This window comes from Pocillopora verrucosa, chromosome 8, assembly GCF_036669915.1.
Source record: "Pocillopora verrucosa isolate sample1 chromosome 8, ASM3666991v2, whole genome shotgun sequence".
In the NCBI taxonomy this organism is placed as follows: Eukaryota; Metazoa; Cnidaria; class Anthozoa; order Scleractinia; family Pocilloporidae; genus Pocillopora; species Pocillopora verrucosa.
This window is the reverse complement of record NC_089319.1, coordinates 13,285,334-13,423,007: the sequence shown is the minus strand read 5'-3', so window position 1 is coordinate 13,423,007 and position 137,674 is coordinate 13,285,334. Positions and strand designations below refer to the sequence as shown.

Sequence of the window (137,674 nt, the reverse complement as noted above, 5' to 3'; positions counted from 1 at the left end):
GTGATTGTCAAGAAGTTCACCTAAAGATACAACATAGCTTTATATGATTTGGTTTAGTTTTTTTTAAATTTTTTATTGTTAAGAAAGTCACAAATAGACACAAAAGAACTTTATTCGTATGTTACTCGCTCGACTTTTAACTAACTTGTCGTACGCGGCAATCGATATCTGTTCACCGGGGTTGGGAACGAACTGATTCACAGTGGGTACGAATAGACAGAGCATACACGAAACATATTTCAATTCTGATCATATGATCAATCTGTGTGTATTCAAGAAACCAACGCCGCTTTAGTTGTAAAGTTTCCCAAGTTAACGAAACGTCCATGAGAACGAAACGAGTGAATACTAAACAGAGAGTGCAACACTGTATTTTGTTGTTATGTACAACGCTTATTCAAACATATTTCAATTCTGATATATGATTGATTTCTGTGTAGTCAAAGTCTTTATGGTGTTGTTCGAAACTAACAACGCTTTAGTGATGAAGTTTCTCAAGTTTACGCAACGTCCGTGGTCCAAAACGAGTGAATAACAAAAAGACAGTGGAATGCTGCGTTTTGTTTCTATGGGAAGGAACAACGCTTTCAGGGTCGTTACTCAGTCATATTTCAATACTGACCATATGATCGATTACTGTGTAGTCAAAGTCTTCATGGTGTTGTTAAAAACCAAAACCGCTTGAGTGATAAAGTTTTTCAAGTTTACGAAACGTCCGTGAATACGACATGAGTACATACCAGACGAACAACGCTTCACTGATTTTGTTGTTAGAAATGAACAACGCTTTTAGAGTCGTCACACGAACAAATTTATATTCTGATCGTCATCTTTATGAATGGCTTTGTCGTAAACAAACTTTATAGCCTATTTACAGTCTGTAAGTCTGATCTTTTTTAAGTAATTGTTTCTTCGCGCGACTTAACTTTTTATACAGGACGACATGACTAAAAATTTCGGGCGACATGACTTCGGGTGAGATGACTTTCGGGCGACCTTGACTGGTTTCCGTCACCCGGAGTACTCGTGTGGTGTTTCGATCACGATCGACATAAAGAAGTAACTTGAAACAAATAATTACGTGTTAATCTATACCTAAATGAACAAAACATAATTGGATGTTAGAGATTCATAACTGAAATCTGAAATTATGATATTATGATATCACAGAGTTACCTAATACAAAATTTACTGCAACGTATCAATCTCTTGATCTCATTTCCGAGTTGTCATTGAACTGGACACTATACTGGAAACAGTACACATACTTAAGTGGTTAACCGGTCAAGTTGCCCCAAAGTCACCACGTCCGAAGTCATGTCGCCCTAAATTCTTTCTGAAGAAACAATTACTCATAAGATCAGACTTACAGACTGTAAATAGGAAATAAAGTTGAGAAATCTTTATCAATTCATGCGGTGTTCGTTTTCGACACACACCACGAAGACTCTAAAACTACAGTCAACACTCTTGTAAGTGGACACCCTCGGGAATTGGATGAAGAGTCCGTAACTGAGAACTATAGGTCTGCCTCCGGGAATTATTCCTATAAGCGGACTCCCAAGAAAAGAAGGGTGGATGTCCGCTTTTGGAATTGTTATATCGGACTCTTGTTAATAGCAGACGAACGGACAGCTTGCTTTCCCCCGAATGAAAATTTGATAAAACCAATCTCCACTGTTTTGTTGCTCTGTCAAAGGTCATATTTTTGTTGATTTGCAAATTCAAGAAAAATTGTATATTATGCATGGGGTGTCCGCTAACGAGAGCGTAAAAAAGAGAAAAATCAAAATTTTACCTTAAAAAAACCGGAAACCCCGACGGCAAATAGTTGCTTTTGGAGCTCAACGCTGCTCACATACGACGGTCCAAAATAGACTTTTCCAATCCCGCATTCTGCCCCTTTTTTCATTCTATCTGGTCATTCCGCTGCAATGAGCATTTTTATCCCGATTCCACCTAGTTAAACCTAAGTTGCTCTGGTTCACTGCCTTATTTAGTTCAATAGAGAACGAGATTATAGCTTTGCAATATTGATGATGTATTCTAATTATGTAGAAAGGAAAAAACTTGCTCAAAGCAAACTATGCCGGCTTTAAAAAAAACTGTTGTTTCTGGGTGTGTTTATGGGCAGACTTTATGAGTGAGACACAAAAAACTTCACCTACGGTGGATTGAGCTGAGTTGTCACTCTTTTCCTGAAGTTTTAGGTTATGGTTAATAGTTAATTTTTAATGAGATGTTGACAGTGTCGATGACACGAAAAACACGCTGTCGCTGGCCTTGTCATTGTTAATGCGGGATCCACTGTGAATGGCTAAAGCTGTAGTGGTCTCCCTGCCTGAGATAATTAGGCGAAGCTAAATAAATCACGTAACATCCGCAGTAAACCGTAGGAATTTCGTGTACATTTACGCGTGGTTTTCGGAAATCATTAGGCCCGTTTAAAGCAAATAAATACTTTTTAATGTCTCTGAGGTCGTGTGAATCTCGAGTTATATTATGATCCCGCTTATACTCCTTTTATCCCCATCCCACCTTTACCCGTCCTATCCCGCATTCGAAATGGAGCATATACCGGTCCCGCCTTCCTATTTTCATCCCGCATCTCGCCCTTAAGTTTTCTCGTATCCCACATCCCGCCAAACCTATGTTAGACCCTCGCATACCATATGCTGAAGTTAAGGTGTGGCTACGTAAGAGACGGTAAACACATCAAGCCATTCGCAAAATTCTAACTCAAAATATACATTCATTTTAAAATCGACCTCTTCGTTGGCGTCGCTGCTCTGACTGTTTAATTCTGTTTTTGAAAAAGGTTGTTTAGGTACTCATTCTAATCATTACTTTTCCACATGGTTACTCGTGAATAAATATAGTAAGAAAGATGATTAAATTTTGAGCTAGGAATAATTATAAAGAAGAATGTTATTTGCTTCGCTACGAGCGTGAGAAAAGGAAAAAAAATCGAGTCCCTATGAGGAATCGAATCCCGACCCACGTATTCAGATCTTTAATTCACTGCCACTGAGCTACAGAAATATCTGGTGGGTTGGACCATCACAAGGTTTAAGAGTGACACGTTCCCTGCAAACTGTCAACAAAAACGATGTTGATAGTGTCATGTGAGTAAATTATAATGGATGGTCAAGGAATTACCGAACATACAATACGATGCCAAGAAAATAACCGAGATATTGCAGACGGAACAAAAAACTGAAGTGTTAAAATAAAAAAAAAATTTAAAAATAAAAAAAAAAAATGTGTAGAAAGTAGTCACATGACAAATTCAGCAACATCTTGGCCTTACTAACGTATTTCGTCCCCATGATAAAAGACAGACAACCCATAAACTCCCAGCAATGATCGGAAGGTAACTTCTTTTCACTCTTTTAATACACCGTTAATTACATTATTTTAAAATAATATGTCAACTACAGGATTTTTAAACGCAAAATTCTGATGACTCGCCAACTATGAAATTTAAGGCTGCCGGTTAGCAACGAGAAATAAGGTTAAGCACCTTGGGCGTGAATGAGTAAAAACTGTAGTACCAATTCTTGTGTATCTGTAAACGGAATACGATGGCAGTATTTACTGAATCCCACACCAAACATAGCAAAGAGTCACCTCAGCAAGCTATCCTAACTAGTTAACACTTACACAAGTAACTGGAAGAGCATTAGTGTCACTTTAATTCTAAGGCCCTACAACAAGACGTTATTTGAGTAAATAGTTACGTGTCGAGTGCTAAAATACACAATGGGATTATAATAATTACCTCTTGGTAACCGAGTTTGAGGTCCGTTCCATGAGCCAGGGACTGAGTTTTTTTTTGCTTGGATTTCTTGGTCCGTAACTTACAGTACGAATTGGGAAAACGGGGTTAGTAAGATGTTTATTACATCTTTGGGGTTCAAATACAAGGGGAAGGTTTCAATACACACAAACGTTTAACGTTAGCAGGCCGTACAGGGAAATATGACCCACTAAGTTGACCAATCATAGCGCATGCAGAGATTTAATAAGCATCAATAAACCAGATGAGTGCAGCACTCATCAGCACTGCTGATTTGAACCAGTACATTTGTTTTAACAATGTAAACCAAAGCATTGGGACGAATTTAAAAATTTGAATTTTCCAAGATCTTGTAGTTAAGGTGTAGGCTATTAGTAATAATAATAGGACTGAATGGAGTCCAATTCGCTCTGCAATCATATTAGTGATTGACAAAATTGGACGACCGTGAAGCGGGAGTCCAATTTGTCAATCACGAGTATGATTACAGACGGAATTGGACAACAAGAAGTCCTATTACCAACTAATCATAGCTGTTTCAATTTCCGAAAACAACAAATACATTTAAATCTAATATCTCCAGTGGAGACAATGTCTAAAGGAGAAAAATTTCTCCATTTTGGAAACTACTCGATTTCTTTTTAGGATAAGTGGCTGTTGCTATGGTTATAGTGTTTAATTCTGTGATTGGTGGGTTTGGTTGAGAAGACTTAGTATGACTGACTATTTTAACTGTCTGATTACAGGTGTGCAATTAAGGCCAACTGTCCAATATCACTGTCTGATTACAGGTGTGCAATTAAGGCCAACTGTCCAATAACACTGTCTGATTACAGCTCTACAGAATGATTAGTGAAAAATAAAGCAGCTAATGCGCCAATTGCATTTGAGGAAATTGTAATGGTTATGATTATACTAGATAATGATAGTACATAACTCAACTGCAAGCAACCTGTCAATTTTTTTAAGTGTTCACATTAAAACAACAAAAATTACATATATTAACATTACATTACACCATCTTCTCTGTTTAGCCAATAGAATGAGTTTCATCCTGTACCATTTCTTACATTGCAAAGCCTGACATAACTTTTTTAAAATGGCAGTGCATAAGTTTGGAAAGCTTCATTTGCTAAGCATATGTACTTTGGTTACTGATCTTACAAATTAAGACCAGAGCAAATATCATGCTGAGAAGCTGTGAAGAGAAGATTCAAAATCAATTTAGTGCTAAGAAGATGCTCCATCCATTATCTAACATTCATCATAATTCTCTGATATTTAACCTTCCCTCTAACTACTTGAAAGGAATATGACAGATAAGAAATATGAATGAGCGAGAGACAATAACCAAAAAGGGAAATTGTATGAAATCTATAAACATTGATTACCACCAAAAAATAACATGGACCAGACCAACAAATGGATGGATTTTAGTTCCAATCATCATAGTCACACAAACACTCTGTTGTGAGCATTTACATGGGTCAAGCTGAAAATATTCCATCCTCCCTCTGAGGAGGAAACATCATTGGAATTATCTATTAAACGAGTGTTACAAGGTTCATCCACCAACTCTCCATTTGATTGCTTTGAGTTGCCATCTTCTTTGCCAGCTGTTATATTTGGATTCTTAGTTACCTCACAAAAAAAAAGAGAGCATACAACCAGTTTACCTGAATGACAGCCACTGCAACACCTAATCCAAAGATTATAAGCAGGTTTCCTCTGAGTAAGTCAAGTGTCTTGTCATAACAACCCTGAATAACAGGAAATCACTTCAGTTATATTTTCAGTGGCTACCATAAATAGCAGATCACATACAGATAAGATTTTGGAAAGTATCTACAAAATAGAAAGTTCCTTTCATGATGATTTACTTTCTGGTTTTGCAAAATTTCTGTCTTATTAACTTGTTTCCTCTATTTTTGCAACCTCAAGTGGCCATGAACTAAATATTAGTAATAAAAAGTAAAATGCAGTTACCCCTATGTTGATTTTTTCTTTGCCAGTTGATATGTCTCCACATCCTTGTTTGACTTCTTTGCAACAGCTATCAGGAACTATACTGTGGTTCCCACGTGTGAAAGGTGTTTTCTGCCAATCCTTGTATCCATACACGCCACAGCATTTCTCCTGCATTCACAACACAACTGTGTCAATCTTTAGGGTGAGAGATAAGAAATTTTCATCTTTTTCCTAGATATCACAAAATCATTGCATTGGATTTGCTCAATCTACTGTTAGTCCTCAACATGGCCCCATACAAACTTGAAAAAAAGAAAGAATTACTATCACAATTTGCAAGGGGAGTTATCTAATTGCTCTTGACAAATAAATGTTCAACAACATCTATTTGAGCTTATCACATGAATTTCAGGATTTTTTGGTGTAAAATCCTCTACCCTCAAACCATCCTTCGGATATTGTAGCTTAAGATCAATGACCATGACAGCAATGTGAAAGTAAAGGGTTGCTTAGTGAACATGCTGAACTCCAAATCCATATAGGTTTAGTTGAGTCTTGGATGGCTAATTGTGTTTTCTGCTGTGTTCTTATGCAAAACACTACCCCACAGTGTGTCTCTCCACCCAGGAGTATAAGTAGTTACCATATAATCTTAACAGAAAATGGAGACAAAGCTGGAAAGAGTTTTAGCTAAAAGGAATTAGCATTCTATCTTGGAGGGAGTTAGGTCACTTCATGCTGAGTAAAAGGGGTAAATTCTGGCAGTTATGGACCACTAGGGTCCTAACCTTTCACCTTAACCTTAATGAGATGCTGATAAGTTTAACACACCTTTTCCTGCAGAAGATCATAAGCCTCTGTAACTCCTTTTTTGTCATCAGAACCATACTGATACAGTGTCTGATTCAGATCCTTCTTTAACTCATCTTTCACCTGTAAAATTAAGAATTTAATTTATTAATCATTTCCTTTCCCATAAATGTTGGAAATGAAGATTTGAACCCCCACCAATTCTGATTTCATTTGTAGATGTCCAACAAAGTGAGCTTGAGATAAGCTATTGAAAATCAGACTTTATTAATTCAAACATAAAACCCATACATTGTAATTATTGATTAACTACACTGTAATTAAACATCCATATCACTCACACAGTTTTCCCTAAACTCTCTTTCAAGTTTGATGAGAAATTTGCTTTTACAAACTATTATTTGTGCTATGTGAAACAATATTTAACCAATCTTTAGTTAGATTTATAAAATATCAAAAATACCTGATCTCGGTACACAAAACCCAATGATGTCCCGGCAACTTCCAAGCCAAAGACCAATAACATCAAGGCAAAAAACTATGCAGGGAAAAAAAAAGTTATTCCTCATTATTCAAAACTGCAATATTATTCCTTCAACATGATGCCCTACCATGGTTCAAAGAATGAAACCATGAATGCCAGTTACTATGAGAAAATTCAGAGACAATTTTACAATTTCAACTCACTGTTCCAAGAAGACACCTGCTTTCCTTGATAGACCCACAACAGCCAAAGAATGCAATCACAGCAATAATTGCACCAACAGCAATGATGATGATGGATCCTGTAACATATTTCACAGAGGAAAGTGCCACATAATCTCCAATCTTTAGCTGAACATAGATTCCCACTCCAAGCAAGCCAATACCTCCCAGCTAAGAAAAACATCAACTTAAAAATTACATGTGATTTGAAATTGATTGTTCATCCTGTATTAAGTGGTTTGTTTAGTTTATGAAAAACACCATCACAAACATTTGAAGGAATCCTATAGTAGCCTGTTGATTAAATGGATGATTTAAATGAGGTCTTGAGCGACTGTATTTCTTTCTAATTCTAAGATTTTGCTGATCTCCCAGCATCGTCACATTCCCTGATGATGCTACAGATCATTGAAAGCGTGGAATAAAAAGAAATTCATTAGATCAAGGCCTCAGTTGGTTTGTCCTTACAAAGAATATGAAGTTGAAGACAAATAACAAGATTTTGATGATCTTTGCTGCTCCTTCCACTGCCATCACTGTTTCACTATGTCAAATGGGGTTTCTAAAAGTAAAGCAGAAAGGCTTCAGAGAGTATGGATGGATCAAACAGGTACATTCTGTACTTGCATGCACCTTGAAGGTAGATTCATGTTGTAATATCACCCCACATCCATTTAAGATCACTTAAAGTGCTTAAGTAATGTTGAACATGCTTGCCAGTAGGTATTAAATAATGCAACCAAATGAGCTTGCTAGCCAATATTCACCTATTTCATTTTGAATAGTTAGCTTGCATGTTTGAAAAAAATTTCTTTAAAGAAAGTGCTGTGCCACCTTATCTTTGAGCAAAATTAGAAGAGCTCTGAACCTGTCTCCAAATAAAGTCACCCTTACCATCTGTAAATAAACAGATCCATGTCAATTCAACTAGGGCAACCCAATCTTTTGGGGAAAATCACAGAAAACACCAACCCACAAGAAAAGAAAGCAATCAAAGTTCAGTCAGTAAAAACAAATAAACTGCTTGGAGAACATGAAAGTGCAAGTTACCAAGTAGCAGTTGATTGGTGAGGGGATGGTTCAAGGTTTTTAAGACCAATCACAGGAGTATAGTGGAGAAACCAAATCACTTCCTGATTTACTTTGGACACTCAATTAAACATTTTTATTTCATTTACACTGTAGAGGAGACTTTGATGTTAGATCCAAAGAAATACAGCCAAACCTCAATTAGTTGAACCACTATTACCTGGATTTTTCAAATATTCAGACTTGCTTATCTGGTCCCATTATGTTTGAACATTTATATTCATATTTTGATTATCTGGACTCTTGATTATCCCAACTTTTAAGCCCAGTCCCCACAAGTCCACATAATTGAGGTTCAACTGTGATAATTTCTCTTTTCTCATTACATGCTTGCTGGATAATGTATATATATTTTTTGAAAGGTTACTCACTAATCAATTGTTGGCAGTCACTGGGTTAAGAAGGTTTAGAACAATGTGTACAGTAGACATGTAATGCAATTGTTTTAGTATCACAGTCCTGTAAGAGTAAAATAATAGTCCAGATTTTTTCCCCTTTAGTCATAGACTTCAGTTGATCTTATTATAAAACAGAACTTTGCTTAGTTTTTGTTTTTGATTGAAGTTTGTTCATGTACACCCCAGCAAAATTTACATTGTGACTGAAAAATAACAGACAACATCAAAATTGATAAGAACAAAAAAGTGGCATAAGATGGACAGCCAAGTGTGCCACTGATGATGTTTCCACATTTTGATGCATTCTGCAACCTTCTGTTAAACAAACCCAAGGCAACATGAAATCTACTTGTTTTACATAATAAAGAAGAAAAGATTTTGTTGATAGTGGTATCATCTACACATCTGTTCTCCCAAAAATATGAGTAAGAACTAATCAAAATTTGATATAATTCAGCTTCAAATAAGAATCTTAATAATTGTTTATAGCAATGACATCATTTTGAAAAATATAGGGTGAGGCAGTGAGGACCAGCTTTAGTAAGCAATTGTGCCAAATCCATAACCGTTTGTATAAAGTTTGCTCTCTTTTCTACAATATTTGAAATTTCAGTGTTTTTTGTATAGCTGTCATTGGATTTTGGTGAAAACTGTATGCAAATTGCAAAAGTTAGGAAGCAATGATTAATTATTTATGGCAGTAAAACCAGAGAATGTTCCCATTAAGTTAATGACACTTTTGGAAAAAGAAAATTCTAACCCACAAGGCAATTGAAAGTTTAAATAACAAAAAGAGGACGCAGCTATTTGATTCGAGAAAAACTTCATCTTATACCATGCTGTGAAAATACATAAAAAACACCTGCATACTCTATTACTTTGGAAACCAGTCATGGAATTTTACCTCACAAGGGTTTAGTAGTTGGGTCCACTAGATCTGCTAATCCGATAAGCTCACTAAATCCGAGAAATTTCGATTCAGTTTGTTCAAAATAAGGATATCAAAGATATCGCTTCAAATGAAATTTTTGTCATTTTCGTTAGTCCTCAAAATGTGAGCATCATCTCCCTATAATGAAACCCAAACATATGCCCAAGTTGGGCATAAAACTTACAGTTCTAGTGTAGTTTTCTAAATTTAAACACAATCGTCGTAAGCATTTAACGGTTGAAAACAACTACAAGTTTGCAATTAGCTAAAGAGTATTGACTGTCAAAACGAACTTTAACTTTGTGCTCTAGCGAATTGTCATTGGAAAATGAATCCTTTTCAAATGTTAAGGAAACCACCGCGATTGCAGAATACGACCTAAGAACACGCTGATACGGATAATATTCGAAGGTTTTCCGATGAAGAAATAGATTTGAAATATTTATCGATGGAGAAAAGAGTTCAAGGCTGCATTAGAGGCTTTTAACGGCACTTGAATAAGTAAACCTGTACTACTTTTCGGTATCACCAGTCCAATAAACATTTAACTAATGTGCGCAAACCTGCCCAAGCTTGCAAATTTCCAACTACTTAAGACAATTCAAAATCAGGAAAATGTCATACTGAGTTTCGAAAAACAGAGAAAAGCAGGATATATCGACATAATACGATTAACTGTAACCTTACCTCCGGTTCTTCTCGTCACGAATCTCCAAGTCCCAGTTATGAAGGGAGCGACACTATTCACTATCACGTGACCTCTGCGACTTGCCGTTTAGTAGGCAGCTGCTTTTCAGGGTTTGTAGGAGTACCCCATTCTTTTGTTTATCTCCTTTAACGAAGAAGGTCATTCCCCCTAAGGGTAATTGATTCCAATTTAGAGACCCCCTATGAATGTAAGTTGTATTGACATATCTTAAAAAGAAATTTCGTTTGAAAAAAAACAAACAAACAAACAAAACACTAACAACAACAACAACAACCGCAAAAACAACTCATGCACACAGTCAGGAGCATATGCTACCGACACAGAACAAAACACAACTAAAACGAAAAAGTTAATAAAAAATTTTCATTCGCTTTCTCTTGACTTGCACCTTTATCTTTCTTGAGTCCGTTTAAAGCACGCCATCGCCAGTTTTCCTTGCCTTTAAGAAACCTCAACCTTCAACTCAACTGATCAATAAAATCCTTTCTTTATGATACACTATTCGTGCTGATTTCTGTCTCAAAAATTAAATATTCTTACAGTGACAAAAACTTAATTTTTAATACAAACCTATTCTCTATTCGCGAAACTTTCCGTCTCTAGATCTTTGAACATTGAACCCTTAAGTTTTAATACTCGGCTTACGCGTTTAGACATGTGGGGCCGGTGATTTGATCAAACGAAGTTTAGCCGTTGTTTAACAAAACCGCGGTCGAAGCCATCTTCAGTTTAGCTGGACCTTTTATCTGAACATTTATTTTTGGACTTTTTGCGAAAAGTATCGAGAGGGCCGAAAGCTAATAATGGAAGAACATTTATTTCGTTAAATCAACCCTCTTTTAGAGAATCCCTGTGGCCCACTGCATACGTCAAACCGCGGTTTGGGTTAAACCAGCCCATGGGTTAGACCAACAGGGGGAAAAAAATTACTTTCACGGGTGGTAAGAGTCGATCAGGGCTATGATTCCACCCTTTCAAATTGGCGTGCCGGTAGCATCGCCTAGAAGCTACCAGAAGGAAAACTTCTTTTGGTATTTTCACGAAGCCAAAAGTTTTTAATCAGAAAAGACTTCAAGAAGATTCCTTTTAGCTGATGGTCCCGATCAATCTGACTTTATACGTGTAATTTATCACGAAATGACGCAGGTAAAGAACCAGCGTGCTGTATCTCATTCATTCATTGCATCATCCTCTGATATTACCGGTCACGTCTGGAAATATAAACAGGATAATGATTCATCGTGTTTAGAACCTGAGAGAATACAGCGGATGAAACTACAAACACACTATGGACTTGATTGAGAAACACGAATTTACCAAGAAGACTCAATTTCCTACAAGAAGGTCAAGTGACATTTTGCCCCGACGATCAGTAAATACTTTGTGGCATCGTAGTCCCGAAAAAATCGCTCGTAGACTTGCTCAAGCTTGCGAAAACAGTGTAGAAGTAACATATTGTCAAACAAAAATTGAAGGAGACTTTACCAGCAAAGAAATATGTTGGATCAAATGGTGGTGACATTAATGGAAGGCGCCTTCGTATGCGTCGGATTTCCTTATGTCGCAAAATTGTGCAGAAACGTGTTAGATTCGTTGCTCAAAGGTAGGCTCAAATCACTTTTTTCTTTCTTTCTTTGGACCTTTCTCTTTCGCATGGATTACACAACAAGGAGAAGCAGGAATTTTTTCTTTTTTTCCCATTAATGCAGATAAAAGTACCCAGTCGGGTAAATATGTAAAAACATATATATTTGAAATTTCACATAACCATGCCATGTTTAATAATTTCTCGGAAATGGAGGAAGCAGTTTGCAGCATAACGGTCGAATTACATCATACTTTTTCGGTATAAAATACAATATTCAAAGCTCATGAAAGTCGAACATTTTGAGATCCTTTGTAACTGGTCACTTTGCCGATCTATGCTTGGTCAGGTTCTAACAGACCACAACAGTGCATGACTTTAAGTGATACTAGAGGAGGCTGCCCTTCCCTCCCCCATGTTTGCTACTCTAAAGCAGAAAGGTCGACGACTGCAATCCCGGTTCTTGTTGCATAAGTTCCTTGTTTTGTTCTGATTTTGATGAGTGATGAAACTTGTGTTACCAAGGAAGCCAGTTTACAGAGAAATAATTTTAAGACCCTGATGAGACAGAATTCATCAAACAGTTACTTGTTATGACTGCTGATGAATATAATGGTTACTATATTCCTTTGGAGGTATCAGCCAAATTTGAATTTTGGATAATGATAATATTGATTATGATAATTTCATAAACTTCCTCCTATTTTTTTCAGGACCATACTTGCCTTTTTGCAGACCTGCAGTACAAAACAAGGTTCTCCACCAAAACACAACTGAAAGGATGGGGGTAACTGGTCAAGTTTTATCTACTAATGTGCTCATTGGTTTGAAACCACAAACAGAAAACTATATATCTCCACTACATTTTCAAAGCTGTTGGCAATTCTATCCAAATCACTCTGGAACAAACACACTGCAAACATTTTGGGGTAGTAGTATTGGTGAAACAAAGTTGGAAAACTCTACCCAGGTTATGCAGCACAGGTCAAAGAATTGTGAGGAAATGAACATGGCTGCCTGCCAACTGAACAGGCTCAAAGATTTTTATGGTCATTTCAGATCATCCTCTGGTTTTCCAGCTTGTCTTGAAAGTGAACAGCATTGCAACCCGATGGAGATTTCACACAATGTCATGCAGGATGACATTTTAAAAAAGGACTGTAATGAGGCTCAAACAGAGAGGGGATGCAGTGTGGTATCATTCTTGATGTTCCCTGATGCAAAATGTAAGGATGATGATGACAAAGACCAACTAGATTTACCTGTCAATGACTGTGTCTACAATGCAGATGGTCAGCTTGTACGCATGTTTATTTGTTTTGGTACTGAGCAGTCTGATACATCAAGTGTTGCACTTTCAAGTGATTCTGGTTGTACTGACTGGGACTCTGACTCTGAGGATTTTATAATATTTGACAATTCATTTACAGGTGAAGGTAACTGTTGTACAAGGATTGATTTTGTTTGTGGACAGCATGAACTTCCCAAAGAGGGTGAAACAAAATCTGTGCTTCAGTCACCGAGAATGTACTGTGAAGTTTCAGTAGTGGAATCAGTTGATATAAAATTGGATTTCCTTATTCAAGAAATGGTGCCACCTAACTTGCATTATGCCTCTGAGAAGTTGACTTCCCAAAGAGAAAGTTGTGAAGAAACAGAGATGAAGAGCAACAAGGATTTCATTTCCAGGAACATTCCTGGTCAAACTGTGTCTGACAATAAAAAGAAAAAGAAAGTTTGCTTTAAACCTGATGATGAACTCACTGTCACTCATCCAATGATTGTCTGGAGCTTTGCTTACAAACAGGCTCGTAAAGGAACCTGGGAGACGGAACAACTGGACCGACTTCGTTTTCAGAAGAGAATTAAGGAACTTGATAAAATTTTAACTCCTGTTTTGCTGGCAAAGATAGGAAATGCTGTTTAATCTTTATAGTCACAGTTTGTAGTGCTTACAAAATAACTACTTGTGCATTTCATACATTTTGCTAGGAACTATGGATGCTCTAATAAATTATTAAGTATAATATATTAAGTATCTGATTTGTTAGTGCATGCAAGATTCAATTTTTTTATTCTGTTGGCCTATTTTAAGAATCAGCAGTGCTGATTAAGTTATCATCAATTCATGCAATGTGTTTTGATGCTGCTGTAATAATTATCAAATCTTATTTTCTCAAAAAAGAAATGTTGTAGACAGTTAATAACCAATTGTTAAACCATTCGACGAATCATAATACTAAGGGAGTTGGATGAGTTGGAGTTGGACGAGTTGCAATGAATGAAACAATTATTTAAGCAGTAGCAGATTGTTTGTTTTTGTTTTTGAATGAACTTGAAAAACTGTGATGAAGTAACAGAAGCTATTTTTTAAAGATAATATCCATTGAAAAAAGCCAATTTCTTTGTTATTTAAAAGGTGTTCTATGTTCCCCATTATATTAGGATGAAATTTTGTGGCAAAATAAGGCAATTAGATAATTATTATTTTTACTGAACTATAAATTTCAGTGAAAATTTCTTTAAGGCATTACTGACTTTGTTAAGGTTTCACATGTTTGTTAGGATCTTTGAATGAATACTATAAAGAGGGTAGCAAAGGGGGTGGGAGGTCCTGATTCTGTTTCTTGTGCAAATTTTAGAAAAATTCATGCATTACATATTTAGAAGGGAAAACTTGAAATCTCTCTCCTTTTGAACAAGGTTTCAGGGAAATCTTGACTTTTTCACAAAATAGAGAAAAATTCACTGGTCACATATTTTAAGAGGCAAATCACACCATGTTAATTCTAAAATTCAGTTAATTTTAAAATTTGCATGTCACTCATTAAATTTTGCTCTAGTCACATGTAAACCCTTTGCCTTCCTCAGTTAACTGCAATTTGAAAATGCAACTCTAATCATACTGAAATTTAATACAATAAACTTCAGTCATGCAGCATTGTAGGAATAGACATTTTTTGAGGTTTTTGAAATTAGTTGCACTTCATTTTGCTTGAGGCTTACTTTGGAGCATGGTGTATTTTGTAATACATGCTAAATGAAGGTTACACACAGTCTTTACCATAAGACACAGTGGAGTACAGTCACTTAAAACTTTTTCACAACTTACCTTGCTTATATCCAATCCATTGATATCAAGATTGTTTTTCTGGAAATTCCATTTACTTCAGGTTTTTAATGTGAAACAGTAAATTTCATTATTTTTAGAGTTTTAACCAAAAAAAGATTTTATTCGTTTATCACCTGCTTATAGCAGATGATTTTGATTATGTAGCCAGAGTATTTTGGTAAGTAAGACTTGGGATCAGTCCCAGTACGAAAGAGCCTGTGTTCACACAGCACTACATTTTGTCATTGATTTCGAGTACACCTTGGCAAATTTTCCAGCCATTGATTGAGGTGAGAAAATCAAGGAAAAAGGAGACATTGAGTAGTATACAAGTAAACTGCTGGTATGCATGATTTATCCCATTTACCCTTTTAATATCTGTTATCAGTAATTCTCTATTTTTGCTTCCTTGCACTTCATTTTAAACTAGTAATAAGAATGACCTATTGAGAAAACAAAGTACCCACTGGCTGGTGAATTGGTTGATTCTCATCACCTGTTTGTTGGACAACGTTTCGATTTTGTAACAAGAAATCAAGTATTGGTTACAATTGGGAATGGGGGGGGATGGTTCACATTCTTAGAGAGTTAGCTACTTATTTTCAAAGCACCATAATTTAGCAGATGGCTTGAATGTTTAATTATCAGTGAAATACTTTACTCATTTTTGTTATTTAGAGGATTCAATTAATCTTAACAAGGCAGAGTTTCTTTTTGTTTTTTGTTTTCATTTTTGGGTGGGGGAGGCTGTTAATTTTGACATTACCTGTTGCATATGCATCAGTTGCAAGTTGCTTTTGAATTTGTTGTATGTCTTGGTGTGGGCTGTATGTCTTGGCATGGGATGTATGCTGATGAATTCATTTTTGAATCATTCAATTTGAATCATGGATAAATCTGAACCCAGGTTGTTATAGTGAATGAAAATTAAATCTGATAGATCTTGGGAAGTATTGGAATTCTGGACGTTTTTCACTAAATTCCAATCAAATTATGGTGTAGGAGGCATCCATGTGAGCACTTAGTGTAAATAGGGAGTCTTTTATTTCTCTTAACCCTGGGGCAGTTTAAGGTCAGAGATGGGCGTTGCAAAATATAGATATCGGAACTGCTGGAATATTTTTGAAAAGGTTGGTAAATAAAATATTGGTCAGTATTTAGAGATGGGCGTAACATTGCATGCCGAAATACCCACACCCATACCCTCAGGGACTATTTATTAGTTACCAGTCCCTCACTCATTAGTTTGGACATTTACATTTGGCGCCCGCGTGCATAAACATTTGAAATGACAGACGGAGTAGCACCATGGAATTTGTGAAGTTCCCGTGAGGTTATTGCTGTTTTCATTTGGATTCTTCAGTAACTAGACTGTCAAGATACCAAGTGGACGATGGAAGTCAAGTTTGACTGCTGGTTTACTTTTCAAAACACTTTTGATATCGAGTATTGTGGCAAGGATAGGGTTTTTTTCAGATAGTATGCTGACCGCTGGTATGGGATTTGTGAAAATTCGGACCATAGCAGTTTTGTTATCGCTGTCTTTAAGTTCGTCGTTTGTATTATGGTGGATAACACCTCCGGACTACTCCATGAAAGGTAAAATATTAATTCACTTGTCGAATTTCTTGATGTAAGTCCTCTTCAAGGGGCAGTGTGTGGTAAAAAGCGTACACATTTAGCGAGATTCGATCTCCACCTGAACTTTATTACAACTTTTCTTTAAACTATATTTACACTTGCCACTTACGCAATAGTTTGAAACATAACTTAAGAGTTGGGCATGTATGGAACAAACCTTCGAAAATTTAAAAATACGTGGCAAGTATGGGGAAAGCCTGTTTGCCTGTTGTGAAATATATTATTACTATCAAAATGTCCAGAGTTTTTGTGTCTACATGTATGTGAAAATATCTCCATGAATGTGAAAATATCAAGAATATTATTGTATTATTTTATTCCGGTTCGGTCTTTTCTCAACTGATACCACTCAGCTAATTTAGAAGTTGTTTTCAAAGAGATGCTTATCGTCTCTTATTCAAAACAAAGGCGTTATTTTCATAAAATGAAAATTGTATGTCGTATTTGCGGTAACATTTGGAAAATGTCTATCAGAAGGTATGGCCATCTGCGCAAAACTTTGTTAAAAAAATATTACACGAAATTATTAATTGTTTTATGCTTTTTACAACGTTTTTTTTCGTAGGCTAAACAGAACATTCCAGAACTATTTTTCTTTGTAGACGACTGAACATTTTCTTTCCTTGGCACTGTATTTTAATTATTTTGAGTGTCTTTCAGAACGTCTTCCCCATCAACATTAATAATGATTGTTATTGTCTCGTCTTTTTGTGCGAAGCTAATAAAAGAGATGTAATCTGTTCGTATCAAGTTTACGTTGATTAAAATCAAGGGAATGCCTTAGATTTAACGGAAGACAATTTTTCCACTCAGAAATGATATTGTTGTTCCACTTCAATACATGTAGATTCTGTTATTGAATTGATCCAATTACCGGTAAATTCTCATTGAAACTTCGAGGACGCAGCTGACAAAACTATTTACAGCAATAAATTACTTGTCTGTGAGAAGTATGCTTTTCCACTGTTTCTTTAGTCTTGAAAAGAAAAATATTTACTTGAAGTGGGCAATGGCCTCTCTGTTTTCCAAACTTAAATGTATGAATGCAGAATTATTGTTATACATGGCAAGGAATGATAACTTTTATCAGTGAAGCAAGCATAGTTCATTAAGGAGGAATTGATTGACATCTATTAGATTTATATCCAGAAGCTTCATTATGGGTTTTGAAGAGGCCTTGGATAGACAAAATGTTCTTTGAACACCCAGCAGAGTCAATTAAAATGCTGATAACAAGATTTCTGATTACCACATTGTGCAATTAAAGTCTACAATAATTGTACACGAAGTGAAGTGTGTGCATGCCTCCTATAAAGTATTGCAGTTTGTCAACTTGGTTTCTCTCTTTAATATCAGTTTTTTTTTTTCATTTAGAAGTGGAATAAACTGAACAATTATCTTAATGGTGTATTATTTAAGGGAAATCCTTTGGGTTTAAAGCAGCGGTGAATGTCTTGTAGTGATTTGGGTAACAGTCTTGTGACATTGTTGATTGACATGATACATCTTTTTTCAAGCAAATGTTAATTCCAGTTTTCTTTATTGTTTTTAAAATTGGAAACCAAATGTTGAATAGTCTTTCCTAATGAGAATTTCTGTTAAAAAATGATGGAATGAGGGGTTATTTCTGGAAACTTTGAGGCATCAACAGTCATATTTTTTATTGCTTTTAAAATTACAAACCAAATGGAATTATCTTTCCAATTGAAAAATTTCTTTTAAAAATTGAAGAGTAAGGGGAGTTATTTCTGGAAACTTTGATGCATCAACAGTTCCTATTTTTAGTGCATTATCATGTTTGGTTGAAGTGAGTTCTACGTATGTCGTCAAGTCTTATTTTACAACAAATGGAACTTTCCTGATATTAGACATCATAACCTCAACTTACCTAGTATTAGGAAACAGGTACCCAGACTCTATGAGAGCTATAATTTCAGTATGGTTTTTATGCAGTAAAATATGATGATAAACAAAATTTATCCTGAGATGCAAACAGTACCTTTTTGTGAATAAAAATGACTTACTTCGTGTATTTTTCATGTTTGTTACTTTTTGTTCATGGAGCCATGTCAAAGCTTCATGTACATTGACAAGTTTTAGCAAGTTTTACTGCAAGTTGTACTGCCAAATTACCAATGATGAAAAGCAAATTATCAATACTGAAAAGCTAGCGAACCTAACTGTCTGAGCTGGAAGTTTTATTGATCTAAGAAAAATGGTTTAAACTTGAGGAAATTGTTAATTGATTTTTGGATCTGATAATCATAGGCATTTTAGTTCAATTCTTCTTGAGGTCTAGGATTCATTTTACAGTAAGTGTTTATGAGTTACTTTTCAGGTTTATATGGTTGGCTTATGATTGCCTATAATTTGCCCCAAAATGGCTTTCACAATGTCTTCAGATTTGAACACAGTAAGAACACAGAATTAGTCATTTCTCCTTAATCTCTCAAAAGGTATAATTTTGGGACTGTTTGATTCATTCCCAATCCCATAGATTCTGGGTTACCAGTGGTGATTGTTGTATGTTTTTTTAATTGTATTCAGATTAAGAGCAGTTTAATAGTATTTTCAGATAAGAAAATATTGACATGGATACCAGTAGGGTTAATTCTAGATGATTGTTTTATTACTCTTCTTTAGTTGTGGTTATCTTTAATTCAAGTATGATATAATAAGAAGTCTGTCTTCAACAGAAAGGGAAACTTCACCACTGATATCAGGCAAAGAGTTTGAAAGAGTTCAGACAGAAAACACAGAATTAAAGAGAGAACTTAAACTGGTGCAACAAAGATTAAAAGACCTGTATGAGAGGGATAGCCGCAACCAACAAGGTAGGTTGACATTGGATTCTTGGGAAAGCTGAAATAAGGGTAAACAGTGAGTATGAATATGATGATATTTTTATGTAAAAAGAGTAGGAAAGATGTACTTAACTTTTGGATATTTAACCTTGAATACCAAGTTGCATTCAGCTTCCTTTTGTATATGTACCAAAGACCTGCCTGATAATCTTTGCTGTAACTAAGTCAAAAGAACTGCAGTTTGCCCGGTTCCTTTTATTTAATTAATTTCAGATCACATTTAAAGATTGTAAGGTTACTTAATATGATTATGATTTTTATAACTATAGAAATGATGTTAATTACTGCTATTATTATCATAATTGGTACCTTTATGATGCACCCCTTTTCTTTCTTTCAGCATCACAAAGAAATAAGTCAACTGCATGTGTGAATGACCTTTTCCTTTATCGTTGTGAGGTATGATACGCTACTACTTAGTGCTTTAAACTGCAATCATTGGTCATCCTAGTAAGATGAAAAAAAAGAGATTGTCTAAACTGGAAGAAAAAGCTGCCAATTTAGTGACCTGTGGTCATTTGGCCAGCTAGAATGTAATTAGTACCTAGGTCATTGATCTGAAATTGAAGTGAGATGCACATCTGTATACAATATTTACTCTGTTGACGCCTGGTTGATTCCTTTTTTGAAACATTGCCCCATTACACTGAAATCACCACACAGCAGATACTCAGTACGTGTATGTATGTTATATGAATAAAGGGGTAAGTTTCTAAAGAAACTGTGGTGCTGCGTTGGTGGGAGAGTATAGCAGGTAATTTAGTGTTAACAACTGGGTTGAAAACGTAAATTAGCCACCATAAAGGGTAAAAAAGCTGACGTTTGGAGTGTTAGCCCTTTGTCAGAGCGATTAGATTGTTCTAATCGCTCTGACGAAGGGCTAACGCTCGAAACGTCAGCTTTTTTACCCTTTATGGTGGCTAATTTACGTTTTCAACCCAGTTGTTAACACTAAATTACCTGCTATGTATGTTATAGTTTTTAATGATTTCAAGGAAAAAAATTAATTCAAAATAACTATTTTCTATGCTTTTTGAGAATAATAATATTTTGTTTTTATCCTACTAACAACATGAACTTATACATGTAGTTGTTTTGCTGACTGTAACCCCTATTCAAAAGTATTATTTCCTTTCACAGGTTATACATATTGCAGTGGTCTGTGCAGGTCATGGTGCAAGTCGCCAAGTAGTCACTCTTATTAAGTCTATTCTGTTTCACCGCCGCAATCCACTTCACTTCCATTTCATATCAGATAGCATAGGACAGGAGATTTTGAGTGTCCTTTTTCAGACATGGGCTATTCCAGCAGGTACCACATTTATATTTCTCTGTATATACCTTGGGTCAATTGCTATAACTGACTAATCTAGGTTTGTAATTGAGAAACTAAGTCTATTTACACAATTATGTATCCTGAATGTTTGGGAGAAAATGAAAAAAGTTTCATGCTGGGTGCAGATCAATAGTAAGCCTGAATTACGTCAAGTTGCCTGCAGACTAACCTGCCCAAACTTAAAATTACTTCTCTATTGCCTTAAAATTAGTGTTTATTACTGCAAAGATCCTTCTCATATCCATTTATTAATGCACAGTTCATATATATGATTTTCATGTATTGACAGATATTAACAAACCAATGAAAGTGTTTGCCAAACAGCATGCATCACAAAGATCCTGAGATCTAAATCCCCGAACAATTGCTTTGATTCTTTGGCTTAAGATATAACACAACGTACACCACAACAAGAAAATGTAAAATTTAAACAAAAGAAAAACTTTCTTACTGAAGAATTAGTACACAATTCTGTAGTGTAATAAGTGTCACAAAGGTGTTGGAAGGTGTTCAAAGCATCTATTAAAAGTGTTTGTATGTGAGCGTATGCTGGTTTGTACTGCAATAGTCTAAATTAAGTCAACAGTCTAAAGTCAACAAAATGTTGTTGACACTTCAATTATTAAATTTATCATTATATAAAACATCAAACCTAAGTTTAAACAAGATTAAATCTGTAATGAGCTTACTGAAATGATTTTATACATGGGCAAGTTGATGTGGGGGAGTTGGTCCATGGGTGAGTTGGCTGGATTCTGTCACCCTACATGCACACACTGTAGCATATAAATTGGTGATAAAAGAATAAAAGACAAAAAACATCTTTCTTAATTCTTTACTGAGCTTAAAACTTATCATCTCTACTATTTCTATCTACAAACATTACGCTATTGACATTGCTGATACTAGTAGTATGCAGGACGTGTGCCATGTGAACTTCGTAATAAACCTCGCTCACCTTAGAGTCTCTGTGGCTCAGTGGTAGAGCATTGGAGTGTAAATCCGAAAGTCTGAGGTTCAATTCCTCATGGGGACTCAGAATTTTTTCTTTGTCCCATGCTTGTGACAAGATGAAAAACATCTTTCTCAAATTGGTGATACTTATACCAAACAAAAGGAAGTAAAAAACTGAGTTGGCTACCTTTTTGTTAGTTTTTGTCATATAGGAGTTTGGCTTTGTTTTTTTTTTAATGATTTCATTTCGGTTATCACAGAAATATTGTGAAACCAGTAGAATAAAGTTGACAATCTGTAAATGCATTTCAGCATGGTGATGATTAATTTACTTTTTTTCTTTCTTTTTACAGTTGATACTAGTTTTTATAGCACTGATTCAATAAAGGTAAGAGGCAGACAATTTCATAAAATTTAATACTGACTGCTTCTATCAATTGAAAGTGTGTATTGCCAATATACCTTTAAAAAATTGTCCAAATAGCAAGTGCTAAATTGATCTTTTGGTGAATTTATGTCAACAAGAGTAACTGTTATTGGTAATCATGACTGACACTTTGGCAGCTTGTCCAGGTAAAAGTCATCATCAGAGGGCAAAGTTGCTTTTTTTCTGACTTGTTATACTTTATGGGGCTCAAAAGGGTTTTTATGCCAGGGGAGAATGGATCCAAATAAATGTAACCCATGCTTGATCCTCCCCCAAAATTTTGTTGCCTGAGTTGTAAACAATAAGGCAGCCCCAAATAAATTCAAATGAACAAGGCTGAACTTATTTGTTTCCAAAAGTTGAACATGGCCATTTGTGCAGTAAAAAGGGAAATATTACTTATAAAAAGAGCTTTGAGAAAAGTGAAAGTTTGGCCAACAAAGAAAGGCCAAAAAAACTTTGGGAGAGTGGAGACTCAACAATGGTGCACTTGCGATTGAGGATTGTACAAATTTACATCTATGCTTCACATGGAGTTAAGTTTTTCTGACAGGTGCAAGGTTATCAAATTAGCTCAGAGATATCTTTCAAAAACTGAGTTTTGGAGGGTCTCCAAACACTGCTGCATTGTTGCTATGGCAACAGATGAGGTCTCAAAAACATGCTTAAAAAATTACTCAACAATAGTTTTATTTAAGTGTTGAAAAATTTCCCTGATGATGAGATTGATAGTCTTGTAATCTTTAGTTAGAAGACTCTAAGACTTTGATGGCAGAAAATGTCACTTTCAAGCCTCTTTAAGTCATGGTTCACAAAGAATGATTGTTCAGTTTTGCTATGATTTTATTAGCTGTAAAATTACAGGTAGCTTATGTCAGTTGTGATTCTCAACTAGTGGTTAAGATTATAAAATGACAGCCAATTGTTCTCTTGTGTAAACCATGTGCTATAAATGTCCATTATTACAAGCTACATGTCCACTAAGTAACTGATGGAAGAGTTCACTTTGAAACAGCTCAATAAAAACAGAGAGATATGCAGAGTAAGAAAATAAAGCCCTTAAATTGTGAGTTTGTTCAGAATCTATTATTGGAACTTCAGATCTCTTCCTTTCTAAAGCTGTGCATGTCAGGAATGTTTTCTTAAGGATCATTTTTGTATCAAGTATTTTTTTTTCAAAAGCAGTGTATTTATGGAGTTATGATTGCAATTTTTTGTTACAGGATAAAGTGTCTTGGATACCTAATAAACATTATTCTGGAATCTTTGGTTTAATGAAGTTGGTGTTAACTGAAGTTCTTCCACAATCGCTAGACAAGGTATGAAGTTAAACTTGTATTCATGTGGTTATCACCAAGTTAACTTTGTGTTTTAGGGAATTTAGGATTACCAGAGAGTGCTTATCAATTCAGTTTATGATTTTTTCCTTCTTAGTTATTTCACTTGACAAGTATTTTATGATCTTGGTTGTATTAAATAGAAAATAAGACATTCCTTTCACGTCAAGTTCTGAGGCCCCTATAAATGTAAGACTGAAATTTGTTATGCATAAGTTATTCCTGACAAATAGAATTAAAAGAAATGTCATATCAAGATTTGAGTTTGGATGGAAATAAAATATTTTTGAAGATGGGGGGGTGTTATTTGGCACTATTTGCAACCCCTACACATCTGGTGAGAGCAAAATTAACCTAACATATAAAAATAAAAACTGAGCATGGTAGAAATAACCCTACCACCTTGTTTAGTTATCACATTTATTATCTGAGATAAATTTTGTATTGTGTTTGTGCTGTCCTTATGGATGTTATATATCGCCATAGGTACTTGTTCTGGATACAGATGTCATATTTGCATCTGATGTGGCTGAACTGTGGAGAATGTTTGATCAACTTACAGGAAGAAAGGTCAGAATCAACATGGTGGTAATCTTTTGGATTTTATTGTTGGCCCATTTGTATTCTTTGGGAAATTGTTGTTATGGCATGTGCCCCTCTGTCCTATCTGTTGTGTATGGGTATGTTGCTGCCTCTTGAGTTTTGGGTGAACTGTGCCCATGAGTCGCAATAATTTTAACACTTGAATAATGAAACTGATGTATTTATTTACTTTTTTCAACTTTTTTTTACTTTCCTAATTTCTGTTAAGGCTATTGGTCTTGTAGACAACCAAAGTGATTGGTATCTTGGCAAATTATGGAAAAACCATAAACCCTGGCCTGCTTTGGTGAGTCTTAAAATTGTTTAAATTTAAAGCAGTGATGCTTTTTAACTGTCAGTTGTGAATGCTTTGGGAGCAGATGGTAGTATTATGGAATTGTTCACTGGTGAGGTGGAGATGTCCTGAAATGGAATGTTGGAAATGGTGTGGACAGATATTTGAAAACCCTAAAGGGATGTGCTGTAAAAGTAAAGGTGTTTCCCAGTATAGCACAAAATAGTGATCCTGGTGGGTTTGAACTCATTCCTTTCCATCCAGAATCCAGTGTGCAAACCATTAGGTGACTGCATGAACCTTGGGCACAGGAATTTTAATTTTTATGCTTATTTATTTAGGGGAGAGGGTTCAACACAGGAGTTATACTTCTGGACCTGTTCAAGTTGCGCCAAGATAAGTGGACCAGTCTGTGGAGACTGACTGCTGAGAGGGAACTTATGAACATGCTGGCCACCTCTCTTGCAGATCAGGTGAGCTCATAATCCTTTCTTTTACAGTTACATGTGGCTATGTTGGACTGGTGGTTTTTTTTTTAGAATAAGAGAGTCAATTATTTCAACCTTTGGAAAATCACTCAAGGCTCTAATTGTGGACCTGACATCCAATTAGAGGTCCCCCCCCCCCCCCCCCCCCCAAAAAAAAAAAAAAAAACTATGACAGCTTAACATTTTACCTCTACAGTAAATGGCAAACAATACTTTGGGGGAAGTTAGCTCATGTCTGACATGTACAAAATGGATCTTGAGGATCTCCTGGTAATTCCTGAATCACTATGTGGGATACCTGTGGCAGACCATGGCAAAAATTTGCTTGAGTGTTGTTGTCATCAGATATAGAAATTAGCCTCATGCCTATGCTTCTCACTGAAGTTAGGCTCAATGTTAAATGAATCCAAAATTTATATCCTTCCATAACTTATTAAGTAGATGTTTGTGTGTTTCTTTTGAAGGACATATTTAATGCAGTGATAAAGAGTAATCCCCATCTAGTGTTAAAACTGCCATGTACATGGAATGTTCAGCTTGGAGACAACACTCGCAGTGCTGTGAGTACTTTCCTTTTATGTCATCCAGTAATTAGTGTCATATGTCTGTATAGGTAGCTGTCACTACACATTTAGTGCAGCAACTGTATTAAGTACATGTAAACAAAGAAAATAGTCATCAGTTGATAGAGCTCTTGTCAAATGGAACACTTTTTAAAGGCTCTGATAAACAAGCAGCAAATCACCAAATGCCATGTGGTAGGAGAACATAAGGCAGATATTTACAGATTGCAGATGAGACTACTGGTCAGGTTACAAGTCCTGCATTTTAACTATGTAGCATGCTTACCCCTGCAGTTTGCAATATGTAGTGGTGAAATAAATGAGGCATCCTGTTGTAATTATGCCTCTAACAAAGTAAAAAAAGACACAAAAATACTAAGAATCATCTTCTTGTATACCATATTTACAGAACTGTTACAAGGATGTCTCTGAATTAAAGGTGAGCTGAAAGTTTGGTTTTTTTTTTTCAAAATTGGCAGTTATGTATTGTATAGATATTCTTATTAAAATAACCATGACACTAATTGACAAATCAAGTGCTATAAATATTTTTTATAATTATTATAATAGTTTAATTTATTATTTGGTTTCTCTGTAAATTTATTTACTCTCTCAATCTTGATTGAAGTTTTATTTATCAGTGATTAGTTCTGCATGTGAGGGGGCCTCTTAATCTCTAGTCGAAGCACACATTTCTCAGCTCACAAAACCTCCCATAGAAAGCTGAGGCATTAAGTTTGTTTCCATATCACCATGTAGGTTATTCACTGGAACTCCCCGAAAAAGCAGCTTGTGAAGAACAAGTATGAAGAGTTTTTCAGGAACTTGTATTTGACTTTCTTGGAATATGATGGTAACTTTTTAAGGTAAGTCAACAGATCTCATATCAAATTATATTACAAGAATCTGCGGGTACCAACAGAAGTGTCAGTGTTCTTAACTTGAATAAATCATGGTGATCCCCTAGAGCCCCATTTACTGAAAAGAAGGGGCACTGAAAGAACTTGAACAAGTCAAAAAGTTTTAGTTTTAACAGCATTCTGCAACTGGCAACAGAAAAATGTGAACCAGAAATCCAAAACATCAGTGCTTATTTGGGGGTTGATGGCAAGAAACTTCATTGATTAATGACTCACTATATAATCAAGAAGAATCAGTGTTTCAATGATTAGAGATTTGTGACATCTACTGTTACTAGGCGATGGATATTCTCTTGTGATGAAAATGATACAAAGTTGAATAACACAATAGATGGAGCTAGGCAGCAGCCATCAGACAAGGTAACAGACAGTTATTTTTCTCTAGAGGGTTGTAGTGCTTTTCTAATAGACCATAAACACAAGGTTCTCAGGAGCAGTAGTTTTTTTCAAGTGGTAGCTTTCTACAAAATGAAGTAAATTTTGGAAGGATGTTGATTTATCTCTTTAGATCTTTGATAACCTTAGTAGCCCTGAATTTGAGTGAGGCAATCCTTCATCTTATATGTATGGACATATAGATAATGATGTGTGCTGAAGGAAAAGTGTAAATTAATTGCTGTGTTTACATTCAGAGTGCAGGAAACGTGGACAGTGAGGATGCATGCTATGAATTTAAGCAAGAGCAAGATTTGACACACAGGACTCATCTATACTATCTTGATTATGATTTTTCACAGGTAAGCTGAATTGCACTTTTGTAAGCTTCAGATTGTTTGGTAAAATGGAGGTGAATTGCTCGATTTTTTTTTTGTTTTGATGAGGGTGCAATCAGAAATAATTGAGTGGGATCATTTTTATTCTTATTCCTGAATGTTTTAAGGACCTTTTTGCTTTTCCTCAATTAGATAAGCAAGGGGAAGAAAAGGGTAATTGAAAGAAGATTATTGTTTTCTGTTATAAAAAAGAAGGAAATAAGTGATATATAAAGATTTAAGCTTGTCATATTGTTTATCGTAAATGGAACAAATAAGGCATGTAAGGTGTTATCATTTTTAAAACTGAATGACACCCTGTCTGCGAAAGTAGTAGGTTATCAACCTTTCAATTCACTTATCACATCCTGTTCACAATTATATAATCATGTTGATCTCTCTGAATAAAGCTCACTTCTGCATAACTGACTCTTGGTGTGTCTAATTGACAGGCTGTTGAACCCTCAGATGTTACACTTGTAGTGCAGCTTTCCATTGACAGGCTACAGATGATTGAGACTATTTGTCTCCATTGGGAAGGTAAAAGTGAAAGTGAAATTTGTCTCTCTTTCAGTGAAGGAAGTGTTACAGATTCTTTCAAAGACTTCAAGAAGAGCCAAAAACAAAATAGACACAGGAAAACATTAATTTTAATTAGTAATAAAGATAGCTAAATCATGTGATGGGTCAGAAATCCATGGCAAGTTTGTTGGCTGATACAACAAATAAACTCCTAAGTGTTAAAAATAAAATGCAAAATTAAAACTGCTTTTCTTAGAAATAACACAGTAACTGTAACAATGTATTCCATTTACCTCTACTGTTCAATGTGCTGGACCAATATTGTCACTAAATATTTGATACCATTGTAACCAAAGTTTTTTTGGAAGATCTTGATACCATTCAAAAGATATCAATTCTTTCAACACTGCTTGGGACTTGACCATTTTATCCAATGCCCTGTTTCAGGTCCCATCAGTTTAGCTTTGTACATGTCTGACAGTGAGGCACAACAGTTCCTAAGCTATGTTCAGAGCTCAACTGAATTAGTGAAAAGAAAAAATGTAGGATATCACATTGTCTTCAGGGAAGGAGTAAGTAAATAATGTTCTGTTTGATTTTTTTCACCATAAACAGGTAATACCAGTCGCTTTTTCATTATTTTAAATTTGCAAAATTAATGGACTGGTGTTATATGCACTTTGATTTCTCAAATACCCTTGCACTGATATGCCCAAATGTTCCCATCAGGTCTGCTGGTTTTCAGTCTGATAAAACCTTCTAAAAGTTAGTGAGCTACAGACTCTTGTTTTCTCCCAAACAGAAAGTGGTATTCTCAAGTATTATTAACTATTATGACATAACTTAGACATAACATGTACTCTGATTGTTCAAAAATCTATTGAATATTTACCTGTATTCCCATAGAAAACTGAAACAGTGCCCACATTGGGCAAATTCTTTGATTTTAATTTGTTTAAACAGCTTCCTAGGCTTGCAGACTTTTAAAACTTTCCGTACAGATTATCAGATTGCAATTGCAGTGTTAGGCCAGTTCTGGTGACAAAAATTGCACTATTTATAGTAGTATTCCTCATTATCACTTAATAATTTGTGCCTTCATCTTGCATGTTGCCATTTCTCCCTAGTTTTCTTAGTTTTCACTTGGCAATAAATTATAATTACAGTCTTCATTCTTCTGGCTGGCAGTTCGTCTAGTTTCTGGGACTTGGATTGGATTATGGCACTTTTTGATAGGTTTCATGGGAATCAGCAACCTGACCGCAAACTAAGATTAAATATATATTTCTCTCTGACAAACTTCACTCATCTATGTGTCATAACATGATGATCATGTAGAGCCTACTTACACATTGTATTGATGAATGGATGAAAACAGTGAATTAGTTCAATCTGTTTCTTTTAGCTATGGTCATTTAATATCCTAATTTTTAAGATGTCAGCTTCCCTATGCATTAACAGATAATAATTGTCAATCTTAAGTGTTAGTATGATGCCTCATCTTTTATCTCAACTGGGTTTCTAACCTCTTTTTCAGCAATTTTATCCAGTAAACTACCTCAGAAACATTGCTTTGGAACATGTGCACACTCCATTTGTATTTTTGAGTGACATTGATTTTGTACCAGGGCCAGGAGCATACAGCTCTATGAGGTTTGTTGAAACATAAAACATCACTTTTTAGTGTTCTTTCTTTACTGAATCTGAATTATCTAAATGTCAGGCCAGTTATTTGCGAGAAGTACATGTTCTATTTGTTCCAAAAAATCAACTGATTAATTTGTTTTTTAACTTGATCATATATCCCTGTTTGGTAGGAATCAATGAAAGGCATCATGTCATCTATTTTTTTTCTCACCCATGAGGAGCAGGGTCATGGTTGATCAGTCATATTATAATAGTATTTAATATGTACTACCCTTTAAGCATTTTCAAATTTCCATCAGCCCACAGCAGTAACTTTCCATTATTGTTTGAACAGGCAATGGTTGAAAGCAGCTTCAAACATGAACAAAAAGGTCAGTTGATATTAATGATTGAAGGTTTTGGCAAAAGAGGGGTCTGTCAAATTTCAAAATTGTGTTACTTAATATTTAACTATTGTGTAACATGTTGGAAATCATGTATCATTATAACTTTGAGCTTGTGTCTTAAAGGTATTGATATAATGTTCTATTCTTACCCCTGAGTTTAAAACCCCGCTATGGTAGTGAAAGAAAGGTCAATCCACTGAGCACCAGCCTATTTCAGATTTAAAAATAGTAGGTAATACTTCGTATTTGTTTGCAGGCATTTGTTGTTCCAGCCTTCGAGACTCTTCACTACAAATTAGATTTTCCAAAGACAAAAGCACAGTTGCTGTCTCAGTGGGACCTGGGCTCAATATTTACATTTAGGTGGGTTCAATAAGGGATTATAACTTTTTCATTTTCAATGAAGCCCATTTTTTTCAAAGAGGCCATTTATCAGACTGAAATCATAAAATGGTGGATGGAGAAGAAATTATTATATTTTAGAGCAGATAGTTAAGAACCTATGATCAAGACATAAAATATATCATTGAAAGAATTTTGTTCTTGTAGTAATTGCATATTAAGAAATTAAATGTTTATTTTACTATCATGATTATTGATGCAGAATTCTCTTCCTTGCAACATGCAGAGAATGTAAGTTTGTTACAGGTTATGATTGAAAAATCCACACCCAGGTAGTGTGTCACAAGTGTTAATGGTGTGAAGGATTAGTCAGATGACCAATGTTTCATCTGACATTTCTTGATCTTTATCCAGACACCATGAGTGGAGTAAAGGTCATGCAGCAACCAATTATGCCAAGTGGAGAACAGCTACCACCCCATACACTGTAAGTAGTGGCAGTAAGAACATTATATCACGTTACTAATATTATTTGACTTTACTTCACAGAATGGTGTAATCTGAATTTGTAGCTTGACCCACACATTCATAGCTGCATCATAGTGTACTCTTATAAATGAAATTTTGAATTTGAATCATACAAATGGAAACATCAGGAAACTTTCTGACTGTGATCTAGAAAATTTTGACCTTAATATGATGCAAAAGACAGGCACAGAGTCTCACAAGCACAAAAATAATTCTGCAATTGAAACTTTCCTTTTTTTTTTTGAGTTGGAACAGTAAAAAATGCAACTTGTCTTTTCTCATTTCTGTTTTTCTTTAAGTTATGGAACTAAGTGGCATGATTGCAGCAGGCCCAGATTGCTTTTTCTGGACTGGCTCACATCAGCCTGTCCTGCCTTGCACATGTCAGCTGTCACTATGGTCTTCTTTGGGATTGCCCAAGTGGGGTGGGACAGTTCGTGTGATAATACTAGCTAATCATTATTCAATAAATAAAAACTACTTTTTAAAATCAATTTCATTTTATGTAAAGCATTTGTTTAAATTTATTCATTACAGATTCAGTGGGAAGAAGATTTTGAGCCTTACATAGTTGTGAGGAATAATATCAGCAGATATGACAAACGTTTTGTTGGATTTGGTTGGAATAAAGTAGCTCACATAATGGAGTTACAAGCTCAGGGGTAAGTTAAATATGTTAGAATTGCCATAATAAGCAGTCTACTTGATGGTGAGTTAATTGAAGAAATAGAATTGTCTTCAAATAAAAATTAAATTGTATATTTAGACAACGAATTTAAAATTAACTTCAGTCTAGACTTTGGTAGATACTTTTTAAAAGATGAGGTGTTTTTCTTGAGTCACTAAGAGCATTCCCATACTCGAAGCTTTATTGTGACAGTATAATTATAATTATTATATACAGTGATTATATCCTGGAAATAAACTGTATATAATGGGAAGTTTCCCAACCCCTTATTTTTATTTCAGCCAATGGAAAAAAGTATATATTTCTTGTGATCTCATTAGTGGAAAAAATCATAATTCAGTACTGTGACTTTCTCTTATTTTCTGTGAATTTTCAAATTTGTCAATTGGGAAGCAGGCAGATTGACCACTTGTTTTCAAAGAAGCTGGGTATAAGTAAGTTCTCTGACACAGAGATAAGGATGGGAACTAGAGACTTGTATTATTTTGTAATTTGTATTATGCTTTGAGTCTCCACATCAGATTGTACAAATTAAAACGATAAGCATTTCAAAAGGTGAAATAAATTTTCTTCAACATCTTGAAAATATTTTGAAAAATAATCGCCTGAAGAAGACTAGCAGTATGCAGTCAAAACGTCGCGATCTACATCACACATGAGACAAACGAAAAACTTAGCTTTTATAAAAATACATTGGTGCCCTAAATGCTCCAACTTTACCCCACAGTAAGGGAAAATACCACAGATATGATGGGCTAAATTTTAGTGTGCTGGACTCCATGAGATAAGCCACAGTCAAATGAGCCACTTAATTTGACAGCTGCAGGACTTCACTTTTAATCTATAAGCATTCTTTAAATTACATGACTTTGTTTACCATAATTTTGGATTGTGTGATGTTGTGTGTTTATCCACATGTGCAATCTCAACCATGGGAAACTTGAGAGTTATGATCATTATGGTGATGCCACTACTAATAGCAACTTGAGACAAATAGTTCAGGTTTAAAATGGCTGTGTTTTTTACCATCTTTTTGCATATATACTTACATACTTGCATATATATATATACTAACTTGTTTACTATTATGTCTTTCAAACTTGAGTGTATATGGTATTGTCAATTTAAGGGCAACATGGTGTAGAGATTATTACTTCATAGGGGCAGTATTTTCAACTCAGTGTTATCAAAACTTATACCTAGTTTTTGTTCACAGGTATGAATTTGTAGTTTTACCAAATGTGTTCAGCATACACATGCCACACTCACCTTCATTTGATATATTTAAATTCAGATCCAGTGCATTGTACAGAAGGTGAGTGCAAATTTACAAACTTGTGAAATATTGAAACTGTCTGAAAGTTTGAAAAAAATTCTAGGCCTGTATGGGATTTTCACTTTATCTCAAGTAGTGTTCAGTACTGGGAAGATTGCTTTCATATCCACTTCTTTATTGGAAATTCACACATATGATTTTCATTTATGACATGCATTCATACACCACTTCATGGGTTTATTTGGAACCAACATAATGACCAGCTCTCAGTTGGCTTGTTAGCTCAGTTGGTAGAGCACTGCATCAGTATCACAGAGGTCATGGGTTTAAATCTTGTACAGGCCTGAATTTTTTTCAGGCCTTATTTTCACTACTGCTCAAGTAGTGTTCATTACTGCGAAGATCACTTTCATATTCATTTCTTCTCATTGATAGTGGTGACCTGTTGAATTTTTGTTCACAGATGCCTCAGTAGATTAAAACAAGAATTTGTTCAAGATATGATAACAAAGTATGGAAGGGAACATTTGGGAGATGTGGACATGGATAGTTAACAACTGTTATCTTGATTTGTTTTTAGTCATGTTTAAATCTGTCAGTTTTAATTAGCAGTTGAAAACAAAATACTTTTTATTTAAACAAGCTTGGAGAAAGTTTTACTAGGTAACAAACCAAGTGCTGAGGGGGTTTTATGTCATGATTCCTAGATCAGAGCAGAACAGTTGTATCATTACTGGAAGAACAAGGTAGCATCGCAGCTGTTTGTGTTGTAGTAAAATAGAGCTAACTCTTTACACCCTAACATAGGTGTTCTTATTCTCCTTGCTGTTCCCTATACATTTCCATTGAGGCTGACATGGAGAATTTGTTCACCTTTCAAGTGCTTCTCCAGTTGTCTTATTGGCAATCATTTCCTTTATTCTCATGACATTAGAGTTTGATTCAGCAGTAATACTCAAGAAGAAATTAGATGCCAACCATTCTTAGTGGTTAAAGGGTTGACCCTTTCTTAGCCAACCCAAAGCTTAGTTTAAACATGCTTGGCACAGATGAAAGTGGTATGAAAACAGCTATAGATATAGTTTTGTTTTGTAATACATGTAATTAAGCTGAGTTAGTTACAAACTGTAATAAATAACAACTGTCTTCACTTCATTTCCAAATTCAATTAAATCAAAGGCACTCTTTTAACTTACAAACTTTCATATTTCAGTGAACACACTGTTGATACATGAACTAAACTTTTAATAACAATTCAAAAGCAGTAGTTTTTATAGGGGGTTTTTTTTTTAAGGTTTTACTTAAATTGAATCCTTACACATTCTGATACTTATAGCTATTTTATGAGGGGATAGTACCTGCAATAGTTGAAGTTACAGTTATTTATTTTTATGTGTACCAACAGCATATGTGTTATTTGAGAGGTGCATGAAGAGCATTGTTTACTATAAATTTCCTGTCAGTGGCCATCATTCTTTGTTGTTGCAGTGCTGACTATGTTCTCTTCTGAATCTATTTTTGTTACAGTGATGAGTGAAAATCAGTCAGGTTGCATCCACAAAATACAAATCAAAATTATTTACCCTTGAATTTCAAATCCATGTAGGTAATTCTAATTTATTTTCACAGAAATTTTATTTTATTTACACAAGGGTTGAGGTTAGTTGTCACAAATTATTTGATAAATCCATGATCTATAGAGTAATAAATTGTAATAAAAATATTCAAATGATTCAACCAATAAAATATTATCAAGATGCTTCACTGTTTCCCTATTACTGACCCAAGTGTTGCTGTAGTTGTAGAGCATCGAGAAGAAAAAGTAGTATACACATGTAACAGCAATAATGGTCGCTTCTTTGAGCCAAAGGACTATTGAAACAAATGTTAAAGGACTCAATCAACCCAGTAAGAAAATGAGTCAAGATCCATTGTGGTTCTATCATTAGTGTCCAAGCAAATGTAAGAACAGAGCCCATTCCTGGATTTTGAGGGAAACCACACTAGTTGGTGAGAGACAGGCATAACACTGCACTAACCCTGAATCTTAACAACTTGAGAAGCAGTGCACTGGTTTCACTGTTGTTGTCCATCAGTGTGTGTATGTGTCCTTCTATCTCTTACTTTCATTGATAACAGCTTTTTGTGCATTAGTAATGGAAATTTTGCCATAGGTTTGAAGGTTGAGGGACATCAGAGCTAGGGGGCAGGGTTATAGCTCCCATCAATTTCAAGCAGAGATGTTGAAGTTTCTTAGTGAACACCCCTCCCCCCATACCCTCCAAGAAGCATCCAGCTATTCACCCCTCTTCCTTCTCCCCAACTTAATTTTTTTTAAACTCTCCTATTTATGCTTTAAATAACCAATTTCTCAATACCAGATTAAGGTACCATATGGCGTGGATGTTTAAATCAAAATACTTTATTCTAATGAAAACACTAAAAGGGTCTACAAACTGCACAGAGGGTTCTGTATCCACTGCACAAGTAAACCTACAAGCTAGTTATTGGATTACAAGTGAACTTAAAGGACATGCTGACTGGTAAATGCATACCAGACATGGTATTCTTTCCAATTCAATTTGATTATGAGCTACACCTAAAACTGCTACATTTCAGTGTTCTAGGAATAGCATTTCAGGGTAGAAAGTTGATGAGTAGATGTGAGACATGTTCAAATGAAAACATATTTCCATAATTAAGATGCTTATTTTCTCATCTCAGATAGATACAAATATTCAATAGATTTTTATTGTCTGGTAATAAAAGAAAAATAATTTCTTGAACTAACTTTGTTGCTCTAAATTTATTTGCTAACACTATAATGAGGAAAAAATTCAATGTAATCAATGATGTTTGTAGACTTATGAAATCTTTTAATTTGAATTCTCTTGGTTTGGAAAGATGAACTGTTGGGAATTGTAGGAACCCCTGAGGTTCATATTTGTGTGATGCTTTGAAAAAATGAAAATACATGCTACAGTAAGTAGTTTTATAAGAGGAGTGATCAGTGGTTATGGAAATACGAAAGGCACAAAGTGGATCTGACTATCCCTCTGTGATGATCTTGCCAATAAGCCACAAGTTAGAAAGTAGGTAAATTGTAGCAATATTTTTCCCCTGTAAAACAAATTAATAAAACGGAACTATAATATTGGGATCCAATGAGACACAAAAATGATGCCCTGCATTCTGTAGTTTTGCTGTTCTAACACAGATATCAATTTGGTATAAGTGATTCTTTCTAAGAAATGAAAGGTTTCCACTTGATTTTAAATTGAGTGGGCGGTGATTAAAATTTCCAGTCTGTGAAAGGTTGTCAGATTGAATTATCCAATGTCTGAACATAATATTGGAACAAATACATGTATTACTCATAGAAAGAATGTTCAAATGGTACAAGAACTCTCAGTATTCTTGATGTGACTGAACAAACATGGGTAACAAGTTTAAATAAATGAGGACAGTGTTCATCTTTCAAGCCATGAAGGTGTAGTATTTTTTTTCCTGTAAACAGCTCCACTGTTCCTTAGGATGTATGCTGTTGCTGTGACTCATCATGTTGTTGTTGTTGTTCCCCTTCCTTGTGTTCTTCTACTGCTGCTCCTACTGCTCCTACTATTTGCTATCAATCAGAGAAAACAACCAAACAAAGTTAAACTAAGGAAATCTTAGAGTAGTGGAAGTCATCAGGCCAACCCTCAGTAATGAACTGGGCAATACCAATATCAATAAGTTATCCTCCTTATGAACTGTAGACCATGGTAAAATGCTGAAAGCCAAATAACCCCAAAATGCAATATAAATGTTCTTTCTAGGCTACTTCCTTAATTAGCTTATGGATAGCCATATTTTCAGGATACTCAGACATTTATTACTTAGCAATTGTGCAATTATCACTCCACCCTCCTCTATGAACCTCTGGGTTGTCATTATGCCCAGGCACAAGTGACTTTGTCAGTCCCTGGGGATTGATTTTGTGACACTGTTTACAATTTATTACACAACTATGCTTGAACTACATACTGATGATTGGCAATACTTTTCAGCATACAAAGAAGGTTAAATAGCTCTGTAAGTTTAATTTTTTGTAACTACAAAAAAAATGTACCAAATACAGTTGTGGTAATGATTTGATTTAGCACCCTCCTTCCAATAAGGGCCCCCTTTCTAATAAGCTGCTCCATTGAATTTGGTTTTTTCTAAGAAGTGTCACTATTTTAATAAGCACCCCTATTGTGTAAGCACTCTCATTATATTAAGCACCCATATTCCAATAAGTGCCCCTATTCTGTCTGCTAGAGTATGTATACTCTGAGATCAACTATGGTTCATCTTCCTTCAATTTTTTTACTTGAAGCCTAACTATAAAAACAGTAATCTACATCTTAATCTCTCCACTATAGTGTCAACATGAAATCACAGTTCCTTTAAACAAATGACCTCGTCTCAAAATTCTGTGACAGTTGCTTGGCTGATTGTTCTAGTGAGGAAGGATCCAGGGACAACAAGTCCATTTTCCAGTCCTCTTGATCCTTTTCAAAGAAAGGCCAAAGTTTCATTTAGCACATTCTGCACCCTATCCCTTAAAAGCACTCTGTCTCAGTAAGGTATATATTTAGGTTCTCTTTGGATAATTAATTATTTCTGGCTTTCATGCCTAAATTTCATTAAAAAAAACCCTCTGCATATAAAACACTTGTCTAAAGAAGACAACAACCTTTGCGAGGTCACCAGCTGTGTTGCCTCCTACAGCTCCTTGATCATGAGTAGGCCATCTTTGCTTTCTCCTCCTCTTGCAGTTGTTTCTCAAACTCTGCTAATTCCTCATCAGTATATGGCCGCTCCTCTTCAACACTTTTCCACCCCTCATCTTTGTCAAATTCAATCACCTTTACTTGCTGTCAGAAATTCATCAATTGAAACAAAACCATCTTTATCTTTGTCCAATCTGAAATGGGTTTCATAAACATGACACAATATTAGAATAAAATGAATGAAGATAAAATGTACACTCTAAAGCCAGCAATAGGTGTGTATAAGTTAGGAGTATTCAATTGTTTAAGATTTGTGCATAGTTTTGAAAAAAAAAAATCTTGTTTAAAAGCGATAAACTGCTTTTTCGGTTTCCACATGGCCTCATCAATCACTGATTCATTCATTGGGTTTCAAAAAGCATATCCCATCCAGGGAAAGATTAACTACAGTAGCTGTGGAACTGAAAACTGTGTTTTGGGAAGGTAGACATGGAGCAATTGTTAAATGAGGGTTGAAATTATCCACCACTAAATTTGTTTAACTCACTATGACCTGTGACTCGTTCAAAAAGGTGCACCTCCTTTTTAATCAATTTGGTGGAAAAGTGCACATAATTGCAAATTGGTCACTAATAGATAAATTGCATTCATTTCCTGGGGCTCCAATTGAAAGAAACTGATTACAGAAGAAAAAAATAAAGGTTAGACTTGCTAGCTTGTTACCTCACTCATGACATGTTCCCTCATTCTTGAAATCTCTTCATCTCTTTCTTGAGGATCATAGTCTTCATCCTTCTCATCAAAGAGTTTGTCTACCTAAGTTCAAAGTACACACAAAATCCTGCATGTACTACATTTCACTTAAGTTCAACAAATACTTTAATTTAACTATTAAAACCTATGTAATGGTTTTTTTAACCTCTGTGATTCATATCTTCTGGCAACTGAGGCTTAAATTCAATTAAAATTCAAGTAATAAACATAATCAAACCATAATTATATTAAAATCAATTAGTGCCTTGGCCAAGGCTCAACTTTAAGAATTTTAAAATATATATTGTCTTTAAAGCCTAATGAAAAATTTCACACCTGTACCACTCCATCGAAAGGTACTTAAAATACCAGAAATTTAAACCACTGACATGAGAGTTAATTCATCACTGAAGAAATCAAAACCCTGGAAAGTAACAGCCTCCAGTAATTCAGAAATAATGGTTCGTTGCTTGTTTAAAACAACATGCAGAAATATGAACATTTAGGGATACAAGACTGTTTCTTACTTCTTTGACAAAAAGAGCCTCTCCAACTCTCCTGTGTCCCAGGTAGTTATCACCATTTGTATCTGAGAAAGATCAAGTAGTGTATCAGAAAGACAAAAAAACTTGGTCATGAACCTGGTTTGGGAGTGGTTTCCTTTCAACAGACTGGGTATAAAAAAATAATTACATTTATTTATTGTTTTTAACTTTAAGCCATATTAATTTTCAATATAAAAGTTTTCCATATAAATGGAATTATTATATGATATCTGATATTCGTAATATTAATTTTAATTATATTATCATTGTATAATTATTATTGTCAATGATTAAAAGTTATATTAATAAAAGTCTTACTCTTAAAAAAATACTAGCTAAGAAAGGCAGATGCTAATTTCCGGTGTAAGTGGTCCAGTGGTATCTGATAACTAAAAATAATTTTCATGATAGAGAAAACTTGATACAGAGTTTGGCAGGCTTCATTCTGTCATGCACCAATCATTCAATAAAATTGCAACCTGATGAGGTCAAGCAAGATTGTGTCATTCCATTTCAGCAAAAACTCACTTTGAAATAATTACCATGAAGCTTGAAAAATGTTCTGGGTTCAAAGTCCTTTGCATCAAGACCATCAGTTTCCTCCAAACTTGCTCTAGTTGAGCTTTACTTCCCTAGAAATATATAATTATTGATTTGACAGGCATCCTGCAAATGTGACCACTAATGGCAGACCCCTAAAAATTTGGTTGTTAAGTTGTAAATATTAGATTAGACCAGGATAGAGATACATTGGCCTGATGGTTCAGCAAGTAGGACTCTGAATCACAAACAGTCCAGGCTCAAGGGGCATAGTTGAGTGATTTTGGGCCTGAAATGTTCAATTACTGGAGGATGGAGATTCTTGGATGCATTAAGATGTCTCTCTCAATGCCTCATATCTTTCTTCTTCTTCTTTGAGTGCCTTCTCATCCAGATCCTTTAAATGTTCCTTCCTTTTGTGTCCATCTCCATTTCAATGCTTTTTGTAAATTCATCTCTGCGGCTGATTATCTTGCTTATCCATCTCTTCATGGTGCTGTAAACAGTAACTGTTATAGTTATGTTCTGGAATTGATTACCTCATTCTTCATGGGAATCTCAAAAGACCGGGACAAATTACTACCACAAAATAATCTAGAAATTGATGTTAGCACCCACAGGACTTGAAAAAAAATGTATTGAATGTTGGATGATTTATCTGATCAATCACTTGGGAGATTGGTGTTTTTGTAAATTCAGCACACATATTCAAGGTATGGAGCTGAATACATAATTGAAGTCTGGAGGGGTAGAGGAGAAGTGTAATTGCTGGTATTAACTCTCATCTACTCACTAAAGCAAATGACCAGAATGATATAACTAGACTATGTAAAACTAAAAAGTAAGAATCAGTTCCTTGTAACATGGCAGAACACAACAATCTGGTTTTAGCAAAAGACGACCTCATTGGTTTCATTTCAAGTTACCAAAAAAACTGTTTCTTGGGATAATCGAAGGAAAATGAGGAGAAACAAAAGTCAAAAATGCCCAATTTTAAGTTGAAATCTTAGTTTAAGAAAAAGTCGCCACGTAAGGAGGGTTTTGATAGACATATTGACATGGAGAGAACGGGTGGTCACACACAGAACACGTCAAAGTTTACAACTGATCTACATCTACAGACTGTCTCAGTCTATTTTAATCAAGAATTTGCAGCCACAGCACCATTGCCGAGTGTCTATAGCCAAGCATGTTGGAATTTCACCTTTAGTGAGTTAACAAACAAGCTAAGTCTCTTTCCTTGTAAAAACGGCAAAATACATTTGCCATGTGATGGTTAAACTTCAAGCTAAATTTATTGTATTGTTTAGGGGAGGTTAGGTTTTAAAACTGGCGAGTATCAACCAATTAATTCCTAGTTAGGGCTTAGGCAAGAAAAACCCTGAAGAGACAAGACAAGTCATAAGGTAAGTGAAATATTATTTGATGGATTTCATCTGGCTTCAAAAAAGGATTAGAGTAACATAACACCAGGGGGGAGAATCCTAACAGCTGCTTCATTGTTACAAAAATTTCTCGTTACCTTTATACCAAATGACAAGTGAAAACATTATAGACTTCTGGAATGTTAAGGAAGGGGCCAGAGGAGGAGGTATTGAAAATCCACAACTTAAAACCAGCACCAAAGTACAGGGTCATGGTCATGACTGCAAGCCAAAGATTCCTCGTCCAGATCGACCAAACTCAGTCGAATTTTTGGATATTATGCGTGGTGTGAAAAAGTCAAATATCTTTACGGTATTGAGTTTTAAAAAGGATATAGGGGACTCTCAGTAATCATCCGAAAACAAATGTATAACGCTGTTTGTCTCGTGACATAAGATTTGTGGAAATCCTCACTGATATTGGTACAAGTCATCAATAACGATCACAGTAATAGTAATAGTAACTGGAAAATACCAAGGAAAGTGTAACGAAGTGGTGATTTGCTTTCATTAGAGATATCATCCACTGTGAAAGCGGGTAAAGCTTGTTTACTCGCGAAATTTTGTTTCAATACATCATCGAAGTTTATTAACACAGCTATCCAAATTTTTTTGCTTCTTTCGAAAGAGATCAGCAGATGTTTAGATGCCTTAAATTAATTTCTAATAACTTCAAATTACCTTCCATAAGAGCTTTTTAAAGTCTTCAGGGCCAAAGAAATTGGGATTTTCGTCGTCGAACAAAGGGTTCCAAGACTCTCTTTCCTTCAGACCGTTTAAGTGATCGTTCATTTGTCGTCGTAGCATTCGCTGTCTCTCTACTTCCTGTCGTTTTAATTCATCTAACTTGGTCCTTACATCATGCTTCACAAGGTCTAAATCATCTGCAACCTGACCAGTTCTTAGTTCATCCTCAGAAGCGTTCAGTAATCTTTTAACGTAGTCATCATCATTTTCTAAAATTTCAATAACTTGTTTTAAATATCTGGCATACTCTGGATCGCCTTTCCCCTCCGCTGGAGTGTCTGGTTTCTTTGTATCTTTCCTGACGACCGGCGGAGCCACGCAAAGAACTGCCAATGTAATCAGAACGCCACATACAAGCACCCGCCTTTGGTGCATTTCTGATAAATCAAATAAAAAACTTTCGTGTTACTACTCCAAGGAGATCAACGACTGTGGAAAAAAATTAATCAGAGAAAACAATTCATTTAAGAACGACTGAATGTTTCTGAAACGTGGCACCATGAACACCGAGCTGTTCTGTCACATGGACAGCTGTCTGAAGGCTCGCACCAGCGTTCGGACCATCACACAGATGACCTCGGCCTATCCCGGCCGTGATCAATAGCTGGAAGATTGAATTCTACATAAAAGATATCAAGGCTAAGGTATGGGTATCAGGCAATCAGGCTTTCTGTTGGAAAGAAACTTTGTTTTTTGTGCCTGCATTAGTGTGGATCTACCGCGAACGCAAAGTGCATATTTTTTATGCGTTTTGAGTGTATTATACACAGCATCTGTGCTGATTTTGCACCGCAGAAACTTCTCTTCTTCCGCCATTACACCATACCATATGCTTATCAGGCTAAACTTCACGCATGCGTGTTGAGGACTTGACTGCGATTTACAACTAAACGAAGAAAAAAACGAAGCCAGAATTTCAACTCGGGCGTTTTCTTTGAAAAGACCGAGTAAAGAGAGCCAGAGGAGTCAGTTGTCTCCTTCTAACCCTCACAGTTTGGTCTAACCACGCAATGCGTTCTCAAAGTGGGGGAAGAGCGCGCGTTGCGTGACGAGGCCAAACAACAGCGGGGTCAGTGGTGGAAAGAAGTCATGCATATGCCAAAACATTTAAGGTGAGTTCAATTATTCTAGAGAATAATTTCCTAAAGTAAGATATTACAGTGTCCTAGCTCTCTACAAATATGCAGAACTACAACTATGTTGAAAGTGTGAAAAGAAGGCGTGATAAGTAATTTTTCGGTTCGGCCAATCATGAAGGAGCTTCGATATGGGCTGTCTCAAAAGGAAATAATATATAATTATAGGTGTGTGCTGCATTTCGCGCAGTAGAGTTGTGTTATTGAATTGTTGGTATTTCAAGCGTTCTATAACCATGTCTGGTCTAGTTAAAGCTAAGAAGTACGATTGGAAGGACAGCAACTTGGCTTTGTTTGGCTCCGATACAGAGAAAAATGTGAGGAGCTAAAAAATTTTGCAGAATCGCAGCAGTCATTATGAATCATTAATATAGATTCACTGCAACTCTGCTTATAGCGGAACCACATAGTATGTATATGTGGTGTGTATCTGTTGTTTTTCTCTGTTGAAACCCATGCTTTCCTTGTGTCCTAAAGGTGAAGAAAGAAGCAGCTGCTGGGGAGAAGGCTTGGGAAGGCGCTGGAGAGAAACCTGGCTTGGAAATTTGGCGTATCGTCAAGTTCAAGGTAGTTAGATGCTTGGCAGTAGAGATTTATGTTATGCATATCTAAAGAAACAGTTAAGCAGCTGAAACGTTGGTAGATCAATTTTTAAGAATTCGGAAGTCTCAAAATTTCTTTTGGTCGCTTTGGTGCGTAAAGGGACAAACAATTAAGAAATCTAACGAAAAATGTTTGGTAAGTCATGCCCCTCACGTATACGAAGTAAAATTTTGTTCTGGAACGCTGCGGACTGTTCGGTATGTACGTGGGCGGCATTGGCTGGGTGGGGTGGGGTCATGCAATCGGTAAACAGCCATAAAGCACAATATAACAAGACTCTTCTAGAGTTGATTATGCTCATATTGTTTACTGAATGGAATCTTATTCATATTCCTGATTATTAATTCCTAAAAAGTTATTAATTGTAGCTTCAGGTCGTGAAGATAATGGTTTGTTTTCCTTCATTTCAATATATATGTCCAAAACAAATATAATTCCAGGTCAAAGAAAAACAAAGAGATACTAGACTTGAAAACTCTGCAAAGTGAATGTTCTAGATTGAGGAGGTGTTTCAAAAGGTGCTGGGAAATAATGAATTGATCCCCTACCCTGCAGTGTAATTCTGAACTTTTAACAAGGTACAGTGCAGTGCTTTCAATAACATTTGAAGTAGATTGCTACTTCGGTAAAGCACCTGCCAGAGAATAATATGAAAAAAGAAATTCACTCTCAATAGTTCTGTTCAGAATAAAATTGCTTCAAAAAGAGTTTTTGGTGACGAACTTTGGTAAATGAGCATCAGATGTTAGTCTCCTTTGTAACATTTGTTTAACTTATTATTTATTTTAATCAAAATCTTCCATTTACTGACACGCAAACCATCCTGTGGATGGACATATGGTTACTGGTTACCCAAATTTGAGTCAGTATGTTGTTGTGTACTCAAAATCTTATTTTGCTGGAAATGTGGTGTATGGCATGATGAGACAATATCAATAGTTTTTATCAGAACTTAATGGTTTATAATGGTAAAAGTTTCCTGAAAGAAATCTAAAAGATCTTGATGTGTTTTAGGCCTCACTGCGTGAGTTTGTTTGGAAGCTTTCAAAAAGTCACAGAAAGATCCAGAATGGTGGTAACCATCCAACATCACATAATATGAAATACTTTCAACAGGCAGTCTGCAAAAATAATACTAGACAATATCCAGTGTACATCAAATTTCAATATGAACATGTTCTCAAAGTCTGATGCTGCAATTCAAACCTTCCTTTGCCTGGCCAAGTCAGATTCTTTAGTTTTCCATTTGTACATCCTTTTTGGATTCATGATTGGAAATGTATGTACATTTTAACACCATGGTCTTTTTTTACAGAGTTTCTTCAGCTTTGCAATTTGAACAAACCTCTCAATCTCCTGCTTTGAAACGCTGAATGCATTTTTTGTGATTGCAAGTTTTTTTTTTAATTATTATTTTCTACCGGGTGAAATTAAAGATATGTAGCAGTGAATTCTATCAGTTTTATATATTGGAAAAACCCAGGATTATTCTTGTCTGCAGAAGTGATGCATTACTGATGGATTCAGCTGCACTAAATGTTTGCATAACATAATTGAATTAAAGCAATCATCCAAAGACTTTTAGTTGTTCCCAAGGCTTGTGTTTCATATCAGATAGTAAACAAAAGACAATTTCTTCCAGAGTTAAACCACCAAGTCAAAAGTAGTTTCAGTTCATGAGTGATAAAGGCCAAAGGGAGGCATTAGGAGCTTGACATTTTGGCTTCAGTCCATTTTGTACAAACCAGTTCCAGTTGCTACTTGTTTGTGGTTAATTATTAAAAAACCCCAACCAACCTCTATTCAGGGGATACTTGCTGCAGTCCCAAGGGGGGCCCCTGAATGGAGGTCCACTGCACTTGAAAATTCCTTACTTAATCCCCATGTGAATTGGAATTTTCAAAATATAGAAATTGCTCACTGTAGATCTTTTTCATTAACCCTTCCCACCTTAACATCAGTATCCATATTCTCCACACTGGTCTCTGTACATATCCTAAGGTGCTGAAAAGGAGAATTTGTTTAACAATTTAGACTTTCTTTAGTTGTTGATCATCTCCTTTATTCTCAAGACCTTAATGTTTCATTCAGGGTTGATGTTGTAAAGAGAAATTAGAGGTTAGTCACTCTTAAGGGATGAAAGAGTCAATGGCAAACCTAATTGCTATTCTTTAATGTACATGTAAATAAGCCTCTCTGGCCTTCACAGCATGTTTAATTTAAACAATACCTGCCATTACAGAGAGGATCTATGAGATCAATCATTCATTCTTAATTATAGTTTGTGTTTCTTTGTGATAAAAATATTTTATAACAGTTACATAGTTGTCCTACCCTAAATAATGATGAGAGATCAGGAAACTTTTCACACTCAGTAGGCTCATCCAAGCAGAAAACTTTGAATCCTGGCTGCCATATAAATGTTCTATTTAAAAAAGGGTTCAACCTTGTAGATTTGACCCTAAAAAATAAAAGTTTAAAAAAAAATGAATTGTGTTTTATAGGTGACTGACTGGCAAAAAGAGGATCATGGCAAATTTTTTGATGGAGATAGCTACATTATTCTCAACACCTACAAGGACAAAGAAAGTGATGAGGTATGAAAACTGATGTGAAGCAGTCATTCACTTCCATAGGAAATATCAGATTACTTGGATACCCAATAAGTGTTATTTGCTATTTATATTTTGAAGCTTTTGTATGATGTACACTTTTGGATTGGCAAGCACTCCACCCAAGATGAATATGGAACAGCTGCATATAAGACAGTTGAACTTGACACTTTAGTAAGTTTGAGTTAATTTTTTTGTTTAATTACTGTCTGTGAATCAATTAAAAAGACCAAATATGTAAACCCAACTTATATCTTGTAATTACCTGTTTGTTGTCCTTCCCTATACTTGTGTTTATGTTGCCTGGGACTTAAAAAGGAAAAGATACTGATTTTTGGGCAATGCTAGACAGCAAGGAATGTATATAATGGTTGGTGAACTGAGGAAAGTGCAGTTTTGTCTGGAATCATATGACTGTTTGATTTCAAATCACAAGTATGATTTCAGACCAAGATTGCATGACACAAAGTTCAATACCACTTCATTGAATCCATTTTGAAATTGCAAAATTCAGTAGTTCAAATACAGGATTTCTTAGTCTGTGCAAATATTTGTACTAAGCTGCTTTGAAAAAAATTATGAAAGTTGTCTTTTCATTTTCCTGCAATTTGATAATTAAACAAGCCTTGAAATCTGATTGGTGGTTGTGTTTTATTGAAGCTTTCTCATGGCTAAAAAAAGGTACAATTTAGGGAATTGTACTTCTTTTATTTTCATCACAGCTCTTCATAGTTATTTTTCTTCTTCTGTCTGTAGCTCAATGACAAGCCAATTCAGCATCGTGAAGTCCAGAATCATGAGTCAGAGTTGTTTAAAAGCTACTTTAAAGAGTTACAAACCTTAGATGGGGGGTATGTAGAGCTGATTACCAAGTATCTTTTAATTAGCTACTATGGTAAAACTCAAACTTCAAGGTGGCTAACTGTGTTTATTTGCACATCCTTGTAGTAGAACATCACTTATTAGTTGGTGGGTGTGCAATATTTTGGGGGTTGTTGTATCCTCCTAATGCATATACTATGCCTTGGATTCGTACAGATAAGATTTACACACTGAACGACCATGTGCTTCTTCTTTTATTACCTACTTCATATATGAGTACATGAAGCCTGTCTGCGCTCAGTACATCATGTAATACATGACATCCCTCCTTTTCTTGAAGAAAGAAAACAATAGTCCTTAAGACTTAATCAAAACAAAACATGCGAATCTGAAAATTGGACGGAGAGCTGGTAATAACTAATTCGCTTAATTTCAACACGAGATTCACCGGTTCTAAGCAGTCCTTGTATCAAAACAACATTTAACATTTCGAATCAAAGTTCACTGTTTCAAACGAAGTTCAACATTTTAAAACAAAGTCTTTATATCTCCCAGGGAGTCTCCTCTGTCTCTGAGGTCTTCCACCTTTTGGTGTTGCTGGTGGGCTAGGTACTGTTGCTTGATCAACTGCTGCATTCTTACTAGCAGAGGTTGTACCAGATTTGCTTCCTGCACTTGCTTGTGCTAAAGGTGTGAGATGAGTTAGGGGTCTACTGGGAGGTGTTGTAGGCACTACTGGTGTAGATCCACTCATCACTTGATTTGGTACCACGGTAATTTCAGGTGTTGTCGGTACATCGACACTGACAGGTGGTTCTTCCGGATTGTCAGGGCTCACAAACTTCTTGACATGGGATGTATTCCTTGAATACTGCGTTCCACCTGGAGTTTCCACAACAACACTGTTACCGGTCTTGCTAACCACTTGGAATGGTACTGGATTAAATGGCGTGGAAAACTTGTCTCTTTTCTCTTGCCTCACCAGGACTTGATCACCAACTTGAACTTCTGATGGTTTTGCATTCATGGATTTATCAGCTATTACTTTGGTCTTTGCTTTCACTTCGGCATCTCTATCTCGAGTTTCCAGGTCCAAGTGATGGTCGGCATGTAGCTCTGGTAGCTTTCCTCTCATCTTTCTGTTAAACAATAATTCCGCAGGGCTCTTACCGGTTGTCGCGTGATCAATACCTCGGTATTTAGTCACATATCTTCTTAGCTCCTTCACCCAGTCTAATCCTTCGGCTTGGGCAATGCGGATCCTCTTCATCAGCGATGTATTTTGTCTCTCTACCTCCCCGTTGGCTTGAGGCCATTTTGGTGTGGTCTTGGTGTGAACAATTCCATTCTGCTTACAATATTCCCGGAATTCTTCGGAGCGGAATTGTGGACCATTGTCTGACTTTATGGTCAGAGGAAGGCCATGGCGGCTGAAAATCTCTTCCAGGTTGTCAATTACTTTCTCTGTGACGGTTGACATCATGATGGCGTACTCATAATAACGACTGTAGTAGTCCACAACAACAATGATTGAGTGTCCCGAAGGAAGTGGTCCTAGGAGGTCTATAGCTAGGTCTTGCCAAGGACCTTCTGGTAATGTCGTGGATCTCAATGGCTCAGGTGGGTCTGGGCGAGATACCAGCTGACATCCGTGACAGGACTTGCAGAATTTCTCTGCTGCCTTATCCATACGAGGCCACCACACCTTACTTCTTAAATTTTGCTTTGTTCCCACAATTCCTAGGTGTCCTTCATGGGCTAAGCTGATTGCCTGAGCTCTGAGTTTGTTTGGTAACACAATACGGGTACCTCTCAAGACTAGCTGTCCAATCACACACAGTTCTCCTGCGGCTGGTGCATAGTTTTTGCACTTCTCAAATCTGCCAGTTTTGATTGCTTCTCTCAGGACTTTTAATTCTTCATCTGTTGCAGATGCTTCTTCGACTTCTCTCGTGGTTAATGCTTGGGGAGTGGCACTGATAGCTGCGAATCGGATGTACTCTTCTGCCCCATGTGGATGACTCGTCACTTTGTCTTGCTTAAGCAGGCGGGAAAGAGGATCAGCTATATTATTCTGCCCTGGAGTATATACAATTCGGAAGTCGTAGGGTTGTAACCGTATTGTCCACCGTTCGATGCGGGCACAGGGCTTGGAACGTGGCCCATAGATGACCTCCAACGGTTTGTGGTCAGTTACCAGATCAAATTTCATGCCATAAATGTATGCATGATACCTCTCACATGCCCAAACGAGAGCGAGGGCTTCCTTTTCGGTCTGGGAGTACTTGCGCTCACACTCTGTCAAGCTGCGGCTTGCATAGCAAATTGGCACCCATGCTTTATTTTGGTTCTGTAGTAACACAGCTCCGAGGCCGACTGGACTGGCATCAGCTATTACTTTGGTTGCTGCGCCTTTGTTAAAATATGCAAGTGTTCCTGCGTCAGCCATGCTCTGTTTCAGAATCTTAAAAGCGGTTTTCTGCTCAGGTCCAAAGTGGAATGGAACAGCCTTTCTGGTCAAGCTCCTTAGTGGCTCAGTGATAGTAGCGAAGTGAGGAATAAACCTGCTGCTATAATTGGCCAATCCCAGGAAGCTTCTTACTTCGCTGACGGTGGCAGGTTCCCTTGTTTCTTGCAAGGCTCTGATTCTTTCTTCTGTTGGGCCAATCCCTTTTTCAGAGAGAAGAATTCCCATGAAAATCACTCTGTCCACATTGAATAGGCATTTGTCAGCATTGAGAGTTAAGCCATGCTGCTTGAGGCGTTCCATTGTCTTATATAGGCGTTGGTCATGAGTTGCCTGATCCGGGCCATGTACTATGATGTCGTCAGATATATTATCGACTCCTTCTATTCCAGCTAAAGCTGTGGATATCTCATGTTGGTACTGCTCACTCGCTGAACACACGCCAAATAATAGACGTTTGTACCTGTACAAGCCTTTGTGCGTCACAAAGGTGGTGATCTGTCGTGACTCTGAATTAAGTTCCAATTGGTGGTATCCCCACTTTAAGTCTAACTTGCTAAAGACTTTGGAACCATTCATATTGTGTAGCAGTTCATCTACAGTTGGTATTGGGTATCTGCCACGTACTATGGCCTTATTCGCTTGTCTCATATCGATGCAGAGTCGTATGTCACCATCTGCCTTTGGTATGATCACTACTGGATTTACCCATGGTGTAGGCCCGTCTACTTCCTCTATAATATCACAATTCAACAACTCTTGAACCTTCTTTTCTACCTTCTCTTGCAGATTGAAAGGAATTCGCCTCAGGGGTTGGGCTACTGGTTTCACTGTTTCGTCTATGTGCAATGTTACTTGCTTGGACTTCAACTTTCCTATCCCACTAAACACTTCAGGGAATTTTTGCTGCAGCGTCTGTTTGCCTTCAGCAATTGTGGCAATGTCAACACCTATTTTCAGCACCCCCAACCTCATTGCGGTGTCTTTGCTTAAGAGTGGTATTCCCTTTCCTTTGATAACCAGGAATTCGGTCTGGACTCTTCCTCTGCCCACTAGTACCTCACATGTGAAGCTACCTTTTACTGGGAGGGGTTTGCTGGATGCATAAGCGTACAATTTTCTGTCAACGGGAGCTGCTTGTGATTTACACTTGATCTTTTTAGCCTTCAGATCTTCCCATGTACATTCATCGATAATGTTATTGGTGGCCCCAGAATCCACCAACATTTCCAATTCTACTCCACCCACAGACAATTTGAGCATATTTGACTGACCTTTATTGGTGACCCTGAATGCATAATCGACTTGCTCCCCATCGGGTTTTTGTTCTTCTTGCACCTGATTGACTCCTGGCTTCTTTGGTTTGGTTTTGCAGACACTAGCAAAATGACCTTTCTTTTTACATTTTTTACATGTTTGACCTCTGGCAGGGCATTTCGGATCTCCACCAAGGTGACCACTCCACCCACAACGAGGACACTGACTGTCTCTGTTCTTGCTCTCTTTGTTTCTTTGTTGATCTTTTGGTCTCCTAGGTTTTTCATAGACCCTGTGTGCTTCTGTAGTCTGTTCCCTCAAGCTAAGCTGAGACATTTGGTGTTCTACACTTTCACACTGTTCTGCAAGCTCTAATGTGCGTGCGAGAGTAAGTTCATCTCTTTCTTCAAGCAATTTACGTTTGACATAATCTGACCTGCATTTGCATAAAATCGCATCTCTTATCTGATTGTCAAAGTCTGCCCCAAAATTACAGTCTTTCCCTTCTTTTCTCAGTCGGGTTACAAACTGCAAAACGGTCTCACCTGGCTGTTGTTGGAGTCGGTGAAATTTTTGACGCGCAAAAGCGGAGTTAACTTTGGGGAGAAAATAGCCATTCAGTGCTGTTACAGCGGCGGCGTAGTCCGTTGCTTCGCCGGTGTTCGCGAGAGTAGAGAAAATTTCTTGCACATCTTGTCCCGCTAAATGGAGTAGCATAGCTCTTCTTCGTTGTCTGGTTGTTGCATTTGTACCTTCAGTGATAATCAGACCTTTGCCATCGGCAAACAATTCAAAAGATGTGAACCATCGCGTCCAGCGTGGTCCTAACGTGGCAGGTTCCGAGTGACAATCGAACTTAGGAATCCCCTTGGAAGCGCCATTTTCGCTCAAAGACATCTTGTGTCTCACAGAATTATCCTCGTCGCCAATGTTGTATCCTCCTAATGCATATACTATGCCTTGGATTCGTACAGATAAGATTTACACACTGATCGACCATGTGCTTCTTCTTTTATTACCTACTTCATATATGAGTACATGAAGCCTGTCTGCGCTCAGTACATCATGTAATACATGACAGGGGTGGGCCCATATATGATGTTTAACCAGGTGATCACATGTAAAATCACTGGTTCAACATGTTTTTGTCAATTTGCAATTTACATGTAGCTGGCAATTTCGCTGAATGTTTTGAAACTTGCACCATGTGTATGTGTGTATCAACCAAGGATAGAGACATTTGACATTTGAACTAATTAAGACTATTATACATATTTTGTGACAAAGTTCTGATACAAGGCATGCTGTCATTGGCTGAAATGGCGTGTACCATAAGAGTACAGAACATAGAGCAAGAGAGCTAAAGCTGTCACGCCAGCTGTCAAATTGTATTATATCCAACCATTTTCTGGACTTCTCCCTAGTTTATTTCTTAAATTGAAAGTGAAATTTCAGAACAAGCAAGGTGGCAAATAGCAACTGAAGAACTAAACAAAGGTTTGTCAACCTGTCAAGCACTGTAATTGAGGTTATTATAGTGTGAGCAGAGACGAAAATCCTCAAAGAGAAAATTAAATAGACAGTCTGAGTTTTGAAGGTTTTCACTCTCAGTTACCGTATTTACTTGTGTATAATGGGCATCCATGTGTAATATGCACCCTCATTTTTGACCTCTTTTTTCTAAAAAAAGGATTTCAAGACAAAAACCAAGAATTAAAACTTCCATTTTACCATTTAATTAACAAGAGCTGGGAATTCATAAATAATATAGCAACAACAATTTCTAACTAGTTGCTACTACAAACATCGTACACACCGAGCACCTACTTACAAGCTTTGCCATTCAATAACAGTCAGACGTTTTACAAATGTTGTAACTTAAAGTCCTCATTAATATACCTTAATTCACAACTTCTCACAGCACAGCTGGTAGCTTGAATATCATCACTGCATTGCAATTGTTTTTGATTTAAGTAAAATGTTCAGTGTCTTTAAACAACAAAACCCTCAAATTCCAACTTGCAGTCCAATTCAAACAGGTTTTCGATGTGTTCTTGGTTGAATTGTAAACCAATTCATCTTGTGATCCATCCAAATCCCACACTTCAGTTAAGAGGCAGTGATCATTTCTGACGGAATGGCTTTCCACACTTGCAAAATCCACAAACAGATCAGTCCCTCCAAAGCCTTCTTCATCCAGAGTCGGTAAATTTGTGAATGCCATCAGCCATCCACTGCTTTCGGACTCCATCTTTAAACAGTTTGTTCAAAGATAAATTGAGCAGCTGGAGAAGGAAAGTTAACCCGCCAGGAATCACAGCAAGATCAGTGTTCTTGCGTTTGAAGGACACTTTCACAGTATCTGTCACATGAGCTTCAAATGAGTTGTAAACAAGCAAGCTCTTTCTCCTCTCCAGACCACTGATCTGCACAATTTTTCTTTCTTTCTTGTGTTTTTAACGTATGCAAATTAGGACATGCTTGACAAACAATAGAATCTGTGTAAAATACACACCACGATTTTGATGGTTACTTTTACAGAAAAAAAGTGTGCATTATACACGGGTAAATACAGTAGATTGCAAGCTTATGTACCGTATTAAAGATCAAAAACAGCTAACACTCAAGACATGTAGTATATATATAGTTTTGTGCTCAAAACCAACTAAGAGCTTGCTCTGATATCTATTTGGATGTGTTGAGTTGAAAGCCAAGTCAGTCACAGCAGCTGAGTTTTACAGAGCTGTTGTCCCAAGCAATCTTTATATTTCTGTGAATTAGGTTGTTGTTCATTCATAAAAAACATGCCTTGAGCAGTTTGTTTTGTACTCATCATGTGGAAAAACTTGTGTCTTTTTATGAGCTTCAATTCAGCTGGATTTCACTGAACATTTCACTTTCAGATTCTGTATTAGATACTGAAAAACTTCAGGTAAAAGTGTCAAATTTGACCTGCCAAACTATTTCAATTTGTAAACAACTGTATGTTGTGAACTTTGATGGTTTGTAAACTTCGATGGTTTGATATTTTTGACAGCTTTAGTCTTGTTCAACCAATCAGATTATTTGAACCATTCTAACAAGGAATCTCATTGGCTCATTGTAGTGTGCTTTATGAGAGTATAGAGCATGCTGACAACACTGTTGTTTGCTTTGGAAAGAAAGTTTGTTTTGAAAATTGAAAGCAATGCGTAAGGAATTTAACAGATTCTTTATTATAAAACTAATACAGAAGCCTTGAATGTGCTCTATTCTGTTGTAAACCACTGAGGAAGCTACTAGAGTACTCAAGAAGTGGGGACAAACACTTGACTTTGTCTCATGTTTCTCCCTACACTTCTTTCATGCTCTAGCCACTTCCTGAACAGAGCACAGTCAAGGCTTCTCTATGAGTTAACTTAGAGTACTAAACAGAGATCAAGTTTCTACATAAAATATAGCAAGTTATTAAGTAAACATGATTAATTACAGTTAATAAAAGTAATATTGCTAGCTTCAATCAATACAGATTGATACATGATTTTCATCAGTTTTTCAGTCTGTCTCTGAACAGATACTAATAAATAAATGTTTATGATAACAATTATGATGCATGGTGATATTTTTGTGCAGGGCTGATTCTGGCTTTAGACGTGTTGGACCAAAAGAGTACAAGCCTCGCTTGTTGAAGGTTAATGATGAGGTAAATAAACTTCTGCAGATTGTACTATGTATTATGATATCATCGTACTTTGTACTTGGAATTGCATGCTCAATAACTGTCTGAACCATATTTGCAAACATTTCTACTGTAAGTTGTAGTTTTTCTCTGATTTACCAATATGATTGCCCTTATAATTATTTTCCAGAAATCCTTGGTAATCACTTCACACACAATAATAGGTTGAGGATTATAATGAAATGAGGCACATAGTTCCCCAGAATCCTCACCCCACCTAACTGGAATATATGTTGGGTATTAATACATCTATATACACCTGTTCTCAAAAATGTTGCAATTTGAAAATATTTATTTGTATGAAATATGCATACCTATTCTTTTCCAATTGAAAAGGTGATGCAGGATGCATGTATATTTCACATTGAAGGAACAATACCTTTTTTGTCCATTCAAGGGTGAAACCAAGTAGCAGTTTTGCTTTCCTTTCAAAAAAGTGTCCCTGCAATTCATTTTGTCAACACTGTTTTGAGGGGAAAAGGAAAGGTGTATATATTTCATATATAATTTAAAATTGAAACATTTTTGAAAATGTGTGTACACATATTAATAATAATTATATCTTTACATAATTATGTAGTGCTAGAATACACAGAGATGTACATGTTTTGATTGACTTTTGAATTATTTGCTCTCAGGGCAGGAACAAGGTCAGAATAACTGAGGTGACATATTGTAAGGAAAGCATTACTCCAGACAATGTCTACATCATTGACAATGGTTTGGAAATTGTTCAGGTAAATTTAGTTAATAGATTCAGTTGTTAGGTCAAACTAATGTTGATTTGTATGGAGCACTTAATTATTTCAACATTATAGTATTTACTTTAAAGCACCTTACCTTTAAAACCTTCTTTTAGACATGCAAATTTTTGAAACTATGGAGGTGAAGGAATTGATCCACTGAGCACTGCAATATCTAGAGACAACATGTTATGATGTTACGAGTGTTAGCCCCTCCCTTCACACTGACAAGGGTTAATGCTCACAACATGTAGAAACTCTTTACGGCGACTTATGTGCGACTTTTTCACTTTTATTTACATTAACAAAAGAGTTTGCATGCCAGTTGTGTAGGGATAATTGTTCTCAGTTCCATCACATCCTTTTGTTAACTCTCAACCTTTTGATGTGTCTTATAGCTGAATATTTTCGTGTAATTTTCAGTTTGGGAACTTGGCTTGACTAAGTTGCTAAGTTTGGGGTGTTTCTTGAACTGAGTGCGCCTTATAACTGAGAAGTACAGAAAAACAATTTGTTTATGTCCCTAAAACTTAACTTTTGAAGTGGCAAACCTTTAAGTAAAGCAGATTTCTTCATTTGCAGTTAAGGTCACTTTTAATTGTTTCATTTGAGTTGTTTCTATCTTTTGCATAAAGCTTACTTGATTGATTCAGTTCACAGATGATGCTGCAGGATATCTTTCAAATTTAGAATCCCAATTAACTGAACAATACATTCCCTATTTGATAATTAAATATGTACTACCGGCTGATATTTTGCTTGTTGCTCATAATTTTTCCTCATCCCTATACTATAGGGCTGGGAAAAATGCAACACTTCATAACTTGCAAAATATATACACTTAATTCGATGATTCAACATGTAAATGATTCAACATGCAATACATGCAGATATTTTGCAGGTTGCACAGTATTTTTGCATGCCCTGAAGGGGCAAGGAAAAATACAAGCAATGAGGAAAATGTTTGCATGCATTATGTTAAACAATCAAATAAAGGACATATTATTACTCTATTATTTCACTTTGTAGTATTTTGATTTTAGTTCCAAAATACATCCTGTGACTACATCTGTGCATTGTATCAATCACATAGGGAGTATTAAAAAGACTAAACCAACAGGAAGAAAACCATTTAAGTGTTCTTCCAAAGGAAGCCTAAAAAACAAAACAAAAAAATTAAAGTTTGGTTTGTTCAGTGCAGCTATTTATGTAGACAAAGCTGTCAACTTTATATACTTCTTACATTCAGAGCACATTTAACTGCTACTCTATTATGTGTATGTAAGTTAGCTTTTCAGCCTGGCCTACTTTCATTTCAGACATTAGGATTATGTAGAAAATACAGAAAAAGGTCTGTAACACTAACGGTATTACATCTTTGTTTGCAGATAAATGGTACAAACTGTGACAAGGATGAGAAATTTGCAGCTGTTCAGCATATTCAGAAATTGAAGGTGAAAACTTACAAAATTATTTAAGGACTGATTATTGATTAAAAGCTACTGACATTTACAACTTGAATTACTGCATAGATAAATCAGTGCTAAAAAATGAGAGCAATTATGACATTCCCACTGTCAACATGCATCACTCTTGTTCAAAGGTATGAGGACCAATTAATCTGGACAATAAAATACAATCAGAACCTAATTTTGGAGAAATTCAACCCCATTGTCATCTCATTGTCAAGTGAAAAGGCAATAATCATAACGACAAGTACAACAGCAGAGCTCTGATGGGCGAGGTTCCACTGCTTCAGTGGGCCAACATTAATATCCATAATTCCCTGATGCATTGTTCCAGAGTATGTAATCCTTCAATCTTGACAGTTTCAATGGTTTGAACACAATTTGCCAGTCAAAGAAAGGAGGAGTGTGGAAAGAGATTTCAATGACAGGGCTACAGAATGAAAATCACTTATTGAGGAGAAAACATTTATTGTAAATTAGTTTTAAAAAAATTAAATCAAAGTAACTTTTATGATAAGAAGGCTCTAGAGCACAAATTAGCTTTCTAATTAAATGTTATTGTTACGGCAGAGTGAACGAGGAGGAAATGTAAAAACGGAGACTAAGGGTAAGGTTTATATATTTTATAGAAAAATTTCAACTTCAGGGAACAGTTGATTCGACTTTTAAGTTCAAATCTGTAGAAAAAAGGTCAGAAATGTCCCCAAAAGTTCGTAACACTCTGGAAACTGTGGCAAGCCACCTGATTTCAAGTTGCACCAATGCAAGTGCCATAGAAAGGAAACAAACTAAACAACAAAGTTAAGCATTTATCACTATCAATGTAAAAATTGTTACTATTTGACTTCACAACTTTACAGGAAGTCATATTTGTATGTTGATCAAAAGCTAACCAGCTGTCTTGATCCCAGAAAAGCAAAACACTCTAAAGCAACATTGGTGGATTTTGTGTAGGAATCCAGCTGTATACAAGTTTCTTTTAACACATGTTAGTGAAAATGCTAAAAAAAAAATCAAGTTTGTCAAAAAGAGACAACCAAGTAAAACAAAGTACACCACTTTGCATTTAATTAATTATACATAACGATTATGTTACTATGACAATGGACTATGAATGCTTCTTAATTATGCTTGCTGATTTTTTTAATTGTAGAAGGTGGCTATGGAGGGCTTCCCTCTGGTGTTCCAGACACTGAGGTTAGTTTAGTCTTCTGGGCACATTACAAAACCAGTTATCAAACAAAGCAGAGGTACATGTACTGAAACGATGTTGTCACTTTTCCAGTTAGTCAAGGTTCAACTCTATTTTTTTTTTCAATGTATTTTATCCCCTTCCTTGTCATCTCTAATCCTGAGGTGACACTTGATTTGTCGTAACTAGTTTTCTTGTTTCCTATTATTTTGGGTATTTAAAGTCGAGTATCATTCTTTCTATCTCCATTGTTGAAATTAAGCCACAGTATTTAGGACCATGTAGAATCACCTAGTGAAAGACATAGTGGCTCGGTATAGCTGATAGGTGTCTCGGAAAACTGTTTCTAGCCACCTTAAGTGAAGTTATGCTTTTTGCTAGAAAGATTAACAGTACCTTTTAGTTTTAAACTGTCATGATCTGCATTTTACCTTTTTCTTTTTTGTTTTATTATCCCCAATCAAAATGCTCGTTTTTAAAGGAACCAGGAGATGAGGATTTTGAACCCACCATCAAGAAAATAAGTGATGCTAGTGGTCATCTACAAATTACTGATACCTCTGGGTTCAGCAAGTCAGTGCTGGACAGCAAAGATGGTGAGACTAAAATCCACCCCCAAAAAAGCTGTGAAATCAACTTATTCACAGTAACAATCTTAGTGCAGTGACAAGAGCTTACCTCTTACTGCATTGGCCAGGGTTTGATTTTAGACAGGTATTACCTGTGCTTGGAGTTTGGATGTAGAACTTTTAGCATGAAGAAGTTTTCTGTAATTCCACCCTACCTCAAAACAACCAACACTCCAAATTCCACTTCTACCCAGAAACAGCTGCTGTATTTTGCTAGTGTCTTATAATTATTTAGTTTCAAGTTTTTTCGTTATCTCTATTCATTTTGAATTTGACGAGACCGTCTTAGAGTACTAGTCACAATAATAGTGGTGTAAAAGTTTCAACGAAAAGTTGTTGGTTTCCTCTGAAAGTAAAACCGGTGACAGCATGTTACATTTGTATGTTTTTCATTCGCCTGCAGTGTTTGTTGTTGACAATGGCAAAGAGTGCTTTGTTTGGGTGGGAAATGGGGCCAGTGTTGACGAGCGGCGTAAAGGAATGGAATATGCACATGTAAGTAGGTTTTCTTATCCAGTTAAAACTTGCATTTTTTACTTCATATGCACATTTCTCTTTGCAGGAGTGGGGTGTGTGTGTGTATGTGTGTATGTAGAGAGGAGGTGCAAATAAAAGATCATTTGCTTATTTATCCATGCATTTGCTGATCTGTCCGTTCGTCCATTTTTTATTTCATCATCCTTGAATCCATTTAATGTTTGAACGCCAAAGTGTGGCCATATTATCAAGATGTGGCCATTTAGTAGGGGTTTTGTTTGTTTCCTTCAGCTACTTCAAATTGTATGTTGAAAAATTGGACCCAAGCATAGGTAACAATTATTCCGCAAATCAGCTGATACATGGTGATAATTTCGACTTTAGAGAAAGCGGTGTGGTGAAAAATATTTGGAACACCAGCCCAAAATTTTCCAAGTTCATTGCCGGTTGTTTTTAGACAGTCTATGTTGGTCGGTAATTTTTGTTTGCTCACTTTCTTCGGATAAATGAGGTGAAATGTAACAAAATCAGTTTACTTGTATTTTCCTCAGAACTACTTGATGAAGACCAATCACCCCCTCGTTCCAGTATCTGTTGTGAAGGAGGGCCAAAAATGTCCAAAATTTGATGCTTTGTTCTGAAGTGACAAGGTTAGCCGGAATATACTTAAATGTTGATAAACTGCCTTTACCGTTATTCATTGATTGTTTGTTTGGTTTTTTAGAGTTGCGTAGCTCTGTAACACATTTAAGTAGGTCAAAGGCCCCTTGAATATCCCGTATCCTATTGATTTTTGGCCGAGATATCCCTCATCCCGTTAATTCCTGTAGTTTGTCTTCCTATGATTACAGTTCGGTATCCTGGAACCTTTATCTTTAATATTCCGTTCCCGTTAATTTTTTTCCCTCGAGTATCCTGTATCGGTTTTTCCTCTTGGTTACATATCTCAGTTGGTTGGTTATATCAGGAGTCGTAAGAGGCAAATTTTTAAAAAAAAAATTCATGGGTTCGAAGTGACCTGTTAAATTTTTCTTTTTAATAGTATGGTTTTTCAATGCAGTAATATTATAGTGTTTTCCTTTGAGTATCGTAAAACCAAAACTATCAGTTATCAAACAAACGTCCACCAGCGTAAAGAAAAAATTCAATGACAGTAAATACAAGAAATCAGGTTTTTCAGCGCAGTTTTGTGTCTGGTGTTTTTAAAAGGGTGGCGTAACTTTTGAGAAGTAATCACAGAGTTTATTGGGAAGAAAAAGGTATTTATCTATTTCATCTATTTTGTCTTCAGCATACTTTCAAGGACTGAATGGCAGCCGGACGATCGTAGATTATGTTCCTGGACTGCCTCCATTCCAATTAGATTGTAAACGCCAGGGTTTTCGTAAGTTTCATAGCTGTTGGGTGATTTTTTTATCAAACCTTTATTTGGCTAAAATGACTGAAACTGTAGTTAGGAAAGCTTCACTGTATTTCAAAAGTGTAGCTGTGAGCAAGTGAAGCCTTAGTAAAGCTTAAGCTGGTTGGCCTTTCAGTGATTCATTTCTGTCAAATACTTCGCGTAAAGTAGTCTTACACACTGGGGGAAAAAAAGAACGTAATAAAATTGCAGTGTTAACTGAAGTGTTGCAGTGTATTGATGAAACTCAATTTTTCTTCCTGTCTGTTCAGACCGGAGAAGGAAACAAGTTATTTCTGTCTCTTAGCCTTAACAGAGAGGAAGAGGGAAAACGCCATTAAACTTCCTCCTCGAGTGAAAATCTCCTCAAACAAAGAGAAGTTTGACAACCCACGGGCCTATGAGTTTGTTAGAGAGGTTGCGACAGAGCAGGATTTTAGATATATTTTCAAAAGATCACGACTCGAGTAGGCTTTATTTCCAAAGCTTTACTATTGAACTGAGAAGGAACCGTTGTCATGCTCATTACTTAGCGTTCTTCTAAAATATTTTAACTCGGGAGACAAAGGGGAGGCATTCGACACCATGAAAGATCAGCTTACTAACAATTCCTGCTGGTATCCTAGCAGATTTTAACTCCCGGCTCACATCCGCTAACGTAGTTCGTCCTCCCAACCCCCCTCAATTCCACTAGTAGAAATTGAGCGGGGGAATCTGCTGTGAGACCAGCATACCAAGGAAAAACACAGCTTAAAATATTGAGAGGTCTTCTCCTTACAAAGAACTTCTGACTGCGTTGATATGGCTTATACTTGAACCAACAGTGAATCGCGCGTTCATAACATAAACAGTCTATAGCTTTACAGACCTTTACAGCCCACATACCTTCCAACTCCTATAAAATATTGCATGTACAGTTTTGTCACTGGATCTGTACTAAATCTCTCCTGGAGGAGTTTGGTTTTGTCGCGATAAAATGTGCTGATCCCCTCATAAGCCTCTGTAACATCTGTACGGTCCCCTCCTCACTGGCAGTTAATTGAAAATCGATTTTCTATGGTCCCTGTATATACTCTGCGACGACTGTTCCTCCCCCTCCGCTCCGTCCCTCTGAAAACCACGTGATCCCCCTAAGGGGATCTGTTCTGCGGCATTTTGTAATCGATGCATTATGCAATAGCGGTTCCAATAAAGGCTGCAGCATTGAGTAATAATCGTCGGTCTAATTCATTTGTGACAACATATTGATGCAGATTGCAATAATCCCGACATTGCCACAAAAATAACCTACTGTGCTAAAGTAAATCAAACGATTATCGTCGAATACTGTGCTTTATTCTTAATTCCGAGATATCGCCGATGTATGGGCGATATCTCGGAACAACTGTTGAAATGTTTCCTGAGAGTTATCATTAACTTGTGATAGCTGTTTAAGTAATGTATCCCTGTCTTCTATAAATCCCCATAACTGGTGCTTGACTTATCATTTGCAGGAATGAACTTGCAAATACCCAATCTGTAGAATAATACCGTGTTGCAAGATTCTAGATACACATTATTACAATTTCTTGCTGGATGATGATACAAAATCGTAGACCGACGATTATTAGGAAATAGGTAGCTTACCTTACCCGGCATCAAAAAATACTGTAATACGTATTACAAAATGCGTAGGTTATCAAAAAATGCTGCAACCGCTATTACAAATTGTGTAGGTTACTAAAAAATGCGTCGTTACGGTATGAAGTATATACCGTCGTTACCACAAAATGCCAAAGGACACAATTTTCTAATTCATCGAGCGGACTGGGTTCGACTTTATCTTATCTCATGGCAGCTTAGCTTACAGGTTTACCCTCACTTTCTAATTCTTTCTGAATTTGACTTTTAAAACTAGAAATTTGTTAATATTCGACCATCAACTATGCAAACTGAACGAACTCACTGAAAACCAGGCTATTGGCGTTTGTTTGTGAGAGATAAAATTTACATGTCAATTGATCGCCAAGCAGAAGTGGGAAATATAAAATATGCGCGAACCCAGGTGCAAAGACACCCTGAAGTGTCATGATTTATTTACATCCCCTATGAACCAATCAGAATGGCGATGGATCAGCTAAATTTAGGTGTTTAAAACATATCGATTTCAAATTGCTGCTTAGAAAAAAGCGGAACGTCAAAAGTACTCTGACAATCTTCAAACGGTCGGGAGTGTAACGGGAAGAAGCTGCTCTCGACAGTATGATGGCGGGGCTTATCAAACCAAAGAAGCGTTGTTGGCAAGAAACAAACTTGGAATTTTTTGGAAGTGACACCGAGAAAAACGTAAGTGTTTAAGAGACCCTGGATTTCGAAACTGCAATAGAGACATGATGGTTTTAAAATGCGCAGAACTCTTGAATATAAACGATAATTCTCACTCTTGACGTTGTTGATTACGGAAACCCCTGCACTTGTTGTTGTCTTCTAAACGAGTATCTGGAAGATTTTTGTCCAGGGCCACAAAACAAGCAGCAGAGTGAGACAGCAATTAACAATTCATGGCACCTGCATGCTGCTGCCAAAACGCATATTTATAACCTGCATTGAGCTGATGAATGTGCTATTTATTCATATTAGTATACCTAAAACAAACTGTTTGATTTGAACACTGAAATTAAGAGTTCTCAAAAGAACATCTCTCAAAATATTTCGAGCTCTGGTTATTAGAAAGGATAAATTACGTGAAGCCGAAGGCAAAGGACGTTTTAAATCGAGAGAAGTTTTGATGACTCGAAAGTTTTGCCTAGTTTTATTATACATTAAGCTCTGCAGAGGTTATAATTTCACATGTTTAAACAACAACCAAACTTTCTTTGAAATATAGCGCCTTAAAGCAATATTAAATACAGATACGCAGGTGCCAAACACATCTTATTAACTCACTAATGAAAAGTCTCCTTTATTATCATTTCATATACGAAGCGGCTTGATTTTGACGCGAGATGTTCGCGTAACACAAAGAACTGATTATCTCTTGAGTAACAGAAGTATACCATGGCTTCAGCTACGGTTATAATCTAACAACGCGACGTTTTTCCACTAAACGCCACTGAAACTGTGAATTGAAAGCGTATTGACATAATTTTTTTGAACACATACGAACCATTTTTGCTCATTATCACGGAAGCGGGTTGGTTGAGGTTGATTTCGTTATTCGCTAGGCTCGACGGGCGTTATAAATTAAATGAAATATCGCTGATCTACGAGTTACACAGGAAAGGATGGTCGAGCTAGATCATGATGGAACTCTCATAAAGTTACCTTCTGTTTTTTTCTCTACAAGGTGGGAGCCTTTGCACTTGCTGTGGAAAAGTCATTCTCTTTCTTCCTCTCTTTATCATTGATAATATCATCATCATTATCACATTAAAACTGTCTTCGTAATCATTTTACTTTAATATTACTATTGTTAGAGAGGCTAAATGTAATTATCAGACATTCTCACTTTGTACCCGATTTTTTTCTATTTTAAAATATCTCAGAGAAATTTTGCAATAACGTTTTCAGTTTCATTCGTCCTTTGGTTTTGAACTTTGGGTTTTAGAAACTTGATCTCTTTCCATCTTTCATTTTCAGACATTAGGATTTTTAAGGATCAAGAAAAGCGTGTCATCTGTACATGCAATCAAAGTATCTTTGTGTGTCTTCTTAGCTCGTAAGAAGTTACTACATTGTTTGTGTTTTTTTTTATCTTTCTCAAATGCGTAGATGAACATATCGCATAAAGGCCTAACTAAGAAGAGTTGAAAGAAAATTTAAATTTTCCTTTTCTTCTGTCTAGAAAAAGAATCTGAAAAACATCAAGCAGCCGGGTATACATAAAAGTGCCGGTAGGGCACTGGATTAAGATACCCTTCTAAAAGGGTAAGGTTTAGTATCTTTATATACAACCCTTTGCATTCTGTCCTGTACAAAATTCAACCACCAAGTGACATTATAAGGATTCAGAGGGTGTCTTTAAGTTTGTTTTCGAGAAGTTGGGGGCTTACAGAATCAAACGCCTTGCTTAAAGTCCATTGTAAATATCCGAACAGCCAAGCAGTTGAGATCATTAAGGAACCTGCACACTTTAGCTGAATCATAATGAAAGCTTCCGCCGGTACATAAACCACCCTTCCTGTACTCGAGTTGCCAACTTTCTTGAAGGCACGATCAATGACTGGTGTCATATTGCTTCCTCGTTGCCCATAAGAATCTCCGCTTTAAGGAAGGGGTTAATGTAATGTTGGTCTCTACGTACCAAATACGAGATCTGGTCCCGGCTGGAAGCAGTGTGCTTTAACCCTTTTACAGTTCAAACGGCCAAACCTGTTGCTCCCTAATGATCACTCTCGGTGATTTCTTAACCTTATGAATCAGCCTATCGACCCCTCTGAAGTCAAACTTTTCCTCGCTAATACATTTTGTTCTGTTACATTAGTTGCCCCAGTGATCTCCACCATCTAAAGTAACAACTTTACGTTTACAATTTTGAACAACGAGCCACCGATTGGGATAATTTTCTAATTAAAATCACCTCCTAATGGTGTGATATTTTCTTTGCCACACATATTTAAAGCATCTATCTATCGCATGAGCTCACTTAATTGTTCTCCACGAGATGAGAAAATCGAGAGTGACAAAAAGAAGCTTACGTGTCCAACAACAGAGCCTCCCTTATCATATAACCTGGCCCGCCTCCTCTCTCCTCCACAGATTCTCCAATGTCATGCGGATATCTGCCAGAAGAGTGCGGCCGCCCCATAGCCCACTGAAGAGTATGCCTATGTTTCCCAGTCACCACATACCACATTGCATATCTCTGCAATCGGAACTATCAACGTAGGAACTGCTCTCTGTGTATTATGACTATCGATACTGACTGCTCGGCCTCAATAGCTGGAAAAGAGTGGTATCAGCGATGATTTAGTAGTGTTTTACCAGATAAGTTTAACGAGTCAGTATCGGCCCATCTTCCTATCAGGGATTGTGATGGACTCGAAGGGTACAGTAGTAACCTCCAAAACGGCTGCTACTTTTTGCGTTCTCCTTGTGAGTGTAGGCAAGTGCGAGGCAGGCTCGCGAGTCAAATGAAGATCAGATTTATATCAGAGATGGGTGTAAGGCTGGTTGCAATTTCTCCTCAGTTTTTTCCACAATCAAATATTAATACCCGACTACGGTTGTGAAACTAATGAAAACTTCATGAATGAAAAATATGTCGCCGGCGATTGATCTATTAAAAACAAGCCTTCAACTTCAACCGATACGATGCGATGAAAGTTTTCGTTTGAATTTTGATTAAAGTAGGCTGTTTTTGCTTAATAGAGAGAATATTTAGGGACAAACGCAATATATGAGCATACATTCGCGCCCGATGCGGAGCAAATTTGATACCTACCTGGCAATGAAACCATTTCAGTGGTTCATTCTAATAGAATCACCAAGCTGAAAGGGGCGGTTCTTGAATTTCATTTTGAATTTTTTTTCGTGTGCATATTTTAAATTTTTTAAAATGTTTAACACAAAAAGTATTAAAATACGTGTTCATGTGTATGTTATTTTTAAGGGACTTGCATCGATTTCAGTTGAAGCAAATTTTCAACATATTCATGTAAGCGTCGCGTTCGATCAATAATTGTTATTTTGGAATCGAACCTAAGTAGATCTAGTTTCTGGGTTTATTGTAGTGTGTGACCGTGACAACTAGATATGTAAATGATTAACAGATTATGGAATTATAATATTTATGCAACGATCAACATTAGCATGGCGTCGACCAATAACTGTGCTTGAAATACAGTCTTGGCACTTCGTAGCGAAGGGAACTCCTTTATTTGCGCCAGGCTACAGTTTACCTTACATTTGGAGACTGAGGTGTTGTTCAGTATGGCAGGGCTTGTGAAGGCTAAGAAGTATGATTGGAAGGACTCAAACTTGGCTTTGTTCGGCTCAGACGTCGAGAAAAATGTAAGATTTTTCAAACGTCAGCGCTCCGCCGGAGTTGCCCTTGTCTTATCAATATGTAGCAGTGGACAAACGATAGATGTCTCGTAAAGGTTCGCTTAACTTGCCTAACTGTCGACAGAGAAGAGATACGCCGCCCAAGCGATGCAGTGTTATTTCAACCATGACAAATGCAAACAGTGGAAAACAAGCTTCGATCAGTTGCAAATTAGGCTTATCTGAATCTTGACTTTATAATGCTGTAAAACGTCCCTAAAAGCCAATAGTCACAGGTCACAATGTTGAAGACAAGTGACAAGAGAGACATTTCGCGAAATGAGATGTAATCGTATATAAAAATATAAGCATATAAGTAGACATGAAATACACGATTATGCACGATGGTGTATCAGCATAAGTATGAAATTTGCTACAGGCTTTGAGATTTTATTCTCTGATAATTATTTTTGTGCTATCCATTGGTAGGTCAAGAAAAGTTCAGCAATGGAGGAAAAAGCGTGGAAGGGCTGTGGTCAAAGAGTTGAGTTAAAGATCTGGAGAATTGTCAAATTTAAGGCGAGTATTAAGCTTAGTTTACGTTCTTTAGTCATAATTTCTTGTGTGGTCGGAGCTGTATCTTCATGTATGTCAAACCTCGGCTGGAAATAAACCTCAGCTGGAGATGTTTCTGTAAATACACCTTCGCGTGATGTTCTAATCAATCATAATAATACTTTTTATCCATCAAACAATGATGTAGTCGTGATTATTACTGTTTCTTTGCAATCAAACATAACCCTTAAATTCATGCGACATTTTGACCTCTGTCATCTGAAGGATAATTAGACTTTTTTTGAGCTTTGGAGTTTTTACCTTATATGGTACTAAAGTTGAGGTGTTCGTAGTGATCGAATAGCTAAATTTGGCTCAATATGCAGAAGGTTCTGGGTAAAAAATGTTCGCTTACAGGTAGGAATTTTTTTTTCCGTGATGATAATATTAAACCAACTATCTCTGTCTTATTATAATGGACAAATATAGATTTAACATGGAAGATTAACGGAGAAATGGATTTGAAGGGGAAGGTTTTCAGCTGTTCTGAGAAAAAAAAAAATTGAACTAAAATAGTTCAAGGTGCATTGTTTGTAGAAGTATAGGGATGCTAGTGAGGACACTATGGCCATTTTTGTGTGAATGTCCAAAACTTTTTCCATCAGCCCTAATTCTCCTTTTCCTTTCCTCAGAATTTTCCTGATCTATTAAATTAGTGGTTAATATTGTAATATTGATAGTAATGTTCTAGCTCTTCATTCCAGTTAATGACTGTGTTGGTCTATTTTGAATTGATCTTAATTTGGAATTTTGCTAAGATGTTATTAATTTACAGCTATTTGTGAATTGTTCAATTGTTCAGGTGATTATGAAGAAATGTGCACTTTGATTGAGCCAGGATTGCATCATATCTTGCAATAATCACCACGTACAAGGTGGTTATTGCGGTAGAGCTAAATCTCAAAATGACAACATTTCAATTTGTCAAGATTACAAAGAAAGATGAAAGCCACGACAGAGATTCCATGAATCTTCTACCATCTAGCTTTTACTAACCAGGAACTTGATCATTGAATTACAATTTTTTTTGTCAAGAACAACAAAGAATTTGTCTACAGGTTCAAACAACCTACTAGAGTGGAAGGGAAAGAAAATATTACGTTTCAATTAGATACCTAATCAGATAAGTTGGGGATTAGCAGCTGACAGCTTTGAATAACAAATGGTGTGATATTTTGCACTCTTGTCAAAGTTGCATGCCCTCAGCCTTGCCTAGAGGCTTGTACCTTTGGTAGTCACTTCTTAACTTGTATACTTTACTCTTGTAGCCTCTTACTTCAAGCCTTACTGGAAGCACTGGAAATTTCTTGTACCAATCTCTCTATCTCTGTTCTCTGATGTGTGTGATGTTTGGGAGCAAATAAATTTTTTAAAAAAATTGATTTTTCTGTGGTGATGACCAGCACAGTTTTCCAAAAGTAATTTTTAAGCTTAGGCCTTGTGAATATTTTTGAATAATCCTCTTTGTTTGGGGCATTATTCATGTTTGTTTTGCATTCGACAAATAGTTGCTTAAATAGTTCACTAACATTCCATAAAGAGTTGTGTTCTTAAATCTGTTGGTTACATTTGACAGCTCAGATAAATTACATTGTCACATAAAGCCCTATGACAGTGACTTGTAGCATGATCATCACGCCCATTCAGGGTTGTTCAGAAATATTTGAAAATATCTTGATCAGCAATGGACAGATTGTTTTCAAACTTGTCATTTTGCTTCTCTGATGATTGCAGTTTAATAAAAAATAACTGTGTTGCCTTTTGGAATAATGTAAGAATTAAAAAATATTAAAGATACTGGAAAATATACCCAAATTATAAATGTAACGCGTAACATCTCATTTGCATAAACCCGAAAATAAAGGTAAATTTCGTACTCAAAACAACATCAATTAGAAACTTCCATTATGCTCATTTACTGAGTAGGGCTCAAATACACCTTATGCCAAGAGACAGCGTTAAATGTTCGTTTTTAAAAGAACAGGAATAAAAAACTTGAAGACAGTCGCTGTTGTTTGCTTGTGTAACGCAGCAGATCCAACAGAGCTTTGCATGGTACATGTGCGGGTCTAGCGTCTTGAATATACGCCTACAAAGAAAGTTGATTCGTCTGAGTAAGGTTCAAACACCTACTTACCCTCATCTAAAGTAACTTTTAAAAAGAGCTAACTGCAAAGAAGAAATAAGTGATTTTTGGTTTCGGAAACGATGTTATTGTTTATTTTTAAACACGGAAAATCAAACACCACTTACCTGCAAAAAGGCCTGTATTTCAGCTTTTACTTCACCTCGGTTGCTGAGACAACTCCCAAGCAAAGTTCATGTGTTCGACTACAAATCCCCAAAGTTTTACAGCCATACATACAATACAAACGAAGATATTCAAAGCAAACTAAATCGGAAACCTAAATTCACTCTCGCTTTGTGTTTATCAATGTGTAACGATCAAATTTCAAGCCCGCTCTACATTGAAATCCGCACAAATAGCGCTCGAAAACGCTAAACTTCGCCTGATTTTCTCGTTGAAATCAAGCAACAAACATCGAAGGTCTCCTATGTAACCTCTCCTCTATGTCTGCAGGGATTAGGCAAGAAAACATGACATACAAACTTGATGTAAAAAAAGTGCGTTTGTTTTGGCTGGCACTGTGCGGCATGTGTGTGGAGAACTAAAGAGAAAGAGGAATAACATTTACAAAGTCCCTGTAGATGTCAATGAAGAAATAATTGCTTCTTTGTAAATCTAGAGATAGTTGAAATATAATTTTTTTTTGTAACTCAGCCATTATGGCCAGTGAAATCTAGTGATAAAGTCAAATGCCACGCCCGCAAAGGATTGTGGGTAATCAGTTATTAAGCTTTAAAAACCGAACAAACATTGAAATCTTCACTAATTCTTTTTAGAACGTAAATTAGCAAGTATATCTAGCAAATAAATGTATTTTTGGCATACTTTTTACATTTCATGAAAATACCCTATGTTACACATTTGGGCATGATGATTGTGCTACAAGTCAATATGTTGTTGATTAAACTGCATTTTGGCCTCTTTTTTATTTGTATTTTAAATTGTTGTGACTTTTGTACCCACAGGTGGTAGATTGGCCCAAGGAGGACTATGGGAGATTTTATGATGGAGACTCGTACATCATTCTTAATACGTACAAAAAGGATCCTAATAGTGAGGTCAGAGAATTCTGCTGATGCAAAATTTTTTCTTGAAAGTACATCTTATAAATTCATCGTTGGTCAGTTTAAGTCCTTGAAAATGGTAGTGATGGAGTCAGAGCAATGGTTAGATGTAAGAGGTTTTCACTACAACCCTCTGATCCTTATCAGAGTGATTAGCATGTAATTTTTCCTCGCCATATCACTTGTGAATGAAACAAAGTTTGAGAGAGCAAAGGAAATGATTGCAGATGAAAATAGCTCATGACATTAAATAAATTATCCATGTAAGTTCCCTGTGACGTATAGAGACCAATATGAAGAAAAGGTATGGAGCTGGACTGATGCTATAGTGTGAAGAGTTAGGGGTAGTTTCAGTCACAAGAACATTTTGGCATTTGGGAATGTGGTGTGTGTTAAGGGAACAGTGCTTGAAATCTAGGATAAAGTCAGTTTGTCCCTATTTAAAAGCCAAGCAATCAAACTGATGAATTTGGTTGTCTTGATGAATCCTTGATCCCCATGAATTAAGTGCACTGAATAAATAAACAACTTGGGGTTACCTGTCTTTCCATTTTCATTGAGGTTCTTACTTTCTCTCTCTATTCTTCCTTGTATTGTGCATCTGAATTGCTCAATTCAACTTTCCCTTTCTTGGTGGGCTGTGCTAATCTGCCCAATAAATTTTGAGCCCTGCAGGAAAGGGGCACAGATAGTTTTGCTTCAACTGATGTTGGGGTTCTTCACTTAAGAACAACACCATTGTCTCACTAGTTTTTTAAGGCTTACCAGGTTATTTTATTATTAAGAATTATAATTTTATTGTTACAAACAGGGTTTGCATACACTTTTGTTGGTCCTATTTTAGCCCTATCCTTGTGGGAGGTGGTTGTTCAGGGCTGTTGACTCTGTCAAGGTTACAAATTAAGGTAACTTATCCTTACTAATGTTGTCATGATTTATCAGGAGCTTGACCATGACGTTCACTTTTATATTGGCAAGTACTCCAGCCAGGATGAGTATGGAACAGCTGCATATAAAACAGTTGAACTAGACACTTATGTGAGGATGAATAAATGCCTTCTATTTTTTTAATGTTAATCTCAAATTATCACTGTCGAGATATGAAGGAAATGTATCTTCCTGGATTGAGAGAGATACAAGAATAAGTGTGATAAACTAGTCAGAACTAAATCTACAATTTTTAAAGGTTCTTTTGGTTGAAAACCTGAGATTAGTGCTTTTGTTGTACATGCATCAAATTTGGAATGTATAACATATACTAGCTCCTCTCAAGTAAAAATATCAGCTGCAGCAAATTAAACTAAATTTTAAATAAATTCTGTTATTGCTGTAAATGTAAGGTTCTGAAAGTGAGGAATATCAGTTAAGTTATATCCTTGGCTATTTCTTAGTTTTAACCATGGCCTTTTGATCTGTGATGCATTTGCACCAATTGCCTGTGAGCAAAAGTATTTGATGGAATTATCTATACACAGTTTGTTCTGTTTTGATGAGGATGAAAGCAAAGAATACAGATTTATTTATCTTTTTTTTAATCTGGCATTTTCATGCTTTTATGTAGGCAATATTGTCAATTTTTTCTTCCTTAGTTGGATGATAAACCTATCCAGCATCGTGAAGTAATGGATCATGAGTCTCCACTCTTCAAGAGCTACTTCAAAACCATTTCTAAAATGAAAGGAGGGTATGTGGAAAAAGGTCAAACTTTAAAAATTAAATTAAAATACTCATTCTTGTGTTAAGGTGAGATAATTTTTTAAACATGAATGGGATCCTCTTAAAATTGCAGAATGTTTTGAATTCTTAAAACATGGTTTATCAGCACAACTTTTATCATCATTGTAGCCAAAAGAATAATGCATTTTCTAAGAATGAAGTATTTGTTATGTTGCCGTCAAGACCTTTTAGAAGAATTATCAAATGGAATACTATTTGACAATTAGTAGCTGACTACTTTGACAATAAATCAATTGATGTGGGTCATTTTAATTTAGGGCTTATAAGATGTAAATGATAATAATAGAATAATAAAATAATAAAAAATAGTTGTTCACTGAAGTGAAGGTGAATACATGTGGATATTGACTGAGCTGCCAAGCATCAAGGTTAAAATCCACTTATGTGAACGCCTCTGAGGTGAATAATTGTTTTAGTTTATACCAGACAAATACCTAAAATTAGTTTATTTCCATCAATATGCTGAAAAATGGTTTTGTTCCTGCTATTCACTTCTGAACCAGCCAATCAACGCATACAAAAATCACTATTCACTTGTTTGGGCATATACTAATTTATATTTCTACAGCACCATTCATACTATTAACCAAGAGTGCTTAACAAAGTTGCTAGTCAGGTGGTTAGGGGGCTGCAAATTTTCAGTGTTGAGAGCAGATCATATAAGAATATGTGGATTAAATTTTTTTCTTTTTTGCATGTATGAAATTATGATTTACTTATTAAAATGATATGCTTTGTAGGGCTGAATCAGGATTCCGTCATGTAGAACCCAAGAAATATGTCCCCCGCCTTGTTCATGTGTCTGGTAATAAGGTAAGGTCCCTCCTTTGTATGATGTAATTCTTTATGTCAACTCTAATTATAGTTTGTGAACAGTGCACCTAAAGTAGTTTTACAGTGTTCATGGAATATCAACAGTCTCCAACAAAAATGGGTGCACTTTTATACACTTTGACTAAATGCTCATTCAATCTGAACAACTCCATTTGTTGAAGATGGAATCACTTGTTTTTGGATTAACCTGCATATCTGATGGAAGTGAACTTGAGATCAGATCTTCAAGTTTCGTTCTTCTGTGAACAAGGAACCAGTAACATTTTCTTGCATGAACATGAAACCACTGTGACAAGTGACAAGCTGATACAATTAATAAATCATACAGCAACACTAGCCATACTTGTTACTCAACCCTTTAATCTCTAAGAGTGACTAGCACCTAATTTCAAGAATAAATGAAATGATCACCAACTGAAGAAGCTATTGACTGTTAATCACATTCTCCTTGACATTACCTTAAGAAATATATAGGACAACTTATGGAGAATATGACCACTGATGTTAGGGAGTAAAGAGTTAATACAACCCAAGCTGAAATATGCAAATGTATAAGAAAAATCACAGACAGCTATAGAGCAAATAACATCTGCATTGTTTTGAAAAAAAAAAAAAAAAGCACCCACAAGAATTCTAATCGGTGCCAAGGGAATGATTTGACATGGAAAGCAAATTTTTGTCACCTCTGCTTCATTTCTGATAGAAAGTGACGATCAAAGAGGTGAAGTTTAAGAAAGATTACTTGAATGATGATGATGTGTTCCTTGTTGACCTTGGACTGAAGATATTTCAGGTAAATTGTAAAGTACTTGTAGCTAAATAAAAATTAGAATGCATACCAAATGTGGTGTTGGGTTAAGGAATGAGACTAGTAGACTCAAATGTGCTTGACATTCCTGGAAAGGGGAACAGTAGGGGGTTCTCAACACTGCAATACTACCAAAAAAAATTAGGCAAGTACCATTATTTTGCAGAAAGAAGTGTTATATACCACAATAAGGTCAAAACTTGTTGTAATGCTAAAAACCGCCACTCTTAATGTTTCACTCAGAGCAAATAAGACAGCAATAATAAATAAAAATTTGTTTATGAATGTACTTTGGGTAATTGTCAATTTCAACCTGTTTCCAAAACAAATGAAAACTGGAAAAGGCATGAAAAAATGTGAAGGACTTGAAGGATGATATTTAATACCACCCAAAATGCAAAAAAATGGTATCCAGCTTGTTTGGAGAATACCTCAATACCACAATTGGATATTGAAATTACCAAAATACTGCAAGAAAAAAACTCCAATACTGCAAACCCTAGTGTCCCCCTCCTGGGATGTAACAATAATTTCTTTAACTTCCATAAAGGCTCAAATGAGATTCCTTTCAGTGAGCCACTTATCCAGACCTTCAACTTTTTCAGTATTCAGTGTTATTCTTTTCATCAGCCCCTCTGTCCCTTCTCCCCCACCACCCCCCCCCCCAAAAAAAATGGAATATTTAGGTAAAAAAAGGAGTATCCTCATTCAATTGAGGTAAATTGCAGTTCATTACAACATGTTAGACATGTTCTGAAGAGCCCTGTATTAGTTTCTATATTAAATATTGTAGGTTCTCAACCAATGCTAGTCTGTGCCGGGCTCTTGACTAGTGGAAATGTACAAAAGAGCAGGCATTTAATAAAGAGTGATAGGAATAGAGCCTGTAAGATTTGATTTAAATTGCTTATTTTACCCATTGATTCACCCACGTTTAGATAATCTTTTATCATGTCACCTTTTCAATTGCATCTTGCAGCATTTTATAAATGTTTATGTTGTCTTGATGTGTATTTTTAAGAGGATCAATTACGTTTGCCATGAATTTGGTCATGATTAGCACATGGCTCTCTGTTCAGAGTTAGACATAAAAGTTTCCAACAATTCTTTAATGAAATGGTTGGCTTATTTGTGTAGTGGAATGGTGATAATAGCAGCATGAATGAAAGGTTTGCAGCAGGAAAATGTGTAACGCAATTAAAAGTAAGTATGCTGATATTCTCACTAAATTATCTCTGTCAATTGTTGAATTTTCAAACTGTGCAATTTATTAGAATAACCATATTGATTTGAAGTAAGCTAAAGTTTGTAGTTTTGATGCCATTATAGATGGTACATGTCAGGGCATGGCATGGAAAAGTCCCTTGGTACATGAGATCCCTCCCTTTGAAAGAAACTGTGCTTATTATTATCATCATTACTATTATTATTATTGTTATTATTATTTCATTATTTTTCTTTTGCTACTGTAAGATACTCCCTTGCCCTTACAGGGAAATCTGTCTGTCCACCCTGATATTAGCAACGATCTTTGACTTGTATCTTCAGACTTGAGAATGCTTATACGGTTTTTGTCTTTCAGTCTGAACGAGGTGGTAAACCAACTGTGGAAGTTCTTGGTAAGTATCCGATCGATTAAATAGGGAACTGTTCAAAACTTCTCAATTATTATGGCAAATTACTCCATTGACTGACTGCAGATATTTCTTATAAATTTAGAATTGTTCCTACTTAAAAGATGATGATTAATTTGCACTTGTCTGTCAACACTGTCAACACAGATTGTTTTGTTGATTACTGTGTAAGGGGTAATGATAAATAATTATTCCATGAGAGTGAGTTGGATTTGAGATGATAGATAGCCAATAAGGTGTAAGGCACGTAGCTTTAACCAATCTCTAGCAATATCCTCTCAGTAGTGTTATTTCATTCTTTGTGGCTTTTACTTTTGTTGCGGAGATGACGTCAATGACTTAGCATCGTTTTACGTTATATCCAATCCACGGGAGAAGTGTTTGCTTCTAACCAAAAGAAAATTCATCTGATGAATCATTTTCCTTTAGAGGTTATTCGGTATATGAGCCGATAACCGGAGTTAAGTGAACTTATCACAACACTAGAAATGCAAGATCCAGAGTTTAATAATCTTTAATATGTCAATATAACGTTGATAGTGTTATATTTAACTGTATCAGATAATTGTAAGGTTGCTGAAATACCTGAGGAGTTGTTGGAAGTCTTTCCCGAGGAAGGACAGCCTGGAACCAAGAGGTCTAAATTTTTTACGAGAAAAGATGAGGTATTGTGTATACAACATCGTTTGAATTTTAAATTTTTACGGTTGCATGTGATATCTGCAGTCTGAAGGTTGTTTTCCTGTCAGCTTTTTCATAACGTAACATCATTTTGCTAATCCATAGTTTTTACGGAAAAAAAATAGTTCTTGTTTAAATCATATTTGTTGATTGATCTTTCGGGTAGAATCTGGAAGTCAGCTTAGAAGATTTTACATCAACCAGCAAAAAGTGATATTGACCTTTCTTTACTTAGTTTTCGTGCCAGTTAATGAGAGTATCGAGCCTAATCTTTCAGAAAAATGCTCTTGATTTCTTTCATTGAAGTGATTCCCTCTTGACTGGTTCGAATATTTCAGTCATTTTATTCGCCGTTTCAACGTGATCTCTATACGTGTTTCTTTTTTTTTCTTTTATAAAGACGAAAACGAGAGTACAAAACCTCGAAAGGAAAAACATGCCTTATTTGATTATTATTACTGATGGTGATAATCACTCTAATCCATGTGGTAGCTTTTCCCTTTCGTGGGCGTTTTTTATGGTTTCCTTTGGCTACAAGAGATTACTCTTAATGCACAATTTTGTTACCCTTTGCAATTCATCATTCAAAACTTTTACACGTAAACGTGCAAAGCAACTCAGTTCTGATAAAAACGCGGACATTTTACACGTGTTTTCTTCCAATTAACCCCACCCTCATTGGTATTCACGTTGGAGAGACTTTCACTGATACTGTTGTTTTTTAAATAATTAGATGCAAACTTTTCTTTTATCTAGACTGATAGTGATCCTGGGTACGAGAAGGTGTTGTTTAGGTTAGTAGTATACTTGTTTAGTATAATTGCTTACTAGGTGATTATAGAAATGTGTGCGCTCTAATTGGTCGAGGATTGTGTAATATCTCTCCAGAATCAGCTCGCGCGTAGCGATCATAGCGACAGGAGTGCTAAATTTCAAAATGGCGGCCTCGTGTTTTATCAGTCTTCCGAGAGGGTGATAAACGCGATAGAAGAAAATTCAATTTCGTAGAGCGCCAAAAAATGTACCGAGTTTGGTGGAACACTTTTCAAAGAAAGTTTTGAAGACTTGGCTGATTAAATCAAATAAACCTATTGAACTGTTTGTCCATCTTGATACGAGTAATGACAGAATTTTAACGAAATATACGCTATGTTGTCTTTACTTACAGAATTTACAACAATTCGAAAGCACCTGAAAAATTATAATAAAACAATTATTCACCCCAGGCTTAGTGAACACTGTTGAATAATCCTCTCGAATTCGTCTCAGGGATTATTCAACAAAATTCAGATCGCCTTCAGCGTATAATTGTCAGACAGAATAGTGGAGGCACAATCCTTACTGAGGTTTGATGACTGATATTGCCATTGTTAATCCTCAGAAAGATCTATTGAGCCAGTTCATGACAGAGTAGCAATAACGTTGTATTTCATGATCACTTTCATTCAACGCCATGTTGAACTGACTTGAATGATTTATAGGTTGTCAGAGGAAAGCGGTGAGATGAAGTTTACTGAAGTTGCTCGCGGGAGGGTAACAAGGAGTCAATTGGACAGCGACGATGGTAGGCCGCCTTTTTCTATAAACCTTCGTCTAAAAGATTGAAAATAATGGGTAGAAAACTGATAGAACGAACGAAGTGCCATTAGCATTCGCGAAATTCTCTTTAAGTAGATATCTACAAAGGACTACATTTCCTCAGCTAGTTCCCCACCCTCACCCCCCCCCCCCCCTTCACTTCTTTCTTGTTTGAAACTGAACTAAGCGCTGTCGTATGCATGACGCTGTCGACATATGCTCTACTTCTCGTACCCTTAATTTTGTGTGTTTCTGAATTTCTCTTTAGTGTTTATCTTGGATTCTGGAAAACACTGCTATGTGTGGGTTGGGAGCGGCGCAAGCTCAAATGAAAAGAAGAATGGTTTGTCTTATGCCCACGTAAGTATTTCTGAGCACTGTCTTTTGTTAGGTTCTCGAGCTATTACCTCTTTGAAATAATATAAATCTCGTAACATTTGTCGTATCGCAAATGGTATCAACTGGAAATATATGACCAATAGCCTCTATTTGGCATAATAAGTATGTACGCATATTTGTCCGCAAACATTATCTGTTCCGAGATGCGAACAGTTTTCGGGAGCGAAGCTCGAGGAAAACTTTGAACTTCGATTTGTCCAAGGACAAATATACGAGCATGTTTTCGCGCCAAATGGAGACTGTCATTTTTACTATCCTTGAAAAATTTTTGTAACTTGCGGGAAAATTTTTGCGAGCAGTTTACAGTTTTTTGCGTGAGATGTTTACTTTTCAGTGTTCTCTGGTATGACTTTATGAACGAACATACATGTCCCTTCTTCTTAAACAATACTTAAACGCTCTTTCAACGTTAATTGAATTTTACTAAAACAAACGCTTTCATCGTACTAGACGCAGGGTTAGAAAATTGGGGTTGAATCACTCGTGGTGTATCCTCAAACATCCTTAGTTTTAGCTGGGGCATACTAGATCACAAGATGCGTTCAGACCAATCACGCGCGAGCAAAAATATATATGGTGGATTATAACGAACGAGAGGGCTTTTGAGTGAAAAAAAAGATATGAAAAGTCATCAAATAACATATTTAAATTTGTCATTCTAACCTCGCTCGGTGGACGATAATTACACAAAAGGAGACATTTTCCTGTGTCAGTTCAAACGTGCTAACTCAAGTGTGATTTTGGGGGGACATGATAAAAGCTTTTAAATGACGAGCCCTGAAGGCGTCATCAGATATATTTCTTGATGGGTGGAAAGTGGTATGGGATGTTAAATGCCATAACCCGTATTGATTAGAAATTGACGATACAATCAGAATGTCTTCTTACAGAATTTACTACTTTCTCATTTACTTGTCCTAATTACAGAATTACCTAACCAAATCTGCAAACCCTCTTCAACCAATCACTGTAATTGGAGAGGGACAGGAAACAAAGGAATTCCACGCAGCATTCAACTAAGGTACTTCTCACAATCTATACTAACTAATAGTCACCCAATCTTCTTAGATGAGGCAACACAGCATTGTTGGGTGTATTATGGGTTCACGTTTCATAAACGCACACATACAGAAAACTTTATTAACACCCTTCAGCTTGATATGGTACACACCGTGACGCGGCTCCTGTTACGTTAAACAAAATTATCAAAACAGCCATTTCGTTGCCCAGTCTTGTGCTTATTGAAAAGGTACCAGCTCCACCCGAAAAATCAGAGGTATGTGACCAAAGTCAAGCTTAAATAACATGGGGTAAAACCTTAACTCGCATTCTGCAAACCACCGTGCTATTTACATGCACGGTTGAGGCGTTACACTCTAGCACCCGGACTAGGGGGCTCTAAGCGGCTTTCATTATGAATCTGTTTGGAAACTGGTGGAAGAGTTAATATAGTGTTATTGGCGTTGGCGCCGACTGTTGTTGGGAGATAAACTGTGCCAGGGTCTAGACCAGAGAAGCGAGGGACCGAAATCGATTGGCCGTTTTTTTGGGAAGACTGGTCCCACACAAACGGTGTGCCTGATACAGGCTAGTTTGTAAATGAGAGGATCTTACTGCTGCTTTATTACCTACTTCGCAAACGTTTCCATTGGGAGTTTCTGATTTCAACATTTCATCTTTTAGGGTGACACCATGTCAAACGAAGGCAGTCTGATCAAGAAGTATTAAAAACATAAATTTGTAGTGTGTCTGGCTAAGTTTTTGGTGAATATGGATAGAATTTCGTGTGATTTTTACTACATTATGCAAAAATTCGTCTGTGTTCGCAGGCAGCTTCTGGAAGTAGGTTTCTTTGTAATTTTGTTGCTTGTTAATCGGAAAATGAAACATTACTTGTTAATCTTGAACTTCGTTAAGGTTAAACAAGGATTCACCGCTCTATATTGTTCAAGGCATAACTGATCACAGATATGAAAATAAACCAAGGAATTTACCGTGTTTCAAGTTTTTGTTTGTAAACATTACGTAATTATCGAAACCCTTGTATTAATACGGACCACTATTTCCTATCCCTGGCTTTGCTTCTCAAGTTTTGCTGAAATAACGTAAAATTCCGAAAATAAGCCCCAGGGCTTATATTTTTCAAAGGACCTTTTTGAGGGGCTTATTTTTGGAAGCGGCTTATATTCGGAGGGGCTTATTATAGGAGGGGAATTTGCGTTTTAAAATTGGCTGGGCTTATGATTGAAGGGAAATTTGTGTCAACATTTTTGAATGTGCAACTGGTAATATTAAGGTTTTGGCTAGGAATTCGTAACAAATTAATCACTCTGAAAATGCTAGGTTCAAACACAACGGCAATAAACTTTATTAGAACAGAAATACAGTAAAAACGGTAACGTAGTTCAGGCTCAGGTTCATCCGGGAACCTCTGCCACAGATTTTTCCCCTGCTCAAAGATAGAACAATTCCATCTATCGCCGCAATATAACAGGTGAAAAGCGAGGAGTACCAGAGGGAATTTGGGTTCAGGGTGGCGGGATCGAACTTCCTTGCAAATACTTTGTCCACGGACTGAAGGAATTCAAGGCGCGAGTGAGGAGCGAACTGCGTAAAAGACAATAAACTTGAACACTTGTTGACCACACGGCTTTAATGCACGGAATCATTCTTTTATGACTAATAAAGCCTTCCTGATAATGGTGATTATGTGTAGTTTGCTTTGGTTTGTATAATTGAGGATAATTTCCAAATACAAGCCCCCGGGGGCTTATATTCGGAGGGGCTTATTTTAGGAGTTATTTTTGCGTTTCAGATTTGGGGGGCTTATACACGGAGGAGTTTATTTTCGGAATTTTACTGTATCTCTTGGAAACCTTGTTTGACTTCACATTGAGTTTGCCGGATGTTATTGACTTCCTGTCCTTAATAGCGAAGAACATGTTTCCCAAGAGAAACCCCCGCCGTGAAGAACTCTGATTTGTCTTAACTGGTCTCCGAAGATTATTTCTAACTGGTGTTTGGTGTAGGAAATTACGCTGTTGAGGTTACTTACGAGGCCCTATTTTTCTCAAGAAAAATAATAATTTTGATGTGAAATATTGGTAATGTCGCGTCGAAATGATCGCAACCAGGCAAGGCACAAACAAAAACCGCGTAAAACCGTGTTTAAGCTGTTTTATTTCCCTCAATGCTTTGCACCCTTGCATCAGTTTGTATTTTTTCCGTACTGTTCTTTATACACTTCCAATGTTACTAAGAAGGATTACTTATTTAAAAATCAAGAGCCTCTTCAGTTGGTGATCATTGTCTTTATTCTCGTGACCTTTATGTGTGATTCAGGGGTGATATTGTATGGAGAAATTAGATGCTGCACACCATTAGAGTTGAAAGGGTTAACCAAAGCTTAAAGATATTGAAGAAAAGAATATTATTAGATCTCTCATTCATAAGAATAAAGAAACTGCGACAAATTTTAGGCTTAAACATATTCTCATGAAAAAGGGATCTGAATATAAACCTTACTCCTAGTATATTGCAGCGGAGACTCCTGATTACGCCCCAGTTCATCAAGAATCGCCGTATTCGAGTTCCGTTCCTACACTTGTACTGTAATTTAGGTTAGAAATTTTAGAAATCTGGACAAAAATAAAACGCGCAGAAACATCCTATGATTTACTTTTTTCGTTTTTTCTTTTAATTGAGAAAAGGTCGGCTTGGGATGGTAAAATTTTATTGATCTATTTTTTATTTGTTTTTGTAAATAATGCTACAAGCTGTATTTATATGCAGTGAAATCGCACTCCAAGCGGTCTGGTAACTTGAAAAAAGGTCCAATCCGATTCCATATTATAATCCTGATGGTTTCTATTGAGATTACTCCCTTATTTCTATCCAGTCCTCTTTATGTCGGACGTTGTTAGATGTATTTATACATAGGGGCATTTTCTGTGTATCAGTGCGTAATGGCTGATCTCAGTAGTTTGTATCACGCGACGCCGTTTAATTGTATCGTGTGGGCGTGTTTTATTCTTCCGTGAACCTCCTACACAGCTTTTTGTCGAAACCATGAAAGTACCCCTTAAACAGTTTCTTCAGATTATGACCTTCTCAGGCAGCGAAAATTCAACATTACGATGGAAGATTTGCTCGGTCGCAATTTAATACAACTCTCTTTTATCGCTGTCTCGGTCTAAAACGCTACCTAGAACTGAGATATGACAAATTTAAGAATGGACCATTAAAAAAACCCACATACTGTTATTAGGAGATTCTTTCAGCACTACAGAATGTTAGAGATTTTGCGTTCGCTCTTTTTGGTAAAGTGTAAGGAAAACATTTATTTCTGACACCCCATTTCGCCCTTTTTACATAGCCTCACGAATCTCAACGGAAGATGTTTATTTAATCTATCCTCTTATCTTCACCAGAAATTATGAAATATTGAAGACTTAAAAAACCTCGCTGATGAAAATGTAATCTCGTTTTAAGTCACTTGTATTTGATATTGATTTCTAAAATTATGGGAAATTTAAGTTGCTGACAGCGACCACATCTGAATCACATTACGAGCAGAAACTCAATACCTCAGCGCTGTTCTTTAATTTTGGTATACTAATTTACACATTTATTCGCTGTGAATGTTTGTCTTCATATTACAAAGTTTTGATGAACTTCGACGGCGAAACATTTCAGAATGCTCTTGAAAGAGTGAAACCCCATGTTTCAAAAGTTTCAATGGGACTGCATTAAGACCCGCCATCGTTCTTTAACAGAAGTGCAGTGAAATAGGACGGTGTTTTATTCGGTCAACAATTCCTCGAATTAGCATGACAGTAGATTAACAGTTGCAAGAAAAAAAAGAAAGAAAGAAAAAACGTGCTTGAAATAGAAGTCGCATTGAGTTTTATTTCTTTTTGTCGCTATCATGGTGAAACCACGATCACTGTTTAAATGAACTTACGTTCTTTATCGCCAAACATTCGAATTGCGGTTCTTTGTGCGAAAGAAACAATAAAGATCGAGAAGTCTCAAGCCAAAGACATTAATCTTTTCATATAACCATGCCACAAAGCCATCAACAGCGAAAATTTTATTTCAGTAATTGGTCAAGCGGAGTATTTCATAAATTGAGGAATAAATATTAGCCTGGAGTCGTGATGAATAATTGATTCACCTACTCGAAATAAACCGCCGTTCTCTACAATAATTACATTTGGCTGTCGATCTTTCCTCAATAAAAAGGTTTGAATTAAAATAAAGGAACGAAAAATAAGTGATATAACAATATTGATTTTCGCGGCACGTGTGCAAACAGCTTCTTCGCCGGCGCGATTTGAAATAATTTTTGTGAGCACAGTACATATTGAAATATTCCTATAATTATAAGAATATGAGGAGGTTTTGTAATTATTGATGTTATCTTCGACAAGATGTACCATCAAGTAAATATTTTATGTTAATAGTATTTGAGAGAAGCCTAAGCGGACAGAATAAAAAGCAAACGATTCCGAAAAGTCGTTTTTGCATTCTTATCTATTCTAAGAACGAGTTACCATGTCGGTGGTAACACATTGTCATGTGCTGCGCAAAAATGGAAATTGCATTTACATTACTTTCAGTAACTCATGACATTTTTATTTTTACGTTCTAGGTATATTTTGGTTTAATGCATTAGCTAGTATGTGGTCGCACATTAAAATGATAATGTTCGCTCTAATTCGTTTTTGTTATGCAAAATTCTCTTTACACAACAACTGTACCTCTCTTTTTGTTTTTCACCCGTGAATTTCATTAGCTTTCTTTAAAGAACTCCTGGCTAACAAAATTCGACAGAAGCTAAGAAATAATGCACCGCTTCGTAGAGTTTCTTAATTTTCATAAGCAATGGCCAGTGTCTTTAAGTTGAGTTATATCATTAATACCGTGTCGGCTCTTTATCGGTGTGTTCGAATGTACACGAGTTAACAACTTGTCCGGAAAATCTCCTTCTCCTGAATACATTAATCTATTTGAATTATTCATGTGGCCTTTCTTTAAATTTACAATTCTAAAATGACAGTGCGTAGAAAACAATAAAAACAGTATTCACCCTAGCACCTGTCATGTCGTTGCTGAATGTCGCCCACTCTGGTAGAGCGAACAGAAATCTTTCATCAACCCATTCGATTTTAAACGAGTTTGCGTCGATGAAGATCTGACAAGCGATTCGTCCCAACGAAATTACATGTTCGCTGAATTTATGCGATACCTCTCAGAGACTTAAAAGGACATCAATTGCTCGTTTTTCCAATTGCTTTATTGCCATCTGGGAGAGCGAATGGAGATCAATCCTGGATTGAATCACATCAACGAACAAGCGAGCAACAATTCATCTGTTCAGGCCCCAAAGCCATGTCTTAGAGGAGAAAGCAATGATAAGGGACGAAGGATTATTATCAATGTTAGCGGCCTGAGGTTTGAAACCTACGAACGCACGCTTTCTCAATTCCCGGCTACACTTCTCGGTTGTGCAGCGAAAAGAGAATTCTACTTTGACATCGAAAACAATGAATATTTTTTCGACAGAAATCGCTCATCGTTTGAGGCCATATTATTTTTTTATCAGTCTAATGGCAAACTTGTTCGGCCAAGCGGTGTTCCGTTGTATGTTTTCTCGGAAGAGGTCAGATTTTTTGAACTTGGTAAGGAACATCTTCAGCGGTTAGAGATCGAAGAGGGATATATAACTGAAGAGAAACCAGTATTGCCCACAAACCAAACTCAAAGGAGAATATGGGAATTATTCGAATATCCGGACAGTTCAATGCCGGCGCGTTTTTTAGCTATGTGGTCAGTGTCTGTGATTTTACTCTCTATCGTGGTATTCTGTCTCGAGACTTTACCAAGTATAAGATGTGCGACTGATCCAAGTGGAACTGGTTGTGAAGCATACGGTGGAACCCCTCAACCCGAGAAAATGTGGTACACTGTAATCGAAATTCTGTGTATTTCATGGTTCACCCTTGAGTATGTTGTCAGGTTATTGTCTTCACCGCAAAAGTTGGTCTTTATTCGCACATTTTTGAATATCATTGACCTTGTTGCGATTTTACCCTACTACATTACGCTTCCAATGAACGAAGCCCGCGTAACCTCGTTGGCTGTGCTACGAGTTATTCGTCTTGTCCGTGTCTTCCGTATATTTAAACTTTCACGTCATTCAAAAGGCTTACAAGTCCTTGGCTACACGCTGCGGTCAAGCTCAAGAGAACTGGCCATGCTCATCTTTTTCCTCTTGATTGGAGTAGTACTGTTCGCGAGTGCAGTTTTTTACGCGGAACAAGACAACAAAAAGAGCCAGTTCAGAAGTATCCCTGATGCATTCTGGTGGGCAGTAGTTACCATGACAACAGTGGGGTAGGTTAAGAATTTTCATTTATAGAAGTTGTAAATTTGAAACCGATGACCGAGTTGTTGTCGCTTGAAGCATAATTGTGATTTTCCGTGAACTGGGAGGCTCCCTCTCGATCTAAGCAAAGCTGTGATCATATTTGAAAAGGATTATTCTATGTAATATTATGAACATGAGACTCTTTCGAATACGTTACAATTAAAAGGAAAATTAACCTTTAACTTATGTACTTTTTATCATTGTGAAAAATTCTCCGAAATTCAATTTAATCCGGCTGTTTACAGAAGATAGAATGAAGTTTAAAACAAGATTCATACATAAGTAAGAAAGTTTTGGCTCTAGAGGAAGTCGTTTATCATTCTTTCAATATACGCGCAGGAAAAGACCTGGTCGTAAATATTGACGAACTCTTTTTTTTTCTTGCCTTAATTGGCTTGCTTAAAAGTAAATCATTCTATATTTTATCGCTCCAATTTTTTCCTTTTATTTAAAGAAAATTTGTACCATGGGTTCGGTCGCCAGCGCGATCAAAAATTAATGAACGCATAGGAATAATTAAAATTTTTAGCAAATAAATTTTACATTTTTATTTTAGCAATACCTTGTTTGCTATGTTTATTCGGAATTCAACTTAAATGGTCGTTGAAGCTCAAAAAAATCGCCACAAAATAAAATGAGATCCTCGATTTAACTTTCCTGATTCGAGACAAATGATTTTATCTATTCACTGATAAGTTCTCCGAATTAGAAAAATTATGAGATAGGGTAAAGTCAAACAGACAGAAACGTATGGCGTAGTGAATTTAATTTGTGTGCATGTTTTATTATTCCCTGGATTTCATGGTTATGGGAAGGAAGAGCTGGATCGTGCAATAAGTTTAAAGAATTGAAACAAATGAGATAAATATTTTTTTTCAACGTAGTTCCATGCTATGAATTTAAGTTTCTCTGAGGAAATGAAAAGAGCTTCTAAAAATGAAAGCACACGCATACATTAGATGTTGTGGACATCGGTGATAACAAAAAAGCCGTCTCCATCGCTTTATGTGTGGTAAATTTGGCCAATATGAACGACGGAAAGGAAGGAACAGAACACTGTAGGAGGTTTTGGTCGAAGTTTTCTTATTCCTGTCGTTATCAAAACCCGCAAGTCCTCTTTTGAAAAGTGTGGCTTAAATTCGATCGATAGTTTTTGAGCGAATGTATCCTCTTTATATTTTCGTAGTTTAGTCAATCTAATTCTCTAGGTATGCAATATAGTGGTTAGATGTTAACTTCCGGATGGTGAAATAAGTTGTGGTTGTAACACTGAAAACAGCAGATAAGCTCTTTGGTGTCTTGTTTCTGAGCACAGACTCGAGCAATGCAAACGTGAACAATTTCACAGCAGGTGTGCTGCTCTACTTGCTTAAGATATTCAGAGTTCATCATACTAATTTTGAGTAAGATCGTTTTTTTTTAAAGCGTAACAAAAATACATTGAAACCTTTTTTGCTGTTGTTTTTATATTGGATCTCTCAGTTATCCACCTGCTTTGTTTTAATCATCTCGACACTCAAGGCTCAAAATAGTACAAATCTACCCACTTCGTGCGCCTAATGAAAATGATATTGGCGGCAACTAAAGCTGCCATTACATAATAAATGCTTTAATAAAAGTCAATCAGTATTTTAAAAAACCAGACGCTTCATTGACAAAGAACTTGCGCCGGGATTAATAGAGGCAGCTTTAATAATTCATATATCGGTGAAATACTTCATCAAAATAGGCATCATTAGTCTATTTAGCCACAGAATTGTGATCATGATTAGTAAACACCTTTTTTATATAAGTGCACAGTAGCCAAGTTTCTTTCATTAGATTGGTAAGACGTCCAAGGCTAACTGAGATGAATAATTGATGAGAGCAGGGTGAAAAAGAAAATAATCAGTTAAATATATGTATATAGTAATTATTAAAATCATGTTTTGAAATCCTGTGGCATCTCTAAAATCTTTTGGTTGAAATACAGACGTGATTAAAGTTGCTTGACCATTAGTTGGATTCAGCTTTTATCTCTAGTCAGTTGAGCACGTATTATCAAGAGAAGTCTCTACTTTTAACGAAATTAAGGTTACGATTATTAAGCGACTGTTTGATAAAAAGCTTGTAGACTCCCTTTTAAAATATTTACGATTTCTTATGCACGAAACGAGATACCACGCGAGAGAAAACCACTTCTATTGGACAAAGAGAGCTCATGTGTAGCAGTCTCCATGCCTTCTTTTCTTCAGTGGAACTCAATTATATCCCTCAGAGTCTGTGAGAACCATACCCTTATTTTTATCTTTTAATGGCCATTTATTCTAGTTTGAGATTAGCCTTCTCCAGGAAGTCTTGGAAGCAAAATTTCGTTTGAAAGACTATCTATAAAGACCATAAGCCAAGGAATATATTAGGAACCTCCCTCTCTTTTCCCCCGAATTTCTTTCCTTCACTGATTGCACAAGCTGCGGTAAAGCTTAGACAGCTACGTTTTAAGCGAACTGAGGGAGTACGACAGCATAACAAATACGTAAATAAATGTCATTTGAATTAAAAATTCCCCAAAGAGGCTCTGTATGGCAAATGAAACCCGTGAATGTTCACAAGGGTTGGAAGTAATCGTTTACTGCATTAGTTTGGGTTTATGTCGCCCTGTGATTACTTTCAAAAAAACCTCCATCCTCTAATCAAAATAGATGCAACACTAAACCAATTTCAACTTGGTCATCCGCGTTTTATCAGACGAGCTGACAGAATCTCAACACGATCAGAGAGTAACATAACGACGGTCTTGAAAGTTAGAGCACCGGATGATATGATGTGAGCACTAAGCTACATTGCCCCCATGTTGTTACTTTTTGAGCACTTAGCCTTGTTTTGCCAATTGGAGGTAAAATACGCGAGATATGTCAGTGAGGTAGAAAAAAATTATGAAAGACAAAAAACAATATCGGGGGTGGGCGCAGATCTGCTCCTCTCTGGTCTCGGAGAGCAAAAACAGAACTAAAAATAAAGTTAAAAATCTGTTTACCTGCAATTCTGTGTAAAACGGAGAAAGGAAGGTCAGTGACATGAATGTTAGGTTTATGCCTGAACCTCAACCATAGACTCTAGTAAAATGTTGTTATCAAAACCCAAACCAGTCAAGAAACATGTTAATATCGCATTTATATCAAGTTCAAATATCTCTTTCTTTTTACAGATACGGAGACATGACTCCTCTCACTTTGGGAGGTAAAATAGTTGGTTCTATCTGCGCTATATCAGGAGTGTTGACCATTGCTCTCCCTGTGCCGGTTATTGTTTCAAATTTCAACTACTTCTACAAAAGGGAGGAATTGAACCAGTCCCTCGATATGGCGGAAAACGGCGAGTGTGGTAGAGACCAAAACGAAGATATTGACGCCTTCAACGGGCCACTGACCAGCCCATCTGGACACATGACACTCAGTTCACCTAATGCGTTTACAGGAATGGAGGAAGTTCGAGTAAAAAATGAGACCCCTGTTTGATCATGTGACTACTCGCGCTGGGCCGCTGACCACTGAGCCCATTTGGGCTCGGCTCATCGAACGTGTTTGGATTTGAAGAGGTTTGTGTATAAACTGAGATCCACGTTCGATCATGTAACTCGATAACCCGTTCTTTAGAAGGAAGCTTAAACAAGTCTATAGAAACATATGTCGCGTTTTAATTGCTACCGCCTTTCTCCGTGTCATCACTTTCCTCACGACTCAACGCGCTCATAAATAGATCACGGTTTATGTACTCAAAGATTACAAGAAAATAGTCAAGACGGTACATGATTAATAGCATAAAGAAGTCATTATTTCTTTCATGACCTCGCCAAGTGGATAGGACGAAATTGTTAAAAAAAAAAGAATGGGCTTCATGGGCGAGCTGAGTCATACGACAATAACAGCGGTGCAGATGTTAAAATTTGATCAGCTAGGGATTTAGTGATGGCAAAGTCTTTGATCCTTTCATTAGTCACTTGACGATGATCAAGTTAGCTCAGAAGTTTTGATCTAAAACAGAAGTGCAGTGGACATGTATCCATGCTTGGTTACATCGAGTCTCACGATGGAACAAACGACAGGATTAATGGGAGTTTTGCCTGAATAAATCCAGTGGTTCAGTGATCCTTGAAATGTCACGCTGAAAAAGACCAGTATAGATTTCTGAGAGCCAAAGAACATAGACTATGGAGAGCAAAGGCACAGGAAAGCCAGCAGACTGGAAAACCTACCCAACTTAAACTACGCATATTTTGCCTTGCTTGTGCGTTTATCAGTGCTGCATTGTCGAGGTACATATTCCTTCTCGTCAGTCGCAACGATAGATTTCTTGGTTTGGATACTCAACCAAAGATCACCGGTCCCGTCGGGCTAAAAGGAATAACACCAGTCAGCGGTTTCGTTCTTTTAAAGTAGACTAAAATTTCTTTGCATATCTTTTAAGTACTTGCTAACTATTGCAGTATTTACATTAAGCGGGAAGACTTAAATTAAGTAAAAAATATTTAATGGAATTTTAATTGCTTGTTTCGGAATTACGTTAAGTTTTCCTCTGACGTTCACTGAATTTGCCGGAAAAATTGGATTCATTCATGGATGATCTTACTTATTGTTCATTTTTATACATGTTCCAACATACGTTTTGTTAATGAAAAGTACGGTGCTTATTGGAATGTTTAATGCTTGGTTCTAAACAGGGCTAAAACAGTCCAAGGAACCTAACAGATGTCTCGGGTAATATGTACATCGTTTTACTATTATAATATCAGTGGTTAAACCGCTGCCAAAAAACTATAAGCTAGCTGTGAATCTTCTTGCGTCTTGAGGACGCAGATTTCCCCGGTTTATTAAGTTCAAATTTTTAGATATTCTCATCAGAACTGACAATTTAAATGGAAAAAGGCTGTGTCTGATCAAACATAAAAACCACATAAAAGCATAAAGACTACTGTTCAACTTTGAAACACTTCTAAAATGTGTACAAATGAACACTATAAAAAGGTTAGCTAGTATGGTGTATAAATTAATCAATTAATTGTGGTTCTATAAGGAAACTAACTGAGAAGTATACTTTGTTCACCACATAATTTATATCTCGCTATTGGAAAGTGTGTTTTGAAATATACTTTTCAACGCAGTTTGATAATCTGAGAAAAAACCTTTCGAAAAACAATTAGGGACGTCACCATTTTGAAACACAACTTGGTAACCTGCCTGCGCAGATATGACGCCACGGAGTCTCATCCAAATGGCGGGAACCTCAACGCGCTTTCCCGCGATTCTTTTCAACGATTTCTACTTGATTATTGCCAAAAATTAATTAATAGCATTTGAATGAAAAGTAATTTTCTGTTTTACTTCTTATTGTTTGATTTTGAAACTCAGAAAACCTTGAACACTTGGATTTGATTCTGACAGGCCAATCCTGTACTAACCAATAATTTTTAACCTCTGGACTTGTTGGGAAAACTCAAAACCACAAGCTGCTTATTGTGGCTGTTTAAGATTCAGTTTCCTGACACCCTATTGGCTTTTTTCCTTTAAAACAATAATACGCTAATAATATATCAGGCCCTCACGGTTTTCTGAGTTTCACAATAAATAGATCGCTAGGGGATGGATGCAAAAGAAATGAGACTGCATGGAGTAAAGCAAACGGAAAGGAAAAAAGATCGGCATACGCGTTTCGAAGGCTAATCGATCAGACAAGAAAGGTCTTAAAGAGCTGAAACACTCCCACTTGATAATTGCTTCTATAAATTTTCAATGGCAAGTATCCAATTATGTGGCTTCTGGTTATACTTATCCTAAAAGCTTTTGTAGTTTCAGAGTATCTAATTAGATTTCAATAGATACTATTTAGTAAGGACCAAGGCCTTGGGACAAAGGTTGCATTAAATGTGTACATAGTTTGATTGAAACTAATAAACGGTGGAGAAGCACATTTATTTTTACTGGCGGGTTTTTATCAATCTACAATATAAACAAATTCACATTTTTGTAATTGCAACGATTTTTTCGTCGACAGACCAGTGTAAAGCTTATTTGGATGGATAAACCAACCAGCGAGTAACACCTCGTAGTAGTGGGGGGAGAGGATAGATGACCCCTCAGACTATATTTTGTTTCGTTGTAAAATGTTCGTAAATCTGACTCAGTTCTTGAAGGAGCATACGATCATGGGCTACCCTCGTAAAAAATTGTAAAGTAGTTCAAGTACTCACATTGTTCTTTTACCTCAAGAGAAATTTAATTTCATTTGACTGTTTACATTCTAGAGCTTAATGCTGACAGACATCAGTTGAAACAAAAACCTTAGAACAATCTTGTGACCTCTCGCGTTTATTGTTTTTTAAAATAGGATTTCACTGAGTCACAGACGTTCCATTCTGACTACAAAAGGCTCAATTTTGTTTCACAGTAGATTCTTAAAAGCATTTTTTAAACAGCTATGATACTTTTACAGTATGGGTCGAAGGAGAGAAACACTCTCTGAAAGTGGATTTTCAAGTTTAAAGCAAGTAGGTTCCCTGAGCCGGATGTGACCAGACAGTTGTCGGTTTCGATTCGTATCGTTTGACTGTCAAGCCTTCAGGCGCTTTTCCAAAATAAACCATCAATTTCAAAGGTCATCGACTGACAGCTTTATGGTAATAAGAATGAACGCTCGTGCTGTTTCTATGATGAACCTAGTGGATTTGTTAGCTTTCTTGTCCTCAAGCTGATTTCTTCACTGTTTTGTCTTTTTCTCCGCCATTACAAAAGAATTCAAAAGCAAGAGATGACACGCCATGTTGATTTAGATCGCTCACAGCATCAGAAAGCTTTTCACATTTGACAACCCGACGAAGACGTCGAAGACGAAACAGAAGCACGAGTCTGGTAAGAAAACACTGAATCAATTTCGTATAGCTATGTTACATTTAAAGAAATATCTCTCAGTGAAAGCTTAAAAAGTTTCGCATTTATGGCCGAAGAATGACTTGCCATATTGTTTAGTTTCCGTAGTGTGCTGACTACGGGGCTATAAAAGTGGGAACTAATTATATACATGTATGCTTTAAACGCGTCTCCCTTAGAAACATTCACTGCACCTAACTTATATTAAGTCATACATATTGTTTTCAAAATGTACTTCGCTGCCATTTTCTAAGGACCGTTGTGATTTCCAGAATCCATCACACAACAAATTGCGGAAAGAGGCATCTTCGTAATCGTCACTAGCAAAGTCAGTCCAAATTTTACTATGCGCCGCGTTTGTACATCAAAATATATTTCAGATTCTTTATCATGAATTTCAATTGAAGTGTATTCAGTTTATTCATCAGCTTTTATTTGACGATTTTAAGAGGTGCATCGAGCTACGCCATCAAAAAGTTTAGATTAAAACAAAGCCATTTTATGCAGAAATGTCAATCCCAGCTGGATCACGTTACTAAAAATTTGTTTCTTGATTAGTTGTTAGAATTGTTTTAGAGCATAGAGACACATAAGCCACATGCCTGAAAGAGGTATATGTATCATGTATAGACACAAGGAAAAGACGTGTAACACAGCTTCAAAGCTGTCGCCAATTTCTGATTACGTGATGTCCTGTTTTCCAACTGAGTCAAAACGATTATGCGCAAACAAGATTTATTTTGACTCGCGTGACATACTGAGCTTGACCAAGCGTAACGACCACTTTGGTGACCTATTATTGGAACGCATTTTTCGAAGGCCTGTTGAGAAGAGACAGAAAGCAGTTAGGAAACTCAGACTTAAAAGGAATTTTCGGAATGTTCTGCAGAAGGGTCGTCTTAAAGACCCCTCCCCATCCCACTCCCCACCATCCCTGATATTAATTTCAAAGAGGCCCTTCGCCCCAACCTTAAAGTTCAAATGGTAAGTTCAAATTGTATTTTTCGACAGGAAAAAGTGAAAAAAGGACACTGATAAGAGTTGGCAGATAATTGAGTGGCTAGTGTGTTGCGATCTCATATTTTGCCGAGAGCTTTCGTAAACCTGACTGATCCTTAAGAACCGATTTCAATTCGTATAAGCCGTCAAAAATCCGCCGACATATTATTGAGATTGTTCGTCCGCATAAAATGTGACAAAAGTTTAATCAACGATGTTATTTTAGAATACTAACAAACAAATCATTTAAATTTCCTTTTAAGAAGAAAATTGCACCAACGACTGGAGGAACCATGGGAAGCAAAACCAGGGAGCTTATCCTTCTGATCTGGAAGTCTCAAACATACTTTGGGCAGCTTCAAGTTGGTGTATGGTTCGTTTCGTATTTGGCAACTTTAATAGGATTGGAAGTACTTTATTCTCGAGGCAGTTACCTTATTTGCAACGGCACAACAGAGTATCTTGATGTGAAATGTCCTGAAAGTGACAGCCCCGCCTTGAAAATGCAACGGCCTTTCATAAGAATATATGGCGGCGTTTATTTTGCCATTTTGTTAATTTACACTCTTTACATTGTTCCCAGGCTTTGGCGATTCCGCAGGAGAAAAAACACAACACCGTTATGTGGTCTTTACGCCGTTTATTGCTTGCAACTCTTTGTAAGACTTTTTTATAACGTTATAATGTTTTTCGTTTACATCTCCCTTGTCTTTTACACATTCCCAGTTCGTCTAAACTGTGTCGTTCCCGGCTTGGAAGATGCAAGTATCACCTGTGTTGATAAGTTTCGAACAGCGAAATCTGCCCTGCAGACCACAGTCTTACTAGTTATTGTGGTGCTAACATTGTTCTCTCTACTTGAATTCATATTCCTGTTGAGTCTCACAAGGTCGAGAAGTAGAACAATCTTCATTGGAGATGCAAACCAACGGAAAGAGCACCTTGATAATGGCTGTTGGTGTGAATGTGTTATGCCAACGGATCAACAGTTTGGCTTGTTTCGCCTCCACTTGAGCGAGGTGTGTGAGTATCGCGAGCCTTCTTGCGAATATGTTAGCCCTTTAAGAGAATATCTGGTTGACATGAGGAATATTTACTCGACGAAAACAGAATATATCGACAGTTCTCCCCTTGACAACGTCGATGCCTTGAAACTGGACGATATGTTTACAAGACCAGTGTTGTCAGGGGTAAAATGCCCCAAAACTATGGCAAACAAATATTTAGCTGCAAAAAATTCAGAGAGTCTGGAGGCTTTTGGGAGTATTTCGATAACAGGCAAGGCAGGAATGGGAAAGACCACCTTAGCTCAAAAAATCGTCAGAGGCTGGGCAAAGGAAGAGTCGTCACTCACGTCACGCATCAAGATTCTGCTTTGCTTCGATTTTAAAGCTCTGGAAGACTCTCCTGGCGACGGAATTTCGTTCGAGGATTTAATCCGCCGCCAGGTTTCTTTAGATCTTCCAAAAGACCTCATTGATTTTGTGAAAAGAAATCCCAAGGCGACGCTAATTGTGGTTGACAACGTCTGCGAACCAAAATCTGGATGCCAGGAATCTGACTTCGCCGATAGTTTTGAAGAAAAAATGCCCTTTTCAGCCTTGTTGAAGAAACTTGTGACTGGAAAAATCTTAAAGGGTGCAACAGTTCTAACCTTGTCTAGGCTTACAGAGAACAGTGTTGCAGATTTGTTCGGCGTTGCAAGTCAAACAGAACTCATGGGATTTTCTCCGAGTGAAATCAATGGGTACATTAAGAAGTATTTCTCAAACAGTGACGATTGTGAAGACGACGAGTTGGCCACTGCCAGGTTGAAAGAGAATTTGACAGACAACACACTTTCCATATGTTGTGTTCCACTACATTGCTTCTACATTTGCACTCTCATGAAATGGTTAAGAGGCTCCAATGGCGCAGTTGTGCCAGAGACCGCAGGGAACCTCCCTGAAACCATCACCGAACTCTATATTGGCATAGCACAAATGATTTCCAGCTTGCAACAGACTACCAGGAAGCCAACCAGCCTGAGTGCAATAGAAACGCACATACCAAGCTCACAAAATGTTGTAGAGGCCTCTTCAGAAGACTCAAGGTCACCACCGGAAACTGCTACGACATCAACTCAAAGCTTTCCTACGCAGGGTCTCACCCAGCGAAAAACATCCTCAAAAAAGCAGTTTGCTCTTCATAACCTGGCAGAAATTGACACAAAAGTCTGCTCTTTGGCAATGCAGAGTATTGATGAGGAAATGACTGTGTTTGACGTTGATTACCTTCGCTCCATGTTATCTGAGGAAGCAATTCCGCGTTACTTCAAAAGAACGAGACAAACAGATGACTCCGAAAAGGTGCAGTTCACTTTCCGATGCGACTTTCTTCGGGAATTTCTCGCAGCCTACTTTGTTGTGTCCGACAGGTCATTAAAAAGGCTAAAGAAGTTAGTCGAGCAAGTAAAGAATAACAGTTCGAGAAAGCGAGACCAAGTGCTTCAGTTTGCTTGCGGTTTGCAATTTTGTGATTCACAGGCCTCAGACCGAAAAAAGAAAGAAATGATTGATCTCGTCAAAGGGTTGTACAGTGTGTCTCAATCTGAAGACAAGAGAAGGCAAAAAGAACTTCAGCTATTAATGTTGAAATGTGCGGCCGAGATAAAGGATGAAAAGATCTCACGTGAAGTGGCGAGCAAGATGATCCCTATCGTTGAGTTTTCTGGCTGTGAGATTGGAGTTGCAGAATGCTCTGCTCTCGCAAATGTGTTAGGGACGTCACCATTCGCTTCCATCAGTAGTGTAGATTTATCGGATAACACAATCAGCGTGATGGGCGCACGTCAACTCACGCAGAAATTATTGCTTCCTGGTAAGGGCCCAACAGAAGACTTGAATGTACAAGGCAACGTTCTGGGTGATGAGGGACTAAAGGAACTTACTGAAGCTCTTAAGAAAAGGGAATGTAGGCTGAAGACGTTAAACGTAGCTGACAATTACATAACAAGCGATGGTGTATCAAAGTTATCGTTAGCACTTGAGTCAAACACTTGTTTAGAAGAGTTGAACCTAAGCTGTAATGAGATCTGTAGTCAAGGCGTTGAACATCTATCAAAAGTTCTCCAAAACGAAAATGGTAAAATCACTAAGTTGAATCTATCCTGGAACGATATTGGAGACGACGGAGTGATGTGTTTGGCGTCATTTAGACAAAGCACGCTTAATCTTGCTTGGAACAACATTGGTATGAGAGGCGTTTATTCCTTCATCTCGATATTTCATACGTTAAAGAATTTAGAGGAACTTGATCTGAGTGGAAATACCGTTGAGTCAGTGGGATTAGAAGCACTGTTGCCTTGTTTCATGGATACAAACTGCAAGTTAAAGTGTCTGGAGTTGAACCACTGCAAAATACAAGACGAGGGAGTCATCCATTGCTTAAAGGTGTTAAACTGTTTGCATAATCAAATCACACGTTTAGGCCTCGCTGGCAACAATATCACAAACGCTGGAGCAGAGAAAATAGCAGAGGCTCTAACTTCCTTAGAATGCAGGATCATCATTCTAAACTTGAGCTCCAACCTCATCGGTGACAGCGGAGTAGAAAGTCTTTCTAAAAGCCTGAGTAGTCCAAACTGTGGCCTACGAGAACTTGATTTGAGCCACAATCAAATTCAGTGTAAGGGCTGCAAATGTTTAGCAGCAGCAATCAGAAAGCCCAACTGTTTACAGTGTTTAAACCTTGAAGGTAACCATATTGGTGATGAAGGAGCTGCAAAATTGTTGTCTGCTCTCAGGATTCATAGCAACAAACTCCAAACTTTGGTGCTGGATTCAAATGACATTGGTGATGAGGGCATCGCTGGCTTACCACATACATTTAGAAGTCCTCATTGCAAGCTGGGTCGTCTTGACTTGGGAAGAAACATTATCAGTCAAAACAGCATCACAACCGTCAGCGAAGCATTGAAGAGTCCCTTCTGCCATCTGGAACATCTGCGCCTGAAAGATTCACGATTAAGCGAATCATTCGATACAAAGAAAAGCCTTCGAGCCAGTAAGCTGACCGATAAAGTATAAGTTGGTGATTTTCGCATTCTCTTATTTTATTATCGAATTGATAGCAGTTACTAAGTCTTTCAAAAACTTTAAGTTACCATGGAGTCGAATTTTGTTTCTCGTAATCGCATTGATATCGAGTTGTGTTGACCTGGAGATAGATGAAGGGGTAAGTTTCTAAAGAAACTGTGGTGCTGCGTCGGTGGGAGAGTATAGCAGGTAATTTAGTGTTAACAACTGGGTTGAAAACGTAAATTAGCCACCGTAAAGAGTAAAAAAGCTGACGTTTCGAGCGTTAGCCCTAGCCCTATCGCTCTGACGAAGGGCTAACGCTCGAAACGTCAGCTTTTTTACTCTTTACGGTGGCTAATTTACGTTTTCAACCCAGTTGTTAACACTAAATTACCTGCTGACCTGGAGATAGTCTGCGTGGTCTAGCGTTTTATTTTATTTTGGAATATGATGACTTAGACGGCTCGAGATTTTATTGAGCTGTTAGGTTTCAGCAAGTTAAGATATGAGTCTTTTCATACCAGGTCGCGCAAGCTGGAACATGTGAAAAATTGTCTGATTTGGCTGCAAACTTGTCGTTATGCTTGTACGTAAACATTTCAGTTTTCTTTCTTAGTCGTAGCTTTCAGTTCTTGATTGTTCGAGGATTTGATAACGGTATCCAACTACTTAATGAACAGAGAGAAAAGCGTAATTCTTGAATATTTCCCTATTAAACTGAGACCACCTTGTGTGGTATGTAGTTTCTTCCAAACATAGCTTTCCCGAGCGATCCTTTTTCATAATCAAGTGATCTTATTCAGATCTAATTAGAAAACACTACACAGCAAAACTCTATTCGATGATTTCTTAATCTGCAGGTCCGAAGTTTCTGTTTGGATATTAGAAAACTCCAATCTACGGAGAAGAAACTAAAAAATAAAGACAGGAATATCTCACAATTTTTGTGTTGCATTGATTTTTTTAGAGGGGAATTAAATAAGAATAAACTAAAACGGAAAGGAAAGAGGTCAACGAAATACCAGACTGCAAAACCATTTTGCATCAACTGATTTCGATGAAAAGAGAGAGGACGTTTGGATTCGCGATAACATCAATAAATCAGAAATACTAACAAACGTCAGTCTGCTCAAAAGTTTCACAATCTTCAAAGAAAAGCATTTTGTTTGAATGTTTTCCTGAATTAATGACTTGCCTGACTTTATATACCGGGTTCTGAAATAACTTATAATTAACTGATAGATGTAGCAGAAGGGTAAAGTGAATGGGTACAGAGGATAATTGAACAGTGGGCACAGCGGACCAGTGGGTGCAGTGCACCAGAGGAACAGTGGGAACAGAGGAATAGTAGGAACGGACACTAGTGGACCAGTGGACCAGTGGACCAGTGGACCAGTGGACCAGTGGACCAGTGGACCAGTGGACCAGTGGACCAGTGGACCAGTGGACCAGTGGACCAGTGGACCAGTGGACCAGTGGACCAGTGGACCAGTGGACCAGTGGACCAGTGGACCAGTGGACCAGTGGACCAGTGGACCAGTGGACCAGTGGACCAGTGGACCAGTGGACCAGTGGACCAGTGGACCAGTGGACCAGTGGACCAGTGGACCAGTGGACCAGTGGACCAGTGGACCAGTGGACCAGTGGACCAGTGGACCAGTGGACCAGTGGACCAGTGGACCAGTGGACCAGTGGACCAGTGGACCAGTGGACCAGTGGACCAGTGGACCAGTGGACCAGTGGACCAGTGGACCAGTGGACCAGTGGAACAGTGGGCACAGAGGACCAAAGAAACACTGGGAACAGAGGACCAGTGGATACAGAGGACCAGAGGAACAATGGGAACAGAGGACCGGTGGGTACAGAGGACCACAGGAACAGTAGGTAGAGAGGACCAGAGGGCACAGAAGACCAGTGGGTGCAGACGACCAGAGGAACAGTGGGAACAGAGGACCAATGGGTACAGAGGACCAGAGGAACAGTGGGTAAGAGGACCAGTGGGCACAGTGGACCTGAGGAGCAGTGGGTGAGAGGACCAGTTGGTACAGAGGACTAGTGGGAACAGAGGACCAGAGGAACAGTGAGAACAGAGGACCAGTGGGTACAGAGGACCAGAGGAACAGTGGGAACAGAGGACCAGTGGGAACAGAGGACCAGTGGGAACAGAGGACCAGTGGGTACAGAGGACCAGAGGAACAGTGGGAACAGAAGACCAGAGGAACGGTAGGAACAGAGGACCAGTGGGAACAGAGGACCAGAGGAACAGCAGGGACAGAGGACCAGTGGGTACAGTACTGTACAGGTCTGTACCCACTGTTCCATTGGTCCTCTGTGCCCACTGTTCCTCTGGTCCTCTGTACCCACTATTCCATTGGTTCTCTGTTCCTACTTTTCCATTGTACTACTAATTCTCTGTGCCCTCTGTTCCTCTGGTCCTCTGTGCCCACTGTGCCCACTGTTTACTGATCCTCTATACCCACTCACTTTACCATTCTGCTACACCTATCTGTTAATTATTAGTTATTTCAGAACCCGGTATATGAGAGACTACCCGACTTTCTTCTTCCGATCGTTTGTCACAGATAAAGTGAAAAAAAAATGTTGCTTCTAAATATACCACTATTTATATATCAACTGACGAAGCAATGTCTTTTCTCATCCAAATTTTTACGAGAAAGTCAAAAGATTTTTCATGTGGCGGCTAGATCCAGAGAGCAGGGCGCCAATGTGACAAAATGGCAGGGAATGGTCACATGATAACGCAACCTGTTCCAGGAGCATTGCAGACACACTGAACAACCCAACTGGGCGACCCGCAAAGACGCATATTTTTAGCTTTGCATGGATGTGAAGGACGATAAAATCCTAAGCATCTGTCTCTAACATAGCAGCGCAACTCCTGAATGATATACTTAAGCGGCTTTTTCACGACCTAGAGGAATTGCTCGGAGAGGTAAAAGCCTCACTAACAGTAACTTCAACTCACTCTGAAGTAATCTTCCACGGGTATGAAACGAAATCATCCTCTAGGTAAGATCACTAGGGTAGAGTGGAAGCTAGGAAGGTAATACAGCACAGTGTAATTAATGAATAAAGCGCCACATCTTAGATTAGGACAAAAACATCAATGAGGGCGGCTTTCAGATGAGTGTCACTCCTGGAAATGCGGCGCATCTTCGAAGAACAACCCATAATCACGAGTAGGATAAAATTTTGACTAAAACAGACTCTGCACTTTTGATGTCATGGACAAAGTAAACGACTTGTTTTCTGCATGACATTATTTTCATCACTGAATGGTTCTTGAACTCAGATCACGAAGGGGAAATGTAACGAAACGTTTCCATAACCTCTCCAACTTAACTTGTAGTCGGGTAATCGGTACGCTTGATCAGGTGATTTTTACAAGGCGAAAACCAGCAAGTCAGATAGTAAAAGAATGCTTGATCCGACATGTATACATGTATGTATGTATGTGTATGTATCAAACAGGGCTATTGCTGTGTGTACTTAGACCAGACTTACAGACCATTAGTAATAAAATATAACTGTATTTCAATATCCTGATATTTGGTTACATATACATTACAGATAACAACGTTGTTGATTTTCGTATTTTACAAATGATATATAGTGACAAAAACAAAGAACGATGTTCTCATTTGTAAATAAATACTGACGGTTAATGCTTCCCGTAAAACCATTACCGGCAAAATGATGCTTCATCCATAACAGAGCTATTCTTAGCTTCCATTTGCCCCCAATAACTGGTCGCAGAGCTAGACTACGAACAAATTCGAATTTATAAGATCCAGCCAAAATTGAATCTTTTGGTAATAAGTACTTGACGAAACTGCAGTAAAAACACGAGTAATGCAATTACCTGTTTAAATCTCCTCGTGAGCGACGCCGCTTTGCAAGCCTCGTGCGAAATTGCCTTAGACCGGCCTTTGTTATTACTAGTAAGGAATAAGCATGTATTACTTAAAATACCTAATGTGGACCTGTTGAATGTCAGTTCAGATGTAGTCGGATTGAACATTGTTTTTCCAGGCTCTGATACATAAAAGAATAAAGACAATAAAAGGACCAATTTTAAGTTATAAGTAACTTTCAATATAACTGTCTCCCACTTCACTAGGTTATTTAATTTCTTTGGATGCCACTCTCTCGCGATAAAATCAACTGAAAGGTACCGAGCATTGCTTTTAAGTGGTATCCATTATTTCGATGCTTACTATGATAATAATAAAACAATTGGCAAAACTTATCTCTAAGTTGTGGAAAAAATTACTGTCGCATTCCACCATGTATTTTGCCTTAGGAATCAAATTTCACTGGAAAGATAAAGATTATTAAGATAAATTTGAAAAGTCCATCATTTACAGTTCACCGAATTGATGTAAATTACGAAGTGATACTAAATCTTTCATCTTCGCATATCTGCTGTCAGGCTGGTGTTATCACAGCAAGCTTTCATAGACGGAAATCTATTTCCAGTGAGTTTTCATAAGGTCGAAGAATGCGTAAAAAAAGAAAACGACTGCAGCTGACTTGTTCAAGCGATTATTTGACATTTTCAGCGTTTTGGTAATAAATTTAACAGCAGGGAAAATCTACGTGCTGATAGCTTTACAAAGACGTTTAGGGTTCCATTCATATGCAAAGTCATTAATATCTGGTGTATAAGTATTCAAGGCAATTATTTTCATTAAATCGAACAGCTTTAAGAGCATTTCGTATTTCTGTATACAAAATCTTGACGCCTTATTCAAAATTATTCAGCTAAGGTCAGAAGCTTGATCAAAATCTACTTGAAGCATAAGAATATGTCAATTGCCTCGCTTCTCTGAGGCTTTCGTTGAGGAGATAAAGTGCCTCTGATTGGCTGAAGGGAGTCCAGCTTCACCAGACACACTTTCCAAATTTTCTAAGATTGGTTCCTCAAAGTAAGTTTGCTGATCATCGAAAGTGTTACTCGACCCAAAATTCAACCCTTGCTATAAAAAGTACTGCAAAACATCTAAGTGTCACAAACAGAAATAAGCTAAATGTGGTCAAACGTTACGAAACAATATTTCCCACACTGATGAGAAATAATTCTATATTCATTTCAATTCGAAACAGCAAAATTGTTATTATCACTATTATTTCAATTCATTAAAAAATTTTCTCAAAATGTGCACATTGATGTTTCTAAAAGTGCAAGTAGACTTCAATGACCTGGGTGAGAACAATTACTAATCAAACCCCCTGAACCACCCCGACCCACCCAAATTGTAAATATGTTTCATTTTAACTTCTGAAGTGAGAAAATTGAGCTCTCCTTCGGGTAAACGTCTTCTATGCGTAATTCACCAGTGGGGAGCTCAAAACAGGAAAACCAGACAATCAAGTCTACAAGCACCACCATGAATGGTGTATGCACACACTTGTCCCTTAACTTATTATCCTGACAGAATTATCAATCATATTCACAAGTCAGGCATGGAAAATTACATGTACAAAACGGCAAGGAAATGCCAATACTACACAAACCAGAAAACATTTTGCACGGTCAGTCCGCAACTCATTCCCAAGCCAATTCCTTGGCATAATAAATCTTTTGATACAATTTCATAAAAATTAGGTGATACTCAAACCATAGATAGCATAGTTTACCTTGTTCAAATTAGAAAATAAAGTTTTATCTATAATTTAGCATGCTGTTGTATACTGGCTAATTATAATAAGCCACTGTAATTCGACACCTGTGGAGAGAAAAATGAAGGTCTTTGTTAAAATATTTCTACATTCGTCTATATAAAGCCTTAAGGTATCTTAAGAGATACTACATAAACGTATTTGATCCTGCTGGTTAAATCCACATAAAACTTGACAATTAGTTTCCGCTGAAGTGCCTTGCCGACCAAAGTCTACAGAACGGTCATTTAACTAACTTCCCTCGGCTGGAAAGTACTACAAAAACTAGAGCCTCGAAGTAAATCGGACGAGAGTTAGTAAATTGACAAGTACAGTTAAATGACCATTTCACTACGACACCCTTCATTTGGAAGTGAGTGACCGAAATTTTCCAAGGTAGAAATCTCGCGGCAAAAGATACATAGACACGTCTCAGCGACAACCCTTAACGCCCATGACGCTTATAAAGGTAAGGTACAAAAGAGAAGAGCCAATCATAACGCTCCGTTTGAGGTTTATACGCGACCGCGAAGTAAGTGTTGTTTTCTTTCGATGGTTTTATTCGAGGGTTTAATTCAGCTGAATGAACAGTTTGTTATTGTAAACATGGGACGTTGCTAGCTTAATAATCTACTGATATATCAGCAAATAGTTCTGGAAACCCAAAAGCATTTTTTCTTCCACCAGCCATTAGACTATCCATTCTTTGGAAATCTTTCAAAACAATTATTTTATCTGTCTAACAATTACTTTTTAGAGGTTTTATGTCGATTTGAGTTCCAGTAAACACTTACTTGTTTACGTGCTAATGTGTATTGTTGTATAATTGCTAAGAAAGGCTATTACTTGTGATCGCTGAACCACCTTCTGAAACGAAAACAGTAACATTTCCAAAGTGATCACAGACTCAGCATGTCCTACTCTTCTAGCTGAATCTAGATATCAAATTGCTCATAAAATGCGCAATTGATTCATTTAAAATATCAGAGTTAACAGATTTTATAGGTTTTAAGGTAAAGTAGATGCTCTAAACGTAAATTTGATAGAGATACCGCGTTTAAATGAAAGTTCTCTTTATTTTTCCCCTTCACACGAAACTTGGACGACAGGGGGAATCCACCTTCTCTCTGTTAACCCTTTAACTCCCGGACCAAAGTTGTAATTCTCCTTACTGTCAACCATACAGTTCTTACAATGTTGGTTCAGATAATTTAGTATTGGATCAACTTATTATCCCCAAATTCAGTGATATATTTCTTCATTCTCATTACTTATCTGGTTGATATTGCATTGATATTGCATTGATATTGTAAGGAAAAATTCTGTCTTGGTCACTCATGGGAGTTAAAGGGTTAAGTGTTTCGTGTTTTACATAGGGGAGAATATTCCCTTCCTTTAGATGCCCACGAAGACACACGGAAAAGTCTACCTCACCCTAACATACTTTTCAATTTCTTGCTCTTCTACTCTCAATCTGTAGCTTACCTGTACTTTTTGTGTCGCCGCCGATTAAGTTGTTTTTTGTATTCTTGGCTGAGGGTTTTGGAGACGAACTCACACTTGACTGGCTCAGCGATGATTCTGAGCCGGACGAATTTTTTCTCGCATTGGCCTCCTTATCTTTGTTCTTGTCTTTGCCTTTATCTCTTTGTTTAAACATCTTCCTCCAAGATTTGGACCGTTTAAATTCGCCGCCATTGCCAAGCTGGAGAGAGTGAAGGAGTTAAGAAGTAAATTTAAAAGGAAATAAATCTAGAGAACTGTGTCGAAATCACACTTATTTCAGTTTACTAGCGGTGCAATTAAGGTTATAACATCTACCATTCAAACAACGATAAAACATATATACTACCTGCAAATCTTTAAAGATAAATCAAGTATTATTGTACAGTGAAAAAAATATATAATGATCTTACTTCATCGACAGTTTCTCTGTCAGTAGCATTCGCCAGTAGCCAGTTGAATTCTCGCTCAAGTATTTGACGAATCTACAAGAAATCATCCAGATTCTGTCAAGTTCAAAGGTACACACTGAAGGCATTCAACGCTTGTTTAAAGTACAGTAAACGAGGCTTGAGAGTGAATGTTCAGCAAATGACGTCATCATGTATGGAGGCTTATTTCAGGCGAGCGAAGGAGCAGGCGTGCGGAAAGAGCGGCGTTCAGGAAAGAAAAATAAAAGGAATACGGAAGAGACCTCTCGTCCCGCAGCCATGAAACCACTGTTTACTGGTCACCAGCTCCTTCTCTCGTCACAGAATATTTCCTGATTGGAGCCAGCCACAAGGGTACATGTGTTACCTAAAGATAGCTATATTGCTTAACCTCGCTCTGATTGATCCGGGAAAATCGCAACACCATCTCAACCAGTCAGATTAAAGACTAGAGCCAATCCTTATTTAAACAAACACGTTTTCCTGCGTTTCATACAGTTGGCCAGTTTTTACTTGGAATTGTTATTGGCTGATAATGATGTCAAGCTTTCCTCCCATTGGCTGTTGCGATTACTTTGGTTTTTCGATACTTGAGTGAAAACTGCTCTAAAAAAACTGTCGTGATAACAATGATGATTCGCTTTTAGGTTATAACATTATCCAACTGTTATAATGATGACTTTAACATGGAAAATAATTTTGGAAACCAATAAACACAAGCGTACGTTACCTGTGTATTCTGACTGGGTATTTGTAAAGCATAGGCCAAAGTATTACAGTCAAAAGTGTCGTCCAGCGCAATCACTGCTCCATGTACCCCTGTGCCATGCAAGTTATCAGCATACTCAGCTAATCCAATCTTCTTTAACCAACTTATTAGACGCTCATTGCTCCAAACAAGTACATCTGAGGATAAACACATTTCCAGTCACATTATTTATGCGGTAACTAATAATCCTCTTCTTCATCGTGTTGAAAAACAAACTTATGACTTTTTGAAGAAGTAACTGCTACTGTTTGTCCAAACTCATACCAAATATATATATATATATATATATATATATATATATATATATATATATATATATATATATATACTTAATAAATAGTAGATTTTTTCAATGGCAAACCAATTTACCTTTAACCTCATCAGCACACATTTGTCTCCTTTTCTCTAGTAACTGGAAAAAAAAAAGATAAAAAAAACTTATTTCAATAAACATAGCAAATATCGCCTGCTTTGCCATCGGCAAGATGTTACTAGGAAAACTTCTGTTATTCACTTTAACTCTAGTATGTTATGCACTCCTACGAGAGTTCTATAAGATGTAATATTTGTCATTCTAGTTCATAGAAGTTTACAAAGCCAATGAAAAACACAACGAATTCTACCTCAACACTTACCCTTTTGTCGTAATTCATAAATCCTAAACATTTGACACCACACTGCAAGCTGTGTCTGTAACAAATAATACAGCATAGACAAATCAATCAATCCATCAGTCTGTCAAACAGTCATTCATTCAGTCAGTCACACAATAACTTTTTTAGAGCAGATCAAATGAGTATTAACCCTTTATTTCCGAACATTACCATGTACTAGATACATTCCCTAGGATGCTGACAAGGAGAATTGGAATAATCAAGAGCTTCTTCAGTTGATCAATTACTGTATTCTCGTGACCTTGGTATGTGTTTAAGGGGTGATATTGTAAGGAAAAATTAGATGCTAGTCACTCGTAGGAGTCAAAGGGTGAATAGCTTTTTTTTTTAGTGCAAAGTTGCAATTTATGAATTGGGTTTGAGTAGTGTGCAAGCAAACAAAATAATAACATATTCTTCTTTGATAACAAAATCTCTAACAGATATGGTGCAAACAAATTCCAAACTTAACAATCAATTTTTGAAACACGATAAGAAAAATTTAACAGAGAACAAACCTGTGAAAGCCATCAACTACTTTCAAATATTTTTGATATTCTTTCTTGCTTATGTGTTCCAGCATTCGTGCGTCTACTAAACATTCTTGAAAAGTGCCCTGACAAAACAAAATATAGCAAGTGTAATTATAGTTAACTAAATTCACATTTTTCATTGAACTGTAACCTTTATCTTTCATTCTTAAAATAAAATTTTTGGCTAAACTGGCACTCAGATGGTTAGAGCTAATCGGGACAGACCACTCTTCAAAATCTGGGAAGGTCTAGGAACAGAATCCAAATGAGAGAAAAGAGAAAAATATCTAAAAATAAACCTCACCTTGTACTGAGCAAGACCTAAACTTGGCAGCCATTCATTTGCAACCCAATCATGGTTCATTTCACCATAAACAAGAGACTAAAAGAAAGAGTGTTACAACTTAAGTGCTGCATGATCAACATCACAAGAAGTAAGAAAAGATTTATCACAAATGAATGAATTAAATACATGGTTAAAATGAAAGAAAAGATAAAATGAGAAAGGCTGACTAAATCAAGCCTTCTCATTTTATTTTTTCAAAGATGAGTGTCCTTTGCAGCACTTGTTTGATCTCTTTACATAACATGCCCCACAGATTCTTCTATTCATTGCTTTACTTTGCTGTAAACTCACATTTCTGTTGGTGGTAGGCGAGGAAGGACTTGTGAGGGTGACAATTTCTTGAATGGAGAGCCGCAACTTAAGTCGATGAAGTGGATTGGATATTCCAATTTCATGTTGAATCTCTGTATCTGACAGAGCCTGAAACAATACCAATCATGATCAGAATTTTATATCACACATATGATTGGAGTTTTGGTACGTCTCTGTTTTGGAAAAACCGTATGCAGCAAAAATTGAATTGTACCTCAAAATAAATATGTTAAATATGACTCATTACCATGCTAAACCATATAAAATATTGAGCAAGCGCAGTATAACAAAAGTTTCTTACCGACATTATGGCTCCACTCTTCACATTTGCTTTACAAGCTGCCACATACCAGGCTGGCATGCCTACCCACAACTATAACAACAAACAACAAATACAAAGGAAAACTTAGAAAATTCAAAACTTCCTCTATCATAGAAAAACATTTAGACTTCTGTCAATGGTCACTTCCACTATGTCACGAAATATTAAAGATATTTTCATCATTACAATTAAACAACAACTCTCCTCCATAAGTCGATTTATTATGTATTCCACTAAATAACTTGTTCCAGATTTGTCAATTAAGGCAATGACAAGATTTCCACAATGCTCTCTTTACTACTATTTAGGTGAAAAAACAGATTCTGGTTCTTTGTTTTAGGCACCACAAGATATAAAACTGCAAAGGAAGAAGGATAATCTGCACTAAACTGACCTCTAACCATGCCACAACTGTAGGTGCATTCCACAAAGCAAATGGTGTCCCAGCTTCTAGTGCCTCTGCTAACAAGTGTGATTTATTTTTTATTCGCCTGTCTAACTCACGTTGTCCACTCCCTCCTGGTACAGATTCGTTGGGGAGCGAATAAGAGTCTGTAAGGACACCTGTGCTGTCCTTATTTTTAGTCTTTGTTTTAAAAATTCGTCCAAATGATCCTTTGATCCCTTTCTTGCCTTTGCTATTCTTTGATAGAGACTCTGCACTGCTTGTGGTGCTTGTTGCACTTGGTAATGAGTCTACTGAGCTGTCCCTGTCACACAGTGATATGAAATCACATTAACAATTATTTACTTTGCAACACCATGACATACTCTTGTGAATTTAAAATAGGTCTGGCAAAATTTATGAATGCCTAGCCATGACATATTTCCTTAATTGCCACTGGCAGGGAAATTTGTTCACACGAGTAAATCATGTACTCTTACTAATTAAAGTTAAAAGAGGTTCCCTGGCTCGATGCTAAGTCAAGTAATTTTCTTTCCGCAGAATCAGGCCAGTGGTACTGTTCAGGAACAATAGAACTATGTTGACTCAGACCTGGTTAAATCATACTTGAGCAGTCCATGTTTGCAGCTGGAGGTTCTACTTATAATACATTTTCCTTTATTAAGCTTATTGCATTGCTGTAAGAGATGGCTAACCTTAATTTCATCATGCCATTGGTAGATGGAACAGTGCTTGCATGATCATGTAAAGGACTTGAGTTTGCACCACTCTGACTGGGTTTGGAACTCTCTGTAGAATCTGATGTACCTGAACTGGGTGTGGGAGGAGTGGGTGCATCATCTAGGGTGTTGAGTGAACCTTCCTTGCTTGACTTGACCTATGTACACAACAAAAGTTACCACTAATGAACACAGACATTTCAGTAAGTAATGTCTGGAAAGGCTTCCATGTTCACTGCTGTACTCTGGGTTTTATAGCATACTTTGACCCCCTACTCTTAGTCATTCTTTATTGTTAGGGGTCATCAGAAATCTTCAGGTAGTTGAAAAAGAGTACAATTGAAGCCAGGGTTCAAACTTATTAAAATACAAAACATTGAACTTGACACTCAATACACACTCATATTACGTGCAATGTAGATGTCAAAAAAATGGAGGAGAATCAATCAGCACTAAATTCTGTCAATTCATCAAAGGTTGGAATTAATTCAGGGTTATATATAATAGTAAGCTGACTGGGAACTTTGCCAGAACTGTGCAATGGTTAGCTGGCTGAAATGCAACTATAACTACATGGTGCAACTGAAGAGACAATAAAGAATGACTGCCACAATTTTTACTCATCATCATCTACATTTTGCGAGCCAAACTTTTAAGACAAACATACACTGGTAACTAATTTTCTGAGGCAAACAAGGTTAGAGTACACACCCAGATTGGTGTTGTATCCATTGGATCCAGAGGAGGAAAAGGAAATGATGTAGAGGATGCAACCAACTCCTTTAAAAAAAAGGCAAGAAAAATATTGAAACTGTGAAGTTGACCAGCAAGAGCTAGAAATGACTGAAAAAAATAGCTAGATCCATAGTCTACAAAGCTGACAACAAATTAACAAAATTAGAATGCTAAGTCTCATTAAATTAAAAGATCTTCAGTTAACCTAAACTTTGTGAAGAGGTAAGCACAAGTGATTTCTACCAATTCTCATACATGACACACATTGATATCTACACCAGTTAGAGGGGAGAGTTACCTCACTTCATGCACATTTTTCAACATAAGGAAATATTTAGCAGGACAATGAGGCAATGGAGAGAAACAAATATAAACTTCATATACAAAAATTTTTCACAGCTACCTGGAATTTTTTTTTTTCAATTTTAATACCACAATGCAGCTCTCTGAGCAAACAGTTAAAATAATGTAAATTTAATCTTTAAGACACTTATAACAATAGTCCTTAATTTCAAATAATTACATACCTGTTGAGAATTAGCTGAATACACATCTTGATGCCTTGGACTCTTTGTTACAGTATTTTCAAGTACAATGGCTCTTCTTTCTGTTGATTTGTGTTCCTCTTGTAACTGACTAAAAAGGTTGTTTCAAAGAAAAAAGAACAGTAAATTGCAATAATAAAGAATACAATGCTAAATGTGACAAAATATATGTATCAAATGGCACCTAGCAATAAGAAAACAACTTACTTGAGTTCCTTGTTAATAATATCTATCTGCTGTTGTAGTAGGGAAGCTAAGGTCTGTGCATCACCACTAACACCTCTTTCTTCTGATATATCACTTCCAGCATCACTTTCAATGTCTGAAAGTTTAGCAGTGTCAAAGGCCATAGCAACATTCTTAAGAACACTTTCCTGTTCCAGTTTCTGCCATTCTTGTTCATTTAGTGTAAAGACCCTGCTTGGTGCATCCTCTATTCCTGCACGACCTTTTGTCTCTCGCCTGATTGGCTCACTAAAGCATCAAATGATAAGTTTGGAAATGTTTAGAGACTTAACCACAACCACACATATGCACTGACATAAAGTTCAATACTATTAGTAACAAAAGACAATTGCAATTGTAATGGTTACATAATTGTTCTCATCAATCACTTAGAATCACGTTCATAGTGTCCTTCCCACCAAATCAGGCATGAATATTTTAGAGCCCCAAACTACACCCTAAAGTTCCCTAAATTGTGTTCTGAAAGGGGGACAGGACATGCTAGTTTAGGAAAAGGGAGACTTAACTGCAAAACATCATTTTTGAAACAATAATTTTTTTTATTCATAACATTCAGTTGATGCATAGTAACACAGAAAACAGAAGATGATCTAACAGAAATCCTTAAACTTCATTCACAAGGATTCTAAGGATTTCAGAGTCTTATTAGATAGGATTACACATGTACTGTACTTTGCTTATGAATTCATACCTGAACTTTACAACAGGACCATTAACTGCTGCATTGGTAGGACCCTACATGAAACAGAAAGCTGAATCAGTTATTGAAACTTTGATAAGGATGTAGAGGACAACTTGCCCACCACCCACATCTAAGAAAGACATAATTGTTGCTGCAGCACTAGGAACTACAAATATTTCACTCCTGGGAACAATTTTCAAGCTATTGTGCCAAATCAAAAGCGATACATGTATAGCAAAATTAATGCCAAAGCAAGCACAAAGACAACTAATTTACCTTGGATTTAATTTTTTCAAATTCTTCATTCAGTCTTCCAAGTTCTAGAGCTAATATTTCCTTGAGGAAAAAAAAGATTGAAAAAGATGTCAATTTGTTTTTCCTTTGAACTAACTGTAGATAGTAACCTTACAATTACAGCTTGTTAAACCATCTAACTTCCAGAAGTGATCAACATGTAACTTATCCCCATAATATCCAGGATCTTGATCTAACACCAAATTCTCATAACTAACTTACAAGGAAATGTGTAGCAGCTACGAGGGAGAATCAACAATCAGATCTTGGGAGTCAAAGGATTATGTAGAACAACCCCCACAAGAATAAATAATAGCAAAGGATGGCTAACATTGGCATGGAGTACAAGAGAAAAAAAATTGAGAAACTCAGGTTAACTAAGCATATTTCAATTAACATAAACCAAGTCTTTGTGAACATTTTTTAACACTGGAAACTAACACTATCCAATTGAACTGTATCAACTGCAACAAGACTGTTTTTTTCCTTAATCAGTGATTATGGGTTCACCTGTGGTGACACTTCTGGTATTTAAGGTTAAAAAACTGTCTGACTTTAAAATAAAAATTGATTGTAACTTGAAAAGTTAAATCCTTTGATGGTCTTTTTTCTTGTTGGTTACCACCTTTCAACCAACCTTGAGAGATTGCTAACATGAAAATTGTACCCTTACTTCATACCTTTTCTCTTTGAAGATCTTCTACTTGTGATTTCACTGCTGTAAGTTCTTGATTCAAAGCAGTCTGGCAGAAAATTAAGAATAGAAATAGACATATTAGAAAATTGTTAGGAAATACTTGTATGAACCTTCCATTCAAGAATAAGATTTAAGTCAAATTAACAAAATTAATAAAAAAACCTTAAAGAGTATCTAGAAAAACTGATACAATCATGAGGTTTTCCTGTGAAAATCTTGAATAGTTATCCATTATTAGAATGTGCTGAAGTTAAGTGTAATTGAGGAAAATGTAAGCAAAAAAACAATGATCTCTTAAATTCTTAAAACAAAATATTATTGAACAGAGACCAATAACCAAATATCTACCCACAAGCAATGAAGTTAAATAAATGACAAACCTTCTCCTCTAATGCAGTCATGCGCTCCTTAAGGTGCACCTGTAATCTCTCATTAGACTCTCCTAACAGTTTATCAATTGTATTAGACAATCTTGTGTTGTGGTCTTCATTCATCTTTTCTCTTTCACGTGCCTAATATAAAAACAAACTTGACTTTTAACTGTTGATATCACTTCACTACCTGAAGGCTTTTTATCACATTTCTTAGTACCAAATAATTATCCTAGTTGATAGAGGCACCATGGCCAAACCTTGTCCAAGACTGTGACACAGTGACCCCAAACTAGGATCTTGTGGACTTTTTTATTTTATAGTGCCTACATCTAGGTTCATCAAGTGATTTCCTACTACCAAATAACATTCCTGGATGATAGAGGCATCATGGCTGCATCATGTCCAAGACTGTCACACAGTGACCCTGAACTAAGCTCTTGTGAACTTTTTGATTATTAAATGCTTGGGTTCATTTGAGTGCAAGTTTAGCAGGACCAAGCCTCTATCTGTGAATTTGGTGCGGATCCAGTGGTGATATATCCTTAATAAATTTCCTTACCTGGACTTCACTCTGGCCTTCATAGGATAGGTTTAACAGTATTTAACATTTCAAAATTACCAAATAAAAGCTAGATCAAAACCAGACTTTGTTTCAAAGTGTAGTATCCATATTGAAAAGACAAAGAACTATCACAAAGAATTATTTCTATCAAATTATGTTATGTTGACATTATTAAACATGACCTGTGCAGCCCTTCCCACCCATCTCTTACCCTGTTGAGCTCTGCTTGTAAGTCCTTAACCTGGCTCTGTAGTTGTTGAACAGTCTCTTCAGCTGTGCCTTGTTTCTCTGCAGCCTTGAAACACAACCAAAACTGTGTAATTGGTATCTGGACCAAAGCTCTATGTAGAATACTGATTGCAACTAAAAGTAATTTAAGGTCCTCCTTTGTTTGCCCTTTAAATGACATTTGCCAAAGACAGATTGTATGGTAAAAATAAATCAGGTTACAACAGACCCACTGCTTTTGATTATTCATTCAAATATTATAAGCAACAAAAAATTACATTCAAACTTTTTCCTTACTGTTTTCAATTGTTTGGGCATTTCGTTAAAAAATAAGGCTTTCATGGAATGGAATATTTGGGTAGTTATGTTTCTTTACCATACATGTAGGTGATTGTGAAACTTCATTCCTCTAGATTATTGGACTAAAATGACAAAGAGAATGTGGCCATCTGTATTTCTGAATATAAGTTCCCAACTGCTCTTACTATAAAACTAACGAGAAGTTCTCACCTCATTTAAAGCTGCCATTCGAACAGCTAGCTCTTCTTCTATTTTGGGTAAAGCTTCAGCTTTTCGTAAAGACTGGTTCAGGTTCTGCTCTGCTAGTTCTAGTTTTTCTTGCTGACACCTTACTTTCTCTTCAGCCTATTGAGTATCAAGTATTGAGTTATTTTAAAAATATACTCAGAGAAAAAAAAGTTGTGTTGCCAATATCAATAGTTAATGTTTCAAATTTTTGTAATTTGTCACACACAGCCAAACTGCAAGAAGCACTAGTAGATAACTGTAACTTGTATGAGATGTTTAATTTGCTTCATGAGAGTTGTATGGCAAACAGTAAGAAGAATTACTACTTAGATCTTGGGGGTAAAAGTGTTAAATCAGTAAAACTTTAGAAATCTTGACATCACTATCTTTCTACTTTTTCTACCTGGATAAGTTCACTTTCTTTGCTGGCAAGTTCAGTTTCCAGTCTCTCATTATCATCATTCAGTGCAGTGACCTCATGTTGAAGTCGTACATAACGCTTCTCAAGGGTTGCCACTCTATCCTCCATATCTGATTTCTGTGCTGCTGCCTGTTGGGAGACAAATAAATTTAAAATGCATCAGCTTGGCAAGAGAAACAGTGTATTAACAATTACTGAATTCCAGATTGGAAGGAAGGGGTCTGAGCCTGGCTTGTATGAAGGACTTGCTACTCTAAGTCAAGCTCTTTAACCCTTTCTGCTTGAAACTTTGTTTTACTGTAGTCCTTAATTGGAATTCAACATACACCTATAGTTGCACTTTTTCAGATCTCTCAAAAGTTTTTTCCCAATTTGAAAAGCAGCGCCTCAAAAGATCATTGTAATTAGTTATTTGTATCTTTTATTCTAAGTCCTTTTGCATGATGACTTTCTAGGCTTTCATATCTGGACAAAACATCAACTGCTTTCCCTATTTTAGATTTAATCCACAGTAATTCATAAACATTTAGATGTATGTGTAACTCTTGACAATTATGTCTTTTGCTACATGTACATAGGTCCAAATGATGTGATAGTGAATGATAGAACATGATTTGTGATGAACCCAAACAATTGGCTTTTAAGTTAACTTGAAAACAAATTCAGAAGAAAGACCATTTCAATGTGTAGATACCTCATCTAAATCTCGTTCTAGTCTTTGAATGGAGGCATTTCCTCTGTCAAGCTGTTTATTACATATTCGTAATTCTTCTTCAAGTGTTGTACATCTCTCTTTCAAGTCCTTGTTTTCTCTTGTGAGCTAAAAACAAAGGAAATTTCAGAACATAAGTAAGCAATGCTTGCAGTCGCATTAAGGATTTTTGAAAAAGCAAATGTTTTGCAAGCTTCAGTTACTTTTTAAAATTAAATTTTGCCTCACAAATTGCTCATTTACATGGAAATACCTAGTCTCTAAAAGGGAGAGCTGCATAATTCAATTGGATCTTAAAAGTTTAAGGGTTGAAACCCCCATCCTTGTAATTCAGTTTTGGTAATTTACAAAAATCTCATGCCAGAGGATACAGACAGTTGTGAGTAGATTCCAACTACCAGCCAAAAGGAAACTAAGTGTTAATACTAAAACACAACAGCCGTTACCCGCTCCACTTCCTTTGTCCTCTTATCCAAGAGGAACTGCATCTCTTCCATTTGCTCTTCATGTGCAGTCACATCAACACTAACTGGTCCGTTGGAAAGATGCTGCAGAAAACAAAAACTTTTGGCTGTGAAAACTATGCTGTACGGTAATGCAGTTGTTAATTACATGTACCTGTATTTACAATGGGGAGATGACAGCAACTAAAAAAAAAATAACCGAGTGGAAATAAAAAACAAAGTGGCACTCCTGAAGAAGCCAAATTCTTTGTTTAACTTCATAACCAAAGATACATTGCATATTTCCTCCAAAAATTATTACTGACAGAAACAATTCAATGAAAGGTTATCAGTAGTTGATTTTCACAACATTTTCATAAAAATTATTCTGCGAAGGGGGTAAATGAATATCGTTTAATCAGTGATGCCACGATAAAGTACCTTTAAATAACAACTTATTTCTTAGAATAAGTCATATTAGAAAAATCAACTAAGACTGAGATGTTAACCTTCTCTCCATTAGAATTCTCATTCCCATTTTCTAGACAGTTTTCACTTGATGTATGAAGTTTTTCTTCAGTTCTTACTCTTCTAAGATTCCGCAGTCTGATGTCTTCATTTTCTTGTTCAAGTTCTTTGAGCTACAACAAAAACCACAGAGAAATATTCAACATTTGACTGTATAAGGACTGGAAAAGGTTTCTCACAACTAAAAAGGATAAAAATCTAATTTATTAAATGGAAATGTAACAGTGAGAAATAAATCATTACTTGTCATCTCGAGGTGAAGTAAGATTTGACCTGAGAATGGTGACACAAGTTTGTCCACTCTTTGCAATTTACTTGAGAAGATCTATTCTTCACTCATAATCCACAACCTCTCAAAGAACAGCAAGTATGAAAGAAGATTAAGAAGTCCAATACCTTTTCTCGTGTTTCTTCAAGTTCTGCTTCAAGTGCATTGTTTTTGTCTACAGCTTGTCGTAGTCTTTCCCGTACCTATGCAATCATCACCAATTCAATTAGAAGACCACATCACAAGAAAGGTATTAATTATCAATGATATACAAAAACGATCAAAGGGTATTTTTTTGTTGACCAAGAATGAGCAACAAGTAATGGCTGTTCCTTTCAAATATCTGTCCATGTCAACCATAACTCATAACTTTCACTATAAGAACATAGAGCTGTGGAAAAACAAGGCCACAATGCAGGGTAAGGCTCCAAAATTGCTCACAAAATACTTCTTTAATTAACATTCCATGCAAACATGAAATATTTTTCCGAGTAACACACAGGACATTAATGCTGACCTTTTCATCTAGAGCCTTATGATGTTCAAAGAGAGATTTAAGAGCCTTGAGAACTTCTACTTCTGAAGATACTCCTCCTGTTGTGGCTGCTTGTCGTTTAACAACTGTCATTCTTAGTGATCTTTCATGCCGTGCTACTAGGCATTCTAGATGTTCCAAGAGAAGCTGCAAAAAGTTGGAAAAAAAACCCCCGAAAAATCAAAAAACAAACAAACAAACAACAAAAAGAAAAACATCAGTCAATCCCTTTCAGAGCAATGTAATTTTTAACACTTGCAGTGTTATATATGTGTCTCTGTTTGCAACCAAGAGAGGCAATAAATTAAATCACCCCAACTGCTTAAACACACTCTGCCTCTGTCACAATGTTACCTCAAACCCATGAATCAGTTTATACTTTTATGTCAGTGAGAAGAACTGACTTGACTTGAATACAAAATTGCACAAATTGTACATTAGACCTTAGAAGGAAATAGCTTTTTTAATTTCAATGCATTTAGCTAGTTAAATAATTATCAACAAATCAAAGACAAAAAAAAAAAAGGATAAAGTCAGTCCATATCCTATCAGTGTGACCCTTGTTAGTGTAACTGTTTGGTAGAAAGCAGAATTACAGCATATTTTAAATTAGTCTCTATCAGGTGAGTTTCAAGGTAATGAGTTCATTTAATATGTCTGTCAGTGCCACGGTGGTGAAAATTGATAAAGAGAGGAGAGATAAGATAAGATTTATGTATCAGTTCAATCTGATAATGTTTGTACAGAAAGCACAAGCTGTGAAAGATTGCAAAATTATTCACTGATGTCATTACAATCATGGACAGACATCATAATTCATTTGAAGCTGAATTTAAATTGACAAGGGAGTTATGCCTTTCTTTTATTTCAAAAGGTGGATCTGTCACCCACAAGGGGCAGGGCAGAATATAAGATGCCTGCAATTTCCATAACATTAGACTTAGTTTGAGGGTCATAAAAAAGTGAAAAAAAAACAAACGTAAATGCAATATTGTTTACAGAGTTTTCCAAAAGCTTAGGCGGAAAATGGGGGTTACCTTGCCTGTTAATGTCAAATTTATACCCTAGTCTTTTAGGAATTTGACTGTTTGTTTTTATTTTTTTAAGGGGAGGGGGAGGGAGAGGGAGAGGGAGAGGGAGAGGGAGAGGGAGAGGGAGAGGGAGAGGGAGCACTTAAAAACCACCAATATCCTATCACAGTTGCATGACAGTACCACACCCTCCCTTTCAAGAACTTAGAGGACCATTGTTTACGCATCATTGATTTACAATTAACTTCTTTGAAACTACTTCTGGCACAATGATTGTGATTGATGATATACAAATGAAAGAAGGGGAATAAAAAACACCTGGCGCAACCCTTTTTAATGGACCCAAAAACCTAACAGACCACACAAAATACCACAGAGATTTTTAAAATTCCTTTTAGCTGACAAAATGAGATACTTAGCAAATTGAATCATGTTAGTATTCAATACTATTTATAGAAAAAAATTAAACATTGTGTTTATTTTCTGTGTTCAACCTGAAAAAGGGGGGGAGGGGTGAGGAGGAGGAGGAGGAGGAGGAGGAGTAGGAGGAGGAGGAGAAGGCAAATATCTGTAGGAAGGAAGTAGGTAAGTATGGGAAGTAATAAAGAATCCTTAGCTATAAAGTATTTTGAAAACTAGTGAGAATAACTCTGACAGGATGTGTAAATTTGTATTGACTAAATCAAGGTCTTATAAGGGCAAATTGATGGAGTGGGTCAGATAAAGGGAGATAGGTGGTGGAGGAGATAATTAAATGAGGGGGCTGAGAAACGAAAGGAGCTGACTGTGAGGGAGGTAATCAAAGGGTGATTACTATTTGAATGACTATGGTAAATTCTGTCCGTGGGAGTTTTTAAGCTTGCATTGTCCTCATGGAGCAATTGAACCCCTTTAGGATTTCGGATGTAATTAACCTGTAAGGTCTCCAAGTGTTTTCAATACTTTAGCCCCGGGTTAAATTTTGATAAAAACAAAAAATCTAATTTATAGTACAAGGGAATGTAAAACAGAGAGACAGGATATTTACCATTTTGATATACATGCAAAGGGGTAAAGAGTTGTCAATCACTGACAAATACTCACTCTTGTATTACATCTCTCAGACTTCAGTTCACTGATCTCCTCGTCCTTTTCTAAAAGTTGTTCCCTGGCTTGGTTTAGCTCCTTCAGCATTGTTGCAAAGTCCTACATCACAAAAAATCCTGATTTAGTCTGTACTGAGGCAAAAGACACACCACAAACTTGATCTTTGTATAGGCAGTTTAAAAACTAGAACATTTCTAAAAATTCAAGCCACAAAAGCTATCATCTGCATATCTACTTTGCATAAATGCTTGGACATTTAAGTAAGAAATGAATGAAGCTTAAGAATTTTTAACAGCAGTTTGACTAAATTATAGTAATTGCTTTTCAGAAATGAACACGAACTATGCCTTGAGACAACATATAATTTTATTTAATAAGTGTGCATAATGCACAACAATATTGTGGTGTGTAAACAGACCAAAATAGGGTAAAACTCAGTTTGATCAAAACACTCGAATAAAGAAAGAAGCTCTTGACCTTAAGTCATAGTAATCTTTCTCCAGCAGAACTAGTACATAGCCTTCATATTTCTGAAAACCTGTCTCTGTTCAGTTTGGGTTCCATTATAACAAGCTATCTGCTTGATTTTGAAATTTCACAACAACTACATCCCACAATGTACTTCCAATACAATGATCAGTAAAATTTTATTGTGTGCTTGTAGCTTTGGATCAAAATTTATAAATTGTATTAGTTTTATCCATACATACTATCATTTGGAGACATTGCAAACATCTTTAAAAAAAAAGTTGAACCTTGAAAAACTATTTCCGCATACACAAGATGTCTATTCACGTGTTTTTTGCCTATTGATGGGCATACTTGTACACTGTATATTCAAAAACAAAAACACAACTTGAGATGTCAACAGTGATGTGAATGTTGTTATTTAGGATACCAACTTCAATCCATAATAAATTTAAAGTGAAGTGTCTCTGGCAATTTTAATAACTGCAATCCCTATGACAATACGCTTTAGAGCAAGATTTCTTTATCAACACTGATTGCCCACAACTTCCAAATATAACTGTTAATGGCTGACACAAACCTAGGAAAATATTTGCCAGGAAAATAAAACAAATAATATTCTTTGTTTAATCAATGTGCAAGTAATTAGATGCCTTGGACAGGGCATGAAATTCATTTTTTTTTCTGATAGCCACTTGGCTCCTAAATTTTTTAAAGTGGTAGCCAATTCAAAAAAAGTTGATCGCCATTTTTAGAGACAAAAAAACCTTTCTCTTTTTACGCTATCTAGTTCTAGATAAACCCTCCAAAATTAAGTTCTACAAAGTTCTACAAAGTGGACACTAGGATGGATGATATAAAAACTTCAAGCTCACCTAAATCCAAGATGGCAACTAGTTTTCAATCTAACTTAACCAGGAAGTTTGCTGCGGATTTATCTTTCCAAATCTTTTTAATTCACTACATCTCTAGGTATGGTTATGATTCTAGTCACCAATTTGGCGACTACTTTTCAGGATTTGGTCACCAAAATGAAAAATTTAGTCGTACTGGCGCCTGTATTAGGCGCAATTTCACGCCCCGTTGGATGAAAAAGGAAGGTAGCAAATAGAGAAGTCTCTTAAAGATGTACAACCACAAGACTCTTAACAAAAACATCTATTCAAACAAAAGTATATCATCTTGGTTTATATGTTTTTCAATACAACTCAGTTGAACATTTGTAGGAAAACCAGAGAGACATCTAAGAGCAAACTTTTTCCAGAAAGAGATGTCAGCCAACTGCTTTTGACTTCTTTAAAACTAGCTGCAAAGAACAAACTGTAGATTCGCTGGGGTTTAGTTCCAAAACACTTCTCAAATTTTGAGCTTATGGAATTGTGCAATAAACCAGGGTCTTCTTTACAAATGGATTAATTTACCATGGTTCTACCATATCCAATTGGTAACTTATACAAGGCAGTTTTTCTACAATAAGCAGTCTGTGAAAATATCTCTACCCAAGGGAAGATACCTCTGTGACAAATCAGTTATTACAGAATCTTCATTGGATTGTTTTGAACTATTATTTGACCCTTGAAACCTCAAAATAACTTTGTTTTAATGGTTATTAAAATAAAGGTTTTCTTTTCTTCTTCCTGTTCTTGGTACACTCTTAAGGTTATTTCAAGTTAAAATATCTGCTTACTGAGTTAACTGCTAAGCCAAATTCATTAGTTGTCTTGGTCACATTTTGATTTCAATCTATTACTTTGTCATGAAAAGGTTACCGCTCTTTAAAGACAAACTTGAACAATGATTGAATTCATTATCGCATTTGAATCAGTAATTAACTACAAAAGTTTACATTTTACTGGTATTTGAGAAAAAAAAATATATATCTAGTGTTTGTCCAAATGAACAAAATTAATTTAAACCCCACAAAAGTAAAAAAAGTAATTAATTAAAAATCAATTATTCTGCACTGATGGCATAATCTAAATGTTATAATGACAATATTTCAAGTCTGTCTGTTAGCTTGTTGAAAACGTGACACTAAGTTTAAACTACAATGGTTATATTTCTGCTTCCCGGTCAAACTGTTTTTTTTTTACTCCAATTTGTCAAAACTGTATGTACCATTTTGTTAACCATTTAAGTTAAACTCAACAAAGGGTTTCAATTTAAAATAGTTCTATGTATTAAGAAGAAATTTTACTTGAATTTTAAACACAAAAAAGAAAGATTAAGAGAACACATTCAATTTGGAATCAAATCAAGAAATGCCACAAAAAAAATAGGTTCTGAAGACGTCAATCTTAATACCACAACAACTGAGTTAATTTTTTAAGCTTGTTATGTTATTGGTGAGCTCACAGCTTCATTAAAAAGCTCAATACACAAAATATGCACTTTGATCAAATTAATTACATTTTAGCTGCAGATTTGAAGAAATTATTAATATCCTTAAGAAAGGTTTGAACTTCATATTGTTGAGTGAGTTTATACCCTTCCTTGAGATAAGTGCAAGTACTGTACAAAATGAAGCTCAGAAACCATTTGGCTTTAAAAGAGACAACGAATTCACCTAATACCAAAAAAAAAATTTGAAACCCACACCGTGACCTCACAACATTTATTTACATATCAACAAAATTTCTGTTTGCCCCTTACAAGGTAGGACGTATATTAAATTTCTGTTTGTCCATGGCAAGGTAACAGCAAGTGATACCAAGCAAATTGGAATTCTCTTATCACTCGTTATCATCACTTTATCAACGAGCGTGCAATAGAAGACGGGACTGAACGTCTTGGATTACATTTATAGCTTTCGACAGCTTTACATATCTGCAACATTTCGGCACCGCTTAACATGCACAAACTCAACAATCACCGATCATGCATTTATTCTCATGCAAATCAAACTAAAGGGTTTCGTAAACACGCTACTGTCTAAAACAAAAAGGTTACTATCAACCGCGAGACGTTTATCACAAAGAATAATAGTTGTATAAAGGGTCATTCCTAAATATCGTGACATGCGAGCCACGAAAGAAATTACTACACAACACATTCAAGTGCTAGACTTCTCCGAGGCTTGAGGATCTTTACAATACAGAGTTTGTCAGCTGAGGGTTAAAAGGCAAATAGTGCCAGCTTTGAGCAAAACAGCGATTAAATTCCACGGCAAATTACAGTTGATTGATAAGTCATGATCAGTGCTATTAAAATTCAGCGATCCAAAACCTAGTGAAAAGTGTAGTATACCACATAGTGATCAAGTCACCGGAAATACACACTAAGGTACTTTTAAGAAACGAAAAAGACGAGGGAGAAACTATTTAAGGTTCCAAACTGGTTCAAGCTGAGAGAGGTGTTATCAAGCAAATGGAAACGTTATTATGACAACATGGTTCATCGCCGAAATGCAGAGCAAACAATATGACACAAGCCATCAAGCGAACGAAGTCACCTTATAAAAGCATTCTTTAAGAATTTTTCCACCGCGAAAACACGACATTCATCTGTTTTCTAGTGAGCGCTATGGAAAGCGTTCTGAATGATCACAGATATTCATTCATGCAAAACAAACAAGGCAGAAAGGAACTCTGTTATTTCTAACTCAAATAGAGACGAATTAGCGATGCAATATTTGAGATATCAAATGTATTTAATATTCGACACATTGAATTAACGTAAACGAAACAAATGGGGCTAAAAGTAGGAGACAACTGTTTTCGAAAGAAATGCGTAGGCTTCTATTTCTAAAATTCTGCGTAAATTCTTAATTTAAAGATCACGGATTGGACAAAGGTTCCCCACAGTATTGTTTACAAACACCTTGCACCAAAAGCATAACTCGCTTTCTGCTAAAAAGATTCTATAAGGGAAATTATTCCAAAGAAAGCCAAGGAATTGCTAATTAAAATAATACCTGCACCTTTTGGCGATGCGATTAAAGCAAATCGCTCAGGCCTGCAGAACCAAGGCTGTGCAGAAAAACAAACTTTCTTGCACTTACCTCAGCTAGGACTCGAACTCGATTCTTTTTGCCAGATTCTTCTTTCAAATTATTGCCCGACTCCGCAATAATCCCATCTAGACCAGCTAGTCTTTCAATTAGTTGATCATCACCCTGCAAATAAAAAACGTTCAACCGGATAAGATCAGAAATCGTTTTACACACGTGTGAGATCCTGTAAGATAGTTCTCAAGACAGATTTAATTTGGCAAGGTAGAAAACGAGAACGTATCGAAAAACATAAATATGCATGACTTTGGTGGAATATAACATAAACTCATCGGTAAATTATAAGTTCACGAGCCACAAACTGGCGTTATCACCTCGTTGGTTGACTCTGGTACTTCACACTATAAAGAAACAGGCATTCTTGCTCACACTGTTGAGGAATGCGAACTTCATTCGGCACACGACAATCAAAAGATTCTTGTCGTATTCTGGAATTTTATTTTCGTTCGATTAAACCTACAGATTAGGCCAACGCTGTTGCTAATCGAAAGGGTTTCTTGTTGAAATACTCCACAGACACTTCTTGGTGTAGAATAATACCCGTGTGCTCTGAGTGAGTAAACACTCGCTACATGAAATGACACTCAATTACAGATCAAATATGGCGTATTTGAGTTAGCCAAACGAATGAATGGCCTAACCTCAGACCGGTAGAATAGCGATTAAAATAGAGGTAAAAGTCTCCCTTACATCATTTAGCACAGTTTCCAAGTGACTCATCAGACCATCCTTCTCTTTTTGACATTCTGTTAACTTTGCTCTTGTGAGCGCCAGCGAATCTTGAGTTTCGCGAAGAGTTTCCATCAGCTTGTCCCGTTCGTCGAGCATATTAACCATAAGTTGCTCGAAGTTTGTCTCCTCATTTTGCCCATACTGAATCTCTGGCGGGTCCTCGGAGATCGTAGGCATTATATCGCACATCATTTTGGCGACAGAACGAAACGCTGAATCTCGGAGAAAACCAGATCAAGTGAATGAACTATTTGACGTACAATTACATGGCCGCAAGGGGTAACCGGCGAATACTTCCTCTAGCTAGCGCGCAAACGGGCGATGGAATCTGTTTTCCGCGCATTCTTCAGCCATCTTCCGAGCTGTGGATGCCTTGCACTTATTCGCAGCTCTTTTTAGGGCAGTGCAGAAGCTCGAGAGATGGTTAATCGCTTTTCTGGACGTAATTCAGTCGACAATCGCAAAAGAACAAGATACATACACACAGCTCAGAGAGCAACTTGCAGTATATCCCATTAGGCCACGCGCGCTTGGCGTGTTCCAGCCACCTGTCAGAACTTCACAACAGAGGAAGACAAATTTTCGTGGGTTCGAAAAAATTCTGCCCACACAAAAACACTCGAATATCTTAGATTTTAAAAGTCGTGAAAGAGTTCATATGCGTAGCTTAAGAGATTCCTGATAAACAACATATTTCAATCCGTGTGGTGGCCGCGAAAAGATTAAATTTTTGACACTCGCCTAAAGTAAGTTGCGTTGTGTTTATTTCAGCATATTGTTCGCGCGGGATATTGTTTTAACGATATTGTTTGAGGAAAATGAAATATCCTAACCTTAACGTTCGATATCAGAATTGAACAAAATTTTTATCGAAGGAGAAAAATGATTGATTGGAAGAGAGTGGGCCAACTTCAAAAACTCATGGTGTATAAATTTAATAGTTACGGTGTTGTTATTTATTTCGAGTTTACGCATACAATTTTTGGAAAGAAAGTAATCAATTTTAGCACATTCCACAAATATCAAAGGTTTTCGTGTATCCCGTAATGACTTTTCCATATGAATAATTATGCAATTACTTAACGATAAAATGTGAGCTGAAAACCGGCTTCAGCAATTACGGAGAAAAAAAAATACTTTTATCTTGCGGGATTTCACGGGATACTACTATCTCGCGCGTCGGCAAAAATGAGACAGCCAGACACTCGTCTAGAGAACACTTGATGTAAATCAACACTTACTCATTATTACCATTCACTTAGCGAGCTTTTCTTTTGTTTAACACCCAAGGGACAGAGGACGTCTGCAGTACTGGACAACTAGGCCTACTGGCTTAGTTTGCGGAAGGTGAAATACGAAAACACAGCTCAGTTGATCGCCACTGAAAAAGCGATTTACGACACATTTCTTATCATGTTTAGCTTGTACGTTGCGAAATCCCTATTAATCAAATGTTAAAATAACTTACTAACCTTGGGGAAAAATAAGATAAAGTAGGCTATTCTAGACAAAACATGCGATAAAATCAGGATTGAAAGGAGATGTCAAGCCCTCGCTTGATCTGAAGTTTCTTCCCTTTTTTTTTTTTTGAAATTTCACTGGATCAGTAAAAATTATTTATCACCAGTGGTTTTGAATTCATAAAATATAAATGCACTCAAGAATTAACTGCAAGAAAATTGTCATTTCTCCCGAGACTTAATTGTTTTCATTTTAACCCGTGTAAATTTTGATTGATCACTCGACTTTCGAAAAGAATCGAAAGCTGATAAGAGATATTTTGCCTTCGTTTTATGCTATTGATCTCGATAAATCTCTCACGAATTGCCGTCAAAAATGAAATTAACGGTGCACCGCTACCTATACTATTTTAAACTTTAAATCGTCTTTCCCAACTTATCTACATTTTGCATTCAAGATACATCAGCCATTTATAAAAATGCATTTTTGCGGCCATGATTATTAGTTCTCATGGGCAAATATAGCGTTTAGCAGTTGCGACCATAAGGAGAACCGGTCAGAAAGGCGGCGGAGCGTGGGTGGTTTATCATAAACCATGCCATTGATTGCACACCCTTGCTCAAATTTCCAATTGGCATCAGGAAACCTTTACTCAATCATGACTATGTCTGTGTCCGTGATTGATTTGCGACAATGCATTAATAGATCTTTGTTCCGCCATGTGCGACCTTATTGTAACAATTCATAAAAAAAAATAATAATAAAAAATAATAACAAAAAAAATTACGCGACTGAATACGTCGCTTGTGGAAATTTTCTTCGGGGGAGGGGAGGGGGTGTTCCTTCAATTTTTCATGACTTCTCTTAGGTCATTAAATTTCGACCCAATAACTAAAATCATTTAGTAAAAATAGCAGAGAAGAATTGTCAAATGGTTGTTGAGTACAACTTACTAAACTGGTAAATTATTTCTCCGTGGAAGTCAGTAAAACAACAAATGCCAACTTATTTCCTTGTTAAGCCTTGAACGCCAATCTAATTGTAGTTGATAGAACTTCTTATTAGAAACACGTCTCCTTGTTCGAAATTGGAGCGAACGTTTTCGACGATAGAGGTGCTAAAAGTTGTTATATATTTCAATCTACACTGCTGAGGGAACCTTGTCAAGGAAAAACTTTTCAAGAAAACGTCGCTCCTTAAAGGGGCTCGTTCCATTGATATATTTATATCACATCATTCAGTTGCCGGAAATTTTCTTTTAATGTAACCTTCACCTATCCTAGATCTGTACCTCAATTGCAGCAAAACACACGTGTAATAAATCTAAAAATTGCAGAGCGAATGTGAATTTGGAATGTGTTAGAATGGAATTTCTATTACAGCAATACGATCGTTAACCAATTCACTTTGAAATTATTAAGACAGTGATTGCTTGAAACGAGATACCAAAGGAACAGAACAGGTGGAGAAAGGTTAGTAGAGTGGGAGAGGTTGTGATATCTTCCGAGGTGGAGTACCATGACCTACAAGGGAAAGTACTCTTCCCCAAATTTTACGAGAACGCAAACTAAAAGCAAAATTTTGGGAAATGAGTCAACCAAATCCATTTTCGTTGGAAAAGGCAGATGATATTCTTTGCAAACACTTTAGCTAGCTCCGATCCCTTTCTTTTGACTGTTGCCGAGCGAAAGGACCAGGAAGTTGGAAACTGGAATTGTATTATTTCTGCAGATGTAACTGTCAAGGAAATTGGAGTTTTAAATGCAGAAGATTAATTCACGCTTGGTGTGTCTTATAACCACTGTAGTTCAGTGGTGTTGGTCGAAACTAACGATGGCACTGCTGCGACTTTGGTGTTGGTCTAGGTTCCACACCGCGGTCACACACAGGCACAGTCTCCATGAAGACTGTTCAAGTACGCACACGTGCGAAATAGATTACGTTTGGCTGTCACTGTTCGGAGACAGATAAGTATTACGTTAATTCACCGAATCATTAAAAAATCTAGTAACATGCTTAAGTATAAAAGAAACATACAAAAAATTAAAAACCTGTACTATGCAGCTTCATACGGAGATGTTTATTTCCTCAACGGTCAAATTACTGCGTTAGGCGCAAGCGGGCAGACTGAGCTTTTATGAGACTGTCTCTTCTTGGTTTTTTTTTTTTTTTTTTTCGTTTTCAGTGAATTCAGCTTTTTTGAACGGCTCGCTCTTAGAATCTTTAGGTGCATTAGTATAGGGAGGCGAGGGTTCCAGTTCCAGTTTAAGGGGGACCTTTTGCCGATTTCTTCTGTCAAATCCACGATCATTGAGGCGTCTAAGAATAATGCTTTGAAGGATTCAAAAGAAACTGTGCTCGCTCCCTACAGAAGGTAAGATTATATGCCATGCGAATCTCTGTACTGTAACGAGTGCAAACCCTCTTTCTTCGTATCTGAAACCGGAGGGTAAAAGAGCAAGCTTGTTTATTTAATGAAAAGACGTGCACTTTAACACACCTTTATTTACACTGCCACCGCACACAAAAACAAAAATATATACAATATTCCAATAAATTGGAATCTCGCAATTTTTCCCTTTCGGAAGTTAAAAAAGTTCGTCATTCAGGAGTCAAGCGTAATCGGCTAGTGCACAAAAGCACTCCAAGTGAACAGGAGAGCATCTGTCACGCACAAGACTTGTTGTTGTTGTTGTTGTTGTTTCGTTGTTGTTAACAAGTCCATATCCGAAACCCACTGATTTCTCCAATACTTCCATTTTACAAGTTCTCTTAACTGTTTCTGTTACTCTTGGGAAGGTTTGAGTCTTCGTTTCTGCAAGGCAGCAGCTGCTGTGCCTGGCCTCTGTCCCAGAAATGGTGGGTCAGGAAGTTTGCGGGAGGGTCTTATGTTATCTTTCGTTGGCGGCACATTCCTGAGATATGAGAGTAGCAAGGAATCTAAATGCGCGCTAGATAATAACTTTCTCAGACATGTAACACTGCTTTTGCCGATTAAAATTCTCTACTGTATTGATGAGAATTTCCATGCGTTGAAAGTAAAACAAATCATGCCTGTTTAAATGTGGTTCTATTTTTGGATTTTGTCGATGAAGAATCGATTGATCCCTTCCGCATATCTACTAGTACGACCAATATTGACCTTATAATGTTGCTTGTTCAATCTTGAACATCACAAAACATGACTGACTGACTGAACAATTTCACTGTCCTACCTGGGACGACGGTTGATTCGCACAGGTGCAGAGGACGAGCGTGGTTCCGTGTCTTCCTCTGCTGGTAGCGCCTGAGAGGATCTGCTATCTAGAGACGCCGATGATAAGTTTTTGTCCACTTCAAAACTCTCGTCTCCATGCAGAGTTCGCAGTCTCAGTTGGTTTACACTAGTCTCACCGGAAAGCTGTCGGAATCTGGGGCGCAAACAGCGTGAATTAGCCATGTTTTAGCGTTAATATGACTGGGAGATATGGAGGAATGAAGAAAAATCCGACTTGTGTAAGGACTGAAGAGCACTATGGATGGGGTATGGTTTATGAGACACTTACATTCAAACGGTGAAAGTTTCTCAGTTTGAGTGACAACCAGCCATACAAAACAAAAGGCTAACTTTTATATTGCAATGCTCTTACAGACCCTGAAAATATTTGAGAAGCCGGAGAAAAAGAATAAAGGCCAAACGCTGAAAAACAAGATACAAGAGCATATTACCTTCGCATCCTGAAATCTGCTGCTGTGTTGGGTCTGCTTAAAATTTCCCTTCCGACTAAGGGGGGATTAGGTAGTGAACGGCGTAAGGCAGAAGGACTTCCTGGGGGGCGAGAGGGAGGGGAGGGAGAGAAGGCGCGTGTGGCGGGGGGATCCATTGAGGGCGAGGTTTTTGGTAACTCACTGAAAGAAAGAAAAAGGCTTAATTACATTTCCTCTTCTCCTCCGCTTTAGCAATAGTTTAACTAATCTGCGATACTAAACAGAACAGAGTGTTACAAAAAGCATCAACCATCCACTAAACAATCAACTGAACCCTTGAAGGGGGAGGTGAAGGGAATGCTGCGTCTCGGTTTAACTATCTTGGAAGAATTTCCCACATTTTCAAGTTTTTCATTTTCAATCTGTGTCCATATTCTCCAGTTTTCTCTCGCCTCCTTCCTTCTTTGTGTTTTATCACCTTTTAAACTTTTTTACTTTATTTGAGTGACAGTTACAAGTTAAAACGGAAAAAAAAACCAAAACAAAAAGAAGCAAAAAACAATAGCGAGTAACTCCTTTGAGCTGCTTACGCTGCCATAAATAGCTCCTGTCAAAATCAATTGGTGGAAAAAAAAAAACTCAAACAATCACTACACGGCAACTTAAGTTCAAATTTTTCCCATTCTTTTGGTGAGGAAGGAATGGGAACTTCTTTGTGGGATGAATAACAATAACAAGTCTTTGATATTCACTTCAATCGAGACAGCATTCAATTCAACTCACCTATCGAGTGCTCCGCTATTTGTGATTGTGCTTCTTTCCTCATGTAACATCCTAAATGTACAAGAAATTTCGATAAAAATGTAAGTGACAGGCATCGCTCAAACAAAAATAGTGCGACGAACACACTCTTCACCCGCCCACTCACCCATACAAGATTTAGTTCGAGTGGATGGTATGCTAAATTGAGCCATAAAAAAATCTCTTAACGCCTAAATGTAATAATTGCGGTCAGAACAGGAAGCAGTTTGGGCGTTTAGCTTATCTAGTTGTTTTCAAAGCGGAGGGGTAAAGTTGTTCAAAATTACTCCGCGTTTGTATTCAAAATGTAATTATAAACAATACAAATTTACATGGAAGGGGATGCCGCTATCGTTGAAAGAGCTAGGTTATCGCTAGTTCATCTCAAAGAACTAAACCTATATTTGGTAAATTCGCCATCTGTTATCCACGCAAATCGTTTTTTGGCTTTCACTATTTTACCGCTGGGAAGTTTGTCTACCCACAAAAAATAATCCTCCAAGATTTCCTTCTCAAAACTTTGTAAGTCGCTTGACCGAGCAGCTACGCATTTTCCTTAATTAATTGACGAGCGAGAAAAAACGTGGGTCATAGAAACACACTAAGCCAAGCTCATAATAAACACTTAACGAGAATTATTTATGCCTCGGAGAAAAAAAAACATATGGCAAGACATCAATTCAAAAGTAAGGTAACCAACGCTAAACGAAATGGGAAAAAGGGAAGGTTTCGAGTCGTTTATGATATTTGCTGTTCCATTTGCCACTTGATTTAATGGAACTTTTTAAATGTACTTCATGAAGATAGCTGATTAAGGTACAATTTTCCTGTCAGTAGTTTAATATCTCATATTCTCATACAACATCGCACTAATTCAAATGTCTCTAAATATGATCATTTAGAGATTGCAGTCTCTTTGTTAATAGCAGTGACATTGGCCTGATATTTTAGGGACATAACATCTAAAACAGTCTATTAGGGAGATGGAGTTTCCCTTTGATGAATTTTTGAGGAGGGTCTCTTTCTTAAGCAAGCGCTTTCCAAACCAGACGACAGTGACGTAAATTTGTGTCAAAATTGGCGATTAAGACGATGCAAACAACACCACCTGTTTCAACTAAAAGTACTGACGTATGCGGGTTACTGATGTGAAAAATTGGAATATATGACGTGCCTTTGGAGTTTCGAAGTTTGGTATTGCAAACAAAAGGTTCCAAAACAAATTTCAATCCCTCTTGTCAACCCGAGTATATACAAACTAGACGACTCATAAAATTTGTTTACATTTGAAACAAAAGAGGTATGAAAGGAATGGAGTTTATATGATGGGTTTCATGATTGGGTTTTTCTCTCTAGTTATTCAAGATATGTAAACAAAGTCAATATGTTTTCAATATTCTTTAAAATAAAGATAAATAAACAACCAAAATTTGGTCTTACTCTCTTTCCAGTTGCAAACGTTTGACATCACGATGACTATAGGTCAAATGACTGTTGGGCTAACACAAAAATTATTTCCAGAGCTATCATGTACAATATTATTATCCTCTCAAAACTAGGGACTGTTTAATCTAGCATTTGTTCTTCATCTCTAGGAAATTTTGAGAGTCGTCTGAAAGGTATGAGAAAATTCTAAAATGAGCTATTGTTGTCGACGTTTCCGAATCAATCACGTGACCCAGAGATGCGGCAAAATGGGTTTAAAGTTTGACTGAACAGGCAAACCACCCGTGAATAAACATAGTCGTGACTTTACCCTTAAAACTACACTATAAGTTCGAAGCCGGGATGTTAACATGTCGGTAAATTGCCTGTTTCATCAAAGAGTTACACGCATGGCTGGTTCCCAATCAAAACCGGAAATTTTCTTTAAGTCCGCCCACAGCACATGTAAGTTCTAATAGTTAAATTGCTTTTGTTTCGCTTGATTAATATCGCTCCGAGCTGAAACCTGACAAACAAAGTTTCTTGCTAGCGGGCTTAAAACGGGTCAGGGTGGTAGGATATTACGCCAGTGTATCAGTAATTGCACTCAAATATTTGCTGTGTCACTGTATGTCTTAATCATCTCATTTCCGAGATCTGCCGGCAAGTTTCCTTAATGATATCCACACAAGGCATTTCTTTTCCAGTGTTTCCATCAAAGAAATATCTTCTAATAAATAATTTCCTTCCTTCTTATTTCCTGTGTGCTTGATAGTGTACTAACTTTGAAAGAAATATTTATACCCTGACTAGCCCTGGAAGCGAGAAGGTTTACCGTATAAGTGCAGTTCCTTTAGAGGACTTTTAGCCTAAAACACTTGCTATCATGGTGACTCGAAGGGGGGGGGGGTATATTCAGTGGATGCCTTACTTGGAATACTCCTCTCTCCAAGCTTTAAGTTCGTTAAGGATGTCTTGTTTGCTCGCTGCTGGTTCCGTGTCGTCCTCAAAGCTTTTCTCAGGCGTGTAAAGCCGTGGACTTTCGAGAAACGTCATAACAGGCATCTTGGGCGTTTTCAAATCCTGCAGCATATAGCGAAATTTTTACGTCAGCGTCAAAACTAATCCGACGTTGAGTAAGTATAGTTTTCAAATGCTTTGAGAATTGAGGAGAAAACCCGCGCCATTTTCTCGACCAATCAGATGCTGTACTCTAGAATCAATTGTGGCCTTGTTATCCACACTCTCTCTCAATTGTAGCCCGTAACAGAAGTTTTAACTTACGTTCCTGCTGTTCCGACATGATATTTACCTTTGTTATGACTGGCAACAATGATTACTTTAGCTTTCAGTGATTTTAAACACTAAATTAAAAAGTACTTCAAAAGTAAAAAGGAGAGGCTTTTCTCGGTTATGAGGAACATTTTGTTAAAATTTCAGAACCGGAAATTTGAATTCCATGAAGTAGTTCTGATTTTGTTACGTAATACACAAGCAAGAAGAACATTCACAATTATGAATTTTCCTGCTCTGTTACCTTTTGTCTTGACTTAAGAGCTCGTGAAATATTTCCACAAATAACCTGACTGGAACCTGAAAGATGTAAGAGATAACACAATGATTTTAGAGAGCATCACTGCTACCAATTTTACCCATAACAATACTCCCATCTCAAAACTAGAGATTTAAGAATCCTTTTTTCACAGCTTATGCAACAATTGGATAGAAAAAGAAAGGAATGTTACCCCAGTATAGTAACGTTGACATCATCATCAAAGAGTACCCTGGAAAGAACCAACAGTGCAACAGGTGGCAAACAATTGCAGACTATTAGCCAATTCATCTCCCATTAATTACCACCAATACATTACCAACACCTAAATTCAGCATGTTAAGGAGATATAAGATTCAGATCAGACAAGGCACTAACCATGAGTAAGATCGCTGCTGTCATCCTGGCGAAACACTCCAATAGGTTCAAGGCCTCCTGAAATACAAACATCAGTTATAAAGTTTTTGACACTGCAAGTGCAATATTGACCAATTTTCGTACTAAAATATCTTAACCAATGATTTGATCTCCCAGATAAACAGATGATTCCTTGGAAAGAAATGTATTTCAAACCCTTTAACCCTTTACAACCTAACATCAGTATGCATATTCTCCATACTTTAATTGATACATTTCTTAATATACTGACGAGAAGAATTTGTTTAACAATCAAGAGATTTTTTAAGTGGTGATTGTTTTCTTTATTGGCATGACCTTAATGTGTGATTAAAGATGACATTGTCAGAAGTTAGATACTGGTCACTCTTAGGGGTTGAGGGGCGAAAACATGGCTCCCCTTCAGTTCAAGGTAGGTGCTCTAAGTGTTGTAATGCTTGTTGTCTTTGTGTGGGAGTGAAGGGCATTGCCAAAAACCACAACACTATGACATGGTTAGGGCTTGCATGCAAACCAATAGGAGTTCCAGTGCATGATTCCCAACATTGCTGCTAGGAAATGTGGATTAAAAATTAATACACTTTTTTTACCAGGCTAAAGAACAAAGGTCTGTGCATATAGTATCTCTCACCTCCTGCAGAGCCAGGCCTCTGACCCATGGCACTGGATGGTCTCTGCCGTGATGCAGACATTGGGCGTTGTCTGGTGGACATGGCACTTGAGGGTCTGTTTTGTCTTGATGTACCTGCTGCTGAGCCTGGTCTCACCAAGTCAGCTGTTAAAACAGATCAATACTAAATTTAAAAGTTTTACTCTCTCTAGGGAAAGAAATAAAATTTGACAAAGTGTTATTACCAAGAATTGGATAGTTTACTAAGCAAGCAATGCATGGTTCCGAACATGTACTAACTTGACAAAGAGTGGAATTTGTTTGGGAAAGGATAGCCTTGTAATTCATTTAAGACTGCAACTGATGCATGAGTAACCATAGCTAAATTTATGAAACTTATCATCAGGGTGAAGGATTGTTTTGCTATTTTGATCAGTTTTATGACTGAAAGACAATCCTGGGCTGAGACTTATTACTTTCAAATGATCCATTGTTGGTGATAAGAAAAAAGAAAAAAAAAGATTTTCTTGAATGACGTGAAAGGTTGGTATCCAAAATGCTTGTTCAATCCTCTTTTGGCTTGTGATACAAACATTTTTCAAAATCCACGCCAGTTGCAAGGGGGAAAAAATGAAGTTTTCTAACCATAAAGATTCACTTTTATAACTATTATCACAATTATAAACATACATGGATTGTCCTCCTCTTCCTCAACATCAACTGCTTTGATTCCCTCATTGACCAGCTGCCAGTCTTCTTTGAGATGTTCTGGAACCTTGGTAGCTCTGTGTGATGCTGGTGGCTGCCGCAGCACAGGCTTACCATCAACTTTTTCCACCAAGAAAGGTTCATCATCCAGTGTTTTAACATTTGGAACAGCTTTGTGGATTGCACTACGATAATCATAGCTTTGTAACTCCTGAAAATTAGGCAAATTTATTCATTGAAATAAGAGTAGAAGCATCAATGTGAAGGGATTGTATGTTCCCCTTTCACTTCTCTCTCTCCTCAGAACAACTAGGAAGAGTTTGTCATAATACCTATTGTGGTTCCCTAGTAAATGATTATTTAGAATTTTCTCCCCTTTTTATTATTATCTCAATACAAAATACAGCAAACAGTTGACAAGACAAGGTAAACTTGTCAGGTAGAGGGTAACACCTTAGCAGGACAACTAATTTTCTACCTCTTTAAAAACAAAATTTATGGCAGTAGGAAGTGGAAGGGGGGGGGGGGTTTCCCCATTAGATCTCTCTAGGAAGTTAAGGGATGAAGAGAATGGTTCATTTTTACTATTAGCATGTCCATTACTTCCTTTAATTTATAAGTACAGACTGAACATGTAAAATGTTTGTGTATACCAGTGCAGAATTGCCTTCTGTGTTTAAGTGGCAATCCACTGCATACATGTCACACTGTTTTGGGCTGTTTTCTTTTACTACATCTCAATGAATTGAACCATGGCTGGAAAACTTAAGGGGTTTCACACAACTTACAGTAAGTAATAAATGTTGAAACTAAGTGCTATACAGCACTTTTTCAAACCAAAACTACTGGTATTGATCACAAAAGTCAAAGAAACAAAGCCAAAGAAACCTCTAAACCAGTTATAAATAGATACTTAAGAATGGCTTGAAGCATAAGGTTACATAAGACTATTTATCTGATAAGGGTGGTACTAACTTTATTTACTAATGAGACAGAATAGTAATAAAAGCAAACCAAAGGAAATCCAAACAACTATCATATATATCTATAACACAAAATTTAAAATTTTATGATAAAATCATGTAATGCACACCTCTGATGATGCTAAGGGTTGAGGGGCTGTACAAATTGGGTTTCCCTCTAGTGTCAAGATCTTCAGTGACGAACACAGACATAAAAATTCCACCTGTGTGATGTCACTCACATTGTTTCTGAGGATATAATAGCACAAAGAGTTCCATCAATGTCATTTATAATGCCTCAGATAGCACAGTGTTTCCCTTTAAAGAACACTAGGAAATGCTTTTCCATGCTTTGTAACATAAAAAAATTCATTGATGTAAACACTTTTTAATAAGAGACCCTTAAACCTCATCACCAAGCACATTATGTACTAATTGACTGTATGGGAGGACCGAATAGGAAAATATTTGGCTTAAGGTCATGACATGCAGACCAAGAGCCAAATATCTATTTCCAGCCCTTACCAGGCTCAGTTGCTAAGCATTTTATCATATAACTACTAAGTGTTAAAAATTTAGAAAAATTTTGTTTCAACCCAAATAAGATGCAATAGATGGACTTTTCCATTGTTTCTTTGAGTCAGAGCAAGAAACTCACAATTCATCATCCTTCAAGTTTTTTAACAATGATGTGTGAGAGCAGTACTGGGACATCAACCTGTGCAGCACTACACATGTCAGCTTTCACTATGGTTTTCTATGGGATTATTCCTACAGAGCTGTAATGATTGTGTATAAAATACAAATTCTAAAGGAAACTTCACATATCTCCTGTCTCCCCTACAGTTGTACTTCGAGGGGAGAGACTGAGATTAAAACAGTTAAAAACAAATTTTGATTGTGGAGGGGTGAAATGTGAATCAAAATCAAGTATCTCCAGATTTCCGATTTTCCATAGGTTGGCATCTTCAATAATTTTTTTTTTTAATTATTACTACTGGAGCTAATTCCATTTTCTACAGCGTGAAAAGGCTAAGGGTGTTGCTACTCCATGAGGAAAGGATACTTGTCCCACTGCAGGTAATCCACATTATTTTGCTTAGTTAACCCTCCAATAACAGTTTTCTAGAGCTCATAAAGAAGCCTTTAAACAACCCCCTAAGTATAAGGAAGAACTAAGAGCCTTATGCCCAAAAAAATGACACAGTGACCCCAACAGGAATTATACCCAGGGTGCTTCCCCGTGTAATCCACAAGCCAACCACAGGTTGTAATTTCTACAACTTAAGAGAAAAGATATGAAAGTCAAAATTAAGTGTATCTGACAGTAGACTTATTAAACCTTGTGTGATAGAGTGTGATCTTGATGCTGTAACAAAAAAAGACCCAAGTTTATTTTCTGTTTTTTCTTACCCTTCCAAGTCTAAAATCTCCAGCTGGTCTAACATGCTGACTGGGCTGACATCCTCAATGTGATTAAATGCCAAGTAGAGCTCCTACAATCAACCAGAAATCTTGTTTAATTAATTTATTTAACAACTCCATCACACAGTTCCTTGGCACAATCAAAAGTCTTTTCTAGGTTTCATATGCAAATGAAAGGGGTTTTTTTAAATAGTCTTTGATGGCTGATTAATGTTCTCTGGCACAAACCAATAGAAAAGGTATGATTCATAGGTAAAAAACAATATGGATAAGCATTTGCTTTTTCAAGAGTTGCCCTCACAAGACTAGCAAATGCTATGTTCAATCCTTTGAGAAAAATTCATGCAATTAGGATTCAATTGCATCCACAGGATGTAAGTTTTGAGGGAAAGAAATAATGGTCTAGAAGAAACCAGTGACTATAACTGGTAGTTAATACTCTTAAACCTTTTCAACAATTTTCTAGGAGCCCCATGGATTTGCTGTTTTTGTCTCAGCTTGCAAGAGAGTAATTTACCTTTAATGATGAGACTGAACTAATTCCATCCAAATCACTGAGCCCAGATCTTGCAAGCCACAGAGTTCTCAAATTAGTCAAAGATGTACCAAGGTCTCTATGCAAACACCAAGATAACAAAATTAGCAAGACTTATAATGGATGAGGAATCTGTAAATTTTGAAGAAAGCTACTTGGTGTACATATTGACTCTTTCAATCCCATGGATGATCAAGAGGTGATTCCTCAAGCAGAAAGGCCAACATCAAATTCTCAAAATTAGCATGATGATGAATTATTAATATGCAAATGTTAAAGATTCATCTAATAACAAACTTTCATTTCATCTCTCATCATCAATGAGGAACTGGCAAAACTAAGAGCTATCTTACCTTACTGTGGCTATAAGGCTGTAAGACAACTTAAGTTCTGTCAGGTTCGGCAGGAGAGCTCCTATTTAAGCCAGAGAAATAAAAAGGTGCCTTTCTTTATGGACAATCTCTTGCAAATGTTACAGTATACCAGTTTTTTGAAATTTTGTGAGGTAAGCAAGTTAAGAAAATATCAAGATATC

At 36.8% G+C, this 137,674-nt stretch overlaps 10 protein-coding genes and 1 non-coding gene across 15 annotated transcripts in view; 7 read left to right on the top strand and 4 right to left on the bottom strand.

Annotated features, from left to right (window-relative positions):
- Positions 1–3,378: 3,378 nt before the first annotated feature.
- On the bottom strand, positions 3,379–10,537 carry LOC131798572 (tetraspanin-4). 2 transcript variants are annotated; one of them, XM_059116234.2, is made up of 8 exons: positions 10,388–10,537; positions 7,751–7,844; positions 7,265–7,453; positions 7,041–7,115; positions 6,599–6,700; positions 5,786–5,935; positions 5,476–5,559; positions 3,379–4,997 (listed from the first exon to the last, which is right to left on the bottom strand). In XM_059116234.2, the coding sequence occupies exons 2-8, from the start codon at positions 7,814–7,816 to the stop codon at positions 4,932–4,934; spliced, it is 732 nt and encodes a 243-aa protein (XP_058972217.2). In that variant the 5' UTR covers positions 7,817–7,844; positions 10,388–10,537; the 3' UTR covers positions 3,379–4,931. The 2 variants fall into 2 exon arrangements, with proteins under 2 accessions (XP_058972217.2, XP_066027372.1); XM_066171275.1 differs by lacking the exon at positions 10,388–10,537 and adding an exon at positions 8,743–8,763.
- An 828-nt stretch (positions 10,538–11,365) lies between these two features.
- On the top strand, positions 11,366–14,933 carry LOC131798639 (uncharacterized). The gene is made up of 2 exons (XM_059116339.2): positions 11,366–12,012; positions 12,708–14,933. The coding sequence occupies exons 1-2, from the start codon at positions 11,907–11,909 to the stop codon at positions 13,919–13,921; spliced, it is 1,320 nt and encodes a 439-aa protein (XP_058972322.1). The 5' UTR covers positions 11,366–11,906; the 3' UTR covers positions 13,922–14,933.
- Positions 14,934–16,380: 1,447 nt separating this feature from the next.
- LOC131798521 (xylosyl- and glucuronyltransferase LARGE1) lies at positions 16,381–34,408 on the top strand. The gene is made up of 23 exons (XM_059116176.2): positions 16,381–16,705; positions 19,444–19,581; positions 19,952–20,010; positions 20,752–20,923; positions 22,255–22,289; positions 23,552–23,647; positions 24,152–24,235; positions 24,477–24,554; positions 24,884–25,015; positions 25,495–25,590; positions 26,003–26,032; positions 26,353–26,459; positions 26,792–26,873; positions 27,146–27,250; positions 27,718–27,805; positions 28,235–28,359; positions 29,325–29,440; positions 29,769–29,805; positions 30,077–30,183; positions 30,577–30,649; positions 31,228–31,352; positions 32,595–32,693; positions 33,118–34,408. Exons 1-23 carry the CDS (start codon positions 16,588–16,590, stop codon positions 33,206–33,208), a joined length of 2,193 nt encoding a protein of 730 aa, XP_058972159.2. The 5' UTR covers positions 16,381–16,587; the 3' UTR covers positions 33,209–34,408.
- On the top strand, positions 21,912–21,983 carry Trnay-gua (transfer RNA tyrosine (anticodon GUA)). Its single transcript has one exon. It is a non-coding gene; the product is annotated as a tRNA-Tyr (tRNA).
- Positions 34,409–35,054: 646 nt separating the features above from the next.
- LOC131798520 (nucleobindin-2) lies at positions 35,055–41,937 on the bottom strand. The gene is given in 11 exon segments (XM_066170609.1): positions 35,055–36,279; positions 37,375–37,425; positions 37,427–37,540; positions 37,542–37,605; positions 38,124–38,227; positions 38,692–38,753; positions 39,252–39,311; positions 39,314–39,341; positions 39,556–39,592; positions 39,594–39,745; positions 41,355–41,937. Coding segments are annotated over 11 exon segments (1,209 nt in total). The 5' UTR covers positions 41,796–41,937; the 3' UTR covers positions 35,055–36,183.
- Positions 41,938–42,716: 779 nt separating this feature from the next.
- LOC131798643 (gelsolin-like protein 2) lies at positions 42,717–60,168 on the top strand. The gene is made up of 14 exons (XM_059116346.2): positions 42,717–42,873; positions 43,034–43,123; positions 45,664–45,756; positions 45,853–45,945; positions 46,528–46,622; positions 53,930–53,999; positions 54,674–54,772; positions 56,167–56,232; positions 56,818–56,854; positions 57,401–57,444; positions 57,921–58,035; positions 58,472–58,563; positions 59,097–59,195; positions 59,837–60,168. The coding sequence occupies exons 1-13, from the start codon at positions 42,793–42,795 to the stop codon at positions 59,184–59,186; spliced, it is 1,065 nt and encodes a 354-aa protein (XP_058972329.1). The 5' UTR covers positions 42,717–42,792; the 3' UTR covers positions 59,187–59,195; positions 59,837–60,168.
- Positions 60,169–62,123: 1,955 nt separating this feature from the next.
- On the top strand, positions 62,124–79,384 carry LOC131798642 (gelsolin-like protein 2). 2 transcript variants are annotated; one of them, XM_066171040.1, is made up of 15 exons: positions 62,124–62,269; positions 66,398–66,487; positions 69,617–69,709; positions 70,658–70,753; positions 71,305–71,399; positions 72,193–72,265; positions 72,990–73,079; positions 74,232–74,297; positions 74,677–74,713; positions 75,290–75,393; positions 76,166–76,203; positions 76,891–76,973; positions 77,256–77,347; positions 78,314–78,407; positions 79,070–79,384. In XM_066171040.1, exons 1-14 carry the CDS (start codon positions 62,186–62,188, stop codon positions 78,404–78,406), a joined length of 1,134 nt encoding a protein of 377 aa, XP_066027137.1. In that variant the 5' UTR covers positions 62,124–62,185; the 3' UTR covers position 78,407; positions 79,070–79,384. The 2 variants fall into 2 exon arrangements, with proteins under 2 accessions (XP_066027137.1, XP_058972328.1); XM_059116345.2 differs by lacking the exon at positions 62,124–62,269 and adding an exon at positions 65,713–65,935.
- A 4,101-nt stretch (positions 79,385–83,485) lies between these two features.
- Positions 83,486–90,754, top strand: LOC131798571 (potassium voltage-gated channel subfamily A member 2-like). The gene is made up of 2 exons (XM_059116233.2): positions 83,486–84,784; positions 88,006–90,754. Exons 1-2 carry the CDS (start codon positions 83,706–83,708, stop codon positions 88,313–88,315), a joined length of 1,389 nt encoding a protein of 462 aa, XP_058972216.1. The 5' UTR covers positions 83,486–83,705; the 3' UTR covers positions 88,316–90,754.
- A 680-nt stretch (positions 90,755–91,434) lies between these two features.
- LOC131798531 (protein NLRC3-like) lies at positions 91,435–97,019 on the top strand. 2 transcript variants are annotated; one of them, XM_066171318.1, is made up of 2 exons: positions 91,435–91,702; positions 92,986–97,019. In XM_066171318.1, the coding sequence occupies exon 2, from the start codon at positions 93,013–93,015 to the stop codon at positions 96,784–96,786; it is 3,774 nt and encodes a 1,257-aa protein (XP_066027415.1). In that variant the 5' UTR covers positions 91,435–91,702; positions 92,986–93,012; the 3' UTR covers positions 96,787–97,019. The 2 variants fall into 2 exon arrangements, with proteins under 2 accessions (XP_066027415.1, XP_066027414.1); XM_066171317.1 differs by having other exon boundaries at positions 92,983–97,019.
- A 3,293-nt stretch (positions 97,020–100,312) lies between these two features.
- On the bottom strand, positions 100,313–124,098 carry LOC131798605 (liprin-alpha-1). Of its 2 annotated transcripts, none has more exons than XM_059116296.2 (31): positions 123,536–124,098; positions 122,837–122,950; positions 118,366–118,467; positions 116,234–116,398; positions 115,845–115,919; positions 115,430–115,561; positions 114,924–115,025; positions 114,460–114,585; positions 113,748–113,894; positions 113,327–113,461; positions 112,800–112,883; positions 112,033–112,164; positions 111,636–111,698; positions 110,938–110,997; positions 110,671–110,714; positions 109,941–110,207; positions 109,716–109,824; positions 109,165–109,233; positions 108,430–108,611; positions 107,723–108,038; positions 107,308–107,379; positions 106,986–107,114; positions 106,653–106,730; positions 106,334–106,431; positions 105,798–105,852; positions 105,532–105,574; positions 105,124–105,299; positions 104,376–104,447; positions 103,945–104,164; positions 103,254–103,323; positions 100,313–102,527 (listed from the first exon to the last, which is right to left on the bottom strand). In XM_059116296.2, exons 1-30 carry the CDS (start codon positions 123,767–123,769, stop codon positions 103,289–103,291), a joined length of 3,636 nt encoding a protein of 1,211 aa, XP_058972279.2. In that variant the 5' UTR covers positions 123,770–124,098; the 3' UTR covers positions 100,313–102,527; positions 103,254–103,288. The 2 variants fall into 2 exon arrangements, with proteins under 2 accessions (XP_058972279.2, XP_058972278.2); XM_059116295.2 differs by having other exon boundaries at positions 103,254–103,326; positions 123,536–124,097.
- Positions 124,099–127,525: 3,427 nt separating this feature from the next.
- Positions 127,526–137,674, bottom strand: part of LOC131798580 (leucine-rich repeat-containing protein 56) — a 14,693-nt gene continuing 4,544 nt past the window's right edge. Inside the window, exons 4-16 of the mRNA XM_059116244.2 lie at positions 137,493–137,553; positions 137,122–137,218; positions 136,593–136,675; positions 135,311–135,428; positions 134,200–134,428; positions 133,531–133,674; positions 132,882–132,938; positions 132,489–132,544; positions 131,883–132,034; positions 129,509–129,559; positions 128,747–128,926; positions 128,254–128,448; positions 127,526–127,953 (exon numbers count right to left, since the gene is read on the bottom strand). Of these exons, the coding sequence (XP_058972227.1) occupies positions 127,824–127,953; positions 128,254–128,448; positions 128,747–128,926; positions 129,509–129,559; positions 131,883–132,034; positions 132,489–132,544; positions 132,882–132,938; positions 133,531–133,674; positions 134,200–134,428; positions 135,311–135,428; positions 136,593–136,675; positions 137,122–137,218; positions 137,493–137,553 (1,553 nt within the window). The 3' untranslated portion in view covers positions 127,526–127,823. The remainder of the gene's footprint in view (positions 127,954–128,253; positions 128,449–128,746; positions 128,927–129,508; positions 129,560–131,882; positions 132,035–132,488; positions 132,545–132,881; positions 132,939–133,530; positions 133,675–134,199; positions 134,429–135,310; positions 135,429–136,592; positions 136,676–137,121; positions 137,219–137,492; positions 137,554–137,674) is intronic.

Coding starts and splice junctions, on each gene's coding strand:
- LOC131798572 (XM_059116234.2), bottom strand. CDS start 7,816: ATGGCAGTGGAAGGAGCAGCAAAGATCATCAAAATCTTGTTATTTGTC. Junction 7,454..7,750: donor TCTTCAACTTCATATTCTTT/GTAAGGACAAAC, acceptor TGTTTTTCTTAG/CTGGGAGGTATTGGCTTGCT. Junction 5,936..6,598: donor ATGATCTTCTGCAGGAAAAG/GTGTGTTAAACT, acceptor TTGTGAATGCAG/GAGAAATGCTGTGGCGTGTA.
- LOC131798639 (XM_059116339.2), top strand. CDS start 11,907: ATGTTGGATCAAATGGTGGTGACATTAATGGAAGGCGCCTTCGTATGC. Junction 12,013..12,707: donor GTTAGATTCGTTGCTCAAAG/GTAGGCTCAAAT, acceptor TATTTTTTTCAG/GACCATACTTGCCTTTTTGC.
- LOC131798521 (XM_059116176.2), top strand. CDS start 16,588: ATGCTGACCGCTGGTATGGGATTTGTGAAAATTCGGACCATAGCAGTT. Junction 20,011..20,751: donor TTTTCCTTTATCGTTGTGAG/GTATGATACGCT, acceptor TTCCTTTCACAG/GTTATACATATTGCAGTGGT. Junction 20,924..22,254: donor GACATGGGCTATTCCAGCAG/GTACCACATTTA, acceptor TTCTTTTTACAG/TTGATACTAGTTTTTATAGC.
- LOC131798643 (XM_059116346.2), top strand. CDS start 42,793: ATGTCTGGTCTAGTTAAAGCTAAGAAGTACGATTGGAAGGACAGCAAC. Junction 42,874..43,033: donor GCTCCGATACAGAGAAAAAT/GTGAGGAGCTAA, acceptor TGTGTCCTAAAG/GTGAAGAAAGAAGCAGCTGC. Junction 46,623..53,929: donor TTACAAACCTTAGATGGGGG/GTATGTAGAGCT, acceptor ATTTTTGTGCAG/GGCTGATTCTGGCTTTAGAC.
- LOC131798642 (XM_066171040.1), top strand. CDS start 62,186: ATGATGGCGGGGCTTATCAAACCAAAGAAGCGTTGTTGGCAAGAAACA. Junction 69,710..70,657: donor AAAAGGATCCTAATAGTGAG/GTCAGAGAATTC, acceptor ATGATTTATCAG/GAGCTTGACCATGACGTTCA. Junction 71,400..72,192: donor ATTTCTAAAATGAAAGGAGG/GTATGTGGAAAA, acceptor TATGCTTTGTAG/GGCTGAATCAGGATTCCGTC.
- LOC131798571 (XM_059116233.2), top strand. CDS start 83,706: ATGGAGATCAATCCTGGATTGAATCACATCAACGAACAAGCGAGCAAC. Junction 84,785..88,005: donor GTTACCATGACAACAGTGGG/GTAGGTTAAGAA, acceptor TTCTTTTTACAG/ATACGGAGACATGACTCCTC.
- LOC131798531 (XM_066171318.1), top strand. CDS start 93,013: ATGGGAAGCAAAACCAGGGAGCTTATCCTTCTGATCTGGAAGTCTCAA.
- LOC131798605 (XM_059116295.2), bottom strand. CDS start 123,769: ATGATGTGCGATATAATGCCTACGATCTCCGAGGACCCGCCAGAGATT. Junction 109,825..109,940: donor ATTATTAACAAGGAACTCAA/GTAAGTTGTTTT, acceptor CAACCTTTTTAG/TCAGTTACAAGAGGAACACA. Junction 103,327..103,944: donor CGGCGACACAAAAAGTACAG/GTAAGCTACAGA, acceptor TTTTCGTTTCAG/AAGGTGGTTCAGCGATCACA.